A 140,677-nucleotide genomic window follows, 5' to 3' on the forward strand; every position below is an offset into this window, starting at 1 on the left:
CCGACGATCTAGCTCTGCGCCTCTATGATAAAACAGCGCTAGTGCCCGTCGAGGCGCATGCGCTCAGTTGCGATTGCTTTGAAAAGTGGAGGGCGTGGTTGTTTCTCCGTTGGGTGCCTGTAATACGTACTAAAGTGCATGAAGGGTGGTATACTCCTGAGCCTGATCTTTGTTCCCCAAACGGACTCCAACCTTGTGTCTGCACGTAAGGCCAGGTTCCCTAGAACGGGTCAAAGGTGCTCCTGCCAGTCTTTGCTTTGCTCTCAATTGTGAAAGCCCTCCTTCCTCCCCTTCCACATACTCCTGTCTCGCAGAGACCCAGTCGAGTAGCATCTGCTCCACGAAGTCTTTCTAGAGCACCTCAACCACAGTAAGCCTCCCCTCGCCCGCTGGACGTATAGTATATGTGTATACGTATTTGTTGCTTGTATTTTTATTTACCTTTGTGAATACCTGTCTTCCCACCTAGGGTGTAAGCCCTCTTAGGGCAAGATCGTGTATTATTTAGGGCTTCTTATTTCCCAGTGCTTAAGGCAGTGTTATGGGTTCCAGAGGCACACAATACTTGTTGAATAAGGTCCAAGAAGAAAGTAAAGGGTGGGGAAGCAATTAAGTCACTATTTATCAGCTGCACTATGTGCCTGCCTCTTCTATTGACCGTAACATCTGAGAATGTCTTTTAGGGACTCTGCCTCTTGTGACATTGGGCCTGAGGGAATAGATTGTGACTGACCAAGTCATGAAGCTTATCAAGCCTCAAGCTTCAGGATTTGGAAATTGAACTGCCCTGGGGCCTGCTACAGCCTGGGCCACATTCTGCTGACTCTCCAGAACTGCTGCCCCACCCACTCCCCCTCTCTACCAGAGCAGGTTACAGGAAAAAAAAAGCACGTGGAGTGGATAGCTTAGGCCAAATTATTTAACAACCGCACACGTGTACAGCCGATGGACCCACGCCATAAGCAGTGTTACCTTCTAAAATAAAAGGAAATCACTTCCCCTGACATTTTCCCTATATATATCCCACGGAACCCCTCAAACCTTAGTACACCCCAAACTGAACCCATCTTCCTTTTCTCAATTCTCCCCAAACTGCAGTCTCCTCTATTCCCTCTGTGAGTGAACATAACCATGAGGTTCCCAGTAATAGATCCTAGGAGTCATCCTTTACTTTTTCCTTTTCCTCGCTTTCTACATCTATACATTTATTCATATGTTACCATTTACTGAGCACCTACTGTTTACCAGGCCCGTTTTAGATGTTTGGGATACTTAGTGAAAAAAAAGAGGGACCGGTCTGGTGGCGTAGTGGTTAAGTTCGGTGCTCTCGGCCTCCATGGCCCTAGTTTGCGGTTGGGATCTCGGGGCAGACTTATACCACTCATCTGCCATGCGGTCGTCCCAACCCGCATACAAAAAATAGAGGAAGATTGGCCACAGATGTTAGGGCCACAGCTCAGGGCCAATCTTAGCCAAAAAAAAAAAAAGATAAAAAATCCTACCCTAGAGGGACACAATCTAGCAAGGGGAGAGAGAGAAAAAATAAACAAACGTAAGGGGCCGGCCCAGTGGCGTAGTGGTTGGTTAAGTTAGCACGCCCTTTGGCAGCCAGAACCGGGATCCCAGGCGCGGACCAACGCACTGCTTGTCAACCCATGCTGTGGCAGTGTGCCATATAAAGTAGAGGAAGATGGGCGCGGATGTTAGCCCAGGGACAATCTTCCTCAGCAAAAAGAGGAGGATTGGCATCGGATGTTAGCTCAGGGCTAATCTGACTCACAAAAAAAGAAGAAAAAATAAACAAACAATAAATGAGTAAAACAGATAGTATGTTAGAAGGTATATTCATTTCCTTTTGCTGCAGTAGCAAATTACCACAAACTTAGTGGCTTAAAACACAAATTTATGATCTTATAGTTCTGGAGGTCAGAAGTCCTAAAATCAAGGTGTTGGCAGGGCTACGTTCCTTCTGGAGGCTCTGGGGGAGAATCCATTTCCTTGCCTTTTCCACTTTCTAGAGGCCACTTGCATTCCTTGGCTCATGGTCACCATCCTCCATCTTCAAAACCAGCAGTGTAACATCTTCAAATCTCTCTCTCTCTCTCTGATCTTGGCTTCCATTGTCACATCTTTACCCACTCTGACACTCCTACCTCCCTCTTATAAGGACCCTTGTGATTACATTGGACTCAACTGGATAATCCAGTGTAATCTTCCCATCTCAAGGACCTTAACTTCATCACATCTGTGAAGTCCCTTTTACCATGTAAGGTAACCCATTTAAAGATTCTGGGGATTAGGATGTCAACATCTTTAGGGGCTATTATTCTGCCTACGACAGAAGGTAAAAAAAAAAAAAAAAATAGAAAGGAGAACAGAGGAAGGGGGTTCTAGAGTAGAGTAACAAACAAGTTTTGTCTATTCTACCTTCCATGTACCTCTGGAACCCCTCCCAGCCCCTTCACCCCCCTGCAGGTCTCTCACTAAGGTCGCTGGGGCCTCCCTAGTGGGCTCCATCCACAGTGACCTCCTCTTCATCTAGGATGTCCTTCACTTACCTGACATGAGAATCACCTGGAGGATTGGAGTCTATGCTTCTGATTAATATGATTCAGCAAGTTTGGGAAATACTTAGTAATTAGTCCATTCTCCACGTAAGCCAGAGTGAGCTTTACATATGCAGATCTGATAATGACTCCCCTCAAAACCTATCAGTGGCTCCCCATCACTGTTAGAATAAAGACAAACCTCCTTAACACAATCGTAAGGTCTTGCCTTGTGATCTGGCCTCTATTTGTGTCTTCAGTTTCATCCCTTATGTTCTTGCCTTTGGCATCAACCTGATTGGCTTTCTTTCAGTTCTGCACTGGCCTTGTGCCCTGCTGCCACAGGGCTTTTGCATGTGCTGTTCCTTCTGCTGGGAAGCTCTTCCCCTTCTCACCATCCAGTCAGCTCTTATTCATCCTCAGCCCTAAAGAACCTTCTCTGACTATATCAAAGGCCTCTGTTATTAGCTCTCCTAGCAATATGTTCTCTCTTATACACTGGTCATACTTGCAAATTTGTATTTTATAGAGACTGCCAATCGTGACCTGGTACCCATTCTCCCTTCTTCCTTTCAGTGTTAGAACCAGCCCAGCTAGTGTCATGTCCTAGCCTCCCTTGCAGCTAGTGCAGCCACGTGACCACATTTGGCCAATGGAATGAGAATAGAAGTGATGTGTGCAATGCCCAGGCATGTCCTCCCCCCTGGTCTTCCACTATTAGGAAATGACACTCGCTGGAGCATCCCCAGTGGACCCAGAGATGGAGGCCACGTGTTGAGGACGGCAGAGTCGACTCACCACCTGGATCGCTGGCTGACCTCAGGAAGCAGAGCTGCCCTGCCAGACCTAGGCTGCCCACCTCTGCTCCGTGACACACAGCAGGAGATTAGCTTCTGCCTTATTTAAATGCTGGGGGCTTTCTCTTAGAGCAGCTTAGCCTGTCCCCAACTGGTCCCCATTTTTTGTTTATCTCCCCATCAGACTGGTAGCTCCAGAAGGCAGAGACTGACTCTGTGGTTGTTCGTCCCTGCATCTCTGGACTAGACAGATCAGGTGTGGCCAGTCCTTTCATTTTTAGTAGTCTCTGATGAGAAATCACAAAACTTAAGACTGGAAGTCCTCATTGTCACAAAGCCCCAGTGCCTAAGTTCCTACAAACTTCCCTTATTCCTCCACTGAGAAGATATGGAGGAAGGACCAGGAAAGATGGATTTGGGGTAAATATTTGGGGGCCGTTTTATGGTGCCCAGAAGCAGCTGCTCTCCCAGACTGGCCCAGGCGTGGAGAGATGAAGCTGGGATTTAGGCATCTAATGTCACCGGAAGAGCACTCGGGCTAGGCATTAATCTCCGCCTGGAATCAAGAACAACAGAACCATGTTCTGTTCTAATGAGATGCTTAGAACATGAACTTTTGGATTACACTGTTGAAAGTTTTCCCCAGTTTATTGTATGTGTATGGTAATCTATGTGGCACCAGCGCGGCTCCCAAAATACCTCTGGGAGAAGGTATCCCTAGGGCCTGTCCCAGTGCCTGGCTCATCGTAGGCCCTCACACATGTCTGTGGCCTCAGTGGGTGATCATGGCTAACAGCTATTGATCTCTTATTCTGGGCAGTGGTCTCCCAACTGGTCTCATTGCTTCCATGCACCATTCTCCCTCCCCTCCGATATCTCTAGCCAACCTTTCACGTCCACGCCCCAGATCCCGTGGTGAAAAGCCTCCGGGGCTTTCCACTACCTATAAGCCCAAACTCCTTAGCCTGATATGGCCTAAGTCTCTACCCCCATCTCCTGCTTTCCTACCTTGGGCAATGCTCTGCGTGTGTGGCTTTCTGAACTGTTTGCCATTTGCTGAAAACGACGTGGTTTTTTGTAGCTGAGAACCTTTGTAATTTCCACTGTGACTTCTTTGTTCTGTGAACTTTTAGAAGTGTGTTGCTTAAGTTTTAAACTTTGGAAAATTTCTAGTGATCTATTATTGATTTCTAATTTAATTCCGCTTGGTGAGAGAACATACTGTGGGTGAATTCCATCCTCTGAAACGTGTTGAGACAAACCTGGTGCCCAGCATGTGATCTATGTAGGTGAATGCCCTAAATGCACCTAAAGAGAATATGTGTCGGGGCCAGCCGGGTGGTGTAGCAGTTAAGTTTACGCACTCTGCTTTGGCGGCCCAGGGTTCGCAGGTTCGCATCCCAGGCACGGACCGATGTATTGCTTGTCAAGCCATGCTGTGGCGACGTCCCATATAAAGGAGAGGAAGATGGGCACGGATGTTAGCCCAGGGCCAATCTTCCTCAGCAAAAAGAGGAGGATTGGCAATGGATGTTAGCTCAGGGCTAATCTTCCTCACATAGAAAAAAAAAGAATATGTGTTCTGCAGTTATATATGTTCTATTTATGTTGGTTAGATCAAGTTTGTTAGTTGTATTCAAATTGTCTGTTATCTTGATTATTTTCAATCTGCTAATTCTATGATTATGTAGTTTTTTATTTTTCCTTTTTAGTTCTTCAAATCTGCCTTATGTATGTATCATGTTGGTTCTGTTTCTCTGGAGACCCCTGACCAACACAGGGTCTGAAGGAAGGAGAAAGAGGCCTCTGCTCACTTTGTAAAGAATGTCTTTTTTGAAGTTTGAAGTGATATTTCACTTGACTAGTTCCAGTTTTTTAAAATGTTTCTCTATAAGAATAGGCTGATCCGTTAGACTCCAGACCTGCTGGACATTTTCTGCAAAAACAAAAACAGCTCCGCTCAGCACAAGGTGACATTTTCCATATTCAACCCAATTTCAGTTTTCAAGGTTAAAAAAAGATCCTGTTGTTAACTGGGCTGCAGGCTCAGCATGAATTGTGGGAAAATGGTCTCCTCTGTTCTAAAGACTAGAAGATAAAGGGTGGCAGAGGTTTAGATTTGGCATCTAGAACTGTCCGAGAATGTCCGAACAAGACAAAGAGGGTGTGTTTAGGGTCGCTCAGCCCTGTCCCTGAGGGATGAATTATTTAGGAGACAAGGTCAGTCTCTGCAACAAAGGAGAACATTTCAGGCAATGATTCAAGGATTTTGCCTCCATGTTGCACTACTCCAACTTGAACTTTGGAAAAATATGAGGACTTTCCCTGTTTTCATTCTCTGAACAGGCCTCAGCAAGCTGAGACTGAATGATCTTTATTTCTAAAAATAATACCAACTTGGATCTATGAGCTGATTCTCTCTATAGGACACCAGAAACCACACTGGGGGAGAGGGCACAATACTGGGCAGACAGAGCCAAGCACGCCGGGAGTGACCCTTCCCAACTTCAGCAAGGACAGTGGTAGAGAGCAGCTGCTGTGGTGGCTGCTGGAAAATCCGAAATGGAATCGCAAGGTAGAGTCCTCAGTAGGACAGAACCCTACCTCTCACAGAGTTTCAGTAACTCCTGGTAGAGGCACTTCAGGGTATCACAAATATTCATACATCATTGAAGACTTTGCTCAAGTAGAAGCTGTTTAGTGTCTTCCAGTGCCTTCTAGAGCTTCTGCAGAAGTTCCTGCCAAACAAGAGATGTTTCCTTGCCCATATTGCCAGATTTATGCCTGCACTAGCAAGATGGGATAAAGAGAAAGATATGGAGGGAGGAAAAAGGCCAGAGGAGTGTGGGCTGAGAAGGCAGGAGGCGAACATTAAGGAGACAGATTATAATAAATCATGGACCAAATAATTCAGAAAGTCATAAGGTTCCTGGGTCAAGTGTGCCAGATTTGTCAGGTTCAAGGGGATCCAGGCTCTATAATAGCGAAACCCCCCAAATAGTACAAATGTCCAACAATAGCTATGGTCCATCCACAAACTGGGACATTATACGGTCACTTAATGCCCCAGGGACACTCTGAGAGGCTGCAGGGTGCATAGATAAGAGTGTTTTCTGGGGGCTCCCCCGGTGGTGCAGCGGTTAAGTGCGTGCACTCCGCTGCTGGTGGCCCGGGTTCGGATCCCGGGCATGCACTGATGCACCGCTTGTCAGGCCATGCTGTGGCAGCGTCCCACATAAAGTAGAGGAAGATGGGCACGGGTATTAGCCCAGGGCCAGTCTTCCTCAGCAAAAAGAGGAGGATTGGCATGGATGTTAGCTCAGAGCTGATCTTCCTCACACACACACACACACACACACACACACACACAAAGAGTGTTGTCTCTAGGAGCCGACCTTTACCAGCTGTGTGACCTTGAGCAAACACTTTTGTCTTCCTTTGCCTCGCTTCACTCCTGTGTTCAGTGGGGATAATAGTAATTCCTACCCAGAAGGGTTTTGTGAGGGTTAAGTGAGTTAATACATGTCAAGCAGTTAGAACAGGGTCTTGCACATATTAGCTATTAGGTGAAGGGAGATGGGAAACGTTTATACATATTTATCAGTCAGGGCAATCAGGAAAACAATCCATGTTCGTTATTTTAACAAAGAACTTAATGTAGAGAATTGGCTAAGTGGGTTTTGCAGGATGGAAATGGCAGAAAGCAGACACTAGGGGAACAGAGAGAGGAACCACAAGAAGCAGCTACTCTCCACTCGATGCGTTGGGACAGTGGATTGCTGGAGGAGGAGGGTAGGGTGCGAAAGGCCAGAGGAATGAGACCCTTAGGAGTCGGTTGAAAGGCAGGCCTGAATGACAATATGTGGCTATGGGAGGGAGAAAACAGGACAGATTGGCGTAATGGAGATCAGCAGTGGTGTGGTCCAGCAGCGGCCACAAGAGTGGGGGCTGTGGTCAGACAAGGATGAAGATGGTTCTAGGCCAGAGAGATACTGTGGCAGAGGTCCAATGCCCAGATCCCAAGGTCCTGCGTGTTCTCAGAAGGAGGTGGAGCTGAGAAGATTATGAGCGGGGACCGCAGACATCCCAGAGGAGGAGAGATGGTGGTTCAGAGTGGTGAGCCTGTAGCAGAGCGTGGGAGAAGGGAAGGCCTTGCAAAAGGAAGAGGGGTGATTGGGAACTGGTGAGACAAGGATGCTACACTCATGAGGGACAGGAGGCAGGACTCCCTGGCCCATAGCGGGCAGCTCTGGAGTCAGACAGACCTGGACTCAGTTCTGGTTCTGCTGGGTCACCTGCGGCAGCCCCCCTGCACCTGTGTTTCTTCGTCTGTAATGGTGATCACCATAACGCCTGCCTCATGGTGGTGAGTTGGTGGGTATGATAAGGTGGAGTGAGGTGCCCGGTGGGATCTTTCCTGTTTTCCACGAATTACCAGAACCCACTGCCAGGAATAAAGTGCACCCCGCATTCTAAGTCAGAGAACTACCAGCTGGGGAGCTGGCTGTGTGATGCACTCAGCACTGACACTACACCCTCTGTGTAATCAAGAATTTTGTTGGCCTGTGTCCCTGGTTCCTGGGAGGTCACCTCCAAATCCTTGGAATTTCCTGAGTGATAAGAGTGTCTCTTATTCATGGTGGGCCCCTCCATCCCACCTGGTAGTTTATGATAAACCACGTGATATCAGTTCAACCTCTGGAGAAGAGAGAGGGGCTGGTGATGGAGTTCAGTCAAACTCTAGACACCAAAGCTTGGGTGAGCTTCCTTGGCTGGCAATGCTCTGCATATCATCTCACATCTATGTACTGAGAGGGTAACATGTCCCTGAGGTCGCCAGAAGCTTCGAGTTTGGGACCCTCCTGGACCTCACCCTGTGTGTCTTTCTGGTGGCTGGTTCTGACTTGTGTCCTTTTGCTATCATTAAACTATAATAGCAAGTATAGCACTTTCCTGAGTTCTGTGAGCCATTCTAGTGAATTATCGAACTTGAGGGGATAGTGGGAACCCCTGAATTTGTAGCCAGCTGGTCAAAAATGAGGGTGGCCTGCAAAACCCCCCAACTTGCTGCTGGTATCTGAGTGAGGACAGTCTTGTGGAGGACAGTGCCCTTAACCTGTGCAGTCTGGCCCAACTTCAGGTAGTTGGTGTCATTGCATACTGCCTCAAAAGAAAAAGGGAGGGAGGAGGGGTGAGAGGTCACCTTTTGGGGTAAGGGGGTGTCTGTGAAGAGAGGCTCACTTCTTCATGGGGACTTGACTGGCTTTTCTTGAAACCAAGTGGGATGAAGAGGGTTGGGGACAGTGGAATCATTGTAAAGTGTTGGGACAGCGGAGAGGAACACCTCATCTCCCGCTTAGCTGTCCACTTGGCCATGGACTGGCTGATCTGCCCTGGGGCTCCTGAAGTTTGGACAGTGCCCAGAGGAGCTGGCATGGTGGGCAGTCAGCCAGGAGGCAAAAGACTGGGACCATCCATCCCCTCAGAAGATAGATGCCATCCCCACCGCCCTGGAGTTGGATCCAGAGCACAGATGGAATTGCAGATTCTAGGATTTGGGATTGGGGCACCTCCTCAGAGCAATATAGCATGAGGCCACTCCCAAGGGTCAGCAAGAATATGTAACCAGGGGCCGGCCCGGTGGCGCAAGCGGTTAAGTGCACGCGCTCTGCTGCGGCGGCCCGGGGTTCACTGGTTCGGATCCTGGCCGCACACTGACGCACCGCTTGTTAAGCCATGCTGTGGCGGCGTCCCATATAAAGTAGAGGAAGATGGGCATGAATGTTAGCCCGGGGCCAGTCTTCCTCAGCAAAAAAGAGGAGGATTGGCATGGATGTTAGCTCAGGACTGGTCTTCCTCACACACACAAAATAAAGAATATGTAACCAAAAGGAGCCCCTTGGGAGACAGTCTCTCTTCAGATGGCCTGTGGGCCCCCCACTTGTCCACACCAAGTCAATAGAGCACTGGTTCTCGACCACAGCAAATGGGGGCCCCCAGGAGACATTGGCAATGTCTGGAGACATTTTTGGTTGCACAATTTGGGGAATGCTACTGGCATCTAGTGGGCAGAGGCCAGGGATATGCAGAGGACAGGCCCCCACAACAAAGAATGATCTAGCCCAAAATGTCAATAGTGCTGGGGATGAGAAACCCTGCTCTAGGAATGAGCTGGATCAGCAGTGAAGACCCAGAGCACAGGAGGGCCACATCAGCACCACCGACCTGTCACCACAGGAAACACGTCTGTTTTCCATTTCTCTCCTCCCTGTCTCAACCTCCTGGAAGAAAGTACAGAGGAAGGGGCAGCGTGTGAGAGACTCACGTATCCTTACTTCAGTGCTGGAGTCTCGGCCTGGCCTGTGCTGGGGAAGGATGGGGATAATTTGAGACCAGTTTGACTTTTTAAACATAAAAGTCTTTTTTTTTTTGGTGAGGAGATCAGCCCTGTGCTAACATCTGCCAATCCTCCTCTTTTTGCTGAGAAAGACAGGCCCCGGGCTAACATCCGTGCCCATCTTCCTCCACTTTATATGGGACGCCGCCACAGCATGGCTTGCCAAGCAATGCATCGGTGCGTGCCCAGGATCCGAACCGGCGAACCCCGGGTGGCCTCAGTGGAGCGCGCACTCTTAACCACTTGCGCCACCGGGCTGCTCGAAGTGAGGCTGTGTTAATAGCCACCAATGACTGGAAAAGTGGAATCAGACTGAGGTGCTTTAATGGGGAGCCTGAAGCCCAGTGGGAAAGGGGATTTTGACAGAGCACAGCTGGTGGTAGTTATTAGAAAAAACAAAACCTTTTCTTAACGTGCACTTCAACAAGACAAGTCTCGTTAATAAACTATGTATGTGCTTTGCTTAGCACAGTGCTTGGCACAAAATAAGAGCTTGCTAAATGGTAGCTCTTGTACTAAGAGGGAAATGGAAAATCAGCAGCCTCCAGTGGAGAGAGAGGGCTAATGGACAAACGTCAGGCAGGAATAGCTGGTTTCATTTTTTTGTGTGTGTGAGGAAGACTAGCCCTGAGCTAACATCCAATACCAATCCTCCTCTTTTTTGCTGAGGAAGATTGGCCCTGGGCTAACATCCGTGTCCATCTTCCTCTACTTTATATGGGACGCCGCCACAACATGGCTTGACAAGCAGTGTGTTGGTCCGCGCCTGGGATCCGAACCTGTGAATCCTGGGCTGCCACAACAGAGGGTGCGCACTTAACCACTGTACCACCGGGCCGGCCCCAGGAGCTGGTTTCATTTAAAGCAGGAAGACCAAGGAAGCTGGAATGTTGATAACAAGGTGCCGGGGTTCCTGAAAACGTGTTTGAAGGAGTCTAATATTTTATTTTATTTTATTTATTTATTTTTTAAAGATTTTATTTATTTATTTTTTCCCTCCAAATTCCCAGTAGATAGTTGTATGTCATAGCTGCACATCCTTCTAGTTGCTGTATGTGGGACGCGGCCTCAGCATGGCCGGAGAAGCGGTGCGTCGGTGCGCGCCCGGGAACCGAACCCAGGCCGCCAGCAGCGGAGCGCACGCACTTAACCGCTAAGCCACAGGGCCAGCCCTTTAATATTTTATTTTTTTTAAAGATTTTATTTATTTATTTGAAGGAGTCTATTCTTAAGCTACAAACTAGTGTCCTTAAGGAAGAAGCAGCTCCCCAAAGTTGTCCCAATTCTTACTTCCTGAGGTAAGTAACTGAGAGAATCTCCAAAGGTGGCCGCCTCCAAGCCCTTCTCTCCCTGTATGCTTATGCTGCTCCTCACACCAGGGGGAAGGGGCCCCAATTCCCTCCCCTGGAATCTGAGCTGGCCTTAGTGACTTGATTCAGCAGTAGAATGTGGCAGAAGTGACATTCTGGGACTTCCGAGGCTAGGGCAAGAGAAGCCTCGCAGCTTCTGCCCGGATCTCTTGGAATGATTGCTCATGGGACATTCCCTCTTGGACCCCAGCCACCATGTCACATGGAGAGGCTGCACATAGCTGAACTGCTAGCTGACATCCAGCCTCAACTCTCACCACTTCAGGGACCCATCTCAGATGTTCAGCCTATTGACACTGCAACCACATGAGACCCCCCAGGGAGAACCACCCAGCTGAACCCAGTCAACCCCCAACAGACCCAATAAATTATTGCTTCAAGCCACTAAGTTTTATGGTGATTTATCACTCAGAAACAGATAATTGGAACACTTCCCTAGGGAGTCAAGTGCTTTCAGAAACATATGCTCCTTTCTTGGATGAAAAATTAATTGTCTTTCTAGTGATTCTCTATGAAGAGTTTGCACAAGTGGGATATCAGGGCCGGTGGAAAGATACAAGTCAAACACCGTTACAAGCCCAAGTTCTGGTTTATGCTTAGTACCAGTTCGTAAGCCAGGTAACCTTTGCTGTAAGAGCATTCCAGCACCTCTCTCCCCTCCCCCCCTGCCCATTTCTTCCTCCTTTCCATTCTCCTGTCCGTGTCACTCCTCTCCCATTCCTCCGTAAAGTTCAAACTGCTATTCCAAAACAACCACCATAGAAACATGCTCAGGTTCTTAGAAATCTGACCAGTATCAGAAAATACAGTGTGGTGAGGTGGAGGGGGCAGGAAAATTCAAGGCTCACATCCAAGGCTAACCACCAGGGTGAGGTCTCTAAGTCCTCATAGCGGGAAGGTAACTTTATCTTCCTTTAACACACAAGGGAAAATAGAATCCCCTGGTAATGAAATACCAATTAGATATTAAGAAAAATCATTTCCAAAATTGTATTACCATTCAACAGGGAAATAGGATTTAATTGAGATTTTTTTGTCGTGAGAGGGCCTGCCTTGACACCACCTAGTGGGAGTGACTGTAATAACTGCAGAGACCCCCTTTTCCTGGAGCCCGGGTGGCAGCCAGCTTTGTCACCATTCCCACATTCCCACGCCGGTGTCTGGGAGGATGTCAGAGGAGACTGCAATAGTATGTGTCATTTCTGCACTGTCTGATTCATTTCCAGACCTGAAATAGTCCTTGGACCATGACAGTTCATGATGCCCTTCAAGAAGTTTTCTGTGGCATTTACGGAAGTCTCTGAGAGTCTTTTGAGTTTGCCCACCTGCTTGGAAAAGAGGCTACAGATCCTCCTTTTATGTTGAGTCAGTGGTTCCCAAATTTGTCTGCACATTAGAATCACTGGGGATCTCTGAAAAATTCTGAAGCCCAGGCCACGCCAGACCAGTTAAATCACAATTGCTGGGGGTGGGACGCAGGCATCTGTAGTGTTGAAGCTCCCCAGGGGGTTCCAATGTGCTCCCTAGGTTCGGAGCCACAGTGATAAATTGGTCCCAGAAGTAGATTTGGCCATCAGCAGATCCGGTGGCTATGGCCTGTTGCCTCCCCTCTGCTTTCCTTTGGGAATATCCTGAGGCCAAACCCACTTTGAGGCCTCTTAGCACTTTCTATGTCTGAGCCCTTTGGTAGAGCTTGCACAAATAAAAAAAGCTGGATTTAAAAATTTTCCATCTCTAATGTATTTTTACTTTGATTAAATTTTAAGTATTTTTTTCCAAATATAAAAATACACTGCATGAGTAGTTATCCTTTGTGGGGGAGACAGTAGCTGGAAGGGGGCATGAGGGGTTTCTAGGGTGTTATTTATTTATTTCATTAATAAAGGTGTGTTGGTTCATAAGTTCATAGTTTATGATCTGTTTGTATTTTCTGTACATATTTATACTTCAATAAAAAAAACCCACCACACATATTGCAGACCTACTGGGAAAAATACAGACAAGTAAAAAGTAAAGAACAGTAACAACGAAAGATTGGCACTTAGGGCCTCCACAAATGACACTGCTTTTTACACATGGTAAAGTCTCTCCAAATAATGCCACCAAAGTGCTGACTGCACCCTCTCACCCTTGTAAGGAGAGGGAAGGTGCCTCTTCGCAGTTGCATGAGGCTAAAATACTGGACTCCAAATAATTTAGTGCCAAGGAGAAACTGATTGGAGAAGCACTTTCCCAATGACACTTTCCCACACTTGCCCACTGACAAAGATGTTCTCCTTGGTCTAATCAGGTTCATCTAAGCTCTCTTTTTGACTAGGCGTCAAACTCTGGGCTTCTGTGTCCTTCCTTGTAGAGTCTAGTCTAGTCAAGAATCCTGCTAGTTAGCTCAGCCAGAATCCCCCCATCCTCCATATCTGATCACCTTTGATATCTGTTCCGGTTCCTCATCCTCCACCACTCCCAGGTGATGTCTGATCACCTGGCCTGCCTTCAGCAAGGTCTGCTAGGTCGGTTTAGCCAGAATCCTCCTTCATCCCTGATGTTTCTTCTTAGTAATTTTCCATCCCCTGACTCCCACCCTGCCCCTTGACTATAAATTCCCACTTTTCCTTATTGTATTTGAAGTTGAGCCCAATGTGTACTCCCCACTGCAAGACCCCATTGCAGTGGTCCTGAGTAAATTCTGCCCTATCTTTCCTTAATAAGTGTCTTGAGTAATTTTTTTCTTTAATACCACCCAAATCAGAATTTCAACTGCAGCCTTAGAAATGCATCCTTTTGCATCACAAAAGAATGATCTTGAAAGGGACATTGCTGGTTCCTTCAAGTCCCTCATTTTTTAAAAAAACTGAGGTGAAATGCACATAACATAAAGTGAACAATTCAGTGGCATTTAGTACATTCATAATGTTGTGCAACTACCACCTGTATCTAGTTCCAAAATATTTTCATCACCCCAAAATAAAACTCATATTCTTTAAGCATCACTCCCCATTTCCCCCTCCCCCAGCCCCTGGCAACCACCAATCTGCTTTCTGTCTCTACAGATTTACCTATTCTGGACATTTCATATAAATGGAATCATACAATATGTTGCCTTTTGCATCTGGCTTCTTTCACTTCTTTCACATAATATTCTTGAGGTTCATCCACATGGTAGTGTATAGCAGCACTTCATTCCTTTTCATGGCCAAACATTCTTCTTCTTTTTTTTTTTTTTGTGAGGAAGATCAGCCCTGAGCTAACATCCATTGCCAATCCTCCTCCTTTTTTTTCTTTTTTTCCCCCAAAGCCCCAGTAGATAGTTGTATGTCATAGTTGCACATCCTTCTAGTTGCTGTATGTGGGACACGCGGCCTCAGCATGGCGGGAGAAGCGATGCATCGGTGCGCAGGGCTGCTGGTAGCGGAGTATGCGCACTTAACCTAAGCTAAGCCAGGGGGCCAGCCCCCCCAAATATTATTCTATGATGTATTTATCCATTCCTCTGTTGATGGACACTTGAGTTGTTTCCACCTTTTGGTTATGGTAAATAGAGCTGCTATGAACATTTGTGTACAAGTTTTTGTGTAGACATGTTTTCAGTTCTCTTGGGTATGTACCTAGGAGTGTGGGAATTGCTCTTTTTGAGGAAGCTTGAGTCTCTCATTTTTAAAAGATACTTTTCTCAAGGGCTGTTGGGTAATCCCAGCTTTGTTTTTCCCATCTATTAGGACCGTGTTTTCATGGTTGACCTGCTAGACTTTGTTGAGTATTCACAACATGCAGGTCTTAGTTTAGAATTAGAATTAGGCTCCTACTGTCAGGGTCCTCTGCATTTCAGAAATGCCTGAGATCTCAAAGACTCTGCCACTCAGCCTTTCCCCAGCCAGTGTGGCTCCCCCCTCCCTACCCCGCTACCCTGCTGCTAAAGGCTGCAAATGGGGTAACAGATCCACCAATGAGAACTCAACATGCCTCTGCCCTTAGGAATAACACACTGCCAAGAGCTGAAGACTGCAGATCGGATCCCAATGCTAATCACATTTTGCAATTATTGAGCTGTCTTCCCTCTTTAAGTGCTCCAAGTTCTCAATTTGAGAATCAAGTATTCGCAGATACTTGTCACATGGCAACCAGAACTCTGCCTAAAATGGTAGGATCTTTGTGCTTGTTTGCAAATGCCAAGTTCTGATGCTATGGATTTTTCTAGGCCATGCTGAGTCAGGAAGACTGATGCTGTCATTTTAACTCTGCCTGGGAGCCGTCTGTCCCTCCCTCCTGGGACCCATCAGCCTGCTTTGTGAGCCAGGAGGAGGTGGGGTGTTGGACCGTGCCCTTCCTGGGCTTTGTGCATCGCCCCACCAGCCACCTGGCTCCCAGATTCAGCTCCCTCCCCTGGGTGCTCTGTTGCCTCTGCCAGAAGGATGCGGTTGGGAGAGGTCAGCCCACAAGCATTTCTTGAGGACTTCTGTGTGCAGAACCACACTGACTGCGGTTCCAGGAAGGAAATGAAAAGAAAAGAAATGTTCTCCAGCCACCTCCTATAGGCTCCTCACTGCTTAGGAACACTCTCCGGGCCCATTCCATTTTTTGTTTTTCCCATCCTTTTATTAATTATTAACTTAAAAAAAATTTTTTTTGTGAGGAAGATCAGCCCTGAGCTAACATCCGTGCCAATCCTCCTCTTTTTGCTGAGGAAGACTGGCCCAGGGCAAACATCCGTGCCCATCTTCCTCCACTTTATATGGGACACCGCCACAGCACGGCTTGACAAGCAGTGCCTCGGTGGCGCCTGGGATCTAAAACCGGGCCGCCAGCTGCGGAACGCGCGCACTTAACTGCTATGCCACAGGGCCGGCCCCTAATTATTAATTATTTTAAAAAATAATTTTACTAATTAGTCTGTAAGCTTTGACACTGAATCACTTGGTTCCTCATTCCGTTTTGAAACAGTGAGTATCAGAGAAGGCTGCTAGGATTATCTGACGGTGCCTTGAAGGAAAAATGCCATCTTAACTCATTCTGAAGATGCTAGCCACTTTGCTGTGGTCAGGACTTTAGGGCAATGAGCAGAGAACAGGGAACTCTGCTTTTGGAAATAGCTCTCCTCTCGGATCAACAGAGCATCACTCCTTTCGCTCCACAAAGGCTTAGGGGCATGTGTGTGGAATTAGGTTATGGTATCCTTTGCCCCCAGCCCTCCTCCCCGGCCCCAGCTGTCCAGCCCATCCTGTATAATCATTACTTAAATTACCAGGGTTGTGTTTGGAAAGAATCGAAGGGTTTGACCTTCAGGAAGTGAGCCGCCAGGGAAGAGGAATTTCTATTTTTGGAATGTGGATAATGAGCGTCAGGGGTGGGCAAGCCCCGCTCCAGGCTCCATGTCTTTCTGCAGCTTGGTGAAGTAGGGCACCCATGCCCCTCTATTGCCTGCTCCCACCCCCCTCGCCCCCTCCCCCCAATTGGAGGAAGCCTGATCCGCTGCATAGCGCAGTTTAGATAAAAGACGAGACATATCCCCCAGGTGGCCACCAGGGGCCAGCAGGGCGCCTCGAACGGCATTCCAGAGGCAGCGTGTGCTTCCCTAGACAGGGTGAGAAAGGATGTCACCTTCCCTCAGGGCAGATGGGGGTCCACCCTCAGGTGGGAGGAAACAGCTCCAGACCATCAGCACAAATGCGCTGCTCAGCTTGCGGCTGTGTCCAGCCCACTGTCTGTTTGGTTTGGGAACAATCCAAGGACACATCGGCTTTTGAGAGATGTGAAAGTGGAAAACATTGCACAACAAAAAGCCCCCGGAAAACTGTGTACACACCCATCCCCTTGGCCTGGATGCTGGGCTGCTACAAGATGAAAACAGCTCTGCTTTCCTGCTCCAGAGGTCCCAGGTCCCTCTTCCTGATTCCCAGAAGTTTCCCAAGGCATTTTGACATATAGCTGTCAGCTTCTCTTCCCCTGGATGAGCGCTTGTCCCAGTTGCCCGAGGTCTCCAAACCAGTATAAGTGAGCACGTGAGCGTAGTTGGGTGGGGTAGGGGGCTGGCTGCAGCCTCAGAGGGGAACCTTCTCTCCCCTCACATGTATTCAGGATGGGGGGTTGGGCATTGCAGACTGGGCCAGAGCCTGCTTTTGGCCCAAACCAGAGCTGATGTCAGCAGGAGCCTGGAATGTTCCTAGCCCCGGCTCTCCATGTGGCTGGCCTGGTCCAGCCTTACCACAGAGGAGTAGAAGCAACTGGACTGTCAGGTCACATGACAGGAGCTGAGAGGGCCACACACTTCCCTTTGGTACCCAGGGGGCCTGTGCCCTGTGCCAAGCCCTTCTTGCAAAGCCGAGTGGAGAATTCTGCCAGGCAGAAAATGGATGGGCTGGTCTGCTTCCCACCCTTTCCTCAGGTGAAAAGTTGGGGTTTTGCAATCCTATAATTACTATGTTTAGCAAAGATGCCAATTTCTCCCTCTTGGATAATTTTTAAAAATGGAAACCAATTTTCTTTGTAGGAGTCTCTACCCGATGAGCCAAAGATCACGAAGTCTATAGAAACACATGTCGATCTGAGCAAGTGTGTCTTCAGTCCCACATGACAGATACTTATTTAGGGGAAGGCAAGTTCCTGGTTTGTGTGCACTTGGTGGTGCTGGGGAGGTGGGAAATGTTAGAAAGAAGGTTCTGTAGCCAAGTAAGGACACAGTTCCCAGATTATTTCCCTATCTGTGGCTGGCAGAATAACAGTCCCCCAAAGATGTCCACATCATAATCCCTGGAACCTGTGAATATGTCACCTTATATGGCAAAAGCGATTTTGCAGATGCTATTAAGGCTCTTGAGATGGGGAGATTATCCTGGGTTATCCAGGTGGGCCCAATGTAATCACAAGGTCTCTATAAGAGGGAGGTAAGAAGGTCAGAGTCAGAGAAGATGTGACAACAGAAGCAAGTCAGATAGAGATTTGAAGATGCTATATTGCCAGCTTTGGAAGTGAAGGAAGGGGTCCAGAGCCAAGGAATGCAGGTGGCCTCTAGGAGCCAGAACAGGCAAGGGAAGACAGCCTGCTGACTCATTTTAAACTTCTGACCTCCAGAACTGTAAGATAATAAATTTGTGCAGCAATAGGAACCTAATACACCAACATAAAACTCAGCTTTGTTCTTCCAAGGACTGGGGAAAAATCCTTCTGCTCAGGAAGCCAGAGATGCCATAAACCAAGGTGTGAGGTAAGATCTGAAAGTCGAGGAGCCAGGGCAGTGCGCAAGCCTGGACAGGGAACCTGGGAAGCCAGCACAGACATAAACAACTCCTCCCAACAGATCACACCCTCTCGACACTGGGAGGTGGGTGGGTCCAACTTGTAGACACCCCCTCTGACACCCACATGAGCACGCACTATTTCCCTCTTTCAAGGCAGCTGATACTGTATTGTTATATTTTTTAGTGAAACATGTGATACATGAATTCACACTAGAGTCCTAATAGACTCCGGCCGCTGTGGAGCTCGGGGTAGAGGACCCGGCGACCAGGCTGGCTCGGGGTGGTGATCGCTCGCCCCAAACTTCGTGCCTCTTGATGTCCTCTCAAGTTCTGGGATTTTTATGCAACTGGACTCCCCTCCTCCGGCAGCCCCCAGGGAGTGAGAAGCTGGTTTGATCCAGAGAGCTCCAGGGCTCTGGCTCATCCTCTGGCCAGAACCTGAGGCCCCGAGGGGAAAGCCCCCAGGAAGAGACCCTTTGCCTCTGGACGTGGGGGCTCAGTTCTAGGACCGAAGAGCCTTTGATGGCACCTGGCCTAGGCTCTCTGGACTTCTCGGATAACTTATTGGTCTTCCCTCCCAGAGTAATTTGCATTTGAAAAAGAACATGCCCACAGAAGATAATTCAGACCCTAAAAGAACAAATCTCAGCCAAATCTTCCACAGGGAGAAGGCCACGTGAAGATGAAGGCAGAGATCGGTTGATGCACGGACGAGCCAAGGAACACCCAAGTTGGCCAGCAAACCACCAGAAGCCAGAAGACAGGCATGGGGCAGATTCTCTCTCACAGCCCTCAGAAGGAACTGACCCTGCCAACACCTTGATCTTGGACTTCTGGCCTCCAAAACAGTGAGACAGTAAGTTTCTGTTAAGCCATCCAGTTTGTGGTACTGTGTTAAGATGACCCAGGGAAACTAACACAAATGCGTTCAGATGCTGGACAGGCAGCTGAAATGAGTGGAGTGGGTGTGGCCCGCAGGCTTCCACATTGAGAGGGCTCTGGAAGCTAATTACCTTAGACGGTAGTCAAGATCAGCAGGCCTGCGGGTGAGTCATGTGGGAGGCAGAGCCCAGAGGCTCAGAAGAAACCTGGATTCCCAGCCTCAGCAAGAGCACTGACAAGGACAAGGAGGCCACTCAAGGGGTAGAGTGAAGCTCACCCCAGCACACACCCAGAGTAGCCGAACCACTGCAGAAACAGAAACTCGGAACACTTCCTGGAGGCAGCCAAGAAACCTGCATGACCAGTCTGCTCTTCTGAATCTCCACGTGACACACTCCACCACCCCCAAGCCTGGCACGGTCACCAGCATCTAGGAAACTCTCAGAATGGAAAGCCACATCTGGGGCTGTCCTACAACACAAGTCTTAAAAAGAGTTTGCAGAGCTGGACACTCCCTTCCCTTGCCCTTGCAGCCTCCCAGGCAAAAGAGTTGTGGTCTCGGGAGGCGTTGAGGCCCTGCAATTCAACTTGGGAGCTGAAACCTCTGCCGGAAGGTAGCCTCAGGGGCGGCTGAGGTGGCAGGAATCCTCTCCCAATAAAAGCAAGTCATTTGCCGTCTGGCAGCCTTGGCTCCAAGTTTCCACAGAGCTGGGGCCAGGCCCGGTGAACAATTGCTTTCTTTCTCTGAAGAAGGAAAAAAAACGGGGTTCTCAGGTGCGTCTCCCTGGAAAGGCTGTGTACAAGGAGGAAGCGGGTGGCTGGGGTAGATGGAGAGGCAGTCTCCTTCACCTGTGAGACAGGTATTACCGGCTCTAGGTTGGCTGTCAGGTCGGATTGCGCCTGAACCCAGGCCCATGGTGGGCCTCTCTGGGCACAGCGGCTAGTTGCTTAATCAGGACCTAGGGGACAAAGGCTGGAAAGTGCTTCAAGATGCTTCTCCTTCCTCCGGGAGACTCCTTCTGAAACTCTGGGTTCCTGGGGAAGCTCTGTGGCGAGCAACCCATCAGGCCAACAGATACTTAAACATCAGCCATCAGCGATCAGCCAGGGATAGGCTCAGCCTTCCAGGCTGGGGGTCACGGCTCCTGGGTTTGCTTCTCTGCTCTGTGGGGAACTGGTTTGGCAGCTTGGGCAAGACCCTTCACTTCTCAGGGTTTCGGTTCCCCCAGTTGTCAAAAGGGGAAAAGCATCTTGCTCTTGCCCAGTCCTGTCTCTCGGCCCAGGGATGCTGATGGGTGAGTTTCTGGAGAGGAGGTCAAGTTCTATAGAGAGGGGCTGGAAGGCGGTGTGGGCCTGCAGAGAGGCAGCCTGGGAGGGGCAGAGCCCCGATCTCTGCCTTCATCTTCACATGGCCTCCGTGTGGAAGATTTGACTGAGATTTGTTCTTTTAGGATCTGAATTCTCTTCTGTGGGCATATTCTTTTTCATGCAGCCTGGGGGCGGGGGAGGGGAATGACAAGAATGAGGGAGTAGAGCAGAGGCCGTGGAGGTCAGGGGGCCGGGTAGAGGCGGCAGGAGGACAGAAGAGCCATTGTGCAGACTGGAACCCGGGCCAGAGGGCTTTGCCCTTCACCTCCCTCCCACTGGGCTCGCCTGAGTCGGGAGGGGAGCCCCGGAGGCGCCGGATAAAGAACCCAGCAGGCTGCTCCGCCTCTCCTCACCCGCTCGGTTTCTAGTCAACTCCGCCCCCCGAGACTCCAGGGGCTCCAGCCTGGGGCGCCGGGAGGAAGAGAGGGGCCCTGTGGCAGGCAGGCTTTCTCACCACGGACTCACGCACAGCCAGGTGTTCGCTTCCTTGTGCCTCAGTTTCCCATCTGACTCCAAGGTTTACGACGGCGGCTTTTCAGGCCTGATGGAAGTGCCCTCCCGAGCGGGGGAGAGGAAGGGAGAGGCTGCCCTGGTCGTCTCCGCAGCCACCTCCCTCCAAAGCTGAGATCTCGGGGAGCACCGCCCCGCGTCCCGCGTCTTTTAGGCGCCAAAGCCCAGACTTCGGCCATAGCCCGCGCTGGAGGAGAGGGGAAGGGAAGAGAGGACGGGATCTCGCTCCCGGTTTCCGAACTGAGCCCCTTTCTCCCGCCGCCGCTCGCATCCCCGCACCGCGTGACTGCGGCACTGCGGCTGAGCGCAGCCCTCCGCTCCCCGCGCCGGATTCCCGGAGCGTGGCGGGCCCGGAGGTTCAAGACCAGACCTAGGCGGACACGCGGTGCTGCGAGAGGGTGATGACACTCCAGCTCCCTCCTCTCGTTCCTAGTTTCGTGGGGTTTCTCGACCCGTGAGCGCGTCGCTGAGTCACCTTCCTGGGACGTGCTCCGGACGCTCAGGACCCAGCCAGGGTTGCCCGGGGACCGCGCAGAGCGGAGGCGCGCACCACCGCGGCGCACACCGAGCTGCCGGACGCCAGACCTGCGCATCCCAGGCTGCGCCGCCCCCACCGCCCCCACCCTCGGGCCCCGCCCCCCAAGTCGGGGCAGATGTGGGTGTGAGCACTCTGCAGCCTGAGCCTGGACTACCTCAGCCTCCTACAGAGGTTTGGTTTTTTCTAACTTTGGCCCTACCAAGTCAGGTCACCAAGTCGGCCTTGGCAACTTCCTCCCCCGGGTCTCTGCAAACAACCCCCCAGGGATTTAATTCAAGTTGGCGGCGGACACTTTCAGGTCAGACGCTTGCCTGTGATATGTATATCACACACACTGACACACGCGTCCCCGTTTGCCTCCATCGCCTCCCTCCCGGGCGCGTTTGCATCTTTCCGCTGAGCCAGTGGGGGCGACGGCGGATACGCCCCGATGATGCTTGGCTCTTCAATCCCAGTGGGGACCCCTAGGCCTGTTTACACCGCTAGGCTTCTCCCGGGTGGGTGAAGGGCTTGGGCCTGGATCGCCCGCTGCGGGGCAGCTTCTCTGGCCCAGGTGAGCCTCAATAGTGTCATCTGGGGAAAGGATACAACTTTTGAGGTTCTTGACAAGGCCCCCTTCTCCGGACCGAAGCCCTCCAGCCGGTCGCTCGCCCTCCCCGGGACGGCACGCCTGGCTGCCTCGGGCTTGGTGGCTGCCGGCCGAGCTGCCGCGTCAGAAAGGTAAAAATAATCCTATGGGGGAAAACGGGGCGACAGGAGAGAAGTCCGAGCACGGAGGAGAGGCACCCGGGGGTGTCTGGGCCTTAAATTCCGAGCGGGCTGGGGTGGGGCGTGGGAAGGGGGCGCTGCATGCCCGTTGCGGGCCGCGCGGGTAAGTTCTGCGGGAAGACCCTGGAGCGGGAGGTCGTAGCGTCCAGGGGCAGCCGAAGGTCTGCCCGGAGCGCTGAGCCGCCCGCGCCCGGCGCCCCACTCCGGGCCGCTCGGACTTTGAGCGCCGCGGCGAGTTCGCGCAGGGCCTGCGCTGCGCGTTCACCCTCACGCGCCCGGGACGCTGCGCTCGCGGCGCGCCGCTCGTGGCCGGGTTCGGGCCTCTGCGCCTCGCCGACTGCCTCCACCTCTCCTCCGGCCTGGCCGCAGCGCCGCCTTCTCGCCGGTCGCCTACTCCGAGCGGCGGGGGCGCGTGACCAGGTTCCAGGTCCCAGCCAAGAGCCTGCGTGTGGCTGAGCCGTGGGCGTTGACCGTGCCGCAGGCGGCCGGGTGAGACCCGGGGCGGGCGGGCCCAGGACTCGCGGGGTGTCTGTTCCACCTCTGCGAGTGCAAGGAGCGCGGGGCGTGGCCAGGCCGGGCGCGGAGCCACAGCGCCCTCACAGCGCCCTCACAGCGCCGCGGCGCTGGATGGCGAAGTTGAACGAAAAGTTTGAGGCCGGAGGCAGCGAGGCCGTGGAGTCAGCGTTTGCCCGGCGCTCCAGTTGTCCCTCAGACGCGGGGCTGAGCCCAAGACGAGGCCACTGTAGGGAACGGAGATGGCGTCTCCCCAACAAACCGGACCGACTGGGTAGGGCCGCCCGCCCTGCCTTTTCGCCGCTTGTGGCTCCTGGGCGGCCTGGGGAACTGGCCACGCACCGCCCGGCGTCCGCGCCCACTCGGCACTCGGCTGAGGGAGGCGGCAGCTGGCGGCCGGGCTCGGGCTCAGGCCTTGCGCGACCCCGGCGCTGTTCCCACGAGCGCGGCGCGTGCGGCGACCCCGGCCGCTCTGGAGCTCTGGGTAGGGGACCCGGCGATCAGGCTGGCTCAGAGCAGCGATCGCTCGCCCCGAACTTCGTGCCTCTCGATGTCCTCTCACGTTCTGGGATTTTTATGCAACTGGACTCACCTGCCCCCGGCAGCCCACAAGGGGTGAGGAGCTGGTTTGATCCAGAGAGCTACGGGGCTCTGATTCATCCTCTGGCCGGAACCTGAGGCCCCGAGAGGAGAGCCACCAGGAAGAGACCCTTTGCCTCTGGACGTGGGGGCTCAGTTCTAGGACGGCAGCGCCCTTGATAGCACCTGGCCTAGGCTCTCTGGACCTCTCGGAAAACTAGGCGATTCCGGAGCGCGCGCGGCTCCCCGAGGGTCTAGCTGGGCATCCCCCACCTTAGGCGCCGCTCCAGATTCCGCCAGCGCTGTCTCTTCTCCCTCAGATCCAGCAGCCGCAGGGAATGACGCGGATGCCCCTACAGCCCCGGCTTCAGGCGGGGAGGGCGAGCCCCAGAGCCAGCACCGCGACACCCGCCTGGGTAGCACCGATAAGGAACTGAAGGCAGGAGCCGCTGGAGCTGGCAGCGCCCCAACAGTGCTGGGGACCCCTGGCAGCAGGAGCTGCGGGTCGAGGTTATGGATCCAGGTTTGTGGGGGCCTGGCGGGGAAGGGCTGTAGGGAGATCCCTTCTCTCCCTCGCCAGGAAGGATGGCCAGAGTCAGCTGGACAAAAGGAAGGGGCTGGGGACGCTCAAGAGAAACACTGTCCCGACAAGGCCAGAAGCTAGCCGGGTCTGAGCCAAGGACCAGGGTGTCAAGGGCGCGGTGCTCCACCCTGGAGCTCCCCACTGGAGGCCGCTGCCTCTGGCCAGGCTCTATTGGATCAATTACTCGGGGATTTCAGGCACCACGCTTCCATCCCGGTGCCCCTGTTGTGATTCTCAGCCCCCTAGTGGTCGGTTGGGGACGCGGCCTTTTTGGGTTTGTTTTTACAGCGAAGGGGCCCCGGAGCCAGCTCCCACGGCCCTGCCGCGTGCTGGTGCTGCTGAACCCGCGCAGCGGTAAGGGCAAGGCCCTAGAGCTCTTCCGGAACCACGTGCAGCCCCTGCTAGCCCAGGCGGATGTCTCCTTCACGCTCGTGCACACTGGTGAGTGCCTCTCCGAGGGGGTGCAGGGAGCATCTCCTGCATGGGAACCGCCAGCCCTGATAGCCACCCTGTCTCTGCAGAGCGGCGGAACCACGCCCGGGAGCTGGTGCGGGCGGAGCAGCTGGGACGCTGGGACGCGCTGGTGGTCATGTCTGGAGATGGGCTGATGCATGAGGTGAGGCCTGCACCAGGAGGCTGGGCATGGGTGGGAGGGTGCCGGGTGCTTCCTCGGCTGAGGCCACCCTTGCTCCTACAGGTGGTGAACGGGCTCATGGAGCGGCCCGACTGGGAGACCGCCATCCGGAAGCCCCTGTGTAGCCTCCCAGCTGGCTCTGGCAATGCAGTGGCAGCTTCTGTGAACCATTATGCTGGGTGAGAGCCCAAGGGCCAGAGTGGGCCTCAGTTTCCCCTCAGTACCACCCTACTGCCAGGTTTTCTTTTATAGTTCCCATATGCTGGGGTAACTTCCATTCCCCCTTCTCTGGAGCCTCGACCCTCAATTCTGGGGCCCTCTCTTGGTGACTCCAGCTGGCTGCCTCCACCTGCTCCATCTGTCCTTCCTGCCAACTCCCTAGGGACCCAGTGTCGACTTGCCTGCCCCAAATCCCCAGGAGGAGGAAGCGGAGGATAAGTGAGGGCTCCGGCCCTGCCCCCTCTGACCTTTTTCCCCTGCAGCTTTGAGCAGGTGACTGATGAAGACCTGCTGACCAACTGCACGCTGCTGCTGTGCCGCCGGCTGTTGGCACCCATGAACCTGCTGTCGCTGCAAACGGCCTCGGGGCCGCGCCTCTTCTCAGTGCTCAGCCTGGCGTGGGGCTTCATTGCTGATGTGGATCTGGAGAGTGAGAAGTTTCGGTGCCTGGGGGAGTTGCGCTTCACTCTGGGCACCTTCCTGCGCCTGGCAGCCCTGCGTGTCTACCGGGGCCAACTGGCGTACCTCCCTGTAGAAAGGGTGGTCTCCAAGATGCCCACCTCCCCCGCTCTGGACCGGCAGGACCAGCAGGGCCCTGTGGATGCCCACCTCGTGCCCCTGGAAGAGCCAGTGCCCTCCTACTGGACTGTGGTGCCAGAGCAGGACTTTGTGCTGGTGCTGGTGCTGCTGCACTCGCACCTGGGCAGCGAGATGTTTGCTGCACCCATGGGCCGCTGTGCAGCCAGCACTATGCATCTGTTCTACGTGCGGGCAGGCGTGTCTCGGGCCATGCTGCTGCGCCTCTTCCTGGCCATGCAGAAGGGCAGGCACATGGAGTGTGACTGTCCGTACTTGGTGTATGTGCCTGTGGTTGCCTTCCGCCTGGAGCCCAAGGATGGGAAGGGTGTGATTACTGTGGACGGGGAGTTGATGGCCAGTGAGGCTGTGCAGGGCCAGGTGCACCCAGACTACTTCTGGATGGTTGGTGGCTGCATGGAGCCCCCACCCTCTCTGGAGCCACAGCCCCTGCCCAGCCCAAAGCCTCAATAGAGGCCACCTCCAAAAGAGCTCTTATGACTCCGAGGGCCTTGTCATGCTGTAGTCTGTCTACTCACTCTACTCTGAGCCTCAGGACCCTCTCTCCTCCCCCAGGACTGGATGGCCTGTCCACAGCTCATGTAGGGACAGGACTCCTGGAGAAGCGTGGGAAGGTGGAGGTGCTTTGGAGGAACAGACTCTGCCCAACAAAGGCCAGAATGAGGCCCTGGGCCAGAAGCCCAGCTGGTTGGACCCCCTTGCCTATGGAAGTTCCACCTCATGAATCAAATCTAAATAAAGTGACATTCCCAGCGTACTGGTCTTATCCTAGGGGTTGGGGAGGGAGTGGGGTCTTGCTCCTGCAAGGGCTCCAGAATTTAACAGTGATGCCAAGTGGTGCCTCCTGGATTGGGCAACACGTGGTACTGGCCCCTGGGAATAGTCGTTTTGGTGGTGGGCACAGGACCAGAGCTGGCCTGGCTTATTTTGCAGGGGGTGGGGCCCTGCCCAATGATTATACCACCTTCAGCCTACAAAAAGCCAGGGAGCTTAGCCAACTGCCTTACTCCACACCTGGGAAGACAGGCTTGCAGCTAGTATGTCTCACCTACGGCCACACAGCTATCTTGTCTCAGTGAAAAGGGGAAATGTCTCTGAGTTAGGGGCATCGGGGAAATTGGCAAGGAGCAACACAAGTCAAAATGGCAGGCAATCATTCCCTTTTTAAAAGGAGTCTGTCATCCTTCCAGTAAGGGCTCTAGGTCTCCCCTAGTCTTGCCCCACCTCCTCTGCCCTACCCCACCCCAACCTGGTGGAGTGTTGGGCAGGAGTTAAAAGGAATCAGCAAGGAGGGGTAGATGCCCATCTCCCAAACTGGGCAACCATTTTAGTTTAAAGCTCAGGCCAGGTGCTTCGATGTCAGCTCCCCCAGCATTTTTTTTTTTTTTTTTTTTTTTTTTTTTTAAAGATTTTATTTATTTATTTTTTCCCCCCAAAGCCCCAGTAGATAGTTGTATGTCATAGCTACACATCCTTCTAGTTGCTGTATGTGGGACTTGGCCTCAGGATGGACGGAGAAGTGGTGCCTCGGTGCGCGCCCGGGATCCGAACCCGGGCCACCAGCATCAGAGCGCGCGCACTTAACCACCAAGCCACGGGGCCGGCCCTCCCCCAGCATTTGGAAGGAACGGAACTGGTGGAACTGGTCCATCGCAGGTCCCTGGGGACCACGGCTGCTGCTAGCAGACGGTGCTAAAAATGGGCTCTTGAAGAATGGAACACAGCCCTGTCCAGAGGCAAGAGCACTGACCCACCGAACTTCTAGATCCTGATCTCCCAGCTCCTGTGAATCCTATGACTGGAAACGCAGAAGGCATGGAAGCAGACTGGGCAGGGGGAAGATGCTGCTGCCACGAGCCTTCTCAGGCAACAGGGGTCTTTCCTTCCCCTAGGAAGGGGTGTGCGAGGTGCCCCACAGGGGAAGAAAGGCGACAGAGCCCAGATGAATGGCAGAGGCAGGTTTAATGGTGCCACCTTGTCTTTTTTGTACACTGTGAATGAGCCAAACAAAAAAAATGCAAGTAAAAAAAAAGTTTTAATCACACAGCACTTTATACAGATATCTTAAGCAGTAGGCATTCACATCTCCACATGAACAACGCACTGGGAAGCACAGCCCCACCACTCACTCTGGATGTTTCCCAAACAAGATACTGACTCTGGGCTCCAAATGCCACGGCCCATGGTCCAGCTCCATCCTTCCCGCAGCTGCTGCCCACTGGGTGGTTATGGCACAGCACAGGTGTGGAGCCAGCTTAAGGCGGACAAGACGCATCATGCTTTGGCTTCTTTTTTTTTTTTCTTTTTTTCCTAATAAGAGTTAATATCTTTGCTTTTGAGATTTATTTTCTTTCAACCTTAAATATTACATACATACACCAAAAATTACATAGCTGCAATGTGCTCAACAGCATCCTCTTAACCTGGAGCTTCACATTATCAAAAGCTTAGAAAACTTGTAAACCTCTGGGCTGTCTCTGCAAGGAAGGAGAACCCCTGCCGCCACCATCCTCTCCCCAGATTGAGCCTACAGAGTTTGTAAGCAAAGGGCTGACAGGAGGGCTGGCTGGCTCCGTGCTCAGTGAGCTCCCACAGCCTCCCAGCATTAGCATTTGATAGTGGGAGGGGCAAAGTCTGTGGGAGAGGCCCCAGCACTTGCCCTGGCCTTGCTTGTGCTGCTGCTCCAGCCTCTTGGGGCCCCGGGATGGGGCTGAGCAGGGAGCAGTCATCATCAGCTTCAGTCCAAGCAGGCGAGGCCTCACGGCCAGAACTGCCGATCCCCCCGCCACCCGGGACAGGAAGAGCAAGGCACCTACAACTGCTTCCTTTCCAGCAGCTCCCTGGTCCTCACTCCACGTTAGTGTGAGGGCCACCACCTCTCCCGTGTGTCACCCTGAACCCAGCCTGGTCCCAACCTCTCTCAGAGAGCAAGTTCAACAGGCCTGAGGGCTATCCTGTGGTAAGCGGGCCAGAGGAGACCCAGAAGTCAGTGACAGCAGCTGCAACTCCCAAGGAAGGGTGGTGATGCTGGGGGATGAGGGAGGAACTGATAGCGGTGGCAGCAGGAGGGCCTGAGACACAGGGAAACTTCAGAGGAACTGAAGAGGTTGAAAGGGACCAGGGGAATTGCTGGAGCAACCCACACTTCATGCAAGGCACATCCACTCATCCTGCTGATGTGCACAGCACTGAGCCCAAGTGAGCCCTTAGGTCAGGCCCTAGGAAGACCCCACCTCTGACCTGAGATGGAGATGGTAAGGGAGCAAGTGCCGGGACATTCTGCCTGGAGTGACAAGTGGAACATCAGCAACAGGGTTCAGATTTTCTTTGCCACAGGGAACCCCCCTGTTGAAAGACTGCTTCAAAATAGAAATGGCAGCATCTCAAGAAACTTCTTGCACTTCAGCATCAAACTCACCTTGGGAAAACGAGGGCAACGGGGGGCTGGCATTGGAGACAGAGGAGAAAATGGCAAGAGGGGAGATTCTGGGGAAGGGAGTGAGCAGGCAGCAGCTGGCCTCTCCCCACTGTGATGCTCCTTCCTCAGGGGCTGGCGGCTACTTGTCCTCTGTGCTCTCAGGCATGCCTGCCTCTATGAGAGCGGCCCGGAACTGCAGCAGGACACCCTGAATGCTCTTGATGAAACCCTTAGAAAGTGGGAAGAGGGGAAAGCCGATGTCAGGATAGCCACTCTTCTCAGGCAAGAAGCTCCGGTAGCTCTTTCTCCGCTTCTTTGGTTTGACACTGGGTGGCACTGAGGCGTCAGGCGCTGCCTCCGAAGTCTGGTCTGTGTGGTCCCTGCTAGCTGAGGCCGGGCCCTGGGCACCACCCTCCGAGTCTGAGCCCTGAGAGGCCTCTCCAAGGGCCAGCCCTCCATCCTCAGGTTCTTCTCGGCCGAAGTCTGAGAGCTCGGTCACAGCAGGCGGCTCTGGAGAGCCGCTGTCCTTGGGGACCCCGTTGGGCAACGTCTGGGCCCTCTCCAGCAGGGCATGGGTTTCCAGCCAGGACTCGATGCGGTTCACCAGCCGCCAGCCGCTGATACTGAAGTGCTGCCGAATCTCCTGCTCGAAGACCTCGGGGGGCCGCCGTACCAGCTGGGTCATCGACTGCACCACGCGGATCAGCGCCATCTCGTTGTAGCAGCGACTGTTCTCATAGCCCTCCTGCAGGCCCCGGTCACTGTCAAAGCCGGCTTCGTTGTAGTACGGTTCATTCACCAGGATTAGACCTGTGGAGGAACAAGCCCATTAGGGCAGGCCTGACCTCAACCCCAGAGGGGACAGCCAGAGCTACAGGCAAGAGGTGGGGGATGGAAAGACCTGGAGGGAGCCTCAGGCCAGAGTCACTGTGCCCCCCAGCAGTCCTCCGCATCCTACCCATGGTACCTTGGATGGAGATGAGCACCTGCAGAAGGCTAGATTTGCTTGTCCACCTCTCTGTCCCCTGAAATACATAGACAGCACGATCAACTCTGTCCCAGACACCCCACCACACTGGCTCTCCCCGTATCCCGACTGGGTGCTGGCACCGTGCTCACCTTTCCAATCCAGGTGCCCAGGAGGCTGACACACACCTTCCCGTTGTCATACAGGTTGGGGTTCAGGCGGCCACTGCACTGGGAGAGGTAGCAAAAGTGGGGGGGCACGGCCGGGTAGATGTTGGGGAGCTGGATATCAAACAGGTAGAGGCCATCCTCATAGGGGGTGCGAGTGGGGCCCTTGATTAGGGCCGAGAAGAGGTCCTACAGGGAGGGAAGGCTGAGGTTGGTGGGGGGCTTCTGCATGTGTTGTCTGGTTTTGCTCTTTTCCAGAGTGCTGTGCAGTGAGTGGAGGAGGAGCAGCTCCCTGGGACGCCACCAGGAACAGGGAAGCTAAATGCAAAGATCTCTGTGTAGATCTACTTGGTATCTTTTAACTCCTGGTATAAAAGGAATTTTCCAAACTGGTTTTTATTCTACCAGGTTTTTCCTTCATAAATCATTACTTTTAAGTTGTATTCCTCAAAACACCTGCCCTGACCCCTACTCCAACAAGGCAAGCAACAATTACAACCAATGAGAAGATGAAAGAACATTCCAGGATGGCAAGGCTGTACTTGCTTTTAGAGAACCAGAGGGACAAGGCGATTTGAACTACAGGAGAAAATGCTGGGAGACCACCAAAGAAACTCAGGTCATTAAGTCACTATGGAGACTCTTTCGACATGCGAAATCTGCGAGTGTAGGGAGGTGGGGGGTGGTATCAGCTGCCAGGGCCATGCGCATGGGGGTGAGGGATGAGCTGGGAAAACGGTGAGGGCAAAGTACTAACTGGAATGACATAATCCTCTCGTGTCTATTCTTACTGGTTGCCACCCTGTGGGCCACAAGATAGTACACGAATTCCTTTTCCCTCTAAGATTAGGAAAAAAACAGAAAAAAACAAAAAATACCGTTCCCTTCTTCTCTCAGCAGATCTGAGATGGGTTGGAATTTTCAAAAGAAATTTTACTACAACCCAAGAAAATCCAAAAGAATTATTAAGAACTTTGAGCGGCACTGACAGTCTATGAGCTCCCAGCCCTGCTCTGTGGTTTCTGGCCTGCTGTGGGTCCATCTGAACAGTGCCCCTCTTCGTAGGCCCCTTCCTTCAGGGCTGGGTTAGAGCTGAGGCCTCGGTCACACTCAAATTCAGTGTCTCGCACAGTGCCCGTCAAACAGCAGGGGCCCAGTAAAGGTTTGTTGAATAAATATGGTGGCAGACGGAATGGGCTTGCCCGTTCCTGGAACAAAGAGGTGCTCACACTGCCTCCGGCAGCATGACTCAAATGCTGGGGCAGGCCATGAAGAAGTGGAAAGTGGAGTGACGTGGCCACATGAGGGATACTATTTTGTAGCTAAAAAGGAATGAACTAGATCAATATGAATCAACGTGGGTAGGTCTCAAAAGTCAGCCTGTTGAGTGAAAAAAGCAAATTATATACATGAATACAAAATACTATGTGTTTGTGGCGATGCATGAGAACGTAAAAATATAAAAAAAGGTCATCTGGAAGGAGATCCACGAAACTCCTCAAGTCATAATCTCTGGGTGAGGATTGGTCACGGCAACTTTAGTTTTTTCTATAATGTTCTAATTTTTCAAAAAGAAGAGCAGACTCAGGTAATAATTATATAATTTAACTAACTTTAAAAAGGAGAAGGAAAGAACGAACCATCTGGTCTAGATACATGTAGGCCTCTTGCTCCTCACCTGACTTAGCCTGTTCCCTGCCCTGTAAGGGGCTGTAGGCGGCCTCTCTCAGGTGCCGCTCAGTCCTGAGGTCCAGGAGCCCAAGACTGGCAGTCTCTTGGGCACCAAGCACCCACATAGCATACCTGCACCTGCCCACACCAAGCCCACGCCAGGCTACTTGCCATTCTATCCTCAAAAGTCTTGACCATGATGCCATCGGGCAGCGAGGTAGCCAGCAGTGCCATCTCCTTCCGCACTGTGCTGAAGAACTTCTTGGCTTCTGGGGGCTGGAACTCAATTTTCTTAAAAGAGTGATTTGCTAGAGAGGGAAGAGAATGGTCAATCCCTAATGGCAAGACCCTGGGAGCTCTATCTGGAAACACAGCTGCCACCCTTGGGAAGCTTGGCCTGGAGGGAGGAGCTGCTGGGTGTGCTCCCCGGACGGATGAATAAGCCCATGTTTCCCACCCACCTCTCCTGGCACCAGGTCCAGTGACCATACCAGGGAAATAGTTTTCTCCCGCCAGGTGGTAGCTGGGGGCTGGGAGTGGGTAGCCACTTGGCCTCCAGATCTGTTAACACAAACAGGGCTAACTCACAGGGCGCAAACTCTAGCACCGAGAAGACCTCGCCCTTGGCGCTGGTGAAGGTGACTCCGGGCTTGCCGCCACACTGCTGGCAGAGCACCGGGGTCTCACTGGGCCACTCTGCCTTCACAGGTGACTGCCCCTCGGGCTTGTCCTCCTTGCGCTCTGTGTCCGGCATTGCTTCCATCTTCTCCTCCTCTGCAATGGCCACATTGTCCAGGGTCTTCTTGAGGTTTTCCTGCAGCTTCTTGATGTCATCCAGAAACTTCTTTTCCCGAGTTGGTTTCTCAGGCTCCACTGTGGGTGAGGTGGGCGAGCCCGTCAGAAGCTGCTCCACAGTCATGTTCTTGAGGCTCTCCAGGATCTTGATGGCCTCTTTCAACTCCCGGAAGCTCTTCGGGGGCCCGTCCTTGCCGGCCTTCTCCATCAGCCCAGCCACAGGGGTGGCCATAGCCACAGCCCCCTGAATGGCAGCCGTGGCAGCCTCTTCACTGATCACCACCCCCTTGTCCTCCTCAGGGGCCATCAGCTGCTCAGTGGGTGGGATGGCGGGCTCTTCTATCTTGGGGTGCTCGTCCTCCACCAGCCCATTGTCTGTCTCCCAGCTGTCACTGTCGTCCTCCCACTCATCCGAGGATGCCCCACTTGTGCTGCCTTCTACCGAGTCGTAGTCTGACTCCTCGATCTCAGACTCAATGTTGTATAAGTGCTGGGGACAGACAGACGCAGGCAACTCAGAGGAGCTCTGCCAGGCTCTGGGGACTCCGACCCTCAGAGCTGATGGTGACTGGGCGCACCAAGGCCTCGGCAGCCCCACTCTACCCTTCCTCTTTCCTGCTCTGGACTCTATAGTTGGACTACTCTGTGCTAGGTGCTCCCTAAGTCTCTGAAAGGTGCCTTCACCCATCACCTCCAGCAGGACCCGAAGCCCCAGCCACCAGCCTGTCCCAGCCTCCCCTCCCCGTGTGCACTTGGTCAGGTCAGCATTTGCCCTTGGGGGCAAACCCAGCCCCACCTCCAGAAGACTCAGGTCAGTGGCCTTTGTGGGGCTGCATTGGGAGCTGGGAACATGCGGGGAGGGGGAAGTTCGGGAGAGCTGGCCTGTGTCACATCCTGTTCCCACGTCCCTGCAATGGTTGCCTAGACAAGGGGGTGAGCCACTCCCTCCCCCACCCTGTGAAGGTACCAGGAAAGGGGAACTGGGGTGAGCAGATGGGCTTAAACAAGGGGGCAAAAGAATGGTACCAAGAACAGCCTTGCTGCTCAGAACCCACCAGTTGGGGCTGGGATGGGGGCCAGCTCATCTCCTTTCTCTTCCTGATCTGTGCAAGTTTTCCTAGAAATCTTGGTGGGAGAGGCTCTCTCCTCCAGGAAGTAACCTGAGTTTTCTTAGCACAGTGAGATGGGGATCCAGGAAAATCCAAGAAGCTTATGAAAATCTACACGTACCTGGCAACCTGAGGAGCCTGCCAGGTGGGGCGAGACTACGGATCAGCTGTGGGCTAACTCTGTTCTCGGGACTCCTTCACCCCAGGGCCTTGTGTGCCCTTCCTCTTAAGCTTTCCCCAAGACCCTAATACCCAAAAGAAGACTCCCTCGCCAGGAAGATCCGAGAGTTCATCTTCCTGTTTCTTGAGCAGGAGCAGGAGACAGGCCATGGCTCCCAGCCCAGCTGCCATAGTTGCAAGCCGAGTGCTTTGGGTCTTGGCAGGCTCTTACCTGGGGCAGGATAATGGTCTTTGAGTTGTCAGCCCACACCACCTCCACCTTGCTGCTGACGTCCACACGGGCCACCTGGCCCACTGATGGCTGCAGGGCAAATGGGACAGGGTCAAGGGTACAGCACTCCAGGAGGGGCAAGAGCCAGACAACCTCCAAAAGGGAGCTGCAGCAGTGGGTGGTGAGGGCGAGGCTGTGAGGATGGAGGGATGTGGGTGTGGCCAGAGCCCACGGCCAGCAACTCAAGTTAGGACCCTCTTGTTCAAATAGTTCCAACATGCAGTGTCCACTGAGCTTCCACCTCTTCCCCTGGCAGTTGAGAACATAAGCTTGCACGCACTCCCTTCCTACCTACAGCACTCTGGTGCCTCCTGGATTCTTGACATTCCCAGGATGGGAGTCCTGCCTCAGGACTTTCGTTCCTACTATTCCTCTGCCTGGAATCTGCCTGACCCCACCCACCCACCCACCTGTTCTCCAAGGACCAGCTCAGACGCCACCTTCCCGAGCCTCTCCTACAGCACTCGACATTATGCTCATGGCACTTAGGACAAGGAGCTAGGCTTCCCTAATGAATGGAACCAGTGGGGCTCAAGGAGCAGCTATGTAGTGACCTCTGATCCTGGCAGGCAGGTGAGTCCTTGCGTGGGTGGTCAGGTTGAGTGGCAGCTCCACTGCGGGCTCTGCCAGGGAAGGAGCTTAAGGCGGAGACAGGGAGCCCAGAAAACTTGCAGGTCTTATCTCCTGGAGCCACCTGGTGGCATCACCAGGGACTGCAGCTGCTGCATGGGATGGGGAGCAGCCAACGAAACTTGAACTTGGATGTACCTCGTCCTCCTTGTGAGGACCTCCATCCTCAGTATTGCCAATGCGGATGACGATGTCGGTCGTGCGGAAGCGAAAGTCAGGGTGGTCAGCAATGTCGTAGACGCTCACATCTTCCTCTTCTCCAATCAGCTGGGGCATAAGATGGGTTGTCATGAGCCGACGGGGCCCCATACCCAGCCCACCAGAGCCAACCCTGAAGGCAGAAGCGAGGGCTGCACACGCTCACCTCCACGTCGTCCCCACTTGGCCGCAGCTTGAACCACTTCACCATGCAGGTGCGACCCACATGGTCCCCAGATTGCACCACACCGTAGACAGCGGGGTCTGGACAGCTCTGGACTAGGGAACCAGAGGAGGGAACACAACTAGCTAGGGAGCCCTGGTGGTGCCGCCTGCCACCCACCCACCCATTACATCTCAACAACAGCAAGGCATAGAACACAGATGTTCCCTGGCTATGTTAGTAGAGGTCAGAAAAGGCTCCCCTAGTCCGCAAAAGAGCAAGTCACCTTCAAGAGGGGAGTCTCCACCCTGACCCTGAGACCTCTGGCCCATTATCCCCAAGCCCTGCCTGGGCCCTCAGCAGGGACGGCCTTCTGGAGCTGGCACTACCTCGCTTATCCACCACGAAGTCTCCAGGGCAGAACTCATTGTTGTCTAGGTGGTGCACGGGGAAGAGGTCGTTGGAGCGGATGTTGCACTCCACAGAGCCGTCCTGCCACATCACGTCTGCTGAGGTCATCGTGGTCACCACCTCCACTGCCACCCTGCAGGAGGTACCAGTGAGCCAGGCCACACAAAACCCTTCCCAGAGGAAAGGGCAAGTACTCTTTCTACTCCTCCCTCTCTGTGGGCTTGGTAGCCTGAAACTCTCAATCTCAGGCAAGATGGAAGAAAAACAGGTGAGTGGATGCTCACCTGCAGTTCCCATGCCCTGCGACCTCCTCTGAGAGGGGCCCCGTTTGGCACAGCTCAAGTGAATGTGGGTCCAGAGGCCAGACTTGGGGCCAACGCAACCAACCCACTCTCCACCTCACTCCCAGATCTCTCCTTGACACCCAGGCCAACCCTAGGCACCTATGCCATCTTGGCAGGGCACCCCTGAGCCTTTATAGGGCTTGCAGACCATGTGTACACATCCGTGTGCGTGTGAATGGTCTCAGGCTAGACACTCAGCTGGGAAGGAGAGGGTGCCCTCTGGGTTTACCTGTCCCCCGGCTTGAAGTCACGAGTGATTTTATTCTTCTTCCGCTTGTGTTTTCGCTTTAAGTTCTTGATAGACAAGGGGATGCTCTTTTTGCGACTTGCACCGCTGCCGCTTTGGGAGGAGGTGGTGGAGCTGGCAGAGGAGGTCACCGAGCTGGTGTCATCCGTGTCATCGGCGGCCTCATCATCTGCATCCTGCTCTGCCGAGTGCAGCCTGTCGTCTCCACCTTCCTTCAGCAGGAAGGGGGGCAGCTGCTCACCCACTTCTTGGGCTTCCTCTGGTCCCTCGTCCTGCATCTCCACCGGGCTGGCGGACCCATCAGGCGTCTCCTCAGGGCTAGCAGACCCTGCTTCACTCTTGGCTCTGGCCCCTCCTTTCTTGCCTGGGTCCTCCATGGAATGGTCCCTGGAGCACTGTGTGTCCGGGGAGCAAGACATGATCCTCACAACCTGCTTCTTCAATAGGCGCTTCACCTGTGAGGGCAGAGCAGGGAGGGCGGGAGCTGTGGAGCAGCAGGGCTGACATGGCTCCGCGCTGGGTGTGTGGGACACCCAGGCAGGCCTGACCCCAGGCAGCTTGGTCTGAGGGGGGATAGCTATACACACCTAAGTGGCCTGCAAGAGTCATCAGGGCTGCCCCCCAAGGCCTAAAGCACAGACTGTCCTTCTTGGCTGTGGAAATGGCTCAAGGCCAGTTCCTCAAACGCCCGCCAACCCCAACCCCAAGGACATACCTTCTTGGCCATAGAGCCCTCCCCCTGGGCGCAGTGTTTTTCTGGACATTCACAGGCAATCTTGGCCGGCTCTACCTTGGCTGGAAAGACATACAGACAGCGCTCCCCAAGCTGCCGCTGAGCATGGTCAAAGCATCCGAGACGCTTCACCCTGGGAGGGGAAGGGAGGAGAAGCGGGGGCTGGGCCAGCAGTGTTCTTGGCCCTCCAGGCACCTGTGACTTTGGGCCAGAGACTTGCTCAGGGCATGCCCCTGGGGTTGTTGGAGTGGGCGGCACGCTAGAGCCACTCACCTGCCTAGGTTTTCCTGGGTGATGACAGAGGGCGGGGGGCTGACGCTGTCCGTGCCCCCTGGACAGAAACTCTTGGTAATCCATGTGACTTTCAGCTCCACAACCTGCACCTGGAGTTGGTGGGTGGGACAGGGCCATGGTCAGCAGGTTTTAACGGCTCTCACTTTAAGCAGCTGCCCAGAGCTCACCTGACCTCCAGAGCAGGAAAGCAGGTCTTCACAGTGTAGCACCAAGTATGATACCCTCAGAGCAGGCCCCACCCGTAACTACAGCCCCACCCCAGGATCACCACCAGTTAGAGCCCAGTGGACCTGCCACTTGCCACTCTTCCACCTTGCTTAACCCAGGTTGGTCAGGCCGGGAGACATCCTCCTATTGGTCATTCCACGACCACAGCCTGCGTTCTTTTTATCCTCAAAGCCCTCTCAGATCAACGGGGCCCAGACGCTGAGTAGCAGGGCTTAGCCTTCAGAGCAGGCAAGGAAGCCGTGTGCAGAAGCTCAGCTCCAGTTGGGGGTCAAGGACTCTGACCCCACCCCTCATTCATCCACAGCCCCTACCTCCTCCACCACCACTCGGAACTTGCTCTTGGTGCTAAGCACAGGCTTGACTCCCGAGAGCCAGTGGACGCTGGAGAAGATCTTGGCGGGGCCAATGAGCACCTGGCCTGGGTAGAAGCCGTAGGAATCATCAAAAAACAGACCCTGCAGGATTTGGGGCCAGAGGAAAGTTCTTGTGAGCCATGCCTCCTCAGGGAAGGTGCTCTCTGTACCTGCCCCCCACTCCTTCCCTGGCCCCTGCTCACCCAATACCTGCACTCCCCCACAGGCTAAAACAAACTCTAAGGCTCCAGAGCAGCACCTCTCAAACCTAAGGTGCCTATAAATCACCCAAGGATCTTCTCAAAATGCACATTTGACTCACTTTGTTTCTAACAAGCTCTCAGGCCATGTGAATGTTGTTGGTCGAGGGGGTGACACTTTGAGGATTAAAGCTCTAGAGGGTAGGGGTCCCCAAACTTGATCATACACACACCCCCTGAAGGATACCTGTTTACAAATTGTATCATATACTACTGTTCTAAAATATCAGATTGTAGTAAAATACTACATATACTCGAAAACAGAAAAATGGAGATTTTTAAAAGAATGAGCTGAAAAATTAACAAAATGCAAAGAAAAGTTCTAATACTTTCTGCCCACACCCAAACTTTTAGACCTTTTGGTACACATCCACCCCTTTTCTAGGAAAACACTTTGCCTAGAAGCAGCACTTAGCCCGGGACAGCTACAAGCTCTCTGCTGAGAAGTCTTCCTTCCTGTGCAGTCCAGAGGGCTAAGAAGCATGAGATTGGTGGCCGCCCTGAGGCCCGCCCCCAAGAAGCCTCCCCCACCAAGAAGCCCGCCTGGGTGGAGCAAACAAACCGAGTCGCTGACGTGTGGGCAGACATCATAGAGCTTGGCACCATCTTCTGTGTTCATGGAGCACCTGAAACAGTGAACAGGGGCTTGGTCTCACCAGAGCACAGTGACTGAGTCTCAGGGGAGGCATGGCAGCCAGGACACAGTATGGTGCTGATCAATATCAAAAAGAGTTATCCAGAGGCGTCAAATGTCAGCATGCCTTAAAATGGCAAAATTCATGCTCTTTCCACAGCTCAGCCTCTGTACTGGTACAAGTGACTCTCCTAAAATGAACAAGACCCTGACCCCATATCTGAGGGCTAACCATCACTAAAGTGTCTAAAATAAAACATCAGCCCCAGCAGATATTCTAAAAGATAATGCCTCTCTCCCCAAGCCAAGAGGGAGCAAAGAGCAGAAACTGAGTGAGAGAATTAGGCCAGAGCAATAAGGAGACCAGCCCAGGGTCAGGCCCCAAATGCCTGCAGCATCTGCCATGGCTCTCGATGAAACCCATCATCACAGGCCCATGAGCAAACACCCTTCTCCCCTCTTTTCAGCAGGCTGCTGCTGCTGAGTGGACGGCTCCTCTGTGGCGAGACATGTACCTGGCACCGTTGGACAGCTTCAGGATGATCTGGTTCTTCAAGTCATAGACTTTCCCCAGCCAGCAGTCATAGGCAATGTAGTCCCCATACATGAAGGGCTGCAGATCAAGGGGACGGGGGTGTGAGAGATGGCAGATGACACTGGTGTCCGGGGCATCAATTCCTCTTTGCCCCACTGAGACAGAGGAAGAAGGATCTAGATAGCTTATTGCCTGGACCAGTCGGCTACTGGACCTAAATAACTGCTACAATAGGCTTTCCCCCCAAGTTCTAAGTTGCATCCCAACTCCCCTTCCCAGTGAGGAGGAGGAGGTGGTGGGGGGCTGCCTGATGGTGATGGTGAGTCATGCAGGGGCCTGACAGCATCCAAAGACACAGGACTCTTGGGTGGGAGCGGGCTGTGGAGGTGGCAGGTGGAGATTGGTTACATGGATAAATAAGTAAAGTGTTTTAAGTAAATAAATAAATATACTGAGGCTATCAAGGGCCAAGTTTCTCACTGTTGGGGAAGGTACTCACTAATATATAACGGGGAAGGAGAGAAAGAATCTGGGGTGTTGAAATGGAATTAGAGGTATCAGGATGAACTCATACATTTTAATGTATACATAGAATAGGTACTGACAAACTTAGATGTGTGTATGTCTAAATGTGTAACATACAGTCATGAGCTGCAAAATGATGTTTCGGTCAATGACAGACCGCATATACAATGGTGGTCCCATAAGATCAGTACCCTATAGCCTAAGTGTGTAGTGGGCTATACCATCTAGGTTTGTGTTAGTACACTCTATGATGTTCACCCAACAACAAAATCGCCTAACGACGCATTTCTCAGAATGTATCCCTGTTGTTAAGCGATGTATGACTGTACGTGCATTTCCTAGTGCTGTCCTGAAAGGGACTAGTAGCAATTAGTATACCTAGCACGCATTCAGATCTTGGTTTTTAAAATATCATTCTCCTCTGAGAGGAACTAAGGCTCCTTGGAGAAACAGCTGATTCCAAGGCTAGATCAGAACAAAACACAAGGTGGAAAGTTAAGAAGGTGCTAGAAAAAAAAATGATGGGGACATGTCCAAAGGACACAGACGCCAGCTTGAAGGGGTGCCTATTGGCCAAATCTGGGATACCTGAAGCAATAAAACAAATAATGGTAGTAATGGATTACAACCAATTGAATAAAACAGGAATCTCTGAGTCCATACTGATATAAAAAAATGAATAAATAAATCAATGGGGCAGAAGGTAAAGCTCTTCCACACAGTAGAATGCCAACTACTAAAAATGAGGAGAGAACAATGGAGTCATAAAATTACCATTTAGTGACCATCAGAGTGCTGGGTTGGTTCAGGTGGGAATTGTTAATGGAGACTAAGGCTGGTGGATTGGGGTTTGACAAGCAACAGGTTATTAACACAATCCCAGAATATCTCCCCACAACAGATAATCAAAAGGGGTAAATGGTGACTTGATGGTGGAGGGGCATAGCAGACACCCACACAACCAGGGATCAAGGTGAGCATTCCCCTGGTGCAGCCACTGGAGGCTATGGGTCAGGAACGAGCTCAGCGGCACTTATGGGGCAGTCCTGCCAAGAATGCAGGGCCTGAGGCTGATCAAGAGGCAACGTCTGAGAGCTCCAAACTCAGAGTCATCCAACGGAATGTATGAGGATATGGAAGACAAAACAAGACTGAACAACTGTTCCAGACTGCAGGAATCAGGGAGCCGACAACTAAATGCAAAGTGTGTTTCTGAATGGAATCCTAGATGAGAAAGGGAAAAAGGATATTGTTGGGACAACTGAATGGGGTCTGTGGATGGGACAGTAATCTATCAGTGCTGATTTCCTAAACTGGGGGCTGACTGGTGGTTACAGGACAGTGTTTTTGTTTTGGGGCAATACACATTGTGGTACTTAGCGGTCATGGGGCATCCTGTTTGTAGCTTGCTCTCAAATGTTTCAGCAAAAAAGACTATAGAGAGAGAAGGAGATGTGGAGAAGGAGGGAGGAAAGGTGATGGAGCAAATGGGTGAAATGTCAACAGCTGAGGAACTTGGATGATGCAGGGGACATAGGAACTTACAACTTTTCGGTAAGTTTGAAATCATTTAAAAAATAAATTATTGAAAAGAAATTTGTTAAAAAAAAGTGTTAGAGGAGAAAGGAAATGACACCTGAGATCTATGTTGGAGATGTCAGGACGCGTCTGACCTCATGTCTATGTGGCTTACTCATAGGAAGAGACAATCAGCTTACAAGGGAGTGAGCTGACCTGGAAGGCGCAGCACTTGCGTGCCATGGAGAGGACCGGAGAGCAGAGAGAAGAAAATCAGAAGAGGGCTGGCAGGTGGGGAGGCTCACCCAGATGTGCTGGAGGTCCTTGCTGTTGACAGGATAGATGATACAGTTGGTGCCGATGAGCTTGACGGCGCAGTCGATGCTGACGTCTATCACAGTGCCACACTGACTGTCCTGGGGAGGAGAAGGCATCCAGGCCCGTGTAGGTGCACAGTGCCAGCCACCACGGGAGACCCGGCCCAGACAATCCCTAGGCAACCCCCCACCAGGGGTGGGAACGCAGGACTCACGGTGGATCGCATGTGCCGGACCACATCCCGGGGCACCACGGAGCGGTCCTCTAGTTTTAGCTGTAAAAGAAAACACAGATGTGAGAGGATGGCCTTTGAAGTCACTACAGAATACATTTTTCTTCCAACTTCTTCGTGGAGTGTAACATACATACAGCTAAGTGCACAAGTCCTAAACGTTGAGCTCAATTTTTGCAAACTGTACACACCCCCTAACAGCACCCAGATTAAGAGACAGAACTCCAGGTACTACCTCCCCCACCGAAGGCAAACATTATGTTTACTGGAGGTAATTCTGATCATACTGAAAAGTATAGCTAAATGACAGATCACACGAGGCTTCATTTATTTTATTTTTTTTTAATTTTTATTTATTTTTTTCCCCCAAAGCCCCAGTAGATAGTTGTATGTCATAGCTACACGTCCTTCTAGTTGCTGTATGTGGGACTCGGCCTCAGCATGGCCAGAAAAGCAGTGCGTTGGTGCGCGCCCGGAATCCGAACCCGGGCCACCAGCAGCGGAGCACGCGCACTTAACCGCTAAGCCACGGGGCCGGCCCATAAATTAAAGATTTAACGGGCCGTTCCACAGAGAGCAAAACATTTTGCTATAAGTGAAATCCTTTTTCTACCTTCTGCAGGTGCCTGCCCTCCGACCCTGCTGATGAGTGCTGAGTACAGAGTAGGGTGGAGGCGGAGCATGACACGGGGCTGTGTGGGTCACCCTGAAGCCTGCTATCACCTGACACCACCTTCTAATCTGGGCTATCCTTCCTGACCACCTGCAGCCTGTTCCTTATCTACTGCGCTGCGGAGGACTGCGGGCTGCTGAGTAACTCTCAGGACAGCCGGCTTTTGGAGCCTGGCCAGCTGCATAGCTAGCACCTGACCCATCCCTCCATGAACACCTAGCAGCAGCCGCCTCTGAGAGGACAGCCAGGGCCTCATGAGAGCCACCCCATCCCTCTGCCGGGCACTGGATCCCCCTCCAACAGCCCAGCCAGGAGATGGTTCTCCACCTGGCCAGGGTGTCTTTGCTGGTTCCCCAAACCTGGGGCTGCTCCTCTGAGTTCTTCACTGAGTCATGGTAACGGGTGCTCTCTGTGACTGCCCACCTCCAAGACCCCAAACCACAGGGATGGAAGAGATCTTCTTTCAAACACCACCACCCAACTGAAGACTCCTCAAGCTCACTCTCCCTACTCCAAGCCCTGGGGCATGGAAAGGTGACCTCTATGGAAGAACTGAGACATGGAAAGAGGAAGACACTGGCTCAAGGTCACCGAAATTTTGGCAATGATGACTAAAACAAACTCTGCTATCAGTAGGCTGTGACTTACAAAAAAGTAAATGGGGAAGCAAGGGGCACTCCCCCCATCAACAAGCAATGGAGATTTTCCTACAGGGAACGTAAGCCATGACCCAGACAAGAGAGAGCCCAGGTGTTAACTAGGCACTTACGTGTGGCAGCCCTGAAACGTGAGGCACATCGCTCACGTCCACATGTATGAAACGGGGTGACAGCAGCCGTCTCCAAGTGGTTGAGGGGATTAATAAGGCAACGAAAGCACAGACGGTCACAGGGCACCTAGCACACAGTAAGAGCTCAGCAAACACCAGCTGTGATCACCCCACCTGACTCCGTTGTTCCCTGGGGCATAGGCTGAAGACGCTGAGCTCAGGCTCTTCTTCCCTCCGCTCAGAGATCCCAGCAGGCTTAGAGGGGCCATGTGGAGCCCTGTAAGGCTGTGCTGGGGTGATGGTGCCACTTTTCTAACTCAAACAACTTCCTATCCTGTAACCCTCTGTGCCTAAATCATGGTATTGAAAATACCATGTCCCCACCCTATCGCAAACCTCTGCTCCCATTTTAGACTTCAAAAAGCCACAATTGCAGGTCTTGACAAGTTGCCATAGAAACCAGAAGTTGCAGTAATGGGAAATCCAATGAGAGAGGTACCGCGCTATGTGGAGCGGGAGGGGATGTCATCTTTGGTGTGAGCTGCAGCAGCCGGCACAGGCTGCCTCACCTGCTCAGGGATCCCTGAGAAGAGACCCAAATCGAGTCTGCAGATATGTTCCGACCTCGGCATTTGTGTTGGTCCCTGAGAGAGCTGCCAGGAAATGAAGGGAGTGGCACAGGCGCAGACTCTAAATCAGTGCAGTCGTTGGTGGGACACTGCACAGCCTCACTGCACCCTGGCTGTGGGACACTGCCACTGCCTGCGGGCTTAGGGGAAACTGAGGCTCCTGCTCTGACAGGCTGAAGCAGGAACAACACAGCTAGTAAAAGCTGGCATGACTCAAGGCCAAAGGCAGGTTTTCTCCTTCCTCTCTTTGCAGAACCTCTGCCAAGGCCTGCAGGGCTGGCAGTTCCCAGTGTCCTGGAGAAAGGGAGCCTGGTTAGCTAACGCTGTCCTCTGGATGTGGCTCTCCTGACCTGCGCTGGGCCTTTTGCCAGAGTATGACTCCACTCCACTGTGAAGCTCGGTCTCCAGGCTCCTCTAATCTTCCATGACAAGGGCTTCTCCCAAGCCCTGACAATGCTGGGAGCAGAGTGGGAGGGGCAGGGAGAAGAAAGGGGTGCGGTGGCCACTATTCTGGCTATATTCCCGTCCCTTGGGAATTCCAGAAAATGAGAAAAAGGTGCCTGAAAGGGCTTAGGACAACTTGCAAGGCTCTCCATTCTCTTTACAACTTTCTCTCCCAATTCCCTATGTCCCACCCACATTGGGCACTGCCTTTCTCCAAAAGCCGGTGCTCTCCCATCTATCTGTGTGCCTCTCCATTGAACAGTTCCTTCCAATGTCCTCCTTTCCTCTCCTTGCTCCCGTCACAGGCTACCTGCATCAATGCTTTCAGTATCCCCATTTTGGCAGGAACCTCTGTGCTCCTGGGGGTTCAGGAGCTCTGGAGTCCTCTGCCTTGCAGTAACAGCACAACCGGCGTTTACCACGTTCCACGCAGTTTTCTAGGCACTTAATGTATTTAAACCTATGAAATCCTCCACGACTCTATGAAGTCTACTATTATTGTCATTCCCGTTTTACAGATAAGTAAACTGAGAGAGAAAAATAAGTAACTTGTTCACGGTCACACAGCTCCTAAGTGGTGAAGCTGGGACCTGAACTCAGGCAGTCTGGCTCCAGGGTCCATTCTCTTAGCCACATAAAAAGCTCACCCCTCCCCAGAGCTGCAGAGATAAGAACAGAGTAAAACATCTTTCTGGCCGAGCCACACATTCTAAAAAACAGTGATTCTTCTCCTGGTTATAAAAGCAATAAATGCTGTATTCACTTCTGGGGCATGTGGAAGGCAGCTGTTGTGGCCTCTGACTGCGGATGTTGTCAGGGCCCTGAATGCCTACCAAGGCCTCCAGGTGGGAGAAACCATGGGGTCTCAGCAGTTTGCCCTCTTCTTATCCCACTCTAAAAGATCAAGGACCCTTATCACCGGCATCAGACACCACAAGAGGCTAACACTAGAGGGCAGCGTGTCTGCTCTCTGAAAACACCAGATTCTAGAGCAAAACTAAGCCATAAAACATAACCATGTTTTGTTAGGTGCACCCTAAAAGTAGTTTAAAAAAAATTGTTACTAGGGTGGGATCTGAGGTGGTGGATGGATAGATTTCCACTGTCATCACAGGCTCTGAAATTCTGAACCCCTGAGGTGGTGAACTATTAACATTTCTTGAGGGAGAGATGTAGCTATCAGAAGTTTCTGAACAGAAAAAAAGAAAAGAGAGATAACACACAAAAATGTTAGTGTCTCTGAGTGAGGAGGGCTCCAGGTGGTTTTTAAAAATGAAGATGCATCACTTTGGACACTTCTGTGACATGACTGCAGGCACGTGCCTGGTGGAACCCGAGAACCGACAGCCTTTGCTCTCACTGCTTCTCTGGAAACAAGAGCCTCAAACACCATATCTGCCCTCCATAGAGAGGGATTCTGGCACTTGCTCTGGGAGAGGAGAGCCAGGCTTTATGGAGGAGTTCACTCATCTGAGCAATGATGACTGAGCACCTTCCACGTGCCAGGCGCTGGGGAGACAAGTCCCTGCTCTCGCAAAGCTTACATTCTAGTGCCGTGGAGGAGACAGACATGCACACACACAGGTCAGGTGGTGCTAAGTGCCATACAGAAAAACAAGGCAATACAGAGTATGCGTGTGAGAGAGACTGGTAACGGGAGGGGAGCAAGAATGAGTTATTTTAAGTGGGTGGTCAGAAAAGGCCACTCCAAGGTGACATTTGACCAGAGATCTGAGTGCAACAAGGGAGTGAGCTTTCCAAACAGACAGAAGAGCTGCCATAAAGACCTTGGGTGGAGTGTGCTTCGAGCGTTCGATGACCAACAGAGAGGCCAGTAGGGCTGCGGCAAAGCAAGCTCCCAAGCGAGTAGAAGGAGACGAGGCTGGCTTGTTGAGGCCTTAGAGACAGAACCACAGGAAGGACTTGAGATTGCATCCTGAGTGAGATGGAAGCCCCAGCAGGGCTCTGAGCAGAGGGCGTGCGTGACAGTAATGTTAAAAGGATCATCTGGCTGTTGGCAGAGAACATGCTGTAGAGGGGTAGGGAGACCAGTTAGCCTAGTGGTTCTCAACTGGGGGCAACTTTGCCCCCTGGAAGACATTTGGACCGCCTGGGACATTTTTGGTTGTCACAACTGGGGGAAGGGGCTTCTAGTATATAGTAGGTAGAGGCCAGGGATGCTGCTAAACATCCGACAATGCACAGGACAGTCTCCCACGACAAAAACTGATCTGGCCCAAAGTATCAGCAGTGGTGAGGCTGAGAAGCCCTGAGGCTGTACGCAGGATGGTGTGCTGAGGTCACAGCAGTGAAAGGATCACCCTCCAGATACAAGAAAGGTAGAGCTAATGAGGTGCTTCAAGTCAGAAAGCAATACAATTCAAGAGAAGGTGTGGACGGCAATCATGGGGAGAAGGCAACATGGCAGGGAGGCTGAGGACCTCCATCCCACCCCTATTTGAGCTCCAAGGAGCTCTGCCCTGGCCAGGAGGACCACTCTCCTCCCCTTGTCCCCCACTGCCCAAGGTGCGCACTGCTCCCCTGAGCTGCAGTCTTGAGGCCCACCGCTGACAACACAGCAGGAACAACAAGCTGGTCCCATGACTCTTGGTTTAGACCCTCACTGCTCTTGACTGACCTGGAGGAACCCACATTCACTGTATAAAAATGTTCCAAGGACAGAAAAGGCAAACTGAGGCTGATCAATAGGTTGAAAATACAAGGAAGCTGATACCAGAAGCTACTTTCAGGTGGATTTGAACGTCACATACCATGTAGGACTGGGCGGCCCTAAGGGCTAGCCTGATCAGTGGAGGCCAAGCTCTTGCCCTAGGGGAAAAAGGCAGCTTCATGCCTGGTCACTAGCACCAGCATCCAGAAGGCTAATGGGACTTCTGGTGCGAAAGGGGAAGCTGCAGGAAGTCCAGCAAAAGGCAAAGGAGGGGCCTTAAAGGTGCCTAAGCATTATGTCAAGGCTGGAAGCCACCAACCCACCACTGTCATCTCCTGTCAAACTCTGGGGAGGGCGAAAACATAGAGGAGGAGATGTGGGTGTTCTCCTTCAGTCCCACAAGAAGAAAACCAACCCAGTCTTTTCTGGGGGTTAGTGATGTCATCAATACCAGATCTTCAACTGACAACTGGGAGTAGCTTCAAACACAAAAGGTCCAGCATCACGCCAAGTACCCACTGGGGCTTAATAAACAGTCTTGGATCGCAAGGACAAGCTGACTGCCAGCCCCAAGCTGTGCCCCTGATGAGTGAGGGGAAAACCAGGGACAGCTTGCAGTGGCCCCTGGGTTGAGTTTGTATTCAGAATGAGGCTTTACCTTCACTGGACTGAGCCAGGCCCGAGACCTCCGGAAGCCTCACAGTGCTCAGCGAAGAAAACAGAATCTTTCTTTGGAAAAGAAAAACAAGCCACCCTGCTGCTTTGCCTGGTGAGGGGAGGGGAGGGGAGAGAGAAGTGGCCCAGCAGACACACATAGGAATTAGGCTGTTTACCTAGGCCAGGACTCAAAGAACAAATTCCTGAAAGAAATATGAGGTCAGACCAATACTGGAAATTTCTAAAGGCTTGCTACTTCCTAAAGAATATAAACAATCTGAGAGACACCATCTCTCCCACACCCCATACAGCTTGAGCTGAGTGTGAGTCTTAGACACAGTGGAAAAGAGTAAAACAGGTCAATGGAGCTTCTAATTGCGTTGGGGACCCCAAGGCCTCCTAACCAGGCCCTCTCACCCTCTCAGCTGAGGTCATAGACATTGAAGAAGGCCCTTCTAGTTCTTCTGATGTTGTCCCTGAGCTTGAAGGGCCTAGCCACGCTGCCTGTGGGTCTACTCCGCTGTGAGTCCACCTCACTGTGGTGGAGCAGCCCAGCTCTACTACAGTACAAGATGGAGTAGGGCTCAGGGGGCATGCTGTGAGTGCACATATAGATGCTTTGCTGGCTGACAAGCCCAGCTCAGTTTTGGGGGGTGGGAATAAAGGAAACCATTCAGTAGGATCTTTGCTAAAACCTAGGATTGAGATCAATGAAATTTTTTTTTAGTGATCCCTACAGATTCAAGGCTAGACAAGAATACAAATGTAAAATGATGTACACAGTCTTTAAAGAATTTACAAAGATCTGGCATAGAGATGGGTGGGGAGGGGGAAGGGCAGGCCTAGCAACATTAATCCCCTCCCTACAATGCAAATGCAACTTGGAAGCCAGAGAAGCTACTTATGCCAGATTGCAAAGTTTATCGCACAGTATGGAATTCTGAAAAAGTTTTGGAAATCCTAGAATGGAATGCTCCCTAGAGCAGTGTTTTCAAATTGTGCGTCATGACCCATTAGTGGGTTATAAAATCAATTTAGTGGGTCATGGCCAATGTTGGGGTGGCAAGGAGAAAATGTCTGAGTGCATCACACACGGGAAGGCTAGGTAGTTTTGAGAAAACTGTTCCAGTTGCATATATAATGTATGGGTGTCCTGGGTCACAATATAAAATGGATATTTTATGATGGGTCACTTTCAAGAAGTTTGAGAGCCCCCACCCTACCTGTCTGCCCAGTGCCCGTGCCCGGCTCTGCTGGTTCTCTCTGGCTAGGGTTTCCTCCCGTTACAGCAAGAGGAGAGAGACATCTCTTCTCATCAGAAGCTGGTCTGGAGCCAAAAAACAAGCAAACAAACAAAAAACCCAAGATCTATACATTTACACACAGACACTGTGGGAGTGGGGAACTTTTAACCCTTTCTGACGTTATTTAAAATGTCAGTACATTGGCTTTCAGAACAGTGAAACTGGGAGTGGCAGGAGTTGGCACTGACTGTGGGTTGGAGCTGGGCTCCTCTTCCAGCTTCTTCCTAAGCCCGAGTTTCCAGCTCAGTCTAGATTTGGGGAATATGACTGGTCAGTGATTCTAGCGTATGCCAGTGTAAGGACTTTCTCAGAGCAGTTGACCATCACGTGGCTGAGCCCCTGAAAACCCAGCAAACAGCAAGCTGCCCACCTGAGGATAGAGGTTTTACCAGCAAAACACAAATGGCTAGAGGGCCTCACATGCTTGGGGAGGAGAGGGAGGACAGCTGGAAATGGGTGGGCAGTGTGGAAGAAAAGACAAGCGCTGGTGCCCCTAACTAGAAAATTCTGTCAATCACATGCTACAGAAACCATTAACAGAAGCTATGCTAAAACCAAACACTGAGGCCAATCAATCCAATCGTTTTTGAGTGTTTTCTATAGATTCAGAGTAAGATAAGAATACAAATATATAGGAATGTGCCTTGGCTTTAAAGATCTTACATTTAGATGGGGGAGACAAAATTAGAATACCTGGAAACATTTATACACAAGTCAACACACTGTTGAGTGGGTAGAGGGACAAAGATTCTAGTTTCTAGATGGCAGGTGGGGGAAAGCGGGCAGGACCAGGCTACATGGGAACGGTCCATCAGAGATGCAGACAACGGACACCCTCCTACCCCACTTCAGATGAGAATTGGCCAGGCCTAGGTACTTTCAACCCCCAGGGGCAGCCCCTCCCTGTTCCCAGGGACTCCTCTCTCTGAGTGCACACCGCAGACCAGAAGCCTGCAACCAGGGCTGGGCAATGCAGCATGACTGCAACACTGCCTGGAAACTGCAGCTGCAGCTTGCTAGCTTGCTGAAATGGCTTGGAGGCGCAGCCTGCCCGAGGGCACAGAGAAAGGGGACCAAGTCCAACTGCCTGCTAAGTGAGGGGGAAGGACCAGGAGCTGCGCCTGGCAGTAGGCCAGCTGGAGCCTGGGCAGCAAAGCTGAGTCTCACCAGATGCTGTGGTGTTTGGGATGCAGCAAGAGCAGGCATAGAGAAAGAACCCAGCCCTGCACTCCGTGTCTTGGCCCTAGGCTTGTCAACCTGGCTTACAAAGGACAAAACGGCCCAGGACTCCTGGGTTTGAAGGGGGGGGGACAAACAGGAAGCTTTAGGAGGAGGCCTCTATCCTCAAGAAATATGATTAAAAGGTAGAAAAGTAAGGAGGATGATTTCACGTTCTGTTCTTGCGGCTGGGCTGCTGGGCATCCTTGAGAGTAAGCAGGGAGCAGGCCAACTGTCCAGGCACAGGGAGAGCTCATGGCCTCAACACTGCCTTCCAGACCCCCACCCCTACAGGTCTTATGTCAGGTGAGTTCACACAACAACGATCCAGGGCAGTACTCACATCAACAGACCTTTACTGAGCCTGTGCTGTGCAGAGAGGAACCCTGCATGCTCTGATTCTTCCAACCCTCACAAGCCTCATGTGGGAGGCACCATTACCATTGCTCTCACCCCACAGAGGAGGCCGGAGCCTTGGACAGGTAAGTGACCTGCCCAAGGCCACCCTGGCGCCAGAACTCCAGAGCCTTGGCTTTGCTAGCTTATCCTTCCGCATTTGGCCTGTGTGGCCTTCCAGCACGAACCTTGCTACCCCTGGACCATTTAAAGCCGTGCTGACACTCAAAGTGTGGACCCTAACCAGCAGCCCCAGCATCTTCCGGAAGCTCATGGAAAACGCAGACTCTCAGGCCCCATCCCAGCCCTGCTGCCTTGGAATCCACACGTTAACAAGGTCTCCAGGTGACCCGTGTGCACAGAACCTCGTCCTCACACAACAGTGGCTCTTAGAGAAGGCATCATGATGGAGGGCCCTGCCCCAGGCTCACTGCTCAATCACACCCTGAGGATGGTATTTTGAAAATAGGCATTCTAAAAAAGTTTCTAAAGTGATTTTGATACAAATCCCCAAATCCCGGCTATTTGAACTGGCATTTTAAAGGCAGCAAGGGAAAAAGAGAAATAGCTAAAAGGGACTATATCCGAGTCCAGTGGGGCAGGCCAGGCTCATTTTCAACTACAAGGGACCTCACGTGGAGGAAACGCAACCTTCCTGAACCTGTACCAATCTCTGCTTGTTTCTCAAACACCTGCGGTTACTATTTGAAGGCAGATGAAGTGAACACCCATCCTGGGGTACTGGGCATCACTCAGCATCAGCAACTGGCCTGGCGACTCTGACAGACGGAATGGCTCCTGGGGCTGATGCCACCTCTTGGTTTGATCATTAAGTCTTAAAACCCTCGACTGCCCACCCCTCCACTGCCATTTCTCCCGAAGCTCACCCACAGCAACTCATCTCAGGATGAGATGGCTCATTGAGCCAGGACTGAAATACAAAGGAAAAAGCAGAATCACTGAGCCTGGGAGGAAGAATCCCTCCAATCCTACAGCCGCAGTGAGACGAGGCTGCAGCCCACCTCAGGGAGCAGCACACAGCCCAGTGGCATGAGAAGCAGGTCCTGCAGAGGCCACAGCGTTGCCACTCCTCAGCTATGTGAGCTGAGGAAGCCCTGTCACCTCCTTGGGTGTCAGACGCCTCACCTGGGACAGGCAGCCTCTGGGCCTTTTCCAGTGCCAAAGCTCGCTCCCTTCACCATCTCCAGGGGCCCTGGTTTCTATCTGCCCAGCACCTGGCCCTGCCGAGGGGCCACAGGGGCAGTCTGTTTGGACTGTGCATCCCTACAGACCCCCCAAGCAGGCTGGCTTAAAGGAAACGATGTCCCTGGTCTGCATGGCCTGAGAAAGCCCCGTGACAGGAGCACCAGGGCACAGCCTGAACCAAGCCCGACAGTTTCTCTCCCGAGGAACTTACAGCTCAGCTGTAGAAAACACACACATGAGATTAACATTCACAAAGACTGAAACAAGATACAAAAATGAACATACGAGTGCATCTTGATTTAGATGCCATTACTAAAAAGTCTTTTATAAAATGAAGGAATTTTAGGTATACCAGGGGAGCAATTTCAAGAAAAGTCACAGGAAATCTTACAGTATGCAAATAACCACCCTCCTATTTATAAGGTCAAAATTCTCCCCGCCTTTTAATGAGTACAGACACACCCACTCACGGTGATGAGGAGGTACGACCCAGAGTGAATCAGAGCATGGGAGAGGGTGCTCTGAGCGGGGTCTGTAGGGGCTATCACTAACGTATCTTGGCAGAGAGTGCTACCCAGGGCTCTAGAATGCAGGAGGAAACTGCACGGGCAAAGGGGGTCCATCAGGCAGGCTACCTCAGGCCCGGGTGAGAGTGGAGGGTGGGAAGGAAGAGGAAGGCGTGCCTGAGTGCATCACAGACCTCATTCAATCCCCACAGCCACCTGAGGAGGAAGGGCTTCTCCCCATTTCGGACAGGAGCGGTGCAAGGGGCAGTCACAGAGCTGGGAAACACTGAAGTGAGCCTCTCCCCCAGTCCCACTCCTGGGAGGGCAGCCTTGCCACCCCACATTGCTCCACGGTGAACAGACACCAGCACGTGAGACACAGGACCCTGGCCTCCTGATGATCTTTTCTGTACAATTAAGCATGAAACCTTCTTCCTTCCTCTGGGTTCCCCCAGGTCCCATGTAGGAAGGACTTCTCAGCCAGACCTCATATTATCACAAACCTGAAGGAGGACACCCACTTCTAGATACCAGGCCTTAAAACCAGCAACTACAAGGTGGCATTTTGGCTGACCACACACTATTGGGCTGGCCTTTGAAGGGCAACTGGTGAAAACCAACAAATGGCCCCGTAAAATGGGGGTGGAGGAAGTCTAGATATTTAATTCAGCAATGTTGAAATAGCAAAAGATTATGAAGAAAAACGGAGGCAGCCTCAACAGGTCCCTTGGGGAGAAGCCTAGGCTTTAAGGCAGCTATTTACCAGACTCCTCAGAGCTCTTTAAAAATATAGATTCTTGATTTTTTTACCCTAAACCTACTGCATGAATCTCTGCATAAAGCCAGAAATCTATTTCTTTTTTTTTTTTTATAATTTTATTTACTTTTTCCCCCCCAAAGCCCCAGTAGATAGTTGTATGTCATAGTTGCACGTCCTTCTAGTTGCTGCATGTGGGATGTGGCCTCAGCATGGCTGGAGAAGCGGTGCGCCAGTGCGCGCCCGGGATCCGAACCCGGGCCGCCAGTAGTGGAGCGCGTGCACTTAACCGCTAAGCCACGGGGCCGGCCCCAGAAATCTATTTCTTAACATTCCCTGGGTGAGCCCAATAATGCACAGGCACTAAGCCCTCAAAACGACGGCCCAACTTTGACCTCCACTCAGGTGGTCCAGACCCTGGTCTAAGCCAGTGCACTGACAGATGTCAAGAACAAAGCCCCAGGCTCTGGCACAGCTTTTAGCACGCACCCCCACTGACCAAGGGACCTGACCCAGGCCAGCTGCTACAGGCGGCAAAGTGCAGATTCCACCAGCACGCATCCTTGGACACCTGGGGGAGACGGTTTTGCCGCCTTCAAGACTTCTAGGCAGGAAGGCAGCTCCTGGGCCTGCGCTGTGGCCATGAGAACATGATTTTTAGAGCCGGGCTACTGGACTGGAACAAGCCAGCGCATAAAACGTGGTTCTCCCCACATGTAAGAACTCCAAGTCTGAGAAAGAACCGCCCTGGCAGGCAGGGCGTGTCACTGCCTGGTCCAAATCCTCCAAGATGCCCACCAGGACCTCAGCTTACAGATGTTCCCGCTCCCCTTTCTTCACCTTCCCCACTGTGAACCCACAGAAAAAATGACATAATCTGCAAAATGATGTAATCCTTGGTCAACAAAGAGCTGAGGTCTCATTCCCGCAGTGGCTCGTGATATCGAGTCTTCCCTCCACTTAGAACATCTGCAGTTCCTTCAGTCCACGCTCCCAAATACTGAGAATCAGCTGCTAATCAATAGCCACACTCTCTGCAAAATGCATCTTACCTTCTGAAGCAGACTCAGACTGAAAGGGATTCACTCAGCACTGCTATTTTTAAAAATGCAAATATGGTAGGAAAAGGCAGTAAAAATAACACCAGAGTCCTGACCCAAGGTTGATCTTTCCTCAGGGGCCAAGTTCTCAGTGATGTAGGGGTGGAGTGCAGGGGGAGCAGGGTGGCTGATCTTCCGTGGAGCTGTGTTTGTATCACACCTGTTAGCTCCCATCGGAAAAGACCGTACAGACTCCCCCACACCACTCTACAGACACAGAGCGGAGCCATAGGGAATCCACATCAGAGGGGCGGGCAGGTTTCACGATCCTCCCCGGAACGACTATGTCAGAACAATGTTGGTTCTCTACTTTCCTCAATTCCAAAACTACATCTTTCCAAGACAAACTGGGGTGGGTGCTGCAAACATTTACCAAGCAGGAGCTTGGTAAAGGCACAGGAAGCCAAGGAGGAAGAGATATAACACTCCTGGGTTCTAAAGCAAGCTGGGGTCTTGCAACACTCAGTGATGATCCTGACAGCCAGATGGTCCCAAACTGCTGACAGCCTTCCAAATTGGCCGGATCCACACATGGATGTCATGGCCAGAGAGCCCCACAGACAGGCTGACCTGTCAGTAAACCCCTGTCAGGGGGTCAGTAAACACGGCCTTGCCACTCCCCAGCGCCAACCCTGACAGTCACATCTTCCTCTCCTCAGCCCCCCACTGTCACTAGAATTAGGTCAGGGCAGAATCAGGTAGCCTGCCTTGTGAGCAAAGATTTCTAACAAAATTAAGCACAAATATTTAGCAGCCCGCTTCTGGGCTGAGTTTGTGATAACTGGCATGGCCAGGAAAGTGGAAAGGACTCACCACCACCCACTGGAAAAAGAGGAGACGAGGAAATACCTATTGGTACTGTAGACTTATCTCCAACAGGCTCTTCGGTCCTCTAAGAGGAAAGGGGAAATAATTTCCCTTGATCCCTGGGCCCTAGGAGCTGGCCAACAGGTTGCTGGATTGGAAGGCTGAAGAAGAACCAGAAGGTAACACCAGATTGGCATCTGAAGAATCCTTCCCATCTCCAGTAGGTTGTATCCAGATATTCTCAAGGACTACCAATCCTAAGTGGAGGATGACGGCGACAGATGAAGACGTCTCAAGGACTCTGCTACGGTCCTTCCTTTAAGGGCCAACCAAGCCACACGAGGGTGAAGGCAGGCCTGCGGCAATGGTTTTGAAATCTGTCCATGTGTAATAAGCCACGGGAAGCACCAGGACATGTGTGGCACGTGGTAAGTAATGAAAAATGTTAGTTCTCTTGCCTCCCATACTCCTCCACCTCCTTAATGCTGTCCCAACTACTTCAGAGTTTACTTCCTCATCAGTAGTTTGAACTGTCCTGAAACAGCAGATGATGTACAGAAGCTGTTAAATGAACTACACAGGGAGAGAGTGTGACACAAGGCGCCTAACACTAACCTGGCTTTTCTCAGGCCTGAGCTCCAGTCCTGTCTCTCCTCTATGAGGGGCTTGGCAGGCACAGATCTGTGTTCCCAATGTTTTGCTTACTTTGACACTTACTATAAGCTGCCCACTTGATCGGACTGTAGAACATCCATCCATCCATTCATTCACTCATTCAACAAACTAAACACCTACTAGGATGCTAGATGCTGTGCCTACCGCTAATGAAACATCAGGAAACGAGAGACTCAGCTGCGCAGAGCCAAGAGATGGGTGGGGAGGGCGGGTAGTTCACGAGCCATCGATTGACGAGCGCCAGCCTAGGGGGAGTATGAGCTGCCACAGGAACAGTCATGGCTTTTACATTTGCCCCAGACAGCTGCACCCAAATCTTTGCTCAGATGTGTCACCTCCTCAGAAAGGCCTTCTCTGACCACCCCATCCAGAATTACCCCTCCTCATTCAGTATCCCCCTCCCCCACTTTATTTTTCTCACAGCACTTGCCATTCCCTGCATCTGTTACCGTCTGCCCCATCAGAATGTGGACCCCACGAGAACAGGCACTGCTCCCACCGTGTCCCCAGCAGACAGCCTAGAACACAGAAGGTGGTAAAATACATACTGCATGAAAGAGTGCAGTGAGGAGTCGCTAGAGAGATGTTGGAAGAGCCATAGGAATGGGAACAAGTGTCAAGAAATGAGTGGTCAGCAATGCCCATGCTGCTAAGAGATCCAGGGCCACGGAGACCTGAGCTCAGAGGTCCCAGGGGGTGGTGTAGGCAGAAGCCTTCCTGGAGGGCGCTGGAAAAACATTGGAGGGTGGCAGCTCCCTCAGGAATTATGACTGAAAGGAGGAAAAAAGGAGGAGGTAGGTGAAGGGGATGTGGGCTGAGGAAGGGCCTCTTTTTAAGACATTAAAAATAGGGTCAGGCTGGAAGCTGCTAAGGGAGAGCTGGAGGATCCAGGTCTGAGAGGTAACCCACAGAGGAGCCTACAGCACAGTGTCTACGAAGGAACCAGATCCCAGGCACCTCCATACCGAGGATCTCAGTTCAGAAACCCCACTACCGCTAGAAGGTCAGGTTTCCCAAACAGCAAGCCCAGAATCCATTACCCAAGTGACCTCCGCCGCCTTCTCTTGGCAGCAGGCAGCACTGAAGGGCTTCTGCTTCTGCTCCCACCTGCACCTTGCTTTAGCTTCAAATGTTTGTGAGCAACCAGCTCCCAGTAAGACTCTCTGTTGGCAGCCACCTCTTTATATATATGAGCTGTCCCCCAAACAGGCCACGAGCTGCTCAAGGGCAGGGGTCCCGTTACACCTCTTTATCTCTGGTGGCTGGCACAGTGCTTGCATATGGTAGGCACACAAGTATTTGCACACTACCTGTGGTCATTATCCTGGCCCAACGGCTCAGCTCCCAAACCCCACCACCAGCAGCCTCTTGGTCTAACATGACAGTTCTGATGGGTGTCCACAGGCACAGGGATTGTGCATGGTGGTGTTCAGGGTTCACAGGCTGGTACCTTTTCCAGGGTCTTGGAGGGTGGGATTGAGATCAACCGGCAGGCTAGAGCATGGGGGGACACCCGCCCTTCCTTGCTCATTGTCACCCTGATGTTACTTCCTTCATTGTGAGCTTTAACAGAGCTTTAAGACTAGTCTTACACGGTAGTGGCTTTTATGAAATTGGGTCTTTTTTGGAAGCAGTGGGAAGAGAGGCAAGGAAAAAGAGCCTCATGGGGGCCTCTGTGTGTGTGTGTCTGTGTGTGTGTGTGGTGAAAAAGCCCATTGACTACAAAGACCTTTCCTGATTCTCAGAAGAGTTATATAAAAAATTGGGTAATAAGAAAAATGGGAGGGGGGATTACCAGTAGCTTCAAAACACAAATGTTAGCACCCTTAAAAAAAAAACTTGACAGCTTTCCATTGCTTGAAATTTGAAGGTCGAATTCCAGGAATTCAGGTAGAATTACAGTTCAAGAAACAGACTTTAAAATATAATACTTCAACCTTTATTCTTAACACTGCAAGTTCAACTTGATGCTCGCAAAGCCAAGGGAAATACCACGACTTCTGGAGGCCCTGAATGCAGCCGAAAAAAATCTTAGGAGGTTTCTGTCTGCCTAGATGCTATGGACACAACCTACACACTATCCTAAGGCATCTGTGTATGGGTAAGGAAATTTTTTATTTAACTAAGGGCTAAATACAAAGTGTTGGGACTGGTATTATGATAGAGGATCCATGGAAACAGATTTGGGGTAGGAAGTCCGTAGTTAGGAAAACTTTCTTCTCTACTGTCTATCTTCATATTTTGCCAGACATAGAACAGATATGGGTAGGAATTAAGACTTCCATTATCTGCAGAAGGGTGCCAGGTAACCACCTCTCCTGGTCCCAGATCACCATAAGAAAGACATCACTGCTCTGGTCTCAGAAATCCATCTTAAGCCAGGGGCAAGGAATTCTCCTTGCAACTGAATCTGGCAGGGACTAACTCAGTTACGTTTCTTCAATCGAGACTGTACTAATGTAGGCTGAAGCCTCCAAAGGAGAAGGTGGGGCATAAAGGGCATTCACCCAGAGCAGCGGGGGAATCAGCACCAGCAGAGGGAAGACATGCAGTCCTGTAGGTCGGCACTAGGGACTATACAGCCCGTTCCATTTCCACACCTGAGCGGATTGAGATACTTCAACTCATTTTATAAACTGTCAGTGACAAGCCAGCCACTGTGTACAGGATGGTCCCTGGCAACCACAACAGGCAGGCTGGAGCCCACAGAGGCTGCGAGACCTGGGCAAATCGCAAACCCTCTCTGGGGCCTAAGTTTTAAAATGCCTACTAAGGAGCACGCACAGGACTCGGAGACACATCGCTAGGCACCTGCATTGCAGAAAAAGAACAGCACAGGTGACCGTAATCGGGGAGCCAACAATCATGCTGTTTGGGGAAAACAAGCGAGAGCTACGTGAAAAGCAGTGCTACCTGGAAAGGTGAGGCAGTCTTTCTATTCCATTTTGAATCAGTCAGCCTTTCTTTTTTTTTTTTTAGATTTTATTTATTTTATTTTCCCCCCCAAAGCCCCAGTGGATAGTTGTGTGTCGTAGCTGCACATCCTTCTAGTTGCTGTATGTGGGACTCGGCCTCAGGATGAACGGAGAAGTGGTGCCTCGATGCGCACCCGGGATCCGAACCCGGGCCACCAGCATCGCAGCGCGCGCACTTAACCACCAAGCCACAGGGCCGGCCCTCAGTCAGCCTTTCAACAACATTAAGTCCCGTTTTGATTATTATACTAACAAAATGTAGAGAAATTGAGCAGATTCAGAGCAGTGCTAGAAACAGGACCTATGAGGAAAGAGGGAAACAAACTCTAGGATCGAAAAGAGAAGTCCAGGATTGTCATTTCTGTCTTCAAGTCTATGACTTTCATGAGAATGCTGAACAATTCTAAAAGTCTGTGGAGAATTTAAATTAAAGTAGGGGGTGGCAGGGCAAAAGGAGGGAACCAGGGTCAGGAATCAACCTCTAGAAAGGGCTTCTTGAGTGTTGATCTGCATGCATATTGTTAAAGACCCCCAAGGAAACAGACACTTCTCTGTCCCTCCTGGGTCAGATCTGCACGAGCCACATTTGGCTACTGAGCATCTGAAATGTGAGCAAGTCTCAACTGAGATGTGTTATAACACAGACAGGATTTCAAAGACTTAGTATGAAGAATGTAAACTACCTCATTAATATTTTTTATATTTGTTACTTGTTAAAATATCTTGGATCTATACTGGCTTAAATAAAATATATTAAAATTAATTTCACCTGTTCCTTTTCACTTTTTTGTGTGAGGAAGAGTAGCCCTGAGCTAACATCTGTTGCCAATCCTCCTCTTTTTGCTGAGGAAGATTGGCCCCAGGTTAACATCCGTGCCCATCTTCCTCTAGTTTATATGGGACGCCACCACAGCATGGCTTGATGAGCAGTACATCGGTCCACGCCAGGAATCCGAACCTGTGAACCCCAGGCCGCCAAAGCAGAGCACTCGAACTTTTTCTTTTTTTTTTTTTGCTGAGGAAGACTAGCTCTGAGCTAACATCTATTGCCAATCCTCCTCCTTTTTCTTTTCTCCCCCCCAAAGCCCCAGTAGATAGTTGTACGTCATAGCTGCACATCCTTCTAGTTGCTGTATGTGGGACGCGGCCTCAGCATGGCCAGAGAAGCGGTGCGTCGGTGCGCGCCCGGGATCCGAACCCGGGCCGCCAGTAGCGGAGCGCGCGCACTTAACCGCTAACCCACGAGGCCAGCCCAGAGCACTTGGACTTAATCACTACGCTACCGGGCCGGCCCCCCTTTTCACTTTTTTAAACGTAGTCACTAAAAAAATCTTAAATTATGTATGTGGCTCATATTGTATTTCTGTTGAACAGTGTTGGTTTAAACCAGTAAATTCTTAAAAAAAAATCAAAGAATACCAAAAGGCATTACCACCACACAAATTAGCAGTTCTGTCTTACTGTCTCAATAGTGTTGCCTTGAAGCAACCACTTTCTGACTTCTTATTTAAGAATATTCGTGGTTTGAATGTTTACCCATATATATGAACAATATGCTTGCACCTCTAATTCTTAATTTATTAATTGCAGACATTATCTATTGACTTCCTGTCTCTTCCGTCTCCCCCTGACAATGATAATTTTGTCAAATACCTATCCATAACTTTTCCAAGCATGCTCAAATAATCCATCAGGTGCTTTCTGTCTGTTTTGGACCTCTCCCTTCTGCAGAATTTCACCCTGCCTCTCCAAAATATGGACTTTCTTTGCTGCCTGTATGGAATCTTGTTTCCTGAATCCCAGAAAACTCCCTTGTTTTGGTGAAGCACACCTCTCACCAGCTTCCTGAGAAAGGGTCCATGGGGGCACATTTTTTTTCAGTCCTTGCAAACCTGAAAAGAATTACCTGACAGGTAATTTGGCTGGATATGGCATTCCCTTGGAATGTTGATGCTCTGTGGTCTTCCCCCTGAGGACCTCCACTGTAACCAGCGTGTTTACTCTGTTTAAATTCATGGTGATCCAGGTGGGTTTACTTCTATCACCTTTAGGGCTTTCTATCTACCATTACTTTTTCTTTGCTCTCTTTTCTTTATTTTATTTTATTTTTGTGAGGAAGATCGGCCCTGAGCTAACATCTGCCAATCTTCCTCTTTTTTTTTTTTTTTTTTTTTTTGCTGAGGAAGACTGGCCCTGGGCTAACATCCATGCCCATCTTCCTCCACTTTATATGGGGCACCGCCACAGCATGGCTCGACAAGTGGGGCGTCAGTGCGCACCCGGGATCCAAACCAGCAAACCCCAGGCCGCCGCAGCAGAGCGTGCACACTTAACCACTTGCACCACCGGGCCAGGCCCCTCTTTGCTCTCTTTTCTAGAGGAATGACCCAGTTTTCGTAATTCTGAATATTTTCACTCTATTGGTTTGAAAGCTCTCAATCCTATTTCTATTCTCTTAGTGATTACCCTTAACATTTTAATATGTCTACTTGACTCACAGAGTCTAAAGCAAATCAAGATTCCCTCCTACTCTCCCCAAACAGTTCAAAGATCGTAGAATGTGTTCATTCAAATCATCCCCACTCTTGTTTCCACGTATTGTCAGGATAGTAGTTTTTAATTCTCCTCAAACTAGTAATGATCAGTGTTTTAAATAAGCACTGTTAGTGCTTATTTAGATCTACCCTCATATTTCTGACGTCTTCGTACACCATTCCTTTTTGTCTCTCTCCCTCCTGGGTTGTTTCCTTCTTCCTGAAGTACAATGAAGGTCTGTTAGTGAATAAACTCAGTTTTTTCTTCCTGTGAAAATGACTTTATTTTGTTCTAATGAATGATAAGCTAGTTACTGAAAACTAAGTCAACAACTTATTTTCCATAGCATGCTGAAGATTTTATTCCATTGTGTTCTGGCCTCTACTGTTACTACTTAGATATCTGCTGAGTTTCAATGTTGAACCTTGGAAGTAATCTGTCTTTTTCTCTCAAGCTGCTTTTAAGATGCTATTTTTCGGGCCGGCCCCGTGGCTTGGCAGTTAAGCGTGCGCGCTCCGCTGCCGGCGGCCCGGGTTCGGATCCCGGGCGCGCACCGACGCACCACTTCTCTGGCCATGCTAAGGCCGCGTCCCACATACAGCAACTAGAAGGATGTGCAGCTATGACATACAACTATCTACTGGGGCTTTGGGGGAAAAATAAATAAATTAAATTATTGAAAAAAAAAAAAAGATGCTATTTTCCCCTTTGGGGAACTCCCATTAGGTTGGGCCCTCTCATCCTATCCTCCGCCCTCATTACTTCTCTTCCTTATATGCCATCTCTTCATCTCGCTTTGCTGAATTCTACTTAACTTCTTCAGATCTATTTTAGAGTTCATATAATTCTGTCTTGTGGTGTGTCTATTTTGCTATTTATCATTTCCACTGGGTTTTAAATTCAATGGCTAGGGCCGGCCCTGTGGCTTGGTGGTTAAGTGCGCGCGCTGCGATGCTGGCGGCCCGGGTTCGGATCCCGGGTGCGCAGCGAGACACCACTTCTCTGTCCAGCCTGAGGCCGAGTCCCACATACAGCAACTAGAAGGATGTGCAGCTGTGACATAACAACTATCTACTGGGGCTTTGGGGGCAAAAAAAAAAAATAAAATGTTTAAATTCAATGGCTAGAGTTTTCATTCTGGAGGTTTTGTTTGGTCTTTTAAAAAATAGCCCTTTTTAAACATATTTGTGTCTTATTCTTTCCTTTGTTTTCTATTCTTTCTTTTAGCCTTTCAATCACTTTAAACATTTATATTATAATCTCTTCTATAATCTGAAAGTTTTAAATGTTGGAAGTCTTGTTGGGACACCTGACTCTTGCTTATAATTTCTGCATGTTTAGTAATTTCCTAGCATGAGCTCAATCATTTGTGGAGATTGTAGGATTCCAAGTGGCCAGCATTGCGGAAGGGTCATCCTATACAAGTTTTGCTTTTCCTTTTGCAAGGAGCTCCAGGGGTATCACTAGCCTGGTGCTAGCTTGGGGATTCCTAAAACATGTGGGAATTATAAATACAGACTTCAAACTTGGATGCTACAATTGCTCATGGAAGACTTTCCCCCATACTTCAGAGTGTGGGGCAATGATAAACTTCCTGGTCATTTCTCTGGCCCCATGGGGGACATTTTCTCCCTCTCTTTTATCCCTTTTACCAGGGAATAGCCCTTTGAGTGGATTTCTATTTCAATTCTATACTTTACATGTTCCTTAAATTCCAAACTTCTATTATTATTAGGGTCTGTTTTCAGGTCTAATAAATGCCCCCCTGAATTGCCACGACATCAGTAGGCCTACTCTGCTCTGGATTGAAGTTCCCTCTTTGATTCTGGTTTCTTGCTATCCCATTTCTTTCTTACAAGCTCAGCTATATATTTAAAATCTTTGTTATACTTTACATAGCATTTCTAAGTGATTGTAGTAGGAGTGGTTCTACATGTGCTCAATCTACCAGGCTAGACTGGAAATCCACTCCACTGCCTCCTAGCTTCCTATGAGGTTGAAAAGCCGATGCATCTTCACTCCCAATCGTTTGTCTGTTCTCTCTTTGGAAGCTTTATCCCTGGGGTTCTGGAATTAGACAATGCGCCAGTTAGGACTTTTTCCATTCACCATCCTGGAACCTTGTGATCATCAACTCCGGAAGCACTTCTGATTTCTTTGATACATTTCTGTCCTTCATTTTTCCCTTCTCTCTTTATAGATCTCCTCAAGTCAGACGTTTGTATTCTATTTCCTGGGAGTCTTTGTCAACTCTTTTTTTTCCCCCTAATATTATTAAGTTTTTAATTTTCAAGAACTCTTTTTGTAATTTTTATAGCATCCTGTTTTATTTCATCAACAAAATATTGGCTCTTACTTCTCTGAGGATATTCACTGTGTGTTCTGAGGGTTTCTTCTGTTTGTAGTACCAACTCTGTTTCCTCTGATATATCCCTCTCTTTGCTTGTTTTAGCCTATATCCTTCACGCTGGGGATCTTCTGAAAATGTTCAGTGATCTTTGGCTGTCCATTCCTATTTAAACATGAGTCATCAGGAGACCTTTGTGGGGACGGAGCAGTCCTCGGATTGTTGTGGTTACATGAAACCACACGTGATAAAATGGCACAGACTGTACACACACCTTGTGTACCAACGTCAATTTCTGTGGTTATGTGAGACGTAACCCTCGAGGGAAACTGGATGAAGGGTGTAGGAGACCTCTTTGTACCATTTTTGCAACTTCCTGTGAATCTATAATTATTTCAAAGTAAAAAACAGTTGAGGCAATAAAAAGATGGAAGCTTTGTAAACACAAGCAAGGCTTGGACCAGCACGGATCACATTAGCTGAGGCAGAATCTAGCTTTTGCTTTGAAGGACTGCCAAATGACAGCAACTGCAGGTCTGTCTCGGACACCGTCCATTTTCCCAGAGAGGAATCCTCCAATCCAGCACCTCATGCCTGGTCTCGGCGCTCTGGAAGCAGGCAGGGGCACGGCTGGAATTTCCTTTCAAGTGTACGGACTTGCATGGCTCCCTCTTTCAAGGCAGTGGTATGCTGCCCTTTGCGACGCCTGAGGTGCCTCAATCCAGAGTCTCTCTGGTTCCATTTCTCCAGAGCACAAGCCTCTGCCCTCTCTGGTTTGTACAACTGGAGAGGTAACTTGAGAGTTCTCCTTGGTCACTCTGCAGGCACCAACATTTCAGCTTCCTCTGCTCCGTCTTCACTCATCTTCCATCTTCCAAAACCTGAAATCTTTTGTCTATTGTCTTCTCTCTCATTCTTTGTTCTCATGGGTTTATACATTTTAAAAATTCTTTTACTGTCATTGTGGAAGGGTTTCTGGAGGAAGTGGAAATAAATGAATGTGTCCAATCTACCATGTTTACCTAAAGCATGCCAACCAGAGATCTTTAACTTTAATTTTGCAGAGTACTTACATACAACCATGGGACATATCTGAAGATGGAGAGATGATAATAAGTCAACAAAAACAAGAAATCACAAATTCAAAAATTAGAAATCCTTAGTTTAGACATTCACCTACTTAATTTAGAGACCAGTCCATCTTTGAAGGTTCTTCCAGTACTGCTATTCTAAGATTTGAAATGGTGGGAAGGGAAAAGAAAGTACAACTCCATTAGAAACTCCCCAATCATCTGAAAGGGCCACCTATCTGCTCCTACAGATGGCCTTTTGTTTCAAATGTCAAAGAAGCTTTAAATTCCATAGATTGCTGTGATTCAACATGACAATTAGAACTGATCCAGAACACGGCTAGGATCTGGGTGGAAGAGACTGTCAGTGTTATGAGGCAGGCATGGGTAATCAACACTTTACACACTTAGAAAATTAAATTAAGGCCGGCCCTGTGGCTTGGTGGTTAAGTGCGCGCGCTGCAACGCTGGCGGCCGGGGTTCGGATCCCGGGTGCGCATCGAGGCACCACTTCTCCGTCCATCCTGAGGCCGAGTCCCACATACAGCAACTAGAAGGATGTGCAGCTATGACATACAACTATCTGCTGGGGCTTTGGGGGGAAAAAATAAATAAAATCTTTAAAAAAAAAAAAAAGAAATGATTCATACATTAAAAAAAAAAAAAGAAAATTAAATTAAATTCTTAAATGCTAAACTAAAAACAATCACTGAGAAAGTCACAAAACATAAATAGCAGCCCATGTGCCCCTCAGCAGACAGCCACCCTCCTTAAAGATGGAGGATTTGTGAAGTAACAGTAGCCAAGACACACTCAGAAAGCTCAGGGTCTCTGCTACCAGGCACCGTTTGTCACACACAGGCATCCTCTCACACTTCTGAGCATAACCATGCCTTAAACCTGCCAAATGGCTACAGATACGACTCAGTTACCAAAGTACATTCATGTCAAGCAAAAAGCATTTCATCACCTACTCCATAGGAAATATTATAACCCATACAAGAAAGCCAAAAAAGTGGATGGTATGGTCTCTGTCTTTGAAAAACTTCAACTGTCACTGGCATACTACGCATAGTTCATGTGACTGGTATTTGAAAGCTTGCCCTATTGTCCAAGGAGCCCTATTTAGCAACCCCTTTCTTATTCCAGGGTAACTGTGGAGCTCCAGATGTAAAACAATTAGAACTTTGTTCTTAGAAAGATTTAGAACTTAAAGACCTTTCAGTTTATAAGGGTCTCAAATCCCCTAAGCATATTTAAATAGGAAAGGAGGTTAAATCCCCACGAAAGGCAAGACACCTGGCACAGACCCCAAGGACACAGAGAGGGCACCTACCACAGGAGGCAGCCCACCTGCCAGACTCTAAAGGACCGAGAGAAGACCCAAGTGCAGGGTCTATTAGGCAACTCAACAAATAACCCAATTAAAAAAATGGGCAAAGGATTCATCCGAACATTTTTCCAAAGAAGATACAGTCATGCACCGCACAATGACATTTCAGTCCACGAAAGACTGCATATACGATGGTCCACCTATAGAACAGTGGTTGCATGAGATTAGTACCATACAGCCTAGGTGTGTAGTACGCCATACCATCTAGATTTGTTTAAGTACACCCTATGGTGTTCACACAATGACGGAAATCGCCTAATGCATTTCTCAGAACGTATTCCCATCATTAAGCAACACATGACTGTATACAAATGACTAATAAGCACGTGAAAAGACGCTCAACATGGTTAGTCACTAGGGAAATGCACATCACATCATGATGCGACACCACTTCATACCCACTAGGACGGCTATAATCAAAAGACTGACAATAATAAGTGTTGGAGAGGATGTGGAGAAACTGGCACTCTCATTCATTGCTGGCTGGAATGTAAAATGGTGCAGCTACTCTGGAAAATGGTTTGGCAATTGCTCAAAAGGTTAAACACAGAGTTACCATACGACCCAAAAATTCTACTCCTGGGTATAATACCCAATGAGAACTGAAAATATACGTCCACACAAAATCTTGCACATGAATGTTCACAGCAGCCAAAAAGTGGAAACCACTCAAGTGTCCATCAACTGATGAATGGATAAACAAAATGTGGCATATCCATACAATGGAACATTACCTGGCCATAAACAGGAATGCAGTACTGACATGTGCTACAATATGAAGGAAACTTGAAAACATGCTCAGTGAAAGAAGCCAGACACAAAAGGCCACATATTATACGTTTCCATCTATATGAAATGTCCAGAATAGGGCAAACCCACAGAGACAGAAAGTGGTTACCAGGGGCTGAGAGGAGGGGGAATGCAGTGTGTCTGCTAATGGGTACTGGATAGGGTTTCTTTTTGGGGTGATGAAAATATTCTAAATTTAGCTAAGTGATGATGGGTGTATAAATCTTTGAATATACCAAAAACCATTTGAATTGTATACTTTTAAAAGGGTAAATTTTATGGTACGTGAATTACATCTCAATAAAACTTTTTTTTTTTTAAAAAGGCAAGCCAGGTTAAGCTGCAATTAGCAACTCTACCTGGTTCTATGGTCTTGAGTAGGAAGTTTTCTTGGATATGTCTCCTGAGTCATAGTATAAATCCTCTAAATCCTCTGTATTATAGATTTTATTTTTAAGGTCAAATACCAGAAACTGTCTCAACTATAATTAAATCACCAGAAAACTAAAACCAGCACTACTGACACCCTCTACTTCTACTCCTAGAAACTAGATGGGCGTCCTTCTGTGGACTTTTCTTTCCTTAAGTCTTAGTGTCTTTGTACACTTATGGCTTCCATCAACCTCAAACTCAACCACTTAGCATCTTGAGGCCTTAGTTCCTCGACTATAAGATCAAGGCATCAAACCAAATCATCCCTTCCAGTCCCAGCACTATGGGCCTACACACACGCTAAAATCTAGTACACAACCAACATCAATCATCTCAGGGGCTCAGTCAAAGACCCCACCTACACTGAGCACTCAATAACTGAAAACTTACTCCGATGTTACCAGCACAGAAGAGGAAAGCTTGAGGTGTGAGGGTCTATGGGAGAGATGGAGAGGATGGAAGCCCCAACATGTAGGAAACACACTCCTACCTCGGGAAGTATCATAAAGGAGATAGTCACAGTCCCACTACGAGCTGTATCATCTGAGAAATGTCTCAATGGAGCCACAGGAAAGAGATGGGGATTCTGAGCACTGATTCAGATAACGCCTCACCCTGGGGAAAGGAAACAGAGCCCATGTCACACGGCCAGTCTGCACTGGGGTTGTGTAGGGTCCTTTTGGAGTTCAGCTTTTGCTCCTGCAGGGACTTCCAGGGGTAGCCCCGGCCAGAGCCCTCACATCTAGTGAGCAATTCTGACTGGGGCAAAATGCCAAGAGTGGAGCTGAAATGCACTTAAAATGTTTCTGGGAATGCTTTTTCACTTAAGCTTTTTAAAAAAACTGTCTTCCCCCTCCCCGACAAAGGTCTTTTGATTCAAATATCTCAGTGAGTCCCTCCACCCCCATCAGTGGCATCCTCTAGCTACTGAGAAAACCCTGCCCTAATGGAGGGCTGGGGAGCAGGTGCCAAGGAATAATAACGGCCGACCCCTGCTATCCCCGACAGCAGAGCTGGTCTCCCCATGAAGTGCACCAAACTGAATCCAGCTCAACAGTCTGGGATGAAGGGCAATACTTCAGAGACGAGAAAGAAGGAAGTGACATGCAGGGATGACACTGAGGGGCAGGACACACTAAGTCAGTTGCTCAATGCCACAAAGCTAATAAAGAGGAAAGTAGAATCCTGGCCAGGTTTGCCTGAATCCAAAGCTGTGACCTGGCAAGTGCAGAACAGTTGTACGGAAAGCTACTATTCACGTTAAAAAAAAAAAAAAAAAAATATATATATATATATATATATTTATACACACACACCCCACATACACGTTAGAATATGCACAGAATATAACCGATTATATCTGTTGAGAGTGGCAGTTTCTGGGGAGTGGAAACAGTAGGAAGGAGACAAACATTTCACTACATATTCTTTTAAACCTTTTGAATGTTGTACCATCTGCATATATTATCTATTTAAATATATATAGATACGCACATGCACAGAGATTAAGATTTAGATTTAGGCGCCAGCCTGGTGGCATAGTGGTTAAGTTGGTGTGCTCCGCTTTGGCGGCCCGGGGTTCACAGGTTCAGATCCTGGGTGCAGACCTAAGCACCACTCATCAAGCCATGCTGTGGCCGGCATCCCACATATAAAATAGAGGAAGATGGGCACAGATGTTAGCTCAGGGCCAATCTTCCTCACACACACACACACACACACACACACACACAAAAGATTTAGATTTAAAGTCAGTCTATGGTGCAGACAAGCTAATTAGCAGTATTTCCCCCTAGACGTGCAATCCTATTTACTTTGTGGGCTTCCAAACATGATGGGGCTAAATTATTCCCTGATTAGTGACAACTACTGGTCAGCGATATGCTGAGTACTGCTCAAAGGCTATCTCATCCAATTCTCAATAACCACACAAGATTCTGCCTACTTGTCTAGTGTGGACACTGAGCAACCGCAGGTCTACATGCTGACTCTAAGCCCTGTGTCTGAACTACCTCCTGCCTCCCCTGGCTTACTTAACACCCCCTAGTCCAGCCCTCTGCTTGGGGAATGCATGCCTTGAGCTGAAGGTACCCCAGACAGGCCTGCCTGTTCTGCAGAGCTCAGGGACACTTCCCAGCACAAGAATGGCTTATTTCCTGGTGACAGCAGAGTACGGTCAGAAAAATGCCCAGGCAGCTGACCTGAGTTCTAGTCCTCTAGATGCTGCCAACTAGCTGGGGACTCCTGCATAAATCACAAAAAAAATCTCACCAGCATGCTGGGAAAATAGGCATTCTGAGATGGAAATGTAAATGAGTACCACTTTTGGGGATGACAGTTTGGTAAAATGAATCAAAAGTCTTAAAAATGGGGGGCCGGCCCTGTGGCTTAGTGGTTAAGTGCGCGCGCTCTGCTGCTGGCAGCCCGGGTTCAGATCCCGGGCGCGCACTGACACACCGCTTCTCCGGCCATGCTGAGGCGGCGTCCCACATACAGCAACTAGAAGGATGTGCAGCTATGACATACAACTATCTACTGGGGCTTTGGGGGAAAAAATAAATAAAAAATTAAAAAAAAAAAAAAAAGTCTTAAAAGTGTATTCCTATCCATTGACTCAGTAATTCCATTTAGGAATTTATCCTAAGAAACTTAAAGATGTAGACAAAGATATTTAAAAAAAAAAAAAATATATAAGACGTTAGTCCCATTATCTAAAACTGTGACAACCTGGAAACAATTTAGCTGGTCAAAAGAGGAGACTGGGGGGCTGGCCCCATGGTGTAGTGGTTAAGTTCCACGTGCTCCACTTTGGCAGCCCAGGTTCTTGGGTTCAGATCCTGGGCACAGACCTACACCACTTGCCATCAGCCATGCTGTGGTGGCGACCCACATACAAAAGTGGGGAGGATTGGCACAGATGTTAGCTCAGGGAGAATCTTCCTCAAGCCAAAAAAAAGAGGAAGATTGGTGTGGATTAGCTCAGGGCAAATCTTCCTCAGCAAAAAAAAAAAAAAAAAAAAAAAAAGAGGAGATTGGTTAAAGAAACTCAGGTTCGTCCACCTGATGCAATTACGTGCATTCGTTAAAAATCATGCGGTCAAAAATTTTTTTTGAAATAGGAAGAAAATATTATGACACAGGAACACCTCTACCTATGAGCATTCAACTTACTAACACTGTAGACAGGACAGGACCAAAGCCATGTTCCAGAAAAAGGGCAGTCCTATGTGGCCTTTCTAACTGGGCCTGTACTTAGTCTGCATGTGTTTCACAAACATTAACCCTGTCACATCTGAGAAGAGCAAAGGTGGTGGGCACTAAAGCTGCTGACAACGGAAGGAATTTCACTATGAAGGCCCCCAAGAAACAGATGACAACAGAGAGAGAGCAGAAAGACCAGGATCAATACTTTAAGAGTACATGCGATGAGCTGATCAACAGGAGAAATGATTCTGAAGGGCCGAGCGTATCTCTGCAAGGTGCCAACAGTGGTGTACCTTTGCAAGGGAGAGTGAAGTGAGGGCCAAGCTGCAAGGACTGCACACCACCTGAGGCTGAAGTCCACAGCTGGTCAAGCTTCAGAAAGCTGGGAATCGAGACCCTAAAGCCGAAGCAAAGTAAAAGTGTCAAAGAAGTTGGTGTTATTGGTGTTTTTTGTTTTTAAAATACAATCGGGGAATGACTGCTTAGGTTTGAGCCCATGAGAATTGGTGTAACATCAAAGTGAGGGAAGATGTCAAGCGGCTCCTGAGGAGTTTCCTAGGACACCTGCAAAGGTTGTCAAGGAGGGGTCACCTGCACAGCACCAAATCTGACAGGTTTTCAATGCAGATGACACAGTCTGTCATGGGAATGATGTCTTCTAGAATACTGATCAACAAAGAGGAGAAGACCGTGTCCAGATTTAAGCTGCCACTACTCAGTGGAAATACACATGGGTACCACAAACCTGAACCTCACTTGGACACTTGCAAACAGTCTTTTTGACCCTAACCTGTTTCTAAGTTTGTTAAGTGGTAGTGCTGGTGGTGGGGGGGTGGTTAGAGTTAGCACAGTATGTATTTTCGTAAACAGAAATATTTATATACTCACAAAAGACTAGAATAACCGTCCACTAAAATAATAAAAAGCAGTTATACCTGAGTGGTGGAATTATAGGTGACTTTTTAAACTTATTTTTTGTATGTTCTTGCATTTTTTGTATTAAGTGTGTATAAGTAACTTAATATAACTTGCAATCAGAAAAAAAGCTATAAATATAAGACAAAAGAATAATCCCACCAGTTTTTCTTCAGCATTGGAACACCAGACTGAACAACAGGCCATTAAGCCTGAGGACTTTCCCCACTTCCCCGACCCTTGGGCCCTGCACCCCCACACCCCCTTTCTCACTCTGCATTCACCTGTTCACCTGCTGCCACTTTGGCTGCCAGCCACCACCCCTCTACTCCAAGTGTTCTCCAAGGCCACACATGACTTCTGGACTGTCTCTTTTTAGAGAGCATCTTGCTTGACCCCTTCTCTCTGGCATCAAAAGCTGTTGAACAAAATTCTTCAGAAAGATAACTCTTAGAGCAGAGGATGAAGTGTGAATTAGATAAAGAGAAAGAGAAAGATCAATTACAAGGGTTTTTTCCAACATTTAAAAGGCAGTTATGCTAAATGCAATGTAGTAGGGTGAGTTGGATCCTGGAACAGAAAAATGACATTAGTGGAAAACTAATCCAAATAAAAGTGTGTTGTTTAGTTAACACTGTGGAAACAATATTAATTTCGTACTTTTGACAAATTTATCGTATTATTTAAAACGTTAACGTCAGGGGAAGTTGGGTGAAAGGTACACTGGAAACTACATGTAAGATCTTTGCAACTTTCCTATAAATTTAAAAAGTGGTTTTTTAAAAAGACGCAATTATAAGGGCATGAAATAGGCCAACAACAAGAATAAAAGAGAGACAGAGGACAGACTGACTACCCATTTCTTTTTTATTCATTTTTCCCCCCCAAAGCCCCAGTAGACAGTTGTATGTCGTAGGTTCACATCCTTCTAGTTGCTGTACGCGGGACTCGGCCTCGGGTTGGACGGAGATGTGGTGCCTCGGGGCGCGCCCGGGATCCGAACCCGGGCCGCCAGCATCAGAGCGCGCGCACTCAACCGCCAAGCCACGGAGCCGGCCCTGACTACCCATTTCTAAGCAGGTACTCTCTTCACATGGATGATTCTGGGCATCTAAGACATACTGCGTCCAAAACGGAGAGTGTCCTTACACTTCTCTGTCCACACTGCTATTACTGACAGCACTCTCACCTGGTCCTGCGCTCAAGCAGCCTGAGTCTCTGCCATGCGCCCCTCTCACTCCCTGTACATTGGGGGACCAAGTATCTACAGTGAACATCTATTACTTTTATGAAAGGGTATTGTTTAATGGGGACAGAGTTTCAGTTTGGGAAGATGAAAAAGCTCTGGAGATGGATGGTGGTGATGGTTACATTGCAACGTGAATATACTTAATGCTACTGAATTGTACACTTAAAAATTATTTAAATGGTAAATTTTGGGGGCCATCCCAGTGGCGTAGTGGTTAAGTTTGCCCACTCCGCTTCGGCGGCCCGGGGTTCACAGGTTTGGATCCCGGGCACGGACCTACGCATCGCTCATCAAGCCATGCTGTGGCAGCATCCCATATACAAAATAGAGGAAGATGGGCACAGATGATACCTCATGGCCAATCTCCCTTACCAAAAAAAAAAAAAAGGAAAATTTTGTGTTATGTATATTTTACCACGATAAAAAACAAAAAATGTAATGGCTCCTTAACGCCTTCCTGATCATCTGAAAGCCCTGGGCAGGCAGACACCCATGGTTGCAGCCCTGTCAGTCTTACACATGCTTTACTTGTTATCCTTAAATGCCCTTCACAGCTTTGTGCCTGCCACCCTGAGAAAGCTTCCCCAACCACTCCATCTACCTCTCTATTCCTACCACTCTAATTCAAAGCTTTATTACTGCTCGCTCAGATTCAAGAGAGCCCAATTTTAATTGGGAGTTGGGTCCCAAGGTCAAACTGAGCATCGTCAAGATTACCCTTGAAAGATCCTTAAAACTATCACCAAGTCCAACACAGCAGTTTTCCCTCTAGCATTGGAGCAGGTCATGCTTCGTTCACTGAATATTGGATGATGTTGTTGGTTCACACTTAGGGGCCATTTTGTATGAAAAATCAGTACTTTCAACACTCCACACCATGCATATATTTGTGATGTCATGAAAATTAAATGTATGAAAGATACAACTCGCCTGCATTGTAAAAGCCTCCTAACTGGTTTCCAGGCTTCCCAGCCTCCACCTAACCCATCTTGTAAACTGCTGCCAGATCATTCACTGCAAACTTTGAAGTGGCTCCTCACTATATATATATGTATATATAAATCCAAACTCCTGAGTCTACCATTCAAAGACCTTTATACCACATAGCAAGTGTGATGCAAAGTCTTTGAGGGGCAACTGCCTGAGTTTAATTCAAGCTCTTCTACTTGCTATGTGACCCTGGGCAGCCTCAGACCCTCCCTCATCTATAAAATAATAACACCTACTTCACAGAGTTCTGCCAGTGAGGCTTAAGGGAGCTAACACATATAAAGTGCTTACGACAGTGCCTACAATACAGCAGGTGCACAATAAATGTTGATTGTTATTATTTGCAATCAGATCCCACCTCAGCTGCCAGCACTATCTCTCACCTGCCTTCTCTTTATACTCCATCTCTAGCTCAGCAGGTCTCAAAATATGGTCCAGGGATTCCTGAGACCCTTTCAGGGAATCCAAAGTCAAAACTTTTTCATAACACTATTAAGATGTTATTTGCCTTTTTCTCTCTCATCCTCACATAAGTCTACGGTGGAATTTTCCATAGGCTACATGATAAGCGATGATGTCATTGCTCTGATGGCTAACAGAATGGGTGCCTGGGTATTCTTGGGTTTTAAATTTTGTTTTCATTTCTTATATGGTAAATATTGACATAACCCACATAAATAAAAGCTCACTGGGGTACTCAATAATTTTTAAGTTTAAAGGAGTTCTAGGGCCTCAGTGAACTATTTCTCACAAATGTCACACAAACTTCCTGCCTCTACTGCCTGTTCATATTGCTCTGCCCTTCTGGGATACCCTCCCCTCCCACCACTGCTGTTCCAAATTCTTCTTACCGTTCAAGGGCTAGCTCAAAAGCTACCTCCATGAAAGCTTTTCCTAATGCTCTCCCACCAAACTCCTTCAGAATTTTAACTGTGCCCTTCAGATGGAACTTAGCACTTTCTACCTTATGCATCTTCATTCATTCACTCAATGAACAAACATCACTGAGCACCTCCCTTGAGCCAGTCACTGTTCTAGGCACTGACAGCAGTGAACGAGACATTTCTGTCCTCTTACCTTCTGGTCGAGGAGACAATAAACAAGGAAATGAAGTAATCAAACTTCAGATAACGTTAGGTGCTATGAAGAAAATGAAGCTGAGTAAGGGATTAGAGGGACGTTTTCTCTTCTATCAGACCAAGTTTCTGGAGCAGTGCCATCTAGTACAGTAGCCACTACAGAAAGAAGAATGTAAAATAGTCCATTAATTTTTATATTGATTACATGTTGATATATTTTGGATACACTGGGTTAAGTAAAATATATTAAAATTAATTTCACCCGTTTCTATTTACTTTTTCAAATATGGCTCCTATAAAGTTTAAAATTACAGTTGTGGCTTACATTATATTTCCACTGGTCAGGACTCTTTTAGAGCAGAAGTTGGCAAACTACGGCCTGCTGGCCAAATCCAGCCTGCCACCTGTCTTTTAACTAAAATTGTATTGGAACACAGCCATGCCCATTCTCTGCTTATTGTCTCAAGGCTTTCACACTACAATGGGAAAGGTGAGTAATAGTGAAGGAGACAGTATAGCCTGCTAAGCCTAAAATATTTACTATCTGGCCCTTTACAGAAAGTCTCTGGTCTCTGATCTAGGGGGCAGGGCCTGTGTGGGTGTGTGTGTGTGTCGGGGGGCGGGTGTCTCTGTATTCCCACAGCACCCAGCCGGTTGCAGGGGGCAGCTGTGGAGCCAGTGAAAAGAGCCTGTGCTCTGGCAGCACGTACAGGCTGGCTCGGGCCCCTCACAACCTGGGTGGCCTTGGGCAAGCTAAAGGCATTCTCTAGGTTTTAGTCTCTCCCTCTCTAAAATGGGGACACCGGCCACTTTAGGGAAAGAGTAAGATGACACATGTAAAGCATGTGTTACACCGCCTGGCACACAGCAGGAATCCACTGATTCTGGCTGGATAAAAGATAGCAATTTCAATCATTTTCCTCTTGGACTGGTTGCATTATACTCATAACAACTATCACATTTTTATCCTAAAAAGAAACGACATCCGATGAAACATCTTAGCAACGACTGTGTATTCATATTGTTCCGTAGGCAATGGGGGAGGGGGCAAGAAAGCAGGTCTTTCAAACACTAAGGCTTTTCTAACACTAACACTATGATCTGAAAGCACTGCCTGGTCATTAGAGGCACTTAATCAATTTCCATTCCCTCCTGTGGCCCATCTTTTGACAACTTCTAGCATTAACACTGCTACTACAAGACTAAGCAGAGGGGAGATGAAAACCTCAAACAAGTTACATACTTAAAACCTGGGAACAGGGGATAAAAACTGAACCTACTGATATCAACAGGGTTTTTGAAGGACCTATACGTGAGTCCAATTCAAAGAGTAGTCCGAACCAGTAGAATCGGCATCACAAGGAGCATATTAGACATGCAGATTCTTGGGCCCACCCCAGTCTGACTGTTTCAGAAGAATCTGTATTAACAAAGTGACTCCATGCACTTTAGCCTTTGAGAAGTACTGGTCTAGACTTCATTTATCCATGCCCCCCCCCGACCCCCGCAATGATAAACAGGGGTGGTTATAACCATTTTTAATAGACAGTGCCTATCTCCCTCAAAGTAAGAGGCTATGGCATAACCACCGCAACTCCAGACTGTGCTAAGGGTGCTGAGGCAGGCAGAGCACAAAGCCCAAGCTGTGTTCCTGGTTAATTTGCAGTTGGGTTGACATTTTCCAACAGAGCAGTCTCACATTAAAAGACTCAACCATCTCCTAAGGCGAGGACTGCATGCCTATCACCAGTCAAGAAACTCACACACGTGAATGTAGGTTTGCCAAGTACTTTCAGCTGGGTTATTACAGCTGCTCCTCATAACAGTGCATTATCCCCATTTGATAAGCCGAGAAACTGAGGCTCAGAGAGTGTGGGTGATTCCACCAAGGTCTTGAGGTAACTACAGGTGTTACAACTCAGGTGTCTTCTAAATGTTAAATTGGTGCTTTCTCCAGATTGCTCAGAGCCACAGTGCCAAATCCAAGGACTTGAAGGAAACCCACATGGGTGACAAGCAGGGAGACTTTTCACTGGCTTCAAAAGACACAGCCTCTCAGTTCTCAACCCAGCCCATGCTCCTGGGGAGCCTGTGGCCAGGAGAGTGTCTCAATTTCTGCTGGATGTTAACCAGTAACATTTCAACTACAGGTGACACCAGCTCTAGCCAGCTCAACCCAGCTCACTGTGCCTGTACTCTGCCTGGGGAGCTTCAAGATGGAGGTTGCTAGATTGTAAACTACAATATGGTGTGTTTGATTGATCTGCTCTTCCTAGCATTACGATGCCCACATGTCCCAGTCCTGGAGAAATTTTCATAGAGCTCTCAAAACAGCCCAGCTTGGGCAATAAAGTACATGCATGGTCAACATACCTAGCACCCTAAGGGGAGAGGTGTCAGCTGACAAGGGGCCCACATAGCTCTAGCACGGACCATGAAGCATCTGGACAAAGGCTAAGCCCACTCTTTCTAGGTAAGTGGGAAGGATCTGGTCATTCACTCAAATGTGAGCCATTCAGAATAAGCTTTCACAGAAAGCTCTGTTTCTCAAGAAGCTTCTGATCCAGCAAGAGAGAATCTGAGTGTGTTATCAAAGTGCCATGGGGTGTTGGAGGTAGGAAAGAGCTCAAGCGAACTGGGGAAGCAGTCAGGTTAGCTGGAGTCAAGTGAAGAGGCAGGAGATTAAGTGTGAAATATAGGTGAGGAGCCTTGAATGACAAACTAAGGCATGACAAGAGGCTGGGTCCTGACACAATCCAGGCATTTGGGAGGTCAGCCTGAGGTGCTGTCAGCTAGGCTGAAGGGGGGTCTAGAGGCAGGGAGACCAGGAGAGATCAGTCCAGGCACAAGGCAACCAGAGAGCGAACCAGTGTTGTAGAAAGGAAATGCAGAGGATGCAAGAGGCATTCTGAACAAAGATTTGATGACAAATTAGAATGCGGGTCTGACACCAAAGGTACAGGCAACAAAAGAAAAAAATAGACAAATCAGGATTCATAAAATTAAAAATGTTCATGCATCAAAAGATACTATCAACAGAGTAAATAGGCAACCCACAGGATGGGAGAACATATTTGCAAATCATATGTTTGATAAGGGATTAATATCCAGAAGATCTAGAGAACTCCTAAAACTCAACAACAAAACAACCCAATTCAAACGTGGGCAAATGACTTGAATAGACGTCTCTCCAACGAAAATATATAAATGACCAATAAGCACATGAAAAGATGCACAACATCACTATCATTAGGGAAATGCAAATCAAAACTACAATGAAATGCTACCTCTCATCCAGTAGGATGGCTACTATCAAAAAAACCAGACAATAAATATTGGCGAGAATGTGGAGAAACTGGAATCCTTGTGCACTGTTGGTGGGAACGTAAAATGGTACAGCTGCTGTGGAAAACAGTATGGCAGTTCTTCAAAAAAGTAAAAATAGCAATACCATATGATCCAGCAATTCCACTTCTGGATATATACCCAAAAGAATAGAAAGCAGGATCTCAAAGAAATATTTGTACACCCATGTGCATAGCAGTGTTATTCACAATAGCTAAAACATGGAAGCAAACCAAGGGTCTACTGACAGATGAATGGATAAGCAAAAAGTAGTCTATACATACAATGGAATATTATTCGACCTTTAAAAGGAAAGAAATTCTGACAAATGTTACAACATGGATGATCCCTGAGGACATTATACTAAGTGAAATAAGCAAGTCGTAAAAAGACAAATACTGTAGGATTCCACTTATATAAAGTACCTAGAGTAGTCAAATTCATAGAGACAGCAAGTAGAATGGTGGTAGCCAGGGGCTGGGGTGGGGAGGAATGGGCGATTAGTGTTTAATGGGTACAGAGTGTCAGTTTTACAAGATGAAAAGAGTTATGAGATGGATGGTGGTGATGGTTGCACAATATTATGAATGTATTTAATACCACTGAATTATATATCTAAAAATGGTTAAGGTGCTAAATTTTATGTTACGTATATTTTAGCACAATAAAAAAAATTTTTTTTTAAGAAAAAGAATTAGGATGGGGGCCCAAGAAGGCAAATTTAAAATGATCCCAAATATTCTGATTTCTAGAAGATGGAAGCTTGAGTATTTAGAGGTATCATCATGTCCGTTACTAACTTACCAATGGCTCAGGAGAAAATATATTTATATACACTTATAAATATAGAGAAAGTAAATACGGCAGAATGTTAACTGCTGACTCATGATGGTTGGTAAATAGTAATCACTGGCCTAGTCTTTCAACTTTTCTGTATGTTTGAAATTTTTTCATACTAAAAAGTTGGGAAAAGAAATTTTAAAAAAATTCCACAGACTTGGAGGTGGGGAGGGTAGTTATAGTCATAAGATTTTATACCCACAAAGCCTGAGGTTCTAGAGGACACGACAGAGCTGTCAAGGAAGCTGCTGGACGTGCAATGTGGACGTTGTGCAAATGCAGGTAGGTACCAGCTGCAGCTACAGGAGCGGACAGGAGCACTGAAGAAAAGACAGGAAGGGAGAAGTGAGGATCGGAGAGCACAGATCCTTGGAAAAGTCTCACAGAGAGAGGTAGGAAGAAAAAAGCAAAAGAGAGAAAAATTTAGTCCAGTCTGGTATAACAGATCCCAACAGAAGAAGGTTTCCATTAAGAGGGCACGATCGATCACATTAACAAGGCTGCCGGGTCAAAAGGACAAGGACTGAGAAAAAGTCCGTAAATGCAGGGACCAGGAATTCACCAGTCCTGTGTGACCTTCAGAGAGCCGTTCACACCCTGTGGTGTGAGAGGCCAGAGAAAGGCTCCGGGGCGGGCAGATCACGAGGAAATGGAGGCAGACACCCCTTCCCACCAGCGGGGTGCTGGGATGCCACCAAAGCACGCTGGGGCTAGGGAGAGAGGCTCTTTCTTCCTTGGCTTGAAGATGATATCATCAACCTTCAGGGCCCTTCAACTCCCTTAAGTAATTAAACAGTCAGAGCAGACAAATATGGGTATGCTTTCAGCACGGAGTATGTCAGGTCCTGATGCTCCCAGAAGCCACACAAGAGACACAGAAGTGTCTGTATTCCTTCCCACCTGCACTTAAGGGGGCTAGCAAGTACAGTCCTGTGGATATGCCTGTCACGACAGCTTCACGAGCCCTCAATCACAGTGGAATCTCCCACAAAAAGGATCAAAATTAAAACAAGGAGGAAGAACCTCATCAGAGCTGCCGAGTGTGCAAGACCAGCTCTCATTTGCAAGACGCAAATGAAGAACTAACGCTCTGTTTAAGACTGCAGGAAATCTCTCTTGCTAGCTGGGCGGGTGGGGGGGGGTGTTCATTTTACCATTGGATAGGATTGACTGCTTTTTTTTTTTTTTTTAGCACTACTCAGTATCTTAAGTTCTTAACATTTTAAATTGTCATAATTAGAATGAATCTTCCCCAGCTATGCTATCAATTTAAACCAAAAGTGACCTGGTAAGTATCTTATTCTTTTGACCTAAAGCAGAAAACTAAATGTTTAGGTCTCTCAAAATATGCAAACAAACCAAAAACCCCTCAACCAACTAGTCAACCAGATTTAACCCAAAACAGACATTCATTCCAGTACTTACTGCCTAGCTGAATACTTCTGAACAGTATATCATTTATCTCAATGTTTAAATCATAAAAACTTGCTTTTCACAATCCTGCTTCAGAAGAACACAGTATACCTATGGGCAAAACTAACCAAAAGATCCATTCAACACAGTCAGCCTGAGTCGAAGGACATGAAATCCTCAACCGCAGAATGCAGCTGAAGAGCAAAACAAGGGCAAATAACCTTGCAGTAGATAAATTCAGAGGGTTATCCATTAACATGATTCAATTTTATTCTGAACTACAAAAATTCCAGTAAGCGCTTTGCTTTCCCTGTCTCTAACCACACATATGTCAGGTGGTTCCTAATAGAGTCCCCTGAGGCTGGCGGAAATGTCAGAAACAGAAGCAATTCTGAATGTGCAGTCCCGCTCAGGAAGAGCTGCAAATGTGGATGCAGCACCACTAAAACCAAGACCTTCTCTGGGCTTGGTATCCAGTCACTGGGCAAATGGAGCCTCACGGAAGAGTGGCAGTTAAAAATGCCAAAATCCTGGTAAATACAAGTGATAACGAAAAAGCACTTTTTAAACGTTCCTGATTGCCATTTTCTCCCTTTAAGTATCCATGTAAATTAGCAGCCTCCCATCCCCATCCAGAAGCAGGCTAAGCTCTGGGCAGGGAAACTCCAGAAGCTCTATCAATCAAAATAGGAGCCGAGATCACGCCCTCCAGGGTTAAAACTACAGGATCGCTCTTTAAAAGAGAACCCCTTGTCACAGAAATCGCCCTAAATCCGACTTTGAGAGGACCACCAGGGGCAGCTGACACTGATCACGGCCCCAGCACTACTGTGATGGCAATTCATGTTACGCACTATAATCGCACCCCTTTTGTAAAGTACTGGCCCCATAGAGATTCCACTGGATTCCATGAGGCCCATGATAAAATAGTAAAAAAGAGAGAAAAAGCTCCCCTTGAGAGAACAGGGAAATGAAAAAGAGAAAAGCAGAGATAACAGCCAAGTGGGAATGGGGAGGACACATTAAAAGACCTTTAATGTCTTAAAGCAAAAACAGGTGGAGAGCAGTCACATCCAGGGCAACTGAAGGAAAAGGAACTGGAGCTGAGCAGGACTCAGCCTCTGTCTGAGGAGTCCTTCTGAACCTGCCGCATGACTCAGCATTCCCAGCAGGAGGGTGACAACAGCAGCAGGAGAGGGGACAGGAGGTGTCTGGAGGCAGGAGGTCAAACTGGATTTCCTAGCACTAACCATTTCTAAGACAACATAGAAATGCCAGTTACCGTGTGACTTATTTTGCTCTGGGAGGTGGAGGTGAGGAATAACCCAGTGTTGGAATGAATTAGACTTAAAGAGGTTGCTTTCATTCAACATCTAGGGGCATTCACAGGTTCTCTAGAAATAAAATGTGTTTTTTGACAGTTATTTTGAGAATGACTGAGGGGCAAGGGAATGAAGAATGCAGAACAGAAGCACAGCACAAGTACAAATACAGAGTTTTTTCCATGGTGCTTCCCAGCCATGATCTCCCTCCCTCCTGGCCACTGGTACACCTTCCACCCATCCCAACACCCTGCTCCTTACTCTCTCCTTCACCTATTGCTACCTCCTACTCCACTAAGACTTTCAAGTGTTTCAAGACTGCATGACTAATGCCAACCACAGGGTTTGTGACTCACGTTTGATCAGGGTACTCGATATAGTAATGATCTATGAAGCCTAAACTTAAACATTCTCAGGTGAGAGCAAACTATATTTACTTCACTCCTCCACTTATTAGCAGTGTGACACTGGACAAGTTACTTAACCTCTTTGTTCCTTAGTTTCCTCCTCTGAAATACGGCGATAATAATAGTTCCTAATTCACAGGGTTGTTGTGAACATTGACTAATACACAGAAAGCCTTTAGAGTACCTGGCACATAGTAACACTATATAATGTTTGTTCTTCTTCTTATCTTAAAATACAAAAGCAATTAACTCTACTATCTTGTAATTCATAATCTCATCACCTGTCTTTTAGGAATTTCAAAAGATGTCTTCCAGATTCTGAAAAATATATACACATACACACATATATATTCATTCCATTCCCCCTCCTGGAGGATGGTGGACTTTGGCAGGTGTTACTTTAAACGTGCATTACTGAATTTCTTATAAAATACCAGAGGAGGAGTGAAGTTCCTGTGTATTTACATGAGGCTTAATAAAGAAGTCAAATCTATAATCCACCAGGTCTCAAGCAACAACAAGATCAATCAGGAATTCCCACCCTACTGAAACAAACCCCCCCCCCCCCGCCGCACCTTTTGCGTCGCAACACACCTCTTTGGTTGTAGCACCACCCTGTGACTCAAAGAAGTAATATTCTGAAGGGATGGGGCTGGTTCTGTCTGATGGACATCAGGATGGTGTCTGCTAATAGCCAAGTGGCCACCCCAGGCACCACCCAGCTACGCTTCTGGTTATTCCACTCGTGCAGGCTCATTTCAGAGGCTAGAAAGACAGACCTTGTATTTTATTGCAGAGAGAGAAAATGAGGCAGTGACTAGTCCAAGGTCATTCAGAGTAGGTGACAGCCAGGAAGAGCACTCAAGGGTTTTGACTTCCAATCACAGGACACAAACACGGGCCCTTCATCTGGTACAAGTGCCCTTGACTCAGGCAGCAAGCCAGACAGAGGCACCACCATGGCATTGAGTCCCAGGAGTTAGAAGGGGGGAAACTGAAGGACAAAGAATAAAATCACAGAACAGCTGTGAGAGTCTACAGCGCTGTGATCCTATCTGAATAAAGTGCAATTAGATGCACTCAGTCCTGCATCTTGGTTACCCTTACCTAACTTCTTCCTACTGCATCACAAGAACAATTGCTTTTAATGGGTCCAGCACCTGGACAAGCGAGGCAAGCAAACTTCACATGCTACGATGCTACACCTAAATAGCTTTCCCCATGGAAATGTTGGTCTGAGTAGGAGCCAAAAATAAACCGAAAAGCCAATACCTGAGGGACCTGTCATCAGGGATGCTACACACACACATAGCCTCACAAAAGCTGGGTGATCACAGACAGACAGCTTTAATTTAGAGACATGAAATCTCAAACCCCACGAGACCTTGAATGTCATGGCAACTAAAGCAAAAGAAACAAGAGATGGGAAAACTAAACAGGGAGCTCCCAAACCTGGACTCACAGACAGCAGTCTGCTCTCTTCCTTACGGGGGCCATTCTGTCCAACCATGACAGGTGGAGAAGAGAAAGATCCACCATGTCTAGCCAGTGCTCAAGAAGGCAAAGAGGCTGTTGGCATTTGGCTTTATTCCAAAATTTTACTCAAAGGCTGACCACTGATAGGGAGGGGGTAAGTTTCTGCAGAGGAGATCCGTGGCCAAATGGGAAAAGTTTCAAGTGGATAAATCAGCTACTATGCCGAGGACGTCAGGAGACTGAGGGAAGGAAGGAGCACAAGCTGCGTGCCTCTTTTAAGTCCTAAAGAAGCTTAACTTTGGCTGCTGGAAGCCTCAGGAACTGGACCATAAATTCCACAGTTCCAAGGAAGAACTACTTATTTTGTTTCTGTTGATAATTTTCATGGAAGTGGCCAGAAGACAGTAGGACTTGTTGGCTAGCCTCTTCACCTCTCTTTTTGAATTTGTTCATTAAAAACTTAATGAGTTTAACTTAAAACTTAACAAGAGACTAATCGTAAGCCTTTACTCATTGCCCACCAAATAAACATGAAAACTACAAAAATATTCCACAGCCTACTAAACATTTCACATTAAAAGGGCACTATTTAAAAAATTCCAATAGGTGGCAGCTTTAAAAAAATGTTTCCCAAAACTGTCACTACATTATTCTATCAATAATTGGGTTCTCAAATCTCATAACCAGATTAGGGATGGAGCAAGAATCAGAACCTAAATGCTCAGTCTCAGTCTAATGGTCTTTCCATTACAGCACACTGTCACCTCAATGGATTTATAAACAATGGGAGGCGAGAAGGAAAATCTTCCTAAGCCACAGTGCTGCAAGGTCCCAGGACCCATTCTACCACCCTAATCGGTGGCCAGGAGCAAAGCAGGAGAGACGTTCAGATGACCAGGGTCATTTGTGCCTAGGGCTCATAGTAACAGAGAGCTACCTATCACGTATAAACTTCCCCCCCAAACAAACCCATTCACAAGTCCTAGAAGAAGAACTGGGTCCTGCCATCTATAAATGGACACTGCACACCACCACTTCCAAGAATTCCTGTGCCCCTTAGCTTCTGCTAAGCTCAGAAGCTACAGAAACTACAATTGCAAAGAAAACACCACCACTAGAGCCACAATGGATTTTAACAAATTCAAAGCAAGTCACAAGAGGGCAGCTCCAAACTATATCCAAGCTGGTGCCTTAAAGTTATTTTCTATTTAATTTCAAAATAGGTATTTTAAGTCAAACTTCATATAATTACACATGGTGGGGGAGGCAGACGGAATGTAACTGTAAACAAAGTCAACCACCAAAATCAAGATGAACAGGAGCAACTGATAAACATGGCAGCTCCCGGTAGTGTGCTGGGCTTGCCTCCTGAGTCCCAGGGCAGGAGGCCACGACACAGTCAAATGAGTTGCATTCCAGAAGTCACAAACCTCTAGAGAAGATAGTTAGGGAAAAACATATTTTAAAATCCCACAGAAAGACACTAACAACCATTTGCTAGTAAAACAATGCACAAAGACAGGACACACAGCAAAAATCTTCTCTTCTTGACATAATACTGGGGGTAATTTTTAAGAAGCATTCTGCTCCAAAAAATAATATCTTCCACATACTTTTGCACATGAGCTTATAATTTCCTCCCCGAATCAGAGAAGCTATTGCCTGATTTGCATTTCTCTGAGGGGAAGCCAGGAGTCCTGTGTGCGGATTTCTGTCTGTGGATGCATGCGCACTGGCAAGGAAAAAGATCCTGCTGGTATCAGCAGTCACTTCTGCCACTAGGAAATGGATCACAGGCTCTTCCTGGGAGTGGGGCCTTTTCCCCTGCCTGAGCCATCATCACAGTCCCCCTTTGTAGTGTGGCATGAAAGCCGCATTCCTCTGTGGCCTTTGTCCCCCAGGGTGTGAGAAACCCAGATTAACTTCTAAAGTCCCTTCCCCTGAAATCAGACCTCTCAACATCCCAGGCAGCTGAAACAGCCCAGGCCTGATTCCTGCTTATAAATGTTTTCTTGAAGGGGAGAAGATGAAGAAGGGTTGAAAGATACAGGGGTGTGTGTGTGAACCACTGATAGGAATTCACACTCAGGAAAACAAGACACGAAAAGCCACCAAACCAACCTTGGTTCAAGGTTTCAGGTTTATGATGATAAACCTCTTTGTTTTTGTAAAACTGCAATATTCACCAGCCTCAACTCAATACCATTTGGGAGTCTGATGTCTGCTTAACAGCCTCTAGTCAAGAAAAACCCTTCAGATTTCCAAATGGGTGGCTCTCCTCCATCCATGGTTCTACAGTATTTTTTTCAAGAAGTCCAACTGCACTTAGGAGTCATCAATCCCAATCGCAGCTGTCACATCACCCCCCCCCCAGTACTATTAATATCACGGCACTGATAATGATTTTACTCACAAAGTTCCCCGCAGCAATTAAAATGAGGCAATAAGATAAAACCAAAAGGAGTTGGGTTTCTTCACCCATAATAATGCATTCTGTAATCTAGTGAACTTCTCGGGTTTTTACAGTGCCCGAGTTTTTCACCTCTATCCTTGTTTCGGAATGCCCACAACCCCTCCCTGCACCGACCCGGCAGGGCCTTCCTTTCCGGATGCACAATGCAGTATGTAGCTCCTCAGGGGTCAGCAAAGCGCCGCGCTGGGGTAATGCCAGCGTGCCTCAGAGCCCCAGGGGTTCCCCACCGTGGTGGGTCCACGTTCACAATCCTGAGGCCGACACTACAGCATAGCACAGCATGGCTCGGAAGTCCCTTCGCGTGGGGAAGCCGGGGCCCGGTGGCCCAGGGCTGGTGCAATGACTTTGCACCGGAGCGTCCCCTCCGCTGAGGCTTGTCCTCTCACCTCGCCCCACTGCAGCTGCACCATTCTGGGCAGCGCCTCGCACACCTCCCCTCCCTGCCCTCCCCGGCCTAGGGCTCGAGCAGCTAACTCCGTCCTCCCGCCGGCCCCTGTCCGCCCGCCGCACCTTGGTCTCCTTCACGTGCTGCTTGACGCCCTCCGGGTACCACTGAACGCGCACGTAGCCGCGGCGCAGCGGGCTGGCCCTGCCCTCCTCGTGGCCCGCGCCCCCCGCCTCGGAGCAGCCCGAGCTCCCGCGGCCCTCCTCCTCGCCCTCCGAGTCCGAGTCCTCGCCGTGGATGAGGCGCACCAGCCCGAAGTGCACCGAACCGCGGTAACGGCCCGACACCAGGTCGTGAGAGAACAGCAGCCGCTGCGAGCCGGCTTCGGGGCCGGAGTCTGAGGACGGCCCGGAGGCCGAGTCCGGGGCGGGAGCCGGCGCCGGGGTGGGGGCTGCGTCCGGGGCCGGGGCCGCGGCCGGGGCCTGGGCAGGAGCCGGAGCTGCGGGTGCGGGCGCTGCGGGATCCGCCATAACTGCTCTGTGCGAGTCTCGGGAGGAGGCGGCGGCGGCGGCTGCGGCGACAGCGGCGGCGAACGAGGCACGGGGAGGCGGGGCCGGCCGGCGCCAGGGGCGGGGCCACGGCGCGCTGACGTGTCCCTACGTGCAGCCGTCGTCAGGGAACCGAGTTGCGGTTGCTAGGAGCTACTGCCCCGTCGCTAGGGGACGCTGGAGATGCTGCCGGGACGAGGGGAAAGGACGGACTCCAAGAAGGAGGGGCGGGGCCAGAGGGCGTAAGAATAAAGGAAGCGGGAAGGGGTGGGGACCCAGGAGGAGGCAGTGGAGTGGTCACCGAGGAAAAGGGGAGTGGCCAAGGCGGGGCGGAGGATGGTCCTGAGTCTGTCAACAACAGTTAAATAAGCTCTCTTGGCGTCTCCGGCCTAGTCCTAGGCACTGGGAGGGATACGGAAAAAGCAAGATACAGTCCCTGTCCTCTAGGTGTTTACAATCTAGTTAGACAAAACATACATACATTAGATGGCTAAAAAGCAACTCCAAGGCAGCTTGTAAGCAAGGCTATAATAGATATGTATAGCGTGTATCTAGAGTGTATTGTATTAGGGAATTCCATGCAAAGCTTGGAAGGTCATGACCTCTTAGGGATTGGTCAAAGAGTTGGCGAAGGAGGCCCAGAGAAAGATCAGAAAGATAAGCAAGTATTAGTGGCCCCTGTGGTTTGGCTTTCAACTCATTTAGATGAGTTCAAAGCTCCATGAGGCTTAGTATGCATGGCAAGAGGTAGCATAGCAAGGTAGTTAAGAGTGGGAGCCATGGATTCCAATTTTTGGCACTGCCACTTACTAATCTTATAGAGGTGGGCAAGCTGATAAACTTCTTTTCACTTTAATTTTCTCATCTGTAAAATAGGGGTGATAATGCAGTACCTGTCTCATCAGGCAGTTGGGAGGATTAAACGAAATAGAACAGTGCCTGGCATCTAGTTCCCTCAATAAAGCTTAACCGCATTATAATATTTCAACCCCACCCCCTGCTTCCACCTAGACTAAAATTCTAAATTGGCAGAACTGTTATACTTATGGTCTGCTCCATATTGCCATTTTAAAATATAAAAAGTAATTATACTAATGTGTCCCCTAAGTAAGTTCCAAAAGCTTTAGATACATTCTCAGAGGACAGATTCATAATGGGTTGCTAAAAGGAAGTTAAGACTACTCAAGACATGGCCCTAGCCTTTCTCAGTCAAAATAATTTTTTCCACATTTTTCTGTAAGATCATCAATGACAGATTAGTAAAATGGTTCAATATTACAGTATTTAGGTTCTTTAAAAGAGGCAGGGGCTGGCCCAGTGGTGCAGCGGTTAAGTGCGCGCGCTTCACTTCCGGTGGCCCAGGGTTCGCAGGTTCAGATCCCAGGCGTGCACCGACACACAGCTTGTCAAGCCATGCTGTGGCGGTGTCCCATATAAAGTAGAGGAAGATGGGCATGGATGTTAGCCCAGGGCCAATCTTCCTCAGCAAAAAGAGGATGATTGGCATTGGATGTTAGCTCAGGGCTGATCTTCCTCACACACACACACACACACACACACACAAAAGGCAGGATCCCTGTTCTTTGGGTAGTTTACAGGCTGCCAAGGATATAGAATTACACACATGGAAAAGTTTAAGCACATACATGAAGCACAGATGGCAGCCTAAGTACCTAAGATGACCTGAGCCAAGTACTTAGAGAGTATTGGGGTAATATTGGGCTTGGAGTAATTGACAGTGGACCCAAATCTTAGAAAACTCACATACTAAGATATAGAAAAACTGAGGCTAAATGAGCTGAAGGAGAATTAGGATACGATTTAGGGGCAAAGCTAGGTTCGTAAATCATAGACTTCCCATCCCAGACCACAAGGCAGAATGACCATCTAGAATCATTGCTGTCAGGACTCAGTTCCCCACTCTCTCCCCCATAAAGACCTGGGAGGCTTAGTAGCAATAACATAGTAGCTTCTGTTCCACCTACCATGCTCCTTTAGCCCTATCTCCTAGGCTCCTGATAAACTAACATTTGTTGAGCACCTATTATTGACCAGGCACTATGCCAGGCACATTCACATATATTGTCTTGTTTGTTATCACAATTCTGGATACAGGTGTGGTTAACGCCATATTACCAATGAGGAAACAAGGCCCAAGGAATTCAGCACTTAGGGTCACAAGGTAGTAACCAGCCGAGCTAGGTTGGAACCCGCGTTTCCAAGCTCCAAGTGCAGGGGCTTTTCTAGTTCCTGTGTCCATCTGGGGATGGGGGGTGAGCAAGTAGGCTGAAGGGGCAAGGCAATGCAGGCCCAAAATCTTTGTTGGATGTCAAAAATCCAAGTGAGTTTTGCATTCTACTCCAGCTTATGCCTGTGTTTGTTTTAATATGAAAAGAATGTCCTTTCCTCCTTAATTGTTGAGTAAAATTGGTACTCCAGGAAGATGTGCCTTGTTTATTCTGCATCTTCTTGTAATAATGGCTAATAATAGCTACCATTTATTGAGCTGTAATTTAATACCACATACTATACTAAGTGCTTTACATAGATTACCCACCTTTACGTGGATTATCCCCCTGTGAAAGAGAAAGTATGAGCCCCCCTTTTGTGAAGCACCATGCCACGCTGTGCTGTTCCCCCCCCCCACCACCAGGAACCTGCTAGGTTGTAGGTAAGAGCCGTTGATTTCACATGCAGATCTCTCCCTTACTAAACTCCTTTTTAGCATGTGGATCATGTCATATTTGTGTGTGTAACACTGGTGCCTGGCACAGTGTTGGTGCTCAGTAATGTAGCATATTGGTGGGTGTCAAAGGCCTGAGATTCCTGCTCCTCCATTTGGTCAGTTTCCTGTCCTCCCCTCCAGACACCCAAGGAGCTGCCCGTGCTATCACTAAGCCCTTTCTATCACCCCCAGTTTGAGTTTCATCTGAGCCCTTTTAGAAAGAGAGGCTCCATACATTCCTACACCCCTCATGGTGTCCTTCAGTGACCTCACTCAGACCTGAGATACTCCAGACAAGGTTTGAGGCTTGACTCCTTCCCAGACCCTGAGCCCCCAGCTACAGTCTCTGCACACCCAGGCTGGTGAGTGGAGTGAGCCCAGATGGGAGTGTCTGCTTAGTTTTTATTTCCATAATTGTTGAATGAAAAAAACCTTCATTCCGTAATGGAGAAACCCCCTCCTCTCATGGCCCGAACACCCAGCCCTTCTTGGGGAATAGAGATGCTTCTTGGGAGAATTTTGCTTATTTACAAACGTGCCTGCCTGAAACTGAGCCAGCCTGGCCACTCCCCTTGCTAAGGGGCTGGCAGGGTACAGGACATAGCAGAGCTGGCAGCAAAGTGAACTGATCTCGGAGAAGCAGGCCCTGTCTTGTTCCTATCTTAACCAGCCACTAGGCCATCTCTTCAGACCCACGAAGTGTGCACGGGTCCCACACTGCCCCCTAGGGGAGCCCCACCTGCTTGGCCTCTCCAAGCCTGCCTGTAGGAGCAAATCCAGACAGACCCAGAGAACTCCTTCCACCCTGGAGTGGTGTCTGGGGGCTCTAGGGTGCCTTGAGCACTGGGGGTTTCATCTGGGAAGGTGGGTGGGAGGGGAGCTACCCCAGGGAGCCCTCTCACATCCTCAGGGGCTGGCTGGAGAAATGCCTCTGCTTGAGGCTCCAGCTGTGGGTTGCTCAAGAATCATGGGTTTTCAGAGTTAAAGGGGTCCTTCTTGCTCCTGGAGCCTCACCCCTCCTTACATTGAATCCCTGGGAGAACCAGTGGGACTTGCCCAAGGTCACCTTGCAGTACAGTCAGGATCAGGACTCAGGCCGGCCCTTGGCCATTCTCACTCCTGACTATGAGGAATGGTTGCAATCTACTGGGCAAAACACTTTGTGGTGGGGGCAACTGTGAAAAGGCTGAGCAATAAGTAAGAGCCCAGGATTGGCAGGCTCGCCCTGTTTCCCTCCTTCCTGAGGATACAGGAGCCAGGGACAGCAAATCTGCTGGACTAGCTTGAGAACAGTAGGGCTGCTGTCGCTCAACCATGCCACCCTCTTCACCACCAAGTCCCAAATCACCAGACCAGGGCCTTCCTCTCAGCTCAACTCATGGGTACTTCCTGGATGACCAACCATAGGTACAACGTGACATCTCCCCAAACCCGTTCCTTCTCCCAGAGTCCTCATCCAGGTTGATGGCAGCATCACCTACCTGGGTACCCAGTTGGCCACCTGAGGGTTAGCCCTCAGTCTTAAGCTCCACATGCCATCAAAGCTCAGGTCATGACCCCTCAACCCCCTTTTCACACTCCCCAAGTCCAGAGCTGCTCTGCTGGGGGCTGCTCTGCAGGGAGGTGGGGAGGTGGGGTGGCGGTACAGCAGTACAGCGGCTAAGCATGAGGTTCTAGAGTCAGTTGGACCTAGGTTTGAAGCTCGTGCTGCCACTGACTCACTATGTGACCTTGGGCAAGTTATTTTACTTCTCTGAGCTTCAGTTTCCTTTCTGTTAAATGGGAATAATAATAGTACCTACTTCTTAGGGCTGCTGAGAATTTAACTGCCATGATGAAGAAAAAGAGCTTTGCATGGTGCCTGTATGATGTACCAGCCTGATAAACATTACCTGCTGTTGTTAGTTCATCTCCACTGCTTGCCTACACTGCTGCGTGGTCTCTTCACCATGCCCTGGCCACTAATCTATCTGCCCCCTTGTCCCCGGGAGACTGAAAATACGCATGATCATCCGACTTCTTGGCTTAATATCTTTCTATGGCTCTCATGGTCTACCAGAGAATGACACGTGTGCTCTTCATGAATTGATTCCTCTATCTACCTCCAACCCCATCTTCTACCTCTGCACCCAGTGCACACACTCCATGCTCCAGCCTCAGCTGCCTACTTCAGGATCCCAACTTTTTGATGCCTTTGTGCCTTTTCACTTGTTCATCATCTGCCTGCCTGGAATTTTTTATTCTACTACTTCAACCCCTGTTCCTACCTAAAGAACTCCTTTTCATCTTACAAGACCCAGCTTGGGCCTTCTTATCTATGAAGGCTTCCAAGCACTTATTCCCTGTGCTGTATAGTATTCCCTGGTACTACCTGTGTGATTTTACTACCCTCTATTAGCCTGGTAACACCTGTGTGATTGTACTTATTGCCCTCGATTACAACTAGTTTTTGTACTCCTGTCTCTCCCACAGGACCATGAACACCTTAAGGACAGGGACTGTGTCTTCTCCATCTTTGTATCCCAGCATCCAGCACAGATCTGACTCATAGTAGGTGCTCAAAACATCTTTGTTGAATGATTGAACAAAATACGCCAACCTCTCCTAATGGCCCTAAAGGCATCAACAGGTCTCTGGGACACCTCTGTCTTTCCTCAAGTCCACAGCTCTCCATTTTTCCTAGATATGGAGAGGAACATACACACACCCCACACATGCACACTCACATCACACATACATGCACACTCACCCCACATGCATGCACACACATCCACACACACACACTGTTGCTCTCTCCTTCGCCTTTAGCCTCTAGATCTCGCTGCCCATTACGGTAGCCACTAATCACATGTGGCTCTTGAGCACTTGAAATGTGACTGGTCTGAGTTGACATGTGCTGTAAGTGTAAAACACACACTGAATTTTGAAGATCCAGTGCAGAAAAAAAAGAGTATAAAATATCTCATTAATAGTTTTATATTGATTACTTGTTGAAATGACAATACTTTATATGTATGAGGTTAAATAAAATATATTATTAAAATCAAGTTCACCTGTTTCTTTTGGCTTTTTTCGCATTTTCAATTTTGTAGAAAATTGAAAATCACATATGGGGCTCACGTGATCTTTCTATTGGACAGCGGGGCTCCAGATGCTCAGGAAGCCGTGGTCCCTTCTTTCTCCAGGAGGTGGCGATCCCTCCCTACCTTTGACACCTCCCTTCCAGGAAGGTCTGGAAGGTTCCTGAGGAGACTGCCTAGGTAATATGGCAGATATTGAACTCCAAATAAAGACAGGGCCCCACTCAGCCCTGCAGTGAAGCCAGCCTATCTATGCAGAGAAGGCTTCAAAATAAGTCCACAGGAAGTCAAGAAGCTAAGTGCCATCCTCCTCAACAGAAGAATCAACACCCAGTTGATAGACTCATACTCTATAGGCAGCACAATGCCACACTTTCAACATGGTCTGTTTTCCAGGGTCTTATAACCTGGCTGGGGAGATGGGCATGCAGTGGATGCTGTGTGCACAGCCCAAGTCCACCTTCAGGTCTGAGGAACTCCTTCCCCCAGCTGTGTCCCTCTCCAAGGACTACCCTGGGCTGAAAGAAGATGCCTGTCCCATCCAATGACTCTCTATATGGGGGAACAAAGCCTGGCCCTCTCACCCGCATTCAGGACATCTGGGAAAAGCCATCCCAGCTTCGGAGCTCCTCCTGGGATCAGCTGGGGCCTCTGCTGCAACGACCTCACAACAGTTAAACTTCTCCCTCTGCCCACTTCTGCTGACCTTGCTCCCTCACAGGTGTTGACCTGAGAGCACTCCCAATAACTGTCTTCGTGAAGATCTCAGTCTTCAAGTCTATTTCCTGTTGGTGCCAAGCATGGTCCTAAGGAACAGACTCTAAATGGGATTCTGGAGCTGGATCATCTGTCTGCTAACAGGGACCCACATTACTAGTGGTAGGTGGAATATCCTGGCCCCCAACATGCCATAGTGGTGCAACTGTTAAAACTTTCGTGGGCAGTGAACTGGGATAGGATACCAGTGGATGGAAATGCAGTGGTGGTGAAAAATCTCAGGCGTTTGAGAGGTATGGGAGAGTAATCATTATAAGGACTATGGAATCCCATGGCTTTTCTTGGCGGCAATTGCATTGGAGAAAGACAATGAAAGGTTGTGGGTCATGGGTCACCAATCGGAGACTCAGTATAAAAGCTGGAGGGTCTCCTTGGCAGCATGTAAAAAACTCACCTCCTGAAGTTGGGGGACAGAGAAAAGTAGAGGATCAGGTTCTGGACTTAATAAGAGTAGCAGGGCCCCAGAGGAGGCTGAATTCTCAACCTTCGTGAGTCAGCTATGCCCAGGAGGACCCTGATTGGGAAGAAGTGGGACTCTGAGACATCTGGGGGTATCTGGGTCACTGTACTCAAAAATCTTGAAGTGCCAGGTGCTCCTCCAGCCTTCTGGACCTTCACAGATGTGGTCCCCTCCTGCCTGTTAGAGGTTAGTGCTCTCTCCTTGCTTGAAGACAATGATTCCTCCTTGTAAGACATGTGCTGCCCCGCCCCCACCCCAAGGATCTACTCCACCTCCCCGCTTTGCACCAGACCAATAACTAGGTTTAAATCACAACATAATCTGTCTGGTGAAGTGCTGCGCCACCTAAGAGAGAACAAAGCCCGTACCTGGAAGGGGCTGCAGGCCTGGCATGGTGCCAACAGGAGCTGGGAGAGGACTGGACTTGAACTAGAGGATGCTACATCAAGAGACGCAGAACCTAAAGTTGGATAAGGAGAGTGTGTTGTTTGGGGGCACTTTTCCACATTACAGGACTTATCACTCTGGCAAGGACCCCAGAAGTTGGCGCTAACACACTGCTAGAGTAGCTCTTGGCAGCTTGGAGAAAGTGATCCAGAGCACTCACTCCCCAGCTGGCGGCACTGCTGATGGCTTGCAGCTGCATTCTCCTGCAGCAATTGCCCTCAGGTGAAGCAAGCTGCCTCTACCAGGGTCGATGCAGGGCAAAAAGGCCTGCTGTTTGCCTCAGTCTGGGCGTCTCAGAAGGGCGTGCGGCTCCTGAGCTCCCAGTGAAATGGGCTCAGGCCTCTGTTGCAACTGCATCATCATAGCCCGACTTCTCCTTCTGCCCAGTCTTGCTTCCCCTGCTCCCCAACAGAAGTCGCCCCCCAGAGCTCTTGCCGGTGAGCCTCCTGCACAGAATTCTCCATCTCAGCCTCTGTTCCCTGGGAACCTGCATAAACAGACTAAGGTTGAAAAGGTAAATATGATTAGGCAAAATGTGCTCAGTGCCAGGTGTGCAGGGCAGATATAAGTGCAGGGGAGGAGTTGAGAGAAAAAAGCCACCCTCAAAACCAGCAAAAAATGCACTAGTTGCAGAAGTGCCCAAATAGAGGGCGACCTTCCCTGCCCATCGGGGCCTTTCAGTTGCTCCGCATGGAAACTTGGGGTCTGGGAGGCATTATCCGAGTGTCTCTGGGCCCTGTCTCTCATGGGGTCCACCTCTTGGTCTCCCCCAGGTGGACTCCCTTGGGCATTGCAGTGGGAACTGGGCAGCTGTCACATTGAGGAGAGGAGGGTTGAGTAGGTGCAGCCCAACGTAGGAAGCTCCCTGGAGGCCCTGGGACCAGGGCATCACTCACCTGAGCCCACGTAGCTGCTCCATAGGCTCTCTAGGTGTGGCAGAGTTGCTGCAGGCTTGGTGCTGGGGGGTAGGGTGGGATGGGAGAAGTCTTCTCCATGCCCTACCAGGCCGATGGGTCAGTGTACCTTTAGCCAATGGCCTCTGCCCTGCTGTCACCTTTGCTTTGTCACCATAAGGCTGCTCTTCTGCATCTGGCCTTCCTACCCACCCCTCCTGAAAGGCCTAAAGGCCGTCAGGGGCCTCCTTGTTAGGAGAATCTCAGATCTTTTCTCCATTCTTGGCTGCATTTGATGCTGCTGACTGCGTCGTCCCTTGGGTTCTGGGACATGTCCTGATCCTGGTTCTGCTCATAACCTCACCTTTCTTTCCCCCAAGAGTGGACATCCCTGAAGCTCAGCCCTCAGCTGAGGCAACACGTGGCCCCTCAACTGTCCACTCGGTCTTGAGGACAGCCAAATCTGTACCCACCGTCCTCACTGCTTTGGGTCATTAGTGTGATGGAGGCTTAGCTGGGTCAGAAGTGATGCTCGGCTGGGGCAGGTGGGGAGTTTGGTAACACGGCCTTCTGAGGGTTCTCTGTGTGCCCTAGACAACCTGGCTCCAAACTGTCATAGAATGTTCTGGAGCCCTGAAGCAGGAACCCAGCCATAGCTCATGATTTACTTGGGACCAAAGAGACTTGTGGGAGAGAACTGGAACCCAGCCCACAGCTGGTATTCAGATGTGTGTAGACCTGTCTGGTGGGCTGGGAGGCCCTGAAGGAGGCCAACTGGAGGGAGTGATGGTGGGACCCCTAAGGGGGAGCCCTCATGTGAGAAGTGTGATGTGGGGCCACAGTGAGCAGAGTCAGGGCCGGAGGAGCAGTGATTACAGGACCCTTTCAAGGGAGCTGGTGTGGAGGGAGATTGTGGCATAAAGAGTAAAACTGTATCAATAGGGGTCTGCAAAGAAGCACCCTGAGCCAATGGTCCCCACACAGGACATTTGATTACATTGACTTTATATCAAATACGGACTCCTGTCTTCTCACCTCTGGTTCTGCAGTTAGAGTCCCGGCGATGTCACCTGTGACTGCCTCTCAGGTAGATGGCACTCTTCTCTTGCCCTCTGAGCCTGGGCAGAGCCTCAGAACCCTTCTAAATGGCCACAGGCAGGCAGAGCAGGCACAAGAGACAAACGTCATGACCAGGAAGGGAATGTGTGTGGGGATGGTGTTCCAAGAAGCTTGCAGGGCAGAGGGTGCTCTAAGATGGTCTGTGCCTCTGCAGGAATTCCATTTCTCTCCAAGGGTCCCTGTTGGAGTCCACATTATTCCCCCCACATTGTCCTGGGAGACCCCTCTGGAGTGCCCTCACATAGTTCCAGCAGGGCAGCTCTTCGTCTGTTTTACATACTAGACCTTTGCCACTGACTTCACTTCAAGAAGGGTTTTGGGATTACAAAGGTTTGAATCCCCCCTGCTCTGAGCACATGGTGGGCTGGGTACCTGTGTGGGCCGAAGCACACTCTCTCCCCACAAGGAAGACAAACAGGATGCAAAATTATGGCCAAAAGGCTGCTTGGAGATCCTGCACTTCGAGCAGTGGTTCTCAGCTCTGGCTGCACACTAGAATCCCCTGGGGAGGGTCTACACACCTGAGGTCCTACCCCAGAACTGTAAAATCAGAATCCCTGGGGGTGACGCTGGTGTTGGAATGTTTTAAGCGCCCAGGTGACTCCAATGTGCAGCAGGTGTGAGAACCAGGTTTGAAGCAGGAAGAGTTGGGTAGGTCATAGGAATGGCCTTTTCTGGGACCTCGAGGTTGGAGGTAGGGGTGCCCAGTCCAGGGCCTGGACATGTTCCCCCCACCAGGCCTGCAGGCCAAGCCTGAGGAGGTCTGCTGGTCAGTCCTGAGAGGTCTGTCGTGGGTCCGCAGAAGGGGAAGGATGGGAAGCTGCCTGGAGGCAGTTAGGGTGAGAGGGCGTGGTGAGCTCTGGGGGTTCTGCTGGGCCTCAGACAGCAGAGGGGCCCTGGGGGATGTCGACCCCCACAGATAGGAGTGTGGGTGTGGTGGGTGTCTGGACTGGTCTGGGGTCACCCCAGTGTCAGGGCCATGTGGGCCCAGCATCACCCGGCAGGGCTGGCACTGGCAGTCGTTCCCGGGTCACAGGTAAGAGCAGGCACCCCTGGGGTGGGTGGACAGGGTTTCAGCACTGCTGTGTGGGTGTAAAAGCCAGTAGGGGTTGCGTGTAGTGGAAGAACAGAGCTGGGTGCTGGAGGGACGTGAGCTGGAAGGGAGAAAGGTAGGCCAGGGCAGTCTGTGGGACTGAGAGGGGCCTGGAGGGGTGCGAGACGGAAGAGCAGTAGGCAGTTTGCTGGGCTCAAGATTCCGGAGGGAAAGCTGACAAGGCCCCAGGGGCAGCCCTGGGAATCGAAGGGCCAAGGTCATTGGTAGTCAAGGAATTTGGAGTGGAAATGTCAGGTAGGGCAATCTCCTAGATACTTAAGTGAACTTTGAGTAGTACATACACAAAAGTGCACTAATTGGCAGCCTGATGAATTTCCAGCACCTCCCTCACAGAACCAGCTTTCAACTTAAGAACTGAACGTTACATTTCTAGCACCTGGAGGCCCCCCTTGGGCCACCACCGAATTGGAATGGAATCCATGGAATCACGCTGTACCACTCTTATTTTCTGGCTTCTTTCATTCACTGTTGCGTTCTGGAGTCATCTGTGATGCAGTGTCATCGTGGTTTGTTCCCTCTCATTGCTGGATGATCTTCCATTTTGTGCATATTCCATAGTCCCTTCTATGGTCGATGGTCATGTGGGTTGTTCCAGGGGAACATTCTTGCCCTTTAGTGTTCCATGGGGTTATGAAGGAGGGATTGCAGGTCCCCAGGTTTGTGTACGTCCAGCTTTAGTAGGTACTGCCGAAGCCTTGCAGAGTAGTGGCCATACCACCTCAGGGTTATTTAAGTACCTCAGGGAGATGGTAGGTGGGGGTGACAATGCGGGTACCGTACTAGGGGGATGGCGTGAGTCTCTAAGAACCTTTTGCTTAAGGTTTTTTTTTTTTTTTTTAATTTTATTTATTTATTTATTTTTTCCCCCAAAGCCCCAGTAGATAGTTGTATGGCATAGCTGCACATCCTTCTACTTGCTGTATGTGGGACACGGCCTCAGCATGGCCGGAGAAGCGGTGCGTCGGTGCACGCCCGGGATCCAAACCCGGGCTGCCAGCAGCGGAGCGCGCGCACTTAACCACTAAGCCACAGGGCCGGCCCTGCTTAAGGTTCTTACAACCTTGTTTGGGCTGCTTTTGATGATAGATGGATGAGCGATGATGGAAGATGTCATGGATGATGAAAGATGTGATGGATAATGAAAGATGTTATGGATGATGGTGATGGAGAGCAGGGATCAGGAGGGTTTGACTCCCACCTCTGGATTTGGGATCTTCCCCAAAGTGCTCCGGAAAGGGGCACACTTGGGGAACCAGACTTTGGGTACATACATGATGGAGGAGGTCATTGATGAGGGCAGGACATAGGGGTTTGTCCAATGATGGAGCCCTTTCAGTGGCTTACCACCATCTACACAGTAAGCCCTGCCTGCCTGCCTCTCCAGGCCCATGGGCTCCACCTGCACGTCCTGGAGCCAGATTTAGGCATTTCCTCCCAAGACCAATGGGTTGCTCACTGGGTCCCTTTGCTTCAGTAGACTGACTTGGGGACGCTGTCTGACCAGCAGGAGAACTGCGAAGACTTGGAAATCCAGTGGGCTCAGCAGTCCAGGGGCAGCACGTACCCAGACCCAGGGTTGCCTCTCCCGCTTGACTGACTTGCTAGGAGGTTCTGAGTAGGTTATTTAAAAGACCTTCACGTCTTCTCTATAAAATGGGGTCAATACTCACTGGGCAGGGCTGTCACGTGGATTAAAGGAGACTCTGACCTGGGGCTCTGTACGGAGGAAGAGCTATAAATGGCAGCACTCTTGGGCTGCCGGAGCTGGAGGAACTGTTAGAGGTGGGCTTGCCCAGGCCTCCAGGGGACAGAGGATGAAGGCCCATCCCAGCCAGTCAGAGCCAGAGCAGGGATTAGCCCCATGCTCTCCCCAAATCCTGCAGCCTCAGTCGGCCACAGTAATCCCCTCCGTGACCAGCGCGCCAGGCGGATGTTTTACCCTCAGCAGGCGGGGACTGGGCACAGGGCTGCCAGAGCCCTGCCGGCTTCCCCTGCCTGGCATATTGTGGAGGGGTGGGGCGGGGGATTAGGAATTGGACAACATCACAGGCTGCCCAGCCACACTTGCTGCAACAGCCGCACACCCAGGAGTCCCAGATTTTCCTGGTTCCTGCGCCACTGGACGGCCCCTGGGGTGATTGGGGCCCTCTCCCCACAGTCCTGGTAAGTGGGACCCCCAGCCCCAGCTCCCCACCTTCAGGGGCAAGAGTACTCTGCTTGCAGCTTCAAGACATGGGGAGAGAAGGTGGACGAGGCAGGGCAAATGTGGAAGTATGGGGCTTATTTAAGGGAGGGGTGGCCTCCTCTAAGAATTGCACATCTGCATGGTGTCATGCGAGAGGGACAAAAAGTGCCACGGGCATGGCCCATGAGCCAGGGGCAGGGCAGGAGGTGTCGTACGCCCTCCATGCCCATTCCTCCCTACCCTTTGGACACCCCCTAACCTCCCCCCCAACTTTGTGTGCACACAGCCCAGGCTGAGGCCATCTGGGTAAATGTGGACGCTCCCTAAGGACTCACTTTAAGGGCTTTTTCGCCAGGGCTGAGGGCGGAGGCTGCCTAAAAATCTCCCAGCCACACCATCTTGCACCCAAAGGAGCGGAAAGTCTCCCTCTGAGCAGGTAAGACGAACCACCAACAGTTGCATCAGAAGTGGTCAGTGGAAGCTCATGCCCCCTTCTCTCTTGAGCAGCAGTGTTGGAGTGCCCTAGGTTCCAGCGAGCCCTGCCCACCCCTCCCACTGTCTCCTAGGGCTCAGATGTACCCAGAGGGCAGTGAGGCCAGAATGTGGAGGTTTGGAGGGTGTGCTCCGTGGGTACTTCTGGCTGAGAGGGAAAGGTGGGGAAAGAGCACCAATGTTGACAGTCCCCAAGACTGCCCTGGGGGCCAGGAACCTGGGGAATGTGCCCATCCACTTTGGGGCTGGCCCCACCCCAGATCCAGCTACAAAAAAGGTAAGACGCACCATCACTCTGGCCTGCCCCTCTTGGAGATGAGGACCAGACCCCTGACCCTCACTCTTCTCCAACAGGTGCTAGGGGGCCCTCGTTGGCCACTGTGGAGGCCACTTCTGAAGCTGGGGCACCCCAAGGTGGCACCAGCAGCCAGGATGTCCACACAGAGCATCCACTACCTGAAGCCCGCGGCCCTGCGCCTTCCACCTGGGATCCCAGAATCCCCAAGTCGCCAGCGGCGCCACACACTCCCCGCCAGCGAGTTTCGCTGCCTCACCCCAGAGGATGCTGCTAGCGTGTTTGAGATTGAGCGTGAGGGTGAGCAGCGCCCACACAGGGTCCGGGATGCTGTAGTCCGGGTACTGTGCTGCAGTTGCCCTGTAGGGAAAAGACCCTCACGTCTCCTGTCCTCGGTGTTTGGGACCCCAGAGTATCAGACTGTGTTTCTGTGTGTGCACACATGTGCATGAGTGTTCAGGAAAGTTAGGTGGGGAACAACAGCCCTGAATCTCCAGCTTTCCTGTGGGAGAGATTGGGGGTGGGAGACCTCACCCCCGGCGTCTGAGCTGACGCTCAGTGTGCAGTGGACAGTGGGCATGCGGCACGTGACCACTGAGTCACCTACCTGTGCCTCCTGCCACAGCCTTCATCTCCGTCTCGGGCACCTGCCCCCTGTATCTGGATGAGATCCGGCACTTCCTGACCCTCTGTCCGGAGCTGTCCCTGGGCTGGTTCCAGGAGGGCCGCCTCATCGCCTTCATCATCGGCTCGCTATGGGATGAGGGGAGGCTCACTCAGGTGAGAGCGAGGTGGGGCTGTGATGCCCGGCCCCTGGAAGAAAGGCCGCTGTACACTGGCCTCTGGCTGCTCTCACAAAGGCCAGGCAGATAGGGGTAGAGGAACCCAGAGGCTGGGGTTTTTTCCTCCAGAACCAGAAAGGTGAGCACAAGCCATGGGTTCTTTTCCAGGGCAAGAGAGCCTAGCCCTCTGGGGTCTCAAAGGCCCACATGAAGGGTCCTCCACGGGGCTGGGGATGCAGCTCCCAATCTGGGGCCATGCTTGGGTGGGAGGGGAGCCCTGATTGGAGGCACAGAGGGGACACCTGCTCTTGGCCCAGGTAGGGGTAGTTTGGGGGGCAGGTGTCAGCAGAGGTAGCCGGGACTCATGTCGCTTGTTTGCCCGCAGGAGTCACTGACGCTGCACAGGCCAGGTGGCCGCACGGCCCACCTGCACGTGCTGGCTGTGCACCGCACCTTCCGGCAGCAGGGCAAGGGCTCCGTCCTGCTGTGGCGCTACCTGCACCACCTGGGCGGCCACCCAGCCGTGCGCCGAGCCGCGCTCATGTGCGAGGATATGCTGGTGCCCTTCTACGAGAGGTTCGGCTTCTACCCTGTGGGCCCGTGTGCCGTCACTGTGGGCTCGCTCGCCTTCACGGAGCTTCAGTGCTCCCTGCGGGGCCACTCCTGCCTGCGCAGGAACAGCAACTGCTAAACCGTGCTGACCACCTGGCCGCTGCCCCGGGGTGCCCGCAGCCAGGTGCCAGAGGTGTGGGGAGGCAGGCTGGGGGCTCCCACATAGCCCCAATGTCCTCTTCTCTGCCCTGGCCTCCCCTCAGCTCGGCTGAGCGGGAAGGGAGACTGATTCCCAGGTGCTGGTGCAGCAGGCAGGAGTGAAAAAAAGAAGATGGGGCGCCTTCTCCCCAGCCCAGGCTGCCCAGCTAGAGCACAAGTGTGCATCCTCCAGTCTGCCCTCACGAGGCCCTCTGGACCTCCTGCATTCCAAACTGCCCAAGCCAGGGCTGGATTGGGAAAGACAGTGGGAAATGTCCTGCAGCCTTGCCTCAGCTCTTCCCTCCTCAGGAATCAATGGTGGACCCTCTGGGCATGAAGGGGCTCAGCACCAGGGTAGCACCCTCACAGGAGCCAGGCGCTCAGGGGCTCTTTTTCCCCAGCCCCAGGGATGCCCCTTCTCACCTTCAGCCCTGGAACAGCGGGTAGCTCCCGGCTCCCCTGCCTCCCCAGGCCCTGTACTGCCCCCTCCTCCTCCTCCCTAGGCCACAGGCACCCTGGGTCCCGTCCATTGTAATAAAGTGGTTGTGGCCCGTCGCCTTCCGGGTGGCTCCCGGGTGTGGGGTGAAGGGTTGGAGGGGAGGCACAGGCAGTGCAGTGAACGGGATCATCCCCAGCTGAAGTGAAGGGACAAGCACTGTGCCTTTTCCCCTCACACCACCTCTGCCAGGGCGACCTGCCCCTCGGCCCCGCCAGCTCCCTTACTGTGGGCTGGGCAGGTAGGGCTGGGGGCCCCCAGGGGTCTAAGGATTTAACCCAGCCCTCTCAAGGAACCCCCTGAGGCTCTCCATGTGACCGCAGCCTGGGTTCTGGTCCAACCAAATGCCCCAGAAGTCCGACAAGTTTTCCACTGTCCCTTTGGGCCAAGCCCCTGCCCCTGAGTTCCTCATAGCTGACCCCCCACCCCAAAAATAATGTTCCAGGTTTCATTCTACCTGAGCCCTCAGGTCAAAAGATACTTCCATAACAAATATCATTTAATACATTTGAGACATCACCTATACAAAGTTAGCGTTACTTTAAAAATTAGGATCATAATATAAACTAGTAAAAAATAGGCCTGATTGAGCCTCAGGCAGCCCCTGGCAGAGGGTCCTCAGGGTGTCCAGCCCCTGCCCCCTTTTGGGCAGGAGTGAGGCAGAGGGTGGTGGGGCCGGCCATCATCAGGGCCAGCCCCATGAGGCAGAACACTGACACGAAAGGAGGACCGGGAGGGGCTCGAGGAGGTACAGCCTCTGCTAAGAACAAGCAAAGACTCTTGACTTCCCTGTCTACTTCTGTTTCTTTGCTCCTTCTCTGCCCCAGACCATGGCCAAAGCCCCTCCCACAATGTCCGGTCTGGGAGCCTTATGGGCAGGCTCACCAGGCCACTGATGAACACAGGGTGTGGGCTTGTAGGGCAGAGAGAGGAGGAAAAACAGAAGGGGGACCATGGTGAGGTGGGGTGAGAACCTGGTGGGGTCCCCGGAAGGGCTCAGTAATGGTGGGGGAGAAGGCACCAGCAGCAGCCTGAGGATCCTGAGAAGAAGCCCACCCCCAGGAGGTGGTCCCGACAGCAGGGGAGCGGGAAGTTGGCCTGGGCCGTGAGCTGCAGAGAAGCATGTGCTTGGAGCGTCCCCCAGCCTGGGCCAGGGACACACAGACCTGAGGAAGGCTCCTCATGCCCCCAGGGAGCCCGCCTTTATGACCATCTCCCATGGAGTCGGGAGCACCTGGGCCCCGGTGGTGGGTCTCTGGAGTGTGGGGTGGGGCGCTCTGCGGACAGCAGCCCGTCCCAGCCACAGTCCCTGTGTCAGTGGTGCTCTGTGGGCAGCAGCTGCGTCCAGCCCCACCGGGCCGGTGGTCAGTGCAGCACCTGGTCCAGGTCGTACTTCTCGCAGAAGTGGCTGGTGAAGGGGAAGCAGGTGAGGTACTCGATCCAGGGCCAGTTGATGGGGTACACGTAGAGCCAGACAACGAGCGAGGCGAAGAGGCCGGCGAAGACCAGCAGCGACACTAAGATGAGGGCTCGCTTGCGGTACTTGTCGCTGGTGCCAAAGGTGATATAGGGCAGGAAGGCGAAGGCCAGCAGCAGCCCGCTGAGGAAGCCGAAGATGTGGGCGATGTTGTCGATCCAGGGCAGGAGGCCGCAGACGAAGAGGAAGAGCACGATGGCCGACAGGTTCAGGAAGGCCTTCCAGGGTCGCTCCAGCAGCTGCCAGCTCTGGAAGAGCTCCACGAAGAGGCAGGCGAGGAGGCCGAACTGCGACCCAGCTGGGCCCACCTGGGGCAGGAGGAGAGCTGCGTCACCCCTGGGTACCAGGTGGGAAGCCTTCGCAGGGAGCCCTGGGCACAGCCAGCTGGAGCACTGGGACCTGGGTCATCCTATCTGGGAGCCCCTCCCAGGGGTGGGGGCCCTAAAGCTGAGGGGCTGGGGGTGAGCTGGAGCTTCCAGACTAAAGCCGGGCTTGTTCCACCCATCCTTTCAGCCAACATTGAGCACCTACTGTTTGCCCAGTGTAATAAGTATGACAGACAAGACACTCCAGGGGGCATTTGGTGGGAGGGGACAGGCACTGAACAAGCCAACAGCATTAAATTGAATTGATCAAAAACCTGCCATTTCTATGGGTGAACAACGGTCACATGTTGGCAATTTCATAGGCTCAACCTATGGATATGTGACGTGGTGGCAGGCAGTGGTCATAATCGTGAAGAGAAATGAGGCAGAGAAGAGGAACAGAGTGAGGAATGGGGTCTGGGAAGGTCTTCCTGGAGATGACGTCTGAGCATGACTCAGGGGCACCATTGCTCCCTCGTGCCCGGGGATTAAGGGATTGGCCAATAAACCCCTAGCTTAGCTGTCCATCTGCTGTCAAGCCCGGCATGGGAGGGGCCGTGTGTCCCTCTGGCAGACCCCAGGCAGGAGGGGTGGAGAGCAGCCCAGCCGGCCCTCCCTGCTCCATCCCCCGAGTCCCTACCTCTGCCCGATACGGGAGGAAGATGGTGCTGGCAAGATTGCCAGTGATGCCGCTGAGAATGAAGATGATGGCAATGCGGTGCCAGCCGGCCAGCTTCTCCAGGTCCCGCAGGATGGTCATTTGGAAGACCACAGACACGAGGCAGTGCACCAGGCTGGGGTGGCGGATACACCAGACATCAGCCTTCCCATGTCTGCCCACAGTCACCAGCCAGCCCTTCAGGAGCAATGGGGCCTGGGAGGTTGTGCCAGCTGTGTCCTGGCCCGGGAGCCTCTCCTCAGGGGGTCCAGGTGGGCAGTCACCACAGGGATCGGGGGAGCTGGGAGGGGGGTGGGCAGCGAGGAGCCTCTTACCCAGCGTGGAGGAACAGAGACAGCCAGAGCCTATAGAACTGATCCGGGACCTCGGGGTTGAGGAAGGGCAGCAGCCCACATACCTTGTCCAAGCAGTGTACCTGGGGGCGAGTGCAGGGTGGTCAGCACCTGGGACCCGGCTGGGTCGGGGGCTCCGATGTAGGGGGCAGAGCCAGATACCCGCCGCAGGAGGGAATCACGAGGCCCAGCTCCAGTAGGTTGCCATGCCCAGCTTATGCCCAGGACACCACCAGGCCCCACCTCACCTGGGAGCAGAGCGTCGCCTCTTCGTGGAAATAGCCGTGCATGAACTCACAGTATTCCCGAGTTGTGATCTCACAGCTGCGGGGATGGGGAGGCAAGGGGGCACGTCATAGCCCTAGGTACCCCTGCCCACCTTGCCCAGAGCCCAGTGCCTAGCCATAGCAGGCATCACTGGCAGGAAGGGGGTGCCCCTCTGCAGAGACCCCGGCTCTGGGGCAAGCTCCCCTTCATCCTGCTCAAACCATGGGTGGCCCGAGTGGCGAAGAGAGGACATCAGTCAGGGTGTGGGTGGTGGAGGGGGAGCACAGGAAGCTCTGGGCAGGGTGCCCGGGCCAGCTCACCTGCCCTTGGTGCCGATGCAGCAGGGGCGGCCTTTGATCTGGCAGTCTATGTGCAAGAAGCCCGTGCGGTTACTCCTGGACTGCTCTGTGCAGATCTGCCGGCAGGGACACCAACAGGGGGGTTGGCCTGTGCGGTGGTGGGCGCCCCCTCTCCACCCTTCCCAGACCACTCTCTGCCCTGGACACTCACCGGCCACTTGGTGATGTCATCAGGCCAGATGTGGGCACCACTGGAGGCTGGCTCCTCACAGGTTCTGGAGGCAGAGGTCAGAGGGGGCAAAAGGAGAGGCTGTGGCACCCCCAGCTTGCCACACCCACCCGCCAACATCCCTGTGGGAACAGATAACGGGATACTCAACCCCACCTTCTCAGACAGCCCGGCCGCAGGCCCCCCTGGAACTGTACCTGGGGTCCTGGTGGCATACGGCCCCTGATATCCGCTTCTGGCCCAGATCAGACTTGTCCATGGGGGGCCCCGTATCATCCTGCCACTTGACAAAAGTAGCCAAAGTCTCCTGGAGGATGGAGACAGGCTGGTCATGCCAGGACAAGGCCACCACCAATAGAGTGGGCAGGGGACCCTCCAGGACAAGGGCTCTTCCCATTTCCCAGGGCTCAGGCCCATCTTCTAGACCCCCAGTCCCACCCCTGGCTAACATTGCTAAGACCTGGCTTTCACTTTTCTGGGACTGGGGAAGTTGACACCCTCCCTGTGCTGGGCCGCAGACAGGGGTGCATGGGGCCGAGGAGGAGTGTTGGGCCGGAAAGGGCAGGAGAAGGAAGAGGGAACACGGACACTGCCCTTGAAGAGCCCCTCCCCCAGGCCAGGGAAGTAGAGATGGTGCAGGAGGGACCAGAGCAGGGCTGCCGGAGTCACAGGGCCCAGGGTGAATGGCCCCTGCCCCCACCGAGCAGTCCTTCCGCTGGGTCTGGATGCAGCCTGAATGGTCATTCTGGACGCAGCAGCCCGAGTCCCGCTCCAGGTCTCGCTCTCGCAGCACCAGCTGTTCGATCTGCCTGTCCTTCCGGATGCAGGGCGAGAACTTGGCTCCCAGGTGGATCAAGTCAATCTGGGGGACAGGGGGTATAAGCTTGGAACCAGGCCTGGAGGCTCTGTTGTCTCCCCTGAGGGTCCACTGATAAGGGGAGGCTGCCAGGCGAGCTGACCCCCTCCCTGCCCAGCGCGGGGTGACAGGGCCCAGGGGCTCCCTGCTGAGATGCTGTCCCTGCCTGGGCCCCTCACCGAGCCGGGGCCGATCCAGAAGTTCTCCTGCTGGATGTACTTCACGCTCTCATACACACCTTTGTTCCTGAGCACCTGGTGCAGAGGGGGAAGGAAGGGGTCAGCGGTTTCCCCATCCCAGGGTAGGGCCCCAGGAAGGGGCCAAGGGGCAAAGCCGCAGTGAGCCCAGAGCACCCTCCTGCTTGGGCCAGGTTGTTGCCAGGGGAGGGATTCGGGGATCCAGGATGCTGAAGCCTCTTGGGGGGCTAGGACCCCCAGGGTGGAGCCCCACTTTTGTAGCCAACTCACCAGCTGGGTGGTAACATGCTGGGCAAAACCCACGGGCGCGATGCCGTATGTGCAAATCACCAGCAGCGTGATGATGATGTGGACAAAGGTCAGCCAGTAGGTGAAATAGGGCCTGCGGCAGAGGCCTCGGGTCAGCAGAGCCGAACTCACATCCCAACCCTCGGCCCTGCTGAGCCCAGCCACCACCTGCTCTCACCGGCTCCCTACCCTCTACTTCTCTCCCTGCCAACTCATCCTTCACCACAAAGACTTTTAAAATGCCCTGCTACGCATCTTTCTCCCAGCTTAAATCCCTTTGACGGCTTCCTGCTGCCCTTGGGACAAAGTCTGACACTGCCCCCTCCTGCTGGCTGCAAGGCCTTGCTGTGCCTGCCCACCTCCCTGGCCTCTTTCCTCTCCCCTTGCAGTTCCTGGAACACACCCTGTTCCCTGCAGCCTCAGGGCCTTTACACATGATGCTTCCTTTGCCTGGGAAGCTCTTCTCATCTTCTCTTCACCCAGCTAACTGCTGTTCATCATCCTAACTCATCCCTCCCCACCAGCTGGTCACTCCCACTCGGTCCTCTTTCTCCAGGACAACCACTACACCTGTTATTACTTAATTTTTTGTAATTTTAGGTCCAGTGTCTATCAGGTCGCTGCCAACTGTGTACTCTGTGGGAACTCCCCCTCCTCAATCCTCCAGCTTCCCCTGAGGTCTTTGTGCATGTCCTCTCCCAGTCCCCTCCCTCAGTCACAGCTTCTAACTCTCCCCTGACCCACCCTGCCCTCCCTGCTCCATGATGTTGGAGCTCTGTTCCAGGGCCTGTGTGGTGGCACTCAGTGAATGCTGGTTGACTGGCTGCTGTCTGGGAGCCCAGCTGAGGATGCAGGCCCAGAAAGTGGAGAGGGTGGAGAGGAGGCAGCAAGCACCCGAGGACCCTTCCTGGGTGATGTGCATGCTCAAAGGTGACCCAGAGGACCTGTCCCTGCTCTCCTGACACTTGCTGTCAGGAGGTGCTCACCAAACACTTGCTGAATGAAGAAGGGGGCACTTCAGGAGAGGGCCCAGGGGAACACGGAAGCTCTCAGCCCCTCTCCCCTCTGCCTACCCGAGGGCTTCTCAAGAGTGGTGACCAAACCCCACTCTCATGGGGTGGGGGGGGCCCACAGGACAGGCAGCGCTGGCCACCACGCGCTCCTGCTCACCGGTGGCTGTCGAAGCTCTCCAGCTGCCGCTGCACGGTGCTGCTGATGCTGCGGCGGTAGCTGCGGTTCAGCCAGTTGCCCACCACGCCCAGGCCGTAGTGCCGCTTCTTCCGGTCGAAGGCAAAGTGCTTCACCTTGGACGCGATGCGCCTGCCGCGCCTGGCCACAGGGACCGGGGCTCGGCCATACTCCTTCCTGGTGGGGATAGTAGCTCTCAGTCTGATGCCCCTCCCACACATCCCAGAAGGGGGCTCAGGAGGGACTCGTGGTCTGGGGAAGCCCCCAGGTGGGTCACTGGGCTCCAGGGAGCCCTTGCCCCATTGTGCTACCTCCCTCCACCTGGAGGAGGGACCATCCGGAACTCACAGAGGGATCTGCACCCCATCAGGGGAGACCGGGGAGGCTGAGCGTGGGATCCCCCGGAAGTAGCTGGCAGAGAGTGGGGGAGACTCAAACACATCATCGGGCATGGAGCTCATTTCTTCCTGGGGTGGGGGTGGATTGGGGGACACAAAAAGAGACAGTGTGAGGAGTCACTGTCCCAAATACTGCCCCAACAGCTCAATTCAAGGACAGGACAAGGCTGGACAGGCAGGCTTTTGGGAGGGGAGTGGAAGCCACGTGCCTGTCAGCCCTGATGGTAACTTTCCTGGTTGGCACTCTGCCCTACCCCCAGGTCCTCACTCTGCCCAACAGAAAGATGGTGACCAAGGAGCTCCACGAGGTGGCACTCCCCACCCCACCAATGGGCCTTTGGATCCCTCCTCAGGGGCTCTGTCGGAGGATGATTGAGGCCAGGTCATCTCTCCTAGCTGTCAGCCCAGCCTGTCTCCCCGTCCCCAAGGGCCCACACCCCATGCTTGCCTTACTAAAAAACGAGGAGTCAAATGTGTCTGCCCCATCGACCACGTCCTCCTCCAGGGAGCTGGGGTAGGCAAAGCTGCGTTTGACCACCCGGTACCGCTGTCCCGTGGCATCCAGCACCGAGTGCCCCTGTGACAGGGCAGAGGTACAGGCATCAGGCCCAACTCAGGCACCCCCACCCCTCAACACCAAAGGAATCATCAAGCCCATCCTGGGGGCAGCGCCTTGGGAGGCGGGACCCCGCCCAGAGCATAGACCATCTGGGAGAGAAGGCCAGGAACCCCATCTTCTCCATAGCCCTCAACGCATCCCTCTCAAACCATGGTTTGCTGTTGTCTTCTCTCTGGTGACCTCCTGGCCTCTGGCTTAGGCAGCTGGCACCCCATCACTCACCCTGTACCCCTACTCCTGAGGCTGGGGCCATGTCTCCCCAGTGCCAGCTTCTCGGCACGGCACACCAGGACCCTGCCCACCTTCCCATCTCCTGCCACTCCTCTTGTAACCACACCTCACTAAAACCACATCAAACCACCTGCTGCTCTCCCAAAGTGCCATGCCCCCTTCCTACCTCCAAGTCTTTGCACAGGCCATTCCTTCTGCTGAGAATGCCATTCCCTTCCTTCCTTTCCTGGAGAACTTTTCCTGATTTTTCTGAGTCACTCAAGTGCCTTCCCTGGCACCAGCCCCTCTCCTGGGTGAGATGGGACAGCACCTCCTCTGGGAAGGCCCCCCAATACTTATCATACTGAATGGTGATGTCTGCCCTCAGCTGGGCTGGGGGTTCTTCCAGGGCAGTGACCTGGGCTCATTTCACTCTGCAGCCCCCGTGCCCAGCACATAACAGGGGCTCAGCGAACATGGGTGAATGAGTTGTGACGTTTCACTTCCTACTCCCCCAGCTGATGTGCCGGTGCAGAAACCAGCTTCCCAAACTAGAGAGAACTGGGGCTACAAGGAAGTGGGCCTGGCCACGGGGCCCTGGGGCCCCTCTCTCAGCCCAGGGATCCCAGCGTATCCACTGCCCTTGGCACAGAGGGAGACGCCTGGGGGAGCTCTTGGGGATGCTTTGGGGAGAGGGAGGGAGGGAGGGAGGGCCGAGGGAGGGAGGCTAGGCAGACGCGGGAGAGGTGTTCTCACCTTCAGGAGGGCGGCAGCAGCTTGAAAGCTCATGTGGGCCACAGACATTCTCTTGCGGCGGGGCAGGTGGGAATAGCCAGAGCGGACACTGGTGAAGGAGGTGAGGGACAGGACCCCAGGGGTTAGTGGTGGGTGCGCCGCATGAGGCCGGTCCACCTCATCAGGGTGGCGGAACGCCCGTCCTCGTGCCAGCGGATCCACAATCTGAAAGGGAGGGAGGAGCTGAGCAGAGCTGATCAGGCCCCTGGGTGAAGTCACCTGCCGCCCCCTTGACCCTCGATGGAACCCACCTTGGGCATCTTGCAGGGTTTTGGAGACTCGGTGCCCTGGAAGGAAGGCCCCTCCTGGCTGGGGAGCTCCAGGTCCCGCTGGCACGAGGCCTTGAGTCGGCCGTAGCGCACGCTGCAGTGGTGCAGGCTCCTGCGCTGCCAGTGCTGCCGCTTCACCTCCCAGTCGCCGCTGACCCCAAACCACTGGGCCGTGCCCCTGCAGGGGCAGACAGAAAACGAACAGGTGGGTGTGTGCACAGTGATCAAACTACGGTGAGGGTGTGACAGGACACGTGCACTGGGCATTTGTGCGTGTGCAGGGGAGGTGACATGCGAGATGACAGGACACGTGCACAGGGGAGGTGACGTGTCAGTGCACTCGTGTATGCAGGGGAGGTGATGTGACAGGTATCAAGAAGTGATGGTGCGCATGTATGGGGAGGTGATAGGGCACATGTGGATGCAGCGGAGGTGACATGAGGTGACAGTGCACTTGTGTGCAGGGGAATGGATGTGAGAGGTAACACAAGAGGTGATGGTACACGTGTGTGCAGGGGAGGTGATAGGGCATGTATGCATGCAGGGGAGGTGACATGAGGTGACAGTGCACGTGTGTACAGGGGAATGGATGTGAGAGGTGACAGTGCTCATGTGCAGGGGAGGGGACAGGGCACGTGTACGTGCAGTGGGAGGGGCAGATCAGCTTCCCCGTGAGTCCCTAGTTTGGTACCCAGTGATGAGATGAGCGGGGGTGGATTAAGTCCAGAGCATGAGGGGCTGGGCTGGGAAGGCCTAAGGGAGGCAGTAGTCCACCCCCAGCTCCTTGAACCCCCACGGCCTCCACACTATGACTTTCTTTTTTGTTTTTAAATTTTATTTATGTTTTTCCCCGCAAAGCCCCAGTAGATAGTTGTATGTCATAGCTGCACATCCTTCTAGTTGCTGTATGTGGGACGCGGCCTCAGCATGGCCGGGGAAGCGGTGCGTCGGTGCGCGCCCGGGATCGAACCCGGGCCGCCAGCAGCGGAGCGCGCGCACTTAACCACTAAGCCACAGGGCCGGCCCACACATTATGACTTTCTACAAGGCACATATCCCTCTTGGGCCTCAGTTTCCCACCTGTAACATGGTGTTCGATTTTCATGTTCAACCCCTGAAGGGAGACGCTGCTCAGTAATGCATGCCTACTCTTTCTAGAAAGGGGACTGGGGCCAGGCCCAGCAAACGTGCAGGTGCCAAGAATCTACAGGGCCGCTGAGGGGGAGGCTGGGCAGGATGCTCACTTGCGGATGCTCTGGGACAGGGAGGCCTGGCGGCGGAAGCCGGGGCGCTTCTCTGAGCTGCCGTCCTGCCATCGTCCCCGTGGCTCCTGGAGGCTAACGCTCTTCAAGTAGGCTGGATTCCTGGGCCTCTGTGGTGAGGCAGGAGAGAGGACAGGCTGTGGCTTTGTGGAGCCCAGACCCCGGGTTTGGCTCCCAACATGAAAACCCGGAGAGAACAAACGTGAACCTCAATTTAGACCCCCCGAGCTGCTTTCACTCTGAATGTAAAATCACCATTTTCTAATGTTTTTCAGCAAACCCTAGCATGCATGTCCCTAACTCCCTATGCTGTGCTCCCTCGTTAGGCCGTGATGTTCTCACATGTTCGAAACAGCCCTTTGAGTGAACTGGGGGCATCAACACAGCATCCCTTTGTGCCCAGGCTGTGCGGGAAGCCCACACTGTTTCAAGCCAGTTTTCAATGAGCTCTTTATGGAGCAATGGTCCAGACTGTCGGAAACGTTGAATCATTTCCATTCTCCCACAGGAGCCAGGCACTGCAAGGTCAGGCCGCTGATGTTCCAGACGCGCCGTGCCCCTTCACCCACGTCAGAGACGGCCCACACTCGCTGAAGGGCCTGGGCCTGGCAGGGAAATGGAAACAGCCAGGTCCCAGGTGGGACTGGCAAGCTTTCCTCAAGGAGAGCATTTCCTGTTCTCCCTGCACCACCACGAGATGGAGCTCCTGAGTTCAGGGCCCAGTCCCTGAGCCGTTTGGGGCCAGGAAGGAGCGGGCACAGGCCTAAGTTAGGGACTACACCGGCAGCTGTGCCTCCTCTGGGAAGTGGAACTGCCTGAAAGGTGTCATGTGGGCACAGCTGTTGCCTGTGGCAGGGCAGCGAGCCCAGGCCGCTCCCTTACCTGGGGCAGCAGGCTGGCCTGCTCGCTGGGGGCCGGGGTCTCAGGTGGCGGGATGGTGATGGACAAGTTGGGTGGCTTCCGACTCTGCAGGCGGCTGCTGGACACAGAAGAGGTGCTCTCGCCATTCTTGTCAGCGGAGGCCATGGCGGGCAGAGGGGCAGGGTGGCTGGAATGGAGACAGGGAGAGGAGGAATGAGTGTGTCGAGAGGCAGCTGAACCAGAGGGGACACAGGGACCCTGGTGCCAAGGTGGGCAGCCCAGACTGAGAACAACCTGCCAAAAGTTGGTTCAAACTCTGGACACTGAATCACGTAGCCGAGACTGAATGTGGGCTGAGTGACATATTGCAAGGTCTATTTCTGTCCTTCATTTGCATTCCAGGACAGCAGGGGTCTGGGAGGCCCCCAACTTGTCACCTTGTTGCATTTCTGGGTCTCTCTGCTTCAGGCAAGGACCACACCCAGAGAGGAGCATGAGGGCCAAGGATGTGGAGATGCCACCTTGTGGGCCTGCCTCGGGCAGGGCAGGGGGACGGAGGGCAGCTTCCTTGGACAAACAGCCCTGCCTCTGTCCCTGGGGCAGAGCTTAAGGGAGGACAAGAGGAAGACACCACAGCAACCTGGTGTGCCAGCCACAAACGAGGGCCCACATCTGTGCCAGGGGCAGGCGGTTCCCGGAGGAGTCCCTGCACCGCGAATGAGGAGGTGGTGGCTCAGCCTCATTCCCAGCTAGATGAGAATGCCACCACACCGGTCCCTGTCCCACAGCGCTGCCTGCTTCCTTTTTCAAGGGTAACTGAAACTGCCACCTGTCTGGTACTTGTTTCTTTTCACAGAGGAAAATATTGTATCTTAATGATGAAAGTGATATATGCTCATAAAAACCAGACTCAGAAGACTACACAGCAGAAAGTGAACAGGTGGCCCGCCTGTCACCCTGTCCTCCAGGAAAGAGTCCAGTGTCCATATCCGTCCAGATGCCCCCCTGCACCTGGAAAAGGACACATGTACTTAAAATCTTACACACACTCACACCTTTGCTCCTATAGTTGGGCGTCTTTCCCTGCCGACACATACAGAGAGAGCTACCTCGTCCTTCTTGACTGTAAAGACTTGACTGAGTGGAAGGTGCCAAGACTTAGTCAATTCCAGACTGATGGTTGTCTAGGATGTTCAGGACGTTTCTGGTATTTTAGACTTGTGTCCAGTGTTAATGAACACCCTCACCTATGCCATGCGTGCCTGTCCCAGTATTAGCACGAGAGAAAGTTCTAGAAGGGGAATTGCCGGGTTGAAAAGTGCATCTTGAATTTCAATAGATCTTGCCAAATGGCCCTGCCAAGAGGAGGTGGCAACTGACCCCATCATTTGCGTAAATTTGGGGCTTTTCCACTCTTGCTCGTGCCGCCACCCCCCACTTCCCCTTAGACCCCCCAGAATTAACACCCTCTGCCTGTTCTGCTCTCTTCATTTCATTGCTTGCGCCTGCCCTGTGACCTTTTTCTTGCTAGAAGCCTTAGCTACTTCCTTTTCCCATTTCCCAAGGCTGCCGGGACAGGGTTCATTTCTCCTCCTCGTTCACCAGGCCAGGGACTCCACGCCCATGCGCCGAGGTGGGTACTGACCCTGGGTGTGCACAGACGGGGAGGGGCACACGGAGCCCTCCAGCCAAGGGCACGTGGGGCTCAGGTCTGGGACCACTGGGCAAAGCAGCGGCCACCTTTGTTCCAAGTCTGTCCCTCTCCTCCACCTCCACCCGGCCGCCACCAGAGCCACCATTTTCTCTCAGCTGAGGGATCACAGCGGTCTCCTGACTCCTCTGCCTGCTGCTCCCCCAGCCCCCAGCCCCATGACCAGTTTCCACACAGCAGCAGAGTCACCTTTTAAAAGCACGAATCACCCTATGTCACTCCCTGCTCAACAGTGTCCCAGGATTTCCTATTCTGACTTAAAATAAAGTCCAGACTTCTCACTGGAGCCTCTGGGCCCCATGTGGCTCCGTTTCCTCCTTGCCCTCACTGCCCACTCCACCACTCTGGGCCCCCCACTGTCTTGCACCTGCCAAGCTCTGCTGGGTGGCGCTGGAGGTCGTGGTAAAAAGCACAGACTGGAGCTAGGCGGGCTGGGCCTGACCCACACACGGGCCTGCACGTGACCAAGGGTCACCCAAGTCCTCACCTGAGATCGGGGGGAAAACCTCCTTCCTCGGAGAGGCATCCTGAGCATCAAATGAGCGAACACATGATACAGGCAGGGGGTCCACACAAACTTGTTCAGGAACGTTCACAGCAGTACGTTCGTCAGAGCCAAAAGGTGGAAACAACCCAGACACCCATCAACAGACAAATGGGTAAACAAAATGTACTATAGCCACACAATGGAATATTACTCAGCCACAAACAGGAGTGAAGCACTGACACATGCTACCACATGGATGAACGTTGGGACCTTATGCCAAATGAAAGAAGCCAGACACAAAAGACCATGTACTACAGGAATCCCTTCATATGAAAGCACAGAATTGGCAAATCTATAGACAGAGGTAGATTAGTTGTTGCTTAGGACTGGGGAAGGAAGACCACGGCGGGGGTGAGGAACAGCTAAAGGGTGTGGGTTTCATTCTGAGGTGATGAAAATGTTCTAAAGTTGATGTGGTGATGGTTACACATACTTGTGAAGGTACTGAATACCACTGAATTGTACACTTTAAATGGTGAATTTTATGGTTTTGTGAATTCTCTCTCAATAAAATCGTTAGTCTTAAGCAGCTGCTCCATAAATGTTGGGTCTCTGCTCATACTGGTCACTGAGTCTCCAGATCAGAGACCAGATCAGAGACTCCAGATCTCTGATCACATAGTGGAGCATGCAGCTCCCTCTCATCACTCTGGTCCTAGCTCAAGAGCCACCTCCTCCAAGGAGCCTTCCCTGACTGCCTGAAGCAGTGCCCCCCACCCATCCCTGTGTCTCTCCATCACTTCACCCTGGTCACCTCCCTCTCTGCCTTCTTTCTGCCTTATTCACTGCTGCATCTCCACTGCCAGAAGAGAGCTGGCCCACAAGGAGCATCAGCACGTAGTTGTTGAACAACAAATAAACAATCAAAGCAGATAGTGCTTTGGGTCCAGCCTGCCTGCTACCCACTTCCTACCTTCAGAGTTTGGGCTCAGCTCAAAGCTTCCTGGGCCTTGTTGCAAAGGCCTTTAGAGCATTCTAGCCCTCTCCTCACTCTGTACAGATGCTCTGGGGTCAAGCCTCACCTCTGCGGAGAGGTGGATGGATGCAGAGACAGATGGAAAGGTGGCCAGACGGCTCCAGGTCAAGCAGGCAGCTCCCTTGGTGCTCATGGCTCCTAGGAAGGAAGGGCAGCTCAAGGGGGCACGACAGGACCGCTGTGTCTTTTCATCTTCCTGACCCCAGTCTTCTCATCTATAAAGTGGGGATCATCCCCCAGCCTCCTGGATGAGGGAGTAAAGGCAACGTGTCCCCCTCCTAACCTGGAGTTAGAGCCCCTGTGGGGTGAGCCGGGTGCTCAGAGAGCCAGGCAGCCAGGGGCTCTATCCTCAGGGCGATCACCTAAAAAAACCACCAAAAAACCCCCGCTCTGGGCTGGGAACCCAAAATCAAGATGGTCCCCACTTTTTTTTTTTTTCTGTTTCAACATAACTTTACTAGAAACATTTAACTTAAAAAAACCCAGGAATCGTTGGCTGTCTTCTCATTAAGATTTCTTTTCTTTTCTTTTTTTTTATAATTTTATTTATTTTTCCCCCAAAGCCCCAGTAGACAGTTGTATGTCATAGATGCACATCCTTCTAGTTGCTGTATGTGGGACGCGGCCTCAGCATGGCCGGAGAAGCGGTGCGTCGGTGCATGCCCAGGATCCGAACCCGGGCCGCCAGCAGTGGAGCGCGCGCACTTAACCGCTAAGCCACGGGGCCGGCCCTAAGATTTCTTTTCCAATTAGAGTAAACTGGACATTTAAGGCAGTGTTCAAAGGGTTTGGAACTATTTTGTTGTTGCTTGGGTTCTTTAATAATTTATTGAAGAGAAATCCACAAAAGATAAAATTAAGCATTTAAAAGAGAACAGCTCGGTGGCATTCCTCTGTCTCTGAGAGGTCCTGAGCAGGGGAGACTCTGCCGGCATCTCAGAGCACAGCCCTCCTGGAGCAGAGCCCGAGGGCTGCCGGGGGCAGGACAGGGCCAAGTCCTCAGGGCGCCAGGCCTTGCTCGCCCTTCACTGCATTATCCCACTCTGTCCCCAAAACCCTCTTCGAGGCAGATGTTATCATCGCTTCCATTTCGTGGGTGGGGAATGGAGGCTCAGAGGGGTTAACTAACTTGCCCAAGCTCATCCAGCCAGGAAGGGGAATGACTGGGACTCAAGTCACTCTGGCTCCTGGGCCTGAGGTCTCCTTGGAAAACACACACCTCCCCCAAAGCTGTAGTACACCCAGGGCTGGACGGCCCCCAGCAGGAAGCGAGTGGCGAGTCCAGCCTGCAGGGAAACTTGGTGGAGCATCCCAGTGCTTTGCAAACTGTGTTCCTTAGAGGCCTGGGGTACACAGAGGTGCCTGAGGGGCTGCCATGAGGTGAACCAGAGGCTGGGGGAGGGTCTGGGCCCCCTTCTGATTCCTTAGGGCAGCGCCCCTTTTGCTTTACATATTGGATCGGGCCTCTTGCTTCCGCTGCCCAAGTCCTCCAACTACAGGTGAGAGGAACTCTGGGTGTGAAGGGAGGGGCACCAGAGGGATCCGAGGCAGAGCTGGGGGCCCAGGATGCTGCCTGCTTCTTTAAGTCTTGACCAACAGACTCCTCTATCCCAAAGTGCTGTGGGTCCTGACCCCACACCCGAAGGCAGACTGGCCAAGGATGACGAGGCCCCCTCAGAGATCACCGGCACACGGGCCTTGGTGTTGGGCCGGCTGGCTCCTCAGACGCCACTCTGCACCCACTCTAGGGACAGCTCCAAGACAACAGCTTCACCTGGGGCCCCTGCACGGAAAGTTCCCTAGCTTGGCCTCCTTTGGGACCAGGGTGCAGTGAGAGGGCATCGGGCAAGCATTGCCCTGGGATATTGGCACCAAGGAGGGAGGCAGGCAGCAGAGGAAGGCTGGGGTGAGGGTGGGGCTGCCAGGCCTGAGCTCGGGTAAGGTCACCAAGCAGGTAGGATTCTTCTGAAGGTCAGAGCTGATCACACCTCCCCTGAGTCAGCACCCAGCGCCCTCCAGGACCTGCCCCCACACCTCACTGGACACACCACATCCCTTGCAGCTCCCACCTTCTCTCATCTGAGACCCTGAACCTGGCACACTAGGCCCCCCCTCATCTGTCTGGCCAATGCCTGCCAGCTGCTTTAAAGAAGGTAAAATATCACCTCCTCCAGGAAGCCTGCCCAGTCACCATCCGACAGAATCAATCACTTTCTCACCTGCCCTCCCATAGCATCCTGCAGAGATTTGCCTACGATAGTACAGGTGTCCCTCAGCTGACCCTGGGCAGCATAGCTTGGAACATGGCTAGCTCCCACTAATGACTAACTGGATGGGAGGCAGGTGAGAGGCTGGGCACATGCATGGCTGCAGATGGTCAGTCTACATCGACCCTGGACAGAAACTGTCTCCCCCAGACCTGCACCCAGCCCAGGAAGCAGCCCCCTTTGCAAGGCTCCACCAAGTGCTGCTTGCTCTGCCCCGGCTCCGCGACCACTGCAGGGCCAAGGATGGAGGATGCCATCCCAGGATGAGTCCCCAGTGGGCCTCTTGTTCCCCTCTCCCTAGCCAGCCCTCCTGTCCCAAGGCCATATTACCCCTGGCTGGGACCCCTGACCCGGGACCCGCTGTGCTGGTGGCATCTGTGTGAATCTCCTGATACAACCCCAGGTTGAAGGACTGGGGAGATGGGACAGCCCCAGGGCAATCCTGGGGGTCCCAAAGAGAAGTGGCCTGGCCCTAGAGAGCAGAGGCAGGGCTGGCGGGCGCATTTCCCCGGGGAGGAGCGTGGTATCCAAGAGAGCCATCCTAACCATCTTCACAGTGCCGTGCCATGAGTCCTGGCCTATAAGCAGCTACACCCTCAGCCTCAGTTTCCTTCTCTGTTAAGGGAGGGAGTTGGACAAGGTGATGGCCCAGCTTTGACCCGCTCAAAGCCCACACATTTGGTATAAAAACACCACTCTCCCCCAGCCCCTCTCCACCACGGAGGGGAAGGCCTGCTCCTGAGACTGCGTGCCCCCAACTTGTACAGAAACGGTGGGTGGGTGGGCCAGAAGCCCAGCCCCTTCCTTGGGACTCAGGGAGGGAAGGGATGGGGGGTTGGCAGGTGCAGGGGCTATCAGACCCACTCTGGGCGCCTGCACAACCCAAGTCCAGGGCATGGAGGAGGCTGGATGGCAGAGATCAGGCAGAGAAAGTGCTGGAGCTTCAGGAGCCCCGCCCAACACTTATCTCCTGCGCGCCAGACATGCTTGCTCACTGCAGAGGAAATTGTGACATCCTGGGACCAGGCTTCCTCCTGACCTACAGTCACATCCGCTGCTCCTCTAAGACTCCCAGGCCTGCCGCAGTGCCCAGCCCGTGGGTGGGGGGCAGGAGGTTGGAGGGCCTGCCTCACCCAGCCAGGCCACTGCCACCTGTCCAAGCTGGATCCTGGCCTCTGTAGGGCGTTCCCCAGAAAAGGGCCTTCAGCCCCAACTCCAGAGTAACTAGGAGACCCCAAAGGGGCCTAGGTAGAGGGAGGAGGTTTAGGGTAGGGTCCAGCATGGGGTGGGGCAGATTGAAAGCAAAAGTGAAGTACCGAGCTCAAATCATCCCGAGGGACCCATGCATTGAGACTTCTGTACCCCACTCCACCCAGGTCAGTACCCCCACCCCCAGTAGCATAACCCAGCGAGCAGCAGCCAGGATCAGGCACATACGACAGAAAGGCAGACTCAGGAACCAGACAATGCCGCCAGAGAATCCGGTTTCCCCACAAAGAGTGGGGCTGGGCACTGCCAGCTAAGCCCTGTCCCGACGGACACTGCCAGGGTAAGCGAGGCCTCCCCCAGGGAGGTCCCTCGACAGAACACTAGAGTGCAGGGCCAGGCAGGGTGCTGGAGGGGCACCTCCTCTCCCTGGCCTGTATGGACCCACCATCCCCTCCCAACCTGCCCCCAGGTGCAGTTCCACCTGTCCGAGGAGTCGGGCTCCAGTCCCCTTCCTCTCTCTGCCTGCCTGCCACCAAGGCACACCAGCAGGTTTCTGAGGGTCCCTCGGTCTTGCTAATGGTGGATGGATTCTCCATAACCACCAGGCTCTGAGAACTTTACGAGCCAGGGCAGGGAGCGGGCAGCAGCTGCAGCCCCAGACAGAAGCAGGCAGGCGACTGACAACCAGGGCTCAGCCCGCCGTGGCCAAAAATGGGGACAGAGGGAAGGCAGGAAGGGGCCCTTGGACAAAGGGGTAAGCAGCCCCTCCAGAAAGGAAAGAGGCAGACCACTGTTAACCACAAGATGCGATCAGGAAGTTTAGGGGACCTCCCGCAGGGAGGGGCTCAGGTCTCCTGAACCAAGGAAGTACAGAAACCACCACCTGGCCCAGAAGCTCCTTCCAGCTGGCCCTGGGCTCACAGCTGTGGGCGAGTGGGCAGTCTGGAGGGAAGGGAGGTGGCTCAGGGCTGCTGAGAACCTGTCTGTCCCCAGCTGAATCACAGGATGACAGGGTGAGGACTGGGGGCGAGGAGGCGGCCTCTCTCCCCTGCTTCCCTGCCACAGAAACCGAAACTCGACTTCCCTCCCCACAGCCCTTCTGGGAACCAGGTCATTTTTAGAAAGCTGCAAAGAGGAAGCTGGCCCGCACCCACAGTGCAATCTCCAGCAAAAGCCCTGGTTCTGCTGACCTCGGGGAGCTGCTCCAGGCCCCTACGAGGCCTGGAAGGAACAGCTTGTGTAAAGGCTGTCATCTAACCCTGTCTCCCTACACTTGTCCCCAAGCTGCCTGCATAGCCAGTGACTCACCCCTTACCCTCCCTGCCCTGGCAAGAGGCAGTGAGGATAGGAGCAAAGGGCAAGGAAGTGCAAAGAAGGCTGGCTCAGGGTCTGGGGACAGGATTTGGGAAGACAAAAATGGAGAGACAAACGGGAAGGAAGCAAAATGTCCCAGTTGGAGGCCGGGGAAGGAAGCAAAATGTCCCAGTTGGAGGCCGCAAACCAGATCATCAGCATTAGAGAAGGGAAGAGAGGGGCCAAACAGGCACTCCCCTCCCCCCACTCTCCCCTGCCCTCCCTCCTGGCAAGCACCCACTCCCCCAGAGGTGCAAGTCAGCAGAATCAAACTCAGCCCACCGCACAGGCACTTCAGCCCTGCTGCCTGAACTGAGAGGAAAAATGAAACCACCTGTGGGTTTGCGCCTCTCCCACAGGGAGAGGTCCCACTCACGGAGGGCCCTTGCCCAGAAAGCCCCCTATTTCTCCCTCACCTTTAACGGCTCTGCTCAAACTCAGTTCAGAAGATAAAGAACTGGAGGGGCAGATTCAGGGGCCTGGTAACCTACTGGCTTTTCCCCACCAGACCCCAGGTTCTGGGCGCCCCTTGACCCACTTAGAGGGGTTTGGGCAGCACAGCAGACCACAGACACGGGAAGCGGGCGCTGGGTTCCAAGGCACCACCAAGCGCAGGGTGTTAGCGTGTAGGGGTGGGGGTGGGGCTGCCATGTTCTTAGAGCAAAGCAGACCCCAACGCCCCTCTGCACCACCCATCAGGCTTTCTCAGGACCACATGCCAGTGGCGCTGGCAGAGATGTGAATGCCCCATCCTCTGTGGGACCCCCCAAGTCAGCAAGTTGGCCGAGCTGGGAGTACCTGAGCCCCACATCCTAAGATGCAGCAGCTGCTTGCAACATACAGGGGCAGGCACCGTTGGAAGTGGGAATGCCACCAGATGCCCCCAGATGGACACAGTGCTGGGCCCTGCCCACCATGGTGCCCTCCCGGAGGCCCCTCGGGGACTCTCTGGACTCCAGAAGCTGCTGGTGGAAGCAGACAAGGGGACAGCAGCAGAGCAGGGGTACAGGCGCCCTGGGTGGAGGCCTGGGCCAGTGTTCTTCCATACCCCAGGCAAGAAGCAGCAGCTCGGGGGCAACAGAGGGAAGGGAGCACAGTGGTCCGGTCCCAGCGGCCCAGCTTCCTTTGAGAAGGTGGACTATTCTGTCCCAGTTCTGCTGCTCCCTGAGCATTGCTGTGAAGGGGAGGAGTCACAAGTGGCACCTGGGGGCCCAGAAGGCCTTGGTCCTTTCTGCGCCAGACACCAGGGCACAGGAGGCTTCCTGGAGAGGGAGCATGCACTGCTGGTCACCGTGATATCCCGGGCTTGGTGTGAGGCAGGCTTTGCTGCCAACACTCATGAGGACTTGCCTCTCTCGGGATGTCGGGGGACTGGGAGTTGGGTTTTCATTGGTCCTTGGAACTGGCAGAGGCCTAGCACATGCTCACTGTTTGGGGGAAGGATGGGGTGCAGGATGGATTGGGGAGCAGTGGAGGCCCACTTCACTCCTGCTGGGGGCTCTGTGACACCGAGGCGGGACCAGGCTGTTTCCAGACACGACCACTCTCAGTACACAGAGCACGGCTCTGTCTTATGCTTGCAAGGGTAGAGTCCACCCCATTTCCACTCACCTCCTCGTGGCCTGGCTCCAGACAGCGAACACACTGTCTAACTGGGGCAGACAGGGTCTTAGGCCCAGCCCTAACGGCTACGTGATCTGGGGAAAGCCAGGTAACATCTCTGAGCCTCAGTTTGTTTATGCATAAGACGCTAAATAGCCTCCCAGGAGTCTGAAATCTGGGTGGCTTTGTCACCATTAGCTAGCGCTCACCCTGGGAGCAGTGCGGCTGAGGGACAAAGTCTGACTGTATTTTACAAGAAGTGAGCACCCTGCCCAGAGTCACTCTGCCAGCAGTCAGGCCCTGGGCTGCCCAGGGTCCTTCACCTCCACACACTCAGGACAGGGTGCTGGGTGCCCCTCACTTCTGGAGGCCCCGTCAGCCCCTCAGCAGGGAGGGAACATGCCAGGCAAACACTTTTCAGCTTGTAAACAGTCATTAAGGAGCTAATAAACCCGATTTCCCAGAACCCTGCCCTGCGGCTTGCTGCTTCCCAGGAAGAGCGTGGCCCCAGCCCCAGTGACTGCTAGGGCTTCAGGGCACTTGGCTACTGGCCCATCTAGGCCACTCAGACCAGGGGGGCTTGCAAAGCTACCTACTCATCACTACCCTCCCCCCAACCTTGCTTTGGGACAGCATGGATTCTCTTGTTGAGGGATGACAGCTGAGGGGCCCGAGGCAGGGCTCCAACTCTAGCCTGGCCATCTGCCTACTGGAAGACTTTGGGCGAGTTACCACTTCTGAGCCTCAGTTTCTTATGCTGTGAAATGGGATGACGGTCTCCCCACACAGGGACCCAGCAGAGACGACATAAGATCATGAATGTACAGTGTCTGGTACACAATCAGCGGCTAGTAACTGGTAGCTTCTTTTATTCCTGGCTGACCTCCGCAACCTTCGCTCACTTGGTCTCTATCTGAGCCAAGAGCCCCAGAGGTGACAGATCTCTAATTGACAGGTGGAGAAACTGAGGCTCAGAGAGGTTAAGTCACCGGTCCCGGGTCCCAAAGTTAGGAGATGGTGGGGCTGTGACCCCCATATTCTGTAGCCTCCTGTCACCCCGCAACTGGTGAGGCAAAGTAGCAAAAGAACAGGCCTGGGGTGGCGACTCGGAGTATTCCTGGTGCTGGGGACAAGTTCTGGGTGCACAGGCCTTTAACTCATGAGCCCCTCCCAGCCCCTCAAGCAGAAACGACATCACCTAACGCCTGGGTAGCACTTCTCAGCTTATCAAAGGGTTTTCACAAACATTCTCTCATCCCTGTCCTTATCTCATTATCATCATTGACTGATAAGGCCAGAAGCTAAAGAGCAGTGCTCAGGCCAGGCCTTCAGTTCCAAGTCCTGCTCCTGTCCAATCCCACCTTCTCTTCCAGGCCTTCTGGTGGCCACACTGAAGGCATGACCTGGGGAGAGCCGTGTGGAGAGGGAAAAGGTGCTTCTTGCCAGGGGTCAGGGGCAGGACCACCTGAGGATGCTCTTGGCACAGGCTCCGGGGTCACACGGGGGAGGCTTACCTTGGAAAACCAAGCTTACCCTGCTCTCAGCTCCAAGAGGCCCGGCCAGCGGGAGCAGAGCTGAGGGGCACCACCTCCAAGACACACCCCCACCATCATGACACACATGCTGGCGGGCGGGGAAAACTCCTGGGTGGGGGCCAGCACTTCACAGCTTGATTCTTCACCCCAGATTGAAACCCACCCTCAGTTCTCTTGGCCTCCATGGCGCTGAGGTCCCCCTGCCCCAGCCCTAGCTGCCTTTACAGAACAAGGACAACAGTGTGCCACTCTACAGCTCGCTGTTATCTAGTCTCTCCAACAGCCCATGAGGCAGGACCTCTGTCATCACCAGGAGTCTGCGCCAAGGGCACACAGACACATTCCTAACAGAAGCAGTCATGATACCGTGAGTACCACACTCCTAGTGTGGCCGGGCACGGGGCTGAAGGCTTTACATGAATCACCCCTGGAATCCTCACACAACCCTCCAGGTAGACTACTGTTACCCCACTGTACAGCTGGACAAACTGAGGCACGGACTATTTAAGTGACCCTCATCCTACTGACGATACTCTTCTAGACCACCGTCTGTGCCCACCAGGCTCTGGGCCTTGCATCTTGGCTCCACAAGCTGGGAATCACGCCCTCCCACCACTCCCCTCACCCTCCAGGCCAGCGTCCCTGAAGGGCACACCTAGTCGGCACTGCCCCCTTAGCTCCATCCACTTTCCAAGAGGGGCTCGGAGCGTGCCTCCTGGCAGCTTTTGAACTGCGAGTGACTTGTGTCTGGGTCCCTAGATAAATTTACCGAACGAGGGAATGTGGACACAGTGGCTCTCTGTACTTCCCTGAAGATAAGAAGACGAATTTTTCTTTGTGCCGGTCTAATTCTCACAGGGAGGCAATAGTAACATTGCCTGGCAGCCTCCCCCCCCTGGCTACCATGCGTGAGGTCAGCCTGCGGGCAGGCGATGACATCCTTGCCACTCCTCCCCCGGCCTGGCTCAGCTGGATAGGAAACTGGGAGCAGATGTGTGAGCTCACTCTGGAAATCCCCGTGGGTGGCCAGGGCAACACTGAGGTCTACTCCAAAGTGAGGGGCACAGAGACCCGAGGGGACATGCAGAAGGGAGAGGCAGCCCGGAGAATACATCTCCCCTGATGCTGCACCATGGGGCAGGCAGGCGGCCAGGCCACCCCAATCCCGCCACCACTCATCCTGACCCAAAAGGAAGCACCAGGTGGCTCACCCAAGTTCCTTGGACATGAACAGGCACACGCAGGCACAAAGACACACTCCCTAGACTTCTTCCTGCTCTAACTGGTGTCTTGTCTGGGGTAGTTTACACTGCAAGTCGACAGGAACCCTGCAAAGAGGCTACAGCAGTGTCCAGAGCTCTGGGCAGAGCAAAAACACCGAACCAGAGCCGGACTCAGATCCCAGTGGCCTCCACAATGCATTTGTGGTGTGATTAATTACTCTTCTTAGAGGAACAGAAGCCCTCTCCTGGACAGTGTGTGTGTGTTACACCAGGTATAGCTGCCGCTCAGAAATGAGCGAACCAGCTAGGAGTCACTTGGTGGTCTGTTTACCAGCAGGTGGCACAAGGTTTTAGCGCCGGGCCTGGGAGCTGACAGCCCAGGTTCAATCCTGGGCTCCGCCACTCCCTGAACAGCTCTGTGCACGTTTGAGTGCGGCCTTGTGCTTTAAGAGGCACAAAACAGACAGGACCACTATTACGACTTTTTGTTCAGCTGAAAAGGTGGGAGTCCCACGCTAGCCTTTAAAAGTTAGAAGATGAAAAAAACAAACCAGAAACCACCACCTGCCCTCTGGTCCCACCAGGGTTCCAGGCCAGGAGGTCAGGGTCCAGAAGTGAACAGGGCAATGGCTACTGTCAGGAAATGGGAAGGGGTGGCCTGGGCTTCTGGATATGGACGGCTGCTTCATCCCCTCCTGCCCCTCTGTGACAGCCCCCCAACATTCCCAGAAAACTGAGGGTACATTCGTTGAGCCCACCTCAAACAAATCAGCCATCCCTACGGGGGGGCCCCTGGCCTGTGGCTCTGATGTCCTCCATCACTCACGGCTGCTGAGCTAACACCACAAGCAGCGGGTGCCACCCTGGGCCTCTTGTCTAACCAGCATTCCCACAGCACAGTGGAACTTGTTACTGCAGGAGAGAAGACGACTAGGGAGTCACAAGGAATTAGGAGCCCTGTTATTCGTTGGATGTTATTTTCCTGGTGTAAATAACTGGAATAACGTGCTAGTTTAGAAGAGAATATTCCAGCAGGTCACACGGCATCAGGCACCCATGCCCTCAGCAATCCAGCTTTGGGAAAATCTATGAGAACTGAGCTCCCCCCTTCCTCCTCCCAGGGGGATATTTGAGCCTCTGTGCAGGAGGCCGCCCTGGGGGTGAAGCACTGGAGGGCGGAGTTGTGAGAGGTCCCCTGTTCCCAGTCCCTCTGTCTCAGCTCCTCCCCGACACCCATTCCTGCTTCCTTCAGGGTCCCGGGTCCGTGGTTTGAGCAGGAAAGAAGCAGGCCTATGGCAGCGAAGGAGGCTTCTTGCTGGGGGAATAACTGCCCTCACACCTCCTTACCTCTTATCTCATTTAGCTTTATTCCAAGTTCCTCCTCTAGCCTCTGGGGAAACTGAGGCAGGGAGGAAAAGTCAATGAGAAGTAACTTGATGGCCCAGGTGCTGAGGCTGTACTTCTCAGCTTCAGCACAGCACTGGATAATTCTTTTCGTGGGGGGCTGTCCTATGCACTGTAGCATGTTTAGTAGCATCCCTGGCCCCTACCCACTAGAGGCCAATAGCAACAACACTCATTCCCTTTCCCCCGAGCTGTGACAACCAAAATGTCTCCAGATATTGCCAAATATCCCCTGGCAGGCAACTCACTCCCCTGGTCAAGAGCCACTGCTCTAAAACAAGCTTCACTTTCCACTCCTCCCTCTGCCCTACCGACAGAGAGCGACAGAAACATAGCACAGATGCTGGGCTCATTATTTTACCAGCAAATGTCACACACAAGGGGTCCTAAACCTAGCCATGTGGGAAACAGTAGCCAGTGTGGGGTCAATCTCTCAAGCCTTCCCCTCCCCAGACACACCCTCTCAGGAGCTCCAACTCTACAGCCTTCTCCCTTAGTCTTTCACCCACTTAGGCAGGGGTTGAGACCTGCGCTGCCCCTCTGCCCTGGGGTGGGGGGTCTATACCCTAGGCACATATCCCCCTCTAACCTAACCCAGTGCCCTGGAGGAACAGAGCGGGCAACCTGCTCAAGACTCTCGGTCCAGAAGTCAGGACTGCTGGGTCCAATTTCCGAGCTCCGGTCCACCCTGCCGTGTGTGCTCACCCTCCCGCACCTGTTTCCACCCTGGCGAGGCTGAACGCACTCACTTGGGCCCCCGCCCGCTGCTCACCCAGAAGAAAGGGGAGTGGAGGGGAGGGTCTGAATTCCAGGCGCTTCTGGGACGTAGGCGGGACTGTGCAGTGCTGCCCCGAGGCGGTCCCCTGTCTTCCTCCCCGGGCTTTAAACTTCTTCCCAATCGTCGTGCCCCCACATCTGGTGACCCCAGGCCCAGGAACCCGTTAGGCGTCTTGTCCAAGCCGAGCCCCAGGGGCCGGCAGACCCGGTTCTCCGGCCCCGTCCCAGTCCAGCTGCGCTCTGGCCTCCAGCTCGGCCCACGTGGGGCCCGAGCGCTCCGCAGGGCGGACACCCTCGCAGGCCGCACACCGCCGCCCCAGGGCCAGCTCCGGCGCGACCCCGCGGACCCCTCCGGCGTCGGCAGCCCGGCCGCCGCGAGCCCGGCCCCGCCCGTCGCCCCGCGCTCACCTCCCTGCGGCCCCACGTCCCCAGGACGCAGCTCCGAGCGGCGCCGGCCGGCGACTGGGCGGTGGCTCCTGGGGGCGGGGCCCCGGCGCTCCGCCTCTTCCCTACCTGCGCGCGGGCGGCAGAGGCGGGGCCAGGCGGGCTCGGGGCGGGGCCAGGCGGGCTCGGGGCGGGGCCAGGCGGGCTCGGGGCGGGGCGTCCTCCGAGGCGGCTAGGGGGGCTCGCGCCTGCCCCTCCGCGCTCCAGCCAGTGGGGTCCCCGCCTGTGCAGAGCCCTATTTTCCGCTCGAGCTAGTCTCTTCCGGGCCCTGTCCTCTCCCTCCCGGCTTCCTCTCTCCTCCCCGGACGAAGCGCATAATCCAAGTCTGAATTGCCATCATCACGTCACCTCCCAGGAAAAACCACTCCAATAACAGCCCCCTCCCGTTCCCCTGCCTCCAGCGCCCTCATCCTCAGGCCAAATGGGCTTGTTCCCTGCAACCTGTTAGCCCTCACCCTTTCCTTGAAACACATTTGGAGCATCTCAACTGCTCCAAGTGCTGCTGCGGCCCTCGCCTCCGGGAAGCCTTCTCTGATCTCGGCCGCTGCCGCCCTGCCCCGCATCCTCCTGTGGCAGAGCCTCCTTCCTAGGCTGAGGCCGGGTCTTGCTCAACTTCCCCCGCCCCCACCCCGGCACTGAGCCCAGAGCTGGTATCGACGACAAAAGCGTGCGGAGTGTTTGCCACTGGGAGAAGCCGGCGCTGGGTGCCCACGGGGGCGGCGGGGGTCTCTGGAAGAGCATAGGAATCTCCTTTAGGGGAGACCCAGCAAAAACCCACGTTGCCTCTGGCCCGACGACACAGATCCTTCCGGATGGTGCGGAACCTTGGCTCGCACAAGCGCCTGCAGTGGACGCGCTCAGGATCTGAAGATTCAACTGCAGGGTCAGCCTCCGGGACAGGGTGGCCTGGGCCAGGCCCTAGCCCCTGGGAGCCTGTTCTTAACTTGCAAAGCAGCAACACCTGTCCGGCCTTCTCACGTGGTTGATGGTGGGGATGCAGTGAAATGCAAGCTTATGGGGTGGTTATCACAGGTGGTGGGGATCTGGAGCCAGAGGACCTGAGTTCAGATTCTGCTCTTGCCATTTACCACCTGTGCGGCCTTGGACAATCCTTCAACCTCCCTGGGCCTCGAGCCTGCACATAACCGTTAGCAGCTGTTATTGTTACTGTTATCACACGGGGACCCCAATGTCTCATCAGCTTTGAGCCAATCTCTACTTGCTCTCCGCCCAGAGAAGCTCAGCTTTGACTGATCTCCCTCCTGGACCGAAGCTCCTCCCCTAGCCCTGCTGCTCCCCTGGGGTGGGGCCCGGCATCCTCTCTCCCCATCCCCAGGCACCTCCCCTGCCAGCCTCTCACGCATCTGCCCTGGGGCCAGGGCCAAAATTCCTGAACCTCCCTACTTCCAGAGGCATCAACAGGACCAGCCCAACTCTGTCCCTCTGGGTGGGTACAGGGTGCAGGCTGACCCTTGCTGGCACCCAGGCCACTCTGTCCTTCTGCCCTTCTGGCCCAGGTCTGACTGCCCAGGCGGACTCTTCTCCCTCCTCAGGACGCTGAGGACCTGGCCTAGCCTGCCCCTTCGGACTAGACAAACAAAACCGTGGCCAAGAAGCTGGAACAAACTCCAAGGTCCAGATGCCCATTTCTCAGCCCTGACGGACTCTTGTCACCTCATCCTTCCCTCTCGGAAAGTCCTGGACCACCTGGAGGAGCAGAGTTTGAGGAGAGACACAGGCCTGGGAGGAGGGGGAAGGGGTCTGGACCTGTGGGGACTAGAATCAGGCACTGGTGTTGGTCTCAGGCTCTGCCAAGACCCTGGCCCTTCACAGAGCTCCTGAGCCCCCACCTCCTGGGGTTTATCACTGTCCTGGATGGGGTGGGAGGTTAAGAAATGGCAAGAGAGGAAGGGGCTCCCGATTGCTGGGGATTATTTGGAGAAAGGCATCTTCACACTGTGGTGGTGGTGGTGGGGCGGGTGGAGGGCCAAAGCAGGAGGGTTGCTCCTCAGTAGCACATACAGGGGCCATTGTGCACCCCCATATCACGGGGTGCTGCCGGGCGCAGAGAGGACCGAGACCAGGGCCTACTGCAAAGAGCCGTCACTCTCTAGGAGAATGGAAGCGTGCAAGGGACGATAACAGGAAGGAGAAGGCAGCCATTCCGGGTCTTTCCCCATCACAGCGATGAGAAAACCGAGGCAGAGGAGATGTAGGCGGAGCCGCTGGGGTTTGAACCCAGACACACTCTGACTTTAGATGCCAGGGAACTCCAAACACCTGAGCTGTGCCGTCACCCCTGGAGCTCCCAGGAAAGCTCCGTAGGAGCCCCCAGAAGGGGAGGACTCGTGGTGGTGGCTGATGTCAGGGATTTGTCCCACGAAACATGACACACTGCCCAGCGATGTAGGTGCAGGGAGCTTATCACAGCCTTGGCTCCAACAACAGGCACCTGTGCAGCCGGAGGGGCGGAGTGTTAAGTAGACCAGGGCTATAATTTGTGGTGATGGCACACAGCTGTTAAAGCAGGGCGGCCGCGCTCTCTGTGCTGATATGGAATACATCCAAGATACATTAAATGAAAAAGAGCAAGGTGCAAGTTTAGTATAATTCTATTTACCTACATTTAAAGAGAACATACGTATATATGCTGGTAGATCCACAAAATCTTTCTGGAAGTGAGTTTGTGGAGTAACCCCTCGTGGGGGCTAGGAGGTGAGAGGAGGGAGAGAGGGTCTTGCTTTTCTTCTCATACTGTGTGCATGTATTACTTTTACAGCTTATAGAAAAACACAGTCTAAACTTTGTTTTTCATGGGCCTAAAGGTGTAGGGAGGATCTTGATAGGTAGGGATGAGGAAGGGAGCTCAGGTGGAAGGAACAAGAAGGAAGACGCAGGAGCAAGGAAGCCCTGGCTGTGGGAGGGAAACTTCTGGTCCCCTGGTTAGGCTCCATCACAGGATGTCAGGAGGATGACCGGTGACAGGCCTGGGAAGGCAGGTGGAGGCTCTGATGGATCAGGATAAGGTGTTTTTATTTTGTCCCATAAGCAATGGGGAGTTTTTAAACCAGGAAATTGTATCCTAATATTTTATAGTCATGTAAAAGTGCTGTCTCAGATGTGATTACATTTTTAATCTTGACAGCAATCCTGCAAGGTAAGCAGGACAAGTTTCACAGATGAGGAAACAGGCTGTTGTGGAATCAAGACCACACACTCATAGTTTTAAAATGGGAAGCCTTTGTCCTTTGTAAGCACTGCTTTGCAGGAAAGCAGGAGAGGGGAGCAACCACCGGCCAGTTCCCCAACACATCAGAATGACATGCTTTCTTTCATGTCTGAGCAATCCTGAGATCCTGAGACCCGCCCCCCATGATACTCAGATCAAGAAGACCCTCAGGAGAAAAGGACAAAGGCACCTTGAAGTCCTAAGTTAGCGAAGTCAGAAAGGCTCTGATAACATACCTTTGAAGGATGCCCCTGTGTTTGTCCAGTGGAGTAAAATATTAGAGGTCTCTTTGTTAGCTGAGATTTAAAAATTTTTAGAACATGTAATGAAGTGCTATTGAATGAAGGGATGCTAACTTTCTTGTCAAGGTTCAGAGAGGTTTAGGGCCATGCTGAAAGCCACACAGCTAGTGAAGAGCCCAGCTGGGTGCTGGACTCAAGGCCCATGCTCTTTCCAGCTATCATACACAATTTCAGAAGGGTCATTCTGGCTGTGGTTAGGACAGATCGGTTTGGCTGAAGTTGGGGAGGCCAGTGAAGAGACTATTGCAAGGGTCTGAGTGAGAGGGATAGGGGGAGGGGGCCCAGGGAGCAGAGCAGAGGGGACGGATGAGAAAGGCATCCCCACTCTCCAGAATTTGGCTAACACAGGCCCGAGATGTCCTCTCCATTTATGCTCCGGATTTGCCTCCCCTCGCCCATTGGCTCCAGGGGGGCAAAGTCAGGAAGAGTCGGCTTGAGTGAGGTGAAGTTGAGGGGTTTTCCAGAGAAGGGGACCAGTGTCTCTTTGGTTTTCGGCAGTTGGTATTGATGGTGCAGAGTCACCACCTAGTGGCTATAAGAGGTACTGCACCAAGGAACCTGGAGAAACGGCAACTCCTCTTTGCTCCCTCAACCTGCTTTCTCACCAGAAACCTGTCAGTCCCGCCTAAATGGCAAGGGCATCAAAGCCAACGGCTCGCTCCTAAGAGGGCTTGTCAGTGTTAGTAAGATGCCAAAGCCTGCCTACCATTCCGGACATCATGCCAGGGAAGGCAACCAGTGACCCTCTATCTGGGTGCTTGTGTGCTACGAGGCACACTGAGAGAGCTGCCTGCCACGCAAGGGAAATGCTGGGGCATCCAGGGTGGGGCTGATGGTGGTCAGACTCCAGGAGCCCAAGGGTACTTTTCATCTCTCTCTCCTCCTGCTGCTGTCCCGTCCCCCATGGCAGCCTTGAAATCTCAGCCTCACTCCCAGCAGCCCGCTCTTCACACATGCTCTTCTCAACCCTTATCAGCCTCCTCTGGGTCATTCTAGTCTCAGCCAAGCCTTGGTCATTCTGACTGGCCTATGGGAATGGACTTTGTTATCCCAGAGCCCATGTCACCTCCCATAGCTGGATCCTAGCTGGGCTCATCCTGCAGACCCCAGATCACTGCCACGCCTTCCCTCCCCCACCTTGGAGGCTGCAGTTGCTCTGGAAGGGCAGTCTGGGCTGGGGAAAAGGGCACTGGCTCTGGTGGCAAATACTCGGGTGTACCCAGCTCACCACTAACTAGCTGTTTGATGTGTGATGTTAGGCAATTTACCTAACCTTGAGACCTCCCCAGAGGCCCCACCCAGAAGCCATAAATGAAAAGATCAACAGATTTAACGACATAAAAGCTGTAAACTTCTGTGCCATAAAAAGGTGCCCTAGACAAAGTTAAAAGCCAAGGAAAGAGGAGAAAGTATCTCCAAAGAGTGTAAGTGACAAAGGATCAATATCTAGAAACTAAAAAAGAGGTCCTACAAATCAATTTCTTTTTTTTTTTTTGTGAGGAAGATCAGCCCTGAGCTAACATCCATGCTAATCCTCCTCTTTTTGCTGAGGAAGAACGGCTCTGAGCTAACATCTATTGCCAATCCTCCTCCTTTTTTTTCCTCCCCAAAGCCCCAGTAGATAGTTATATGTCATAGTTGCACACCCTTCTAGTTGCTGTATGTGGGACGCGGCCTCAGCATGGCTGGACAAGCGGTGCGTCTGTGCGCGCCCGGGGTCCGAACCCGGGCCACCAGTAGCGGAGCGCATGCACTTAACCGCTAAGCCATGGGGCCGGCCCCAAATCAATTTCAAAATTACAAAATAATCTAAGGGAAAATTGGATAAAGGATAAGAACAGATCATTCACAGAATAAGTGAAAATGATCAATGAATATAGAAGATGCTCCACCTAACAAGTAATTAGGGAAATGCAAATTAAAACTATGACGACCCCTAGCATCCAGATCTCAGTGTCTCTAAAGAAGGCACCACTGGAGGGTGGGGGGCCCCTGGAGAAACGGCGGCTCCAGGTCTGGGGCAGGGAAAGCATGAGGGGAGCCTGGGACATCTTGTTTGCGAAAAGCAAGGAAGCCTTCAAAGATTAATGGGGTAACATCAAAAGGGGCACAAGAACCAGCTGGGAGGAACTCTCACCAGCCAAACTGTAACAATTTGAGCATAAAAAGAAAAATGATTGTAGGTGAACGAAATACATTGAAATCGTGAAAAGTCATGTGTTCCTGAGAAACTCAGACAGGATAAATCCAGAGAAACTCTTGGGATCCCAATGAGACATTTATTAAACCAATATCTTACTTTGAAAATTGGTGAATGGGGGAAAGACATTAGCATCTACCCTGCCTTTCCAGTAGGAACTGTATTTCAAAGTAACCACTAGCCCTAATTTGGAGGAAGGAAGGTCTGGCATGATAGAAGAATGCCAGCTATATTAGTTATTTATGGCTGCATAACAAATTACCCCAAAACTTAGCTGCTTAAGCCAACACACTTTATTATCTCACAGTTTCTGTGGGTCAGGAATCTGGGCGTGGCTTCGCTGGGTCTATAATGGCGGTATGGGCTGGGCCAGGGAAGCATCTCAAGGCGGGGCTAGGGGAGGATCCACTTCCAAGTTGACTATCAGGTTCACTTCCTTGCTGGCTGTTGTCCAGAGGCAGGGCTGACTTCACGGGCGTGTGACCTGTGCAGTAGCTTGGGGCCTCAGGCTCAGAACGGCTCTGTGCTCGATTTATGCTCTGCTGTGTGTTTAATACTTTTATCTTTGAACTTGTGTTTTGTTAGTGAAGTCCAATGGGACGATGGAGTGTGCATGTGCGCACAGGAGATACACCGTGCGCATGTCCCCCATCGCTCCTTGCAGCGCCGTTCTCATAAAGCATTTGAGATGCCCCAAGAGTGCAGAGTTCTGGTGGACCCACACTGTGGGGGGTAGTTCAGTGAGATTCAGGCAAGTACAAGGCGAGCATGTTAAGGGAGCTGCTGGCTTCCATGTAGTCTTGGTAGAATCCAGAAGTGAAATAAAAACAGTTGAGTTAGTTTGGTGCAGCATTTCACTGTTCTGGTAAGAACAACGTACAGTCCGTATGCACGTACAAGCTATGAAATGCTAATTGTGTCAGTTTGATGATTCTGCATATGAGTTAAGTGCTCTTATTAGCATTTAAAAACTGGCACTGTGCAGTGTAAAGATGAACAGTAAAATTCATGCTAATAATTTAAAGTTTTATTTTAAAGTAAATGACATTAAATAGCAAATAAAAAACACCGTGACAAGTCAAAGGAGACCACAGAAGGAAGGAAAAGGTTTATACTTTGGTACCTTTAATGACATCTTTTTCCTGCCTTTTATTTTTATTTATTTTTTTTGTGAGGAAGATCAGCCCTGAGCTAACATCCATGCTAATCCTCCTCTTTTTGCTGAGGAAGACCGGCTCTGAGCTAACATCTATTGCCAATCCTCCTCCTTTTTCTCCCCAAAGCCCCAGTAGATAGTTGTATGTCACAGATGCACATCCTTCTAGTTGCTGTATGTGGGACGCGGCCTCAGCATGGCTGGAGAAGCTGTGCGTCGGTGCGAGCCCGGGATCCGAACCCGGGCTGCCAGTAGCGGAGCGCGCGCACTTAACCGTTAAGCCACGGGGCCGGCCCTTTCCTGCCTTTTAAACAAGGGGCCCCACATCTTTATTTGCACTGGTCCCCAGAAATTACGTAGTCAGCGCTGGCAGACGCCCCCCTCATTTCCCTGCCGTAGGGGCCTTTCCACGGGGCAACTTTCCACTTTCCACCTGAGCTGGCTTCCATCATAGGAGCAAATGAAAGAGCTAGAAAGGGCCGTCAAGATGGAAGCTGTCTTTGTAATTTCCCTTTTGTTTTTTGTTTTTGTTGTGTTTGTTAGAAGCAAGTCACTAGGTCCATATGCTAAGTGAAAGAAGCCAGACACAAAAGGCCACATATTGTATGATTCTAATTATATGAAATAACCAGAATAGGTAAATCCATAGAGACAGAAAGCAGATTGGTGGTTACTAGGGGCTGGGCAAAGGGGGCTATGGGGAGAAACTACTTAATGGTACAAGGTTTCCCTTTGGGGTGATGAAAATGTTCTGGAACTAGATAGAGGTGATGGTCGTGCAACAGTGTGAATGTACTAATAACAATTGATCGCTTTAAAATGGTTAATTTTATTTTACGAGAATTTAACTGAAAAAAAATCATCAGGTCTAGCCCACACTCGAGGGAAGGAGATTACGTATGGGCATTCTTAGGGGTTGAATTGCATTCTCCTAAATTCATATGTTGAAGTCCTAACCCCTAGAACCTCAGAATGAGATTTTATTTGGAAATAGGGTCGTCGAATATGTAATTATTGTAGTTAATGTAGTCACATAATTAACGTAGTTAAGATGAGGTCATATGGAGTAAAGTGGACCCTAATCCAATATGACTGGTGTCCTCATATAAAGGGGAAATTTGGACACACACAGGGAGAACATCATGCCACAAGTTAAGGAACTAGGAGAAGGGCCTGGAACAGATCCTTCCGGAGCGCCGTCAGAGGGAGCGTGGCCCTGGTGACACCTCCAACGTGGACTTCTAATCTCCAGAACTGTGAGACAATGACTTTCTGTTGTGTCAGTCACCCAGTCTGTGGTACTGTTACAGCAGCCCTAGCAAACTAATACAGGTGCAGATACCAGGAGGCAGGGATTGCTGGGGGCCCCCTTGCAAGTGCCCACCACACTAGCTGATAGGTGTGGTAGGAGTAATCAAACTAGAAATTCATCATGAGCCACCAAGTCAGACAATGATTGTCGTATGTTAAAATCATCAGGTGAAAGGTGGATAGGGAAGTAGATGTTCATTTGCTGACAAAGCAAAACCACAAGGATTCCTTTCTGCTTCCACTGGAAGGATCAGGCTGCCATCACCTATTCTAAGGTCAGCCTTTCAGGGGCCGGCCCTGCGGCGTAGTGGTTAAGTGCGTGCACTCCGCTGGTGGTGACCTGGGTTCGGATCCTGGGTGCGCACTGACGCAGCGCTTTGTCAGGCCATGCTGTGGCGGCATCCCACATAATGTGGAGAAAGATCGGCACAGATGTTAGCCCAGGACCAGTCTTCCTCAGCAAAAAGAGGAGGATTGGCATGGATGTTAGCTCAGGGCTGATCTTCCTCACAAAAAAAAAAAAAAAAGGTCAGCCTTTCATCACTCATGGTGGGACAACCAGATCCTCTGTGTCTCCCAATGGGAGGCAGCAGGAAGCACACAGCTTCCCTTTTGGTGATTTCTGGACAGCAGTGTTTGAACTGATTTCAGACTAGTTCTAATTCCAGTTTACAGGAGATTCAGGGGCTGGGGGAACAAAATAATGGACATGGTGACAAAGCAAGCAGACCCCAGCGGTGGGATTTCTACAACAGCAGGCCCATGCGATGACAAAGGGGCTGTGCTAGGTAAAAGGAGATTCGAGGGACACGGCCACCAGATGCAACATCCTGGTTTGGATAAACTAGCCATAAAAATATTTTGAGGCAATCAGTGAAATGTTAATATGGATATTAGATGATACTAAGAAATTGTTATTTTATTAACCGTGAAAATGTTGTTTTGGCTATATAGAAAAATGATTTCACTTTTTAAAAGATGTATACTAAAATTGTAAAAAAAAACAACACTATGATAATCCTTCAATAGGTGAATGGATAAACACACTGCGGTCCATCCATACAATAGAATATTATTCAGTGATAAAGTGAAATGAGCTATCAAGCCACAGGAACACATGGAGGAACCTGACAGGCATATTGCTAAGTGAAAGAAGCCAGTCTGAAAAGGCTACAGACTGTATGATTCCAATCATATGACATTCTGGAAAAGGCAGAACTATAGAAACAGTAAAAAGATCAGTGAATGTCAGGGGTTGGGGGGAGGGGTGAATAGCTGGAGCATAGAGGATTTTTAGGGTGATGAAACTATTCTGTATGAAACCGTAATGACGGATACCTGTCATTATGCGTTGGTCAAAAACCATAGAAAAGTACAACACAAAGAATGAGCCTAATGTAAACTATGGGCTTTAGTTAATAATAATGTGTCAATATTGGTTCATTAAGTGTAACAGATGCATCACACTAATGCAAGATGTTAATAATAGGGAAAATTGGGCAGGAATTGGTGTGAGTATATGGAACTCTGTGTACTATCTGTTCCATTATTCTGTAAATATAAAACTGTACTGAAAAAAAATCTACTAATTATTTTTAAAAATGATGAGATATTTTACCCTGTAAAATTAGTAAAAATTAAAAAGATTAATTATATTCAGTATTGTCAAAGATATGATTAATGGGCTCTCAAACTATTGTGAGTGCAAATGGGTAAAACCTTTTTCAATGCAATTTGGCAGCTTCTATCAAATCTTAAAATTATCATATCTTTTGACTGAACGATTCACTTCTAGGCCTTATGTGCACAAAGATGTTCATTGCAGCATGTTTAGGAGTGAAAAATCTGAAACTACCTAAATGTCCAACAATTAGGGAGGGGTTAAATAGTAATATACACATCCTGTAAAATAACTTAAAAGTATACAAATTGGTCTTGTCCCCTGCTTTCTGACACAAAGCTCCTAAATCCCTTGGAATTTCCTGAGCGATAGAAGTGTCTTTTGTTCTAATGAGGTGACTCTGGGTGGGCTTTTGGATGGGGCTGGTCATGATTAGAAGCTTGGAACTTTCAACAAACACACCACACTCCCCGCTGCCCCCCCCGCCCCCGCCCCCGCCCCATCCTTCAAGAAGAGGAGAGGGGCTGGAGATTGAGTTAATCACGCCTACGTAATGAAGGCTCCATAAAATCCCAAAAGTATGGGGCTTGGAGAGCTTCCAGGTTGGGGGTCACATTCACACGCTGGGAGAGCGGTGCACCCCAACTCCTCAGTACGGAAGCTTCTGCACTTGGGACCCTTCTAGATCTTTTCATCTGGCTGTTCATTTGTATTCTTTAAGTTATCCTTTGTAATAAGTTGGCAATAGTAAGTAAACTGCTTTCTTGGGTTCTATGAGCTGCTCTAGCAAATTATCGAACCCAAGGAAGGGGTCATAGGAACCTCCAATTTGTAGCCAAGTCTGACAGAAGTTGTAGGTAACTTGGGGACCAACGACTTGAAACTGGCATCTGAAGTGGGGGGCAGTCTGGTGGGACTCAGCCCTTAACCTGTGGGGTCTGCACTAACTCCAGGCAGCTAGTGTCAGAATTGCTGGGTGTGAAACCCCACACAACACATCTGGTGTCAGAAGTGTTGCACGTGTGAGCAGAGGGAAACAATGAGTTTTTCCTAAAACACATCCACACAATGAAGTACCAAGTAGCAGTTATAGAGAATGTGGTAGACCTCCCCCCACTGAGTTGGAAAGATCTCTGCTGTAGACTGAATATTTGTGTTCCCCCCAAATTCATATGTTGAAACCTAATCCCAAGGTGATGGTATTTGGAGGTGGGGTCTTTGGGAGACAATTAGGTCACGAGGGCAGAGAAAAAGCAGGTTGCAGAATAGTATCTAAAGTACGACTCCATTTACCTAACATATACATGTGTGTGTGTATACATACACACAACTGTGTAGAAAAGGACTAGAAAAATACATACATATGTATTTGTGGGTTGCCTCTGGGGAAAGAGGCGAGAGTGGGAGCTGGTGAGCAACAGCAACAGCTAACACTGTTGAGAACAAGCTCTGTGCCAGGCCCTGCCCTACTGCTTTCTGTGCGTGTACCAGCTCATCTGATCCTCCCAATAGCCCACTGTATGTGTGAGTAACTGAGGCACAGAAAATTCAAGTCACCTGCTCGAGGCCTGGCATCAGGCAAGTGGAGCCTGGAGAGAGACTGTCATATTTTACTTTATATTCATAGGTATCTCTGGAATCTTTTACAATGAGAATATATAAATGTATACTTATGTAATTGAAAAAGAAAAAAAATAGTAAAGAAAGAGGGAAAAAAAAGAAATCTGTGGTCTGTGTTCTTCCTCTTGGGGCCTGGTCCTGCCACCCCACTCCCCCGACTGTGGCCTGGATCCCTGACCCCTGCTGCACTTGCGGGGGTGCTGGTCACCACTAGGCTTCCAGATCCCTGGGGCTCCTAGAAGTAACTCCCAGAGGAGACTCTGGGTTCAGCAGAAGAAGGAACAATTCAAGAGCCGGCAGGGCCCCAGTGGTCACTTGGCCCGTCATTTTAGGCTGGGGTAACTGGCCTACCAGAGAGTGATACTTGCCCACGATTGCACAATAAGTCAGGGGAGATCTGGAACCAGGCTGGGTCTCTCGACGCCAGTCTGAAACGGTACTGCCCACGAGCCCGCCCTCTGTCCCTGAGAAACACAACAGCCTGTTCCAAGGAGCTTTGCTCTCTCAAGGCTCCCAAAGGCCTTTCCACGTCCCCAAAGGGCAGCCTCAGTCCTCTCCTCCCATGGGAGTGGACGCAGAGGCTGCGTCCCACTGCTCCTCCCAGGCTGCGAACACCTGGACCCTCTCACCAGCAGCCCAGATCTCAGTTCCAGAAGAAGAAACTGAGAAGAAACACTCACTCTCTCCCTCAGGCTCTGAGAGGCCTTTCTGCTTCTTCCTCAGTCTCACATCCCAGGTCCCTTATCAACTTCATTAACCACCCCCATCATGAGCTGCTTCTTTTTTAGGACCTTCTAGACACTGGAGGGCTGTCTAGGACCTGGAGGGCATTGGAAGGTCTGAGCTGAGGCTGACACGATTGGGGAAAATCATTGCTAGGCTGCTGGGCGGACACAGACTGTAGGAGGTGGCTGTGGAAGCCGGCAGAGCAGCTAGGAGGCCAGGCGAGGGGTCCAGGCCAGGAATGATGGCTTCCTTCTCTGCTCTGTCTGCTGCTCTCTGCTAATGGTGGGAGTTGGGGGTGGGGAGATTGGACTTTGGCGTCAGCCTGGGGTTCATGCTTTGCCCTATGTCTGTGGGCAAGTTGTTAACTGAGCCCAGCTCTTGGGCTATAAAACAGGGTCATGAGGGCGGTTGGAGAACAGATGAGGCCCCTCTAAAAGAGCCACCCTCTCTGCCCCAGAGTCTCTGTCCTCACCCGGTTGAAATTACCCTGCTGCTCACATGTTCATTACTCTGTCCCCCGCTGGGATG

At 51.6% G+C, this 140,677-nt stretch overlaps 4 protein-coding genes across 8 annotated transcripts; 2 read left to right on the forward strand and 2 right to left on the reverse strand.

The window, feature by feature from the left end:
• The first annotated feature begins 23,876 nt into the window (after nucleotides 1–23,876).
• SPHK1 (sphingosine kinase 1) lies at nucleotides 23,877–26,288 on the forward strand. Its single transcript, XM_004432798.3, has 5 exons — nucleotides 23,877–24,020; nucleotides 24,369–24,521; nucleotides 24,602–24,696; nucleotides 24,778–24,893; nucleotides 25,197–26,288. Exons 1-5 carry the CDS (start codon nucleotides 24,011–24,013, stop codon nucleotides 25,981–25,983), a joined length of 1,161 nt encoding a protein of 386 aa, XP_004432855.2. The 5' UTR covers nucleotides 23,877–24,010; the 3' UTR covers nucleotides 25,984–26,288.
• A 1,258-nt stretch (nucleotides 26,289–27,546) lies between these two features.
• UBE2O (ubiquitin conjugating enzyme E2 O) lies at nucleotides 27,547–86,758 on the reverse strand. 3 transcript variants are annotated; one of them, XM_087441658.1, is made up of 18 exons: nucleotides 86,308–86,758; nucleotides 41,714–41,773; nucleotides 41,487–41,597; nucleotides 39,119–39,216; nucleotides 38,532–38,595; nucleotides 37,668–37,811; nucleotides 37,108–37,217; nucleotides 36,892–36,967; nucleotides 36,084–36,556; nucleotides 35,489–35,643; nucleotides 35,103–35,215; nucleotides 34,877–35,005; nucleotides 34,049–34,138; nucleotides 32,342–33,038; nucleotides 31,925–32,061; nucleotides 30,068–30,271; nucleotides 29,907–29,973; nucleotides 27,547–29,758 (listed from the first exon to the last, which is right to left on the reverse strand). In XM_087441658.1, the coding sequence occupies exons 1-18, from the start codon at nucleotides 86,710–86,712 to the stop codon at nucleotides 29,088–29,090; spliced, it is 3,804 nt and encodes a 1,267-aa protein (XP_087297784.1). In that variant the 5' UTR covers nucleotides 86,713–86,758; the 3' UTR covers nucleotides 27,547–29,087. The 3 variants fall into 3 exon arrangements, with proteins under 3 accessions (XP_087297784.1, XP_004432856.1, XP_087297782.1); XM_004432799.3 differs by having other exon boundaries at nucleotides 29,916–29,973; nucleotides 36,817–36,967; nucleotides 86,308–86,757; XM_087441656.1 differs by having other exon boundaries at nucleotides 36,817–36,967; nucleotides 86,308–86,757.
• Nucleotides 86,759–100,439: 13,681 nt separating this feature from the next.
• On the forward strand, nucleotides 100,440–101,803 carry AANAT (aralkylamine N-acetyltransferase). Its single transcript, XM_014789296.2, has 3 exons — nucleotides 100,440–100,617; nucleotides 100,943–101,097; nucleotides 101,485–101,803. Exons 1-3 carry the CDS (start codon nucleotides 100,455–100,457, stop codon nucleotides 101,788–101,790), a joined length of 624 nt encoding a protein of 207 aa, XP_014644782.1. The 5' UTR covers nucleotides 100,440–100,454; the 3' UTR covers nucleotides 101,791–101,803.
• A 1,023-nt stretch (nucleotides 101,804–102,826) lies between these two features.
• On the reverse strand, nucleotides 102,827–128,011 carry RHBDF2 (rhomboid 5 homolog 2). 3 transcript variants are annotated; one of them, XM_087441659.1, is made up of 18 exons: nucleotides 127,949–128,011; nucleotides 112,958–113,123; nucleotides 112,058–112,185; nucleotides 110,796–110,991; nucleotides 110,506–110,709; nucleotides 109,369–109,497; nucleotides 108,871–108,989; nucleotides 108,505–108,699; nucleotides 107,317–107,428; nucleotides 107,029–107,103; nucleotides 106,694–106,855; nucleotides 106,191–106,300; nucleotides 105,976–106,039; nucleotides 105,786–105,880; nucleotides 105,447–105,522; nucleotides 105,181–105,281; nucleotides 104,828–104,981; nucleotides 102,827–104,130 (listed from the first exon to the last, which is right to left on the reverse strand). In XM_087441659.1, exons 2-18 carry the CDS (start codon nucleotides 113,099–113,101, stop codon nucleotides 103,711–103,713), a joined length of 2,484 nt encoding a protein of 827 aa, XP_087297785.1. In that variant the 5' UTR covers nucleotides 113,102–113,123; nucleotides 127,949–128,011; the 3' UTR covers nucleotides 102,827–103,710. The 3 variants fall into 3 exon arrangements, with proteins under 3 accessions (XP_087297785.1, XP_087297786.1, XP_087297787.1); XM_087441660.1 differs by lacking the exon at nucleotides 127,949–128,011 and adding an exon at nucleotides 127,536–127,855; XM_087441661.1 differs by lacking the exon at nucleotides 127,949–128,011 and adding an exon at nucleotides 116,217–116,615.
• Nucleotides 128,012–140,677: the final 12,666 nt, after the last annotated feature.

The sequence above is a fragment of the Ceratotherium simum genome, chromosome 16, assembly GCF_057802395.1.
Source record: "Ceratotherium simum simum isolate JZ-2026a chromosome 16, ASM5780239v1, whole genome shotgun sequence".
In the NCBI taxonomy this organism is placed as follows: Eukaryota; Metazoa; Chordata; class Mammalia; order Perissodactyla; family Rhinocerotidae; genus Ceratotherium; species Ceratotherium simum.

Excerpts from the sequence above, each read along its gene's own strand:
- SPHK1 (XM_004432798.3), top strand. Across the intron at positions 24,522-24,601 it reads CTTCACGCTCGTGCACACTG|AGCGGCGGAACCACGCCCGG; the intron begins GTGAGTGCCTCT and ends CTGTCTCTGCAG. Across the intron at positions 24,894-25,196 it reads TCTGTGAACCATTATGCTGG|CTTTGAGCAGGTGACTGATG; the intron begins GTGAGAGCCCAA and ends TTTCCCCTGCAG.
- UBE2O (XM_087441656.1), bottom strand. The coding sequence starts at position 86,712 with ATGGCGGATCCCGCAGCGCCCGCACCCGCAGCTCCGGCTCCTGCCCAG. Across the intron at positions 37,812-38,531 it reads GCCCACACGTCAGCGACTCG|GGTCTGTTTTTTGATGATTC; the intron begins GTTTGTTTGCTC and ends CAAATCCTGCAG. Across the intron at positions 29,974-30,067 it reads TGGGCACCTGGATTGGAAAG|GGGACAGAGAGGTGGACAAG; the intron begins GTGAGCACGGTG and ends TATGTATTTCAG.
- AANAT (XM_014789296.2), top strand. The coding sequence starts at position 100,455 with ATGTCCACACAGAGCATCCACTACCTGAAGCCCGCGGCCCTGCGCCTT. Across the intron at positions 100,618-100,942 it reads GTTTGAGATTGAGCGTGAGG|CCTTCATCTCCGTCTCGGGC; the intron begins GTGAGCAGCGCC and ends CTCCTGCCACAG. Across the intron at positions 101,098-101,484 it reads ATGAGGGGAGGCTCACTCAG|GAGTCACTGACGCTGCACAG; the intron begins GTGAGAGCGAGG and ends GTTTGCCCGCAG.
- RHBDF2 (XM_087441659.1), bottom strand. The coding sequence starts at position 113,101 with ATGGCCTCCGCTGACAAGAATGGCGAGAGCACCTCTTCTGTGTCCAGC. Across the intron at positions 108,990-109,368 it reads ACTCCTCGTTTTTTAGTAAG|GAAGAAATGAGCTCCATGCC; the intron begins GCAAGCATGGGG and ends CCCCCACCCCAG. Across the intron at positions 105,282-105,446 it reads AGGCGACGCTCTGCTCCCAG|GTACACTGCTTGGACAAGGT; the intron begins GTGAGGTGGGGC and ends ACTCGCCCCCAG.